The sequence below is a fragment of the Schistocerca americana genome, chromosome 3 (genome assembly GCF_021461395.2).
Source record: "Schistocerca americana isolate TAMUIC-IGC-003095 chromosome 3, iqSchAmer2.1, whole genome shotgun sequence".
Taxonomy (NCBI): Eukaryota; Metazoa; Arthropoda; class Insecta; order Orthoptera; family Acrididae; genus Schistocerca; species Schistocerca americana.
In genome coordinates, this window is record NC_060121.1 from 461,496,646 (window position 1) to 461,640,824 (window position 144,179).

The following is a 144,179-nucleotide window of genomic DNA, read 5'->3' on the forward strand; positions in this document are numbered from 1 at the left end:
TTCTCTGAATAGCCACACATAAATTCTAATCTGTGCTCTAATGACCAGTTGGGAGGAAAACAATGAGAGAATTGATGAAGCCACGCTTGTGGATGGATGTCGTTGCCGGAATTCTTAAATGTTTTGAATTTACGTGTAGTAATAAACAGCTTATAGTCAAAATCATCATGTCGGCGAGTCGCATATCGGTCATTGTTACTTCGTTTCGGCGGTGTACCTTGCCAATTTCTTTCATAATTTCGGAGGTACCCCGTGTTATTATTTTGTGGCTGTTCCGTATTTCTATATCCCTCTTCCCGTATTGGAGCGCGAGTGTCCTCTAAAATACGTAATTCTTGTACTACCTGTGTCAGCTGATCTTGTACTTCCCGGATTTCTCTTTGGTGTTGCGTATTAATTTGATTCTGATTTTGTTTGAATTTCCTGATTTGTTCGCACTGTTCTGTGTCATTAAAGACTACCGGTTTTGTGTCATTCAGATTATCATCTACCTTCGTAGATAAATTATTTAGCTGATCCGAAAGTTCAACTACTTTCTGTGATAATGAACTAATTTCCTCCATGTGTCTTTCTGAACCAATTTTCAGAGTATCTACTATGTCCTTTAAGTTTTCCTGAGTTTTTGCAAGTTGTATAACCGAATCGGTAGATGCAACTGAGTCAATTTTAGCTTGCAAGGTCTCATGATTTTCATGAACAATAGTTTGCAGTTCTTTTATGGTTGCTTCGTGATTCTGTAATGCATTTTCACGCCGCGAAAAAATAGGTTGAAAATGCTCACAAATTTGTGTTTTTACGTCATTACAGACTTTTTGACATTTCGATTCTATGTTATGTAACTCAGTAGTTAAATCTTCACGTGTTTGTTCAAGCGTGGTGTCTAAGTTCCGAAGATTTTGTTCCATTGTGTCTAACTTTTGAAGCTTTAACTGTGTTTGTCTCTGATTTTGTTCCAGTTGTTGCATTAATCGCAATAATAATGTATTAGTGTCTAGAATCTGTTTCTCTATGCTTTTTGGCAGTGCATTTTCACCGGCAACATTCACATTTTGACATGCAGAAAATGTGTCTTGACTCATTTGAGAAAACGGTGAGAACCCAAAACCTGAGTCTACAGTATTTGCAATATTGTGTTCTGTCATTCCCGACTCCTGAGGCGAGCTGTTGCCGACCGGTCGATCGATAATGCTTCCCTGTTCACTACCTGTTTCACTGTCTACGCCATTATTTGCCGCCTTCTCCATTTCCCTATGCACAGTTACCAAATTCCTACTTTGAATGTCTGTTTATTCATTACACAGTGGTGCTGGTAAGCTACGCTCGTCGTCACTATTATTTCTCAGTTTACTTTGGAGCCTAGTGTTACGTTTTTCACACACCATTATTATCACAATATTTCACACGATAACACACAAAAGCACAATTTGAAGAGCAAAAATAAGAAAACACATTAACATAGCACTGAAAATATCTAGTTAATTGCAAGCGCAGCTGCGAAAAACTCGGTGCAAATCTTCATGCATGCCACAACTGTTTTACTGTACAACAATGGAAGACTGCAACTACAAAGGAGATTCTCTCTACAATTACGCGCTTGCAATAAACAAAAGCTACACTAATTACACAAACTACAAGAAAAAATCAGAAGATTCCAGTGAGGTATCCTTGGCTAAGGGTCGACATATGAAACGTCCCCTTAGAAAAATTGTACAAGACTGTGTTTAAACTGACACACAATATTTTTAGCGCAACGCAATCTGATTTCCAAAAATCCCTACAAAAGAATGGCCCTGACTAACATTAACCTATACCTTTCATGAATCACTTACCTCACAAAAATTTCGTTACACGAACTACAGCAATACAGCGAGCACCACTACTGCCAGCTAAATGAAAGATTCAAACTACTGAAGGCACTAACTACTGATAGTCATAGTTAGCAAATGAAAGATTTTGATAGAGAACAAACAATGTATTTACCTTAATAGTGTTCAAAAGTCATAGTATATGTAGCAGTTCATGACATCCAGTCTTACAAATTTACTGTCTCTGTCCAGATCATCCGCTGTGAAAACTGCGCCATCTCACACCACACATCCACCACTGCTGGCGGCTCACCTCCAACTGCGCAACGCTACGCGCTGTTAACATCCAGCTGCCCAACACTACAATAGCGAACAACAATGCAAACCAGCCACAGACTGCACACAGCACAGCCAGTGATTTTCAGACAGAGCGCTACGTGGCGTTACCAATATAAAAACCTAAACAGCCGACTTACTGTGTGTTTGTGTGTGTGTGTGTGTGTGTGTGTGTGTGTGTGTGTGTGTGTGTGCGCGCGCGCACGCGTTGTTCTCATCTTTATATCATCACCATCGATGTGCAAGTGGCCGAATTGGCAGCAACTGGAAAAAAAGATTAAAATCTTCAGGAGCATAGTGCGCCGAAGGATTTTGGTACACTACTGGATGTGCAGCGACTGAGCTAACATGATGGAATAAATTTCGATAAAATAGTTTTGGAGACTGGTCTGCGTCATCTTAAATTACTAAAACAAATAAATTCCAACGTTTCGACCGACGTGCTGCGGTCCTCTTATGGCGGGTCAATTAAGAGCATCGCAGCTATTGGTCGAAGCGACGGTAGTTTAGCTGCTTTAATGGCTTCCAATGTGACGAGTTTATCCCAAAATTTATTTTATGCAAATGACACCGGCCGAGGAAGCCTCCGAACTTAGCCAAATGAGCTGAATGGGAGATTATCAAATCAGATTCGTCATTTCGCTGCCTCTATCGTGCTGTGACGTCTCTCAATGACGCCACAATTGCCCAATAGCAGGAGATAGCACCCTTATATCTACACTCCTGGAAATGGAAAAAAGAACACATTGACACCGGTGTGTCAGACCCACCATACTTGCTCCGGACACTGCGAGAGGGCTGTACAAGCAATGATCACACGCACGGCACAGCGGACACACCAGGAACCGCGGTGTTGGCCGTCGAATGGCGCTAGCTGCGCAGCATTTGTGCACCGCCGCCGTCAGTGTCAGCCAGTTTGCCGTGGCATACGGAGCTCCATCGCAGTCTTTAACACTGGTAGCATGCCGCGACAGCGTGGACGTGAACCGTATGTGCAGTTGACGGACTTTGAGCGAGGGCGTATAGTAAGCATGCGGGAGGCCGGGTGGACGTACCGCCGAATTGCTCAACACGTGGGGCGTGAGGTCTCAACAGTACATCGATGTTGTCGCCAGTGGTCGGCGGAAGGTGCACGTGCCCGTCGACCTGGGACCGGACCGCAGCGACGCACGGATGCACGCCAAGACCGTAGCATCCTAAGCAGTGCCGTAGGGGACCGCACCGCCACTTCCCAGCAAATTAGGGACACTGTTGCTCCTGGGGTATCGGCGAGGACCATTCGCAACCGTCTCCATGCAGCTGGGCTACGGTCCCGCACACCGTTAGGCCGTCTTCCGCTCACGCCCCAACATCGTGCAGCCCGCCCCCGGTGGTGTCGCGACAGGCGTGAATGGAGGGACGAATGGAGACGTGTCGTCTTCAGCGATGAGAGTCGCTTCTGCCTTGGTGCCAATGATGGTCGTATGCGTGTTTGTCGCCGTGCAGGTGAGCGCCACAATCAGGACTGCATACGACCGAGGCACACAGGGCCAACACCCGGCATCATGGTGTGGGGAGCGATCTCCTACACTGGCCGTACACCACTGGTGATCGTCGAGGGGACACTGAATAGTGCACGGTACATCCAAACCGTCATCGAACCCATCGTTCTACCATTCCTAGACCGGCAAGGGAACTTGCTGTTCCAACAGGCAATGCACGTCCGCATGTATCCCGTGCCACCCAACGTGCTCTAGAAGGTGTAAGTCAACTACCCTGGCCAGCAAGATCTCCGGATCTGTCCCCCATTGAGCATGTTTGGGACTGGATGAAGCGTCGTCTCACGCGGTCTGCACGTCCAGCACGAACGCTGGTCCAACTGAGGCGCCAGGTGGAAATGGCATGGCAAGCCGTTCCACAGGACTACATCCAGCATCTCTACGATCGTCTCCATGGGAGAATAGCAGCCTGCATTGCTGCGAAAGGTGGATATACACTGTACTAGTGCCGACATTGTGCATGATCTGTTGCCTGTGTCTATGTGCCTGTGGTTCTGTCAGTGTGATCATGTGATGTATCTGACCCCAGGAATGTGTCAATAAAGTTTCCCCTTCCTGGGACAATGAATTCACGGTGTTCTTATTTCAATTTCCAAGAGTGTATCTACAGGGGCAGGGGGATGAGTCTGCTTTCTAAAGTCGATAGCTGTAAAAAAAAAAAATAGAAGTTTTCAAGGTGTATTCGTTAGCGGGTCTCAGGCCATATCTTTTTTAACAGGAAACCGACACTCAATAGTCATTTCGAGAGCCTTTTCGTATGCCCAAGACAGACCAAGCTTTTGAGATGAACTATGAACTACGTCAGTTAATCAGTTATATACTTGAAAATACAGAACCCTGAAAGATAGTGAGATGGTAGGGTGCATGCACATGGGAACGTGCTGGTTTTTAACATTGACATGTAAGTTTATTAATAATAACAATGAGATCATTCCATTTCACTACAAGAGCCAGTTTACAATCGCCAAAGAATATGAGAGATTAATAGCCAGATACATGTTTAAAACAATTATGGCGATAAGACAAATAAATTTTTACCTTTATATGTCACGGAAGACATACAGATCAGTGGCAACTATTTCTCCTTTTAAAACGAATCTTTAAAAAGAACAACTCCTTAAGAACACGAATTATAAAACGCGCATGAATTGCCTTTACGTATACTGGGTGTCCCTTCTAAGCATCGTCAACCGCGCTTACTCTCGTGTTTCTTAAGCATCTGAAATTTGATTTTCTCATTGTGTAGTCCAACATATTTTGCTCATCGCCTGTTTCATGTGGCGTCCAGTGTGGACGGAAAGCGTTGGTTTGTTTTTCGTTAAGAACAAAACAATTTTTAAAGCCTATTCAACAGATGAGTCCCAAATTATGGATACGTAAAAACAGGGATACTAAAAGAAAGAAGAGTATTGCGGTAGCAGTCAGCGCAGGCCAAGGCTATGCTGTCTGAACCGTGAATTTACTTTCTAAACCTTTTCTTAAGAATTTAGAATTTGCTTTATTTACTAGCAATTCATCAAGAACATTAACACATTTAATCACACTATGTGAACGTGGAAGTTGCCAGTGGGTAACTAATGAAAACAAATTAAATTTCTTTCAACAAATGGAAATTTTATTCCTGAAAGTCGTTTTTTTAGAAACAGATTTAAAATTGTAATCAGAATGCACCCTATAAATATCAAGCTACAATTTATTCAGAGGCAGAAAGAACAAATTTTTGACTATATGAGCTTTCGGGCTGAGAACCTTGCCACTCGCTTTTCACACGGCCGTAGTCACGACCGCTCACAACAACCTCTGAAAGACTACACTAGTGCAAATCTGCAACACACCAGATTACTGTAAACTAAAAATTTTAACAACTCACACAAGCACATAAACTATGCACCCCATAGGAGGGATGGAAATTGTACAAAACACTAACATCAAAAGATTAACTTGCCACCGAAGGTGCAACTTGATTTAAAAAAAAAAGTCTTATGGTGAAAGGGTGGCAACTTTATATACTGAAATGGCCATTTAATGCCGGCTGGGGTGGCCGAGCGGTTTTAGGAACCACGTGACCGCTACGGTCGCAGGTTCCAATCCTGCCTCGGGTATGGGTGTGTGTGATGTCCTTAAGTTAGTTAGGTTTAAGTAGTTCTAACTTCTAGGGGGCTGATGACCTCAGAAGTTAAGTCCCATAGCGCTCAGAGCCATTTGAACCATTGACCATTTAAATAATAACCCATGAAATGCAGTCTTACATAAAATATACAAGGTTAGCCAAACATGCTCTATATTACACATATACCGCTTCTCAAGTTGATAGGCAAGATAAAAACAGATTTCAGGAATTCGGCCGTTACACTTCAAGCAATAAATTCGTTAACACCAATCCGACAAACATGACAGAGGCAGCTAATAACGTACAGCAGACCGACAGACAGACACTAACTGCCTAACAAATGCGGACGGGAGACAGAAGAGCAAGCTGGGGACGAGAGACTGACCAAGAAAACAAGTACAATTTAAGAAATAAATGAAACAATATATCACGAATTACTTAACTTCTAATAAACTGCGATGTCTGGCGAAGACCTGGCGCAGCACCCCGAAAACGCTCTCCCGAACCGTCCGCTGCCAGCCGCTTCAACGGACGCAGGAAGACGCACCGATCTCCCGTCTCACGGCGTCGCAGCTCGCACCGGCCAGACCGATGTCGTGGGTTGACTTCTGTTGCTCTCGTGTGGACCATGAAGACACTACCCCTCGCTATACGGCGCGGCCCACTGGACTGACGTGGCGACCTCACATGCGCCGACGCTCAAGACGGACAAGTCATCTTGTGTCCCGGTGCGCGACCGACCGACCGATTCAATGACCATTGCCTGAACAACTCGAGCAAACCAGCGGCCTAACACAGACTAGCACTCTGGACGACAGACAGACACGGACTGCCCCACACTGACTCGGCTGACCAACTGACCAGACTCGCCCAGTAGCGAGTTTTTTTTCTTTATTGTTATTTTCATACCTGCACAATCAGATAGGCTGTCAGCGGCATGCTATGCCGCTCTTCAGCCATACAGTTGACAACGACAGAACACAGAATGGAGATCCAGAATGAAAATAGTGATGGGCAAAAAATAATGGTCACAGAAATACAAAAAGCACAGAGCCGTTCACACTCGACGATAACGACACTGAAAACATGTTGACAAGGCGCACATAACACTGATGAATCCGACGGCACAAGTGAACGCATGAGCGTGACGGCGGACACTAAAAACACAAAACGACGGCACATACACGCGAAAACTGATGGCTATGATCTCGCGCGCGAAAGTCCACAGATCGTGTACGAGCCCGGGGACCTGCCAAGAGGGGAAGAAGGGGGAGTGGGGGGGGGAGACGGAGGTAAAAGGTGGAGGAAGGGCTGGAGGAGAAGCCCAGGGGAGAAGCGGGGAGAAAGGGTGGAGGGAGGGGGGGGAGGGAGGGGGACAGAAAGGAGGGAGGGTGCCCAAAGGAACAAACACAGGAAGGGGGAGGGAGGATCAAAGTTGGTAGGAGGGGTAGATGGACAGGAGGACATCATCAGGGAGGGGGAGCTGGCGGAAGCCACCTTGGGAGAGGGTAAGGAGGGTGGAGCGATGGAGACCGGGTGGGACGTGGAAATACAGGTGTGGCAGTGGGCGGGGGTGGGAGAGGATGGGTGAGACAAGCGGGTGAGGAGGATCGAGTTTACGGGAGGTGTACAGTATCCATATCCTTTCAAGGAAAAGGAGGAGGTGGGGGAATGGAATGAAGTCGTACAGGGTCCACGTGAGGGAGGTGACACGGATGCAATAGGTGAGGCGGAGAGCATGGCGTTCAAGGATCTGAAGGGATTTATAAGAGGTAGGGGGGGGGGGCGGAGATCCAGGCCAGATGGGCGTAACAAAGGATAGGGCGGATGAGGGATTCATAAGTGTGGAGTATGGTGGAGGGGTCCAGACCCTACTTACGGCCGGAAAGGAGCTTGAGGAGACAGAGTGGGGAGCGTGCCTTGGCTTGGATTGTCCGGAGTTGGGGAGTCCAGGAGAGGAAAGGTTGAGGGTGACGCCAAGGTACTTAACGGTGGGGATGAGGGCGATAGTACGGCCATAGACGTTTAGATAGAAATCGAGGAGGCGGAAGGAAGAGGTGGTTTTGCCTACAATGATTGCCTGGATTTTTGAGGGATTGACCTTGAGCAACCACTGGTTGCACCAAGCGGTGAACTGGTCAAGATGGAATTGGAGAAGGTGTGGGAGCGCTGCAGGGTGGGGGCAAGCGCGAGGGAGGTGGTGTCATCGGCAAACTGGAGAAGGTGGATGGGGGGTGACGGCGGCTGCATGTCCGCCGTATACAAAAGGTACAGAAGGGGGGAGAGGATGGAGCCTTGGGGCACACCGGCAGAGGGAAAAAAAGTGTAGGAATCCGTGTTATGGATCGTGACATAGGAAGGACGGTGGGAGAGAAAGGAGCCGATCAGACGGACATAGTTAATGGGAAGGGCGAAGGTTTGGAGCTTGAAGAGGAGACCGGAATGCCATACGTGGTCATAGGCACGTTCAAGGTCCAGCGAGAGGAAGATTGCGGAGCGACGGGAATTAAGCTGCTCGGAAAGGAGATGAGTGAGGTGAAGGAGAAGGTCATCGGAAGAGAAGGACGGCCGAAAGCCACACTGGGTAACGGGAAGGAGGTGGTGCTGGTGGAGATGCTGGTGGATGTGTCGGGTGAGGATGGATTCCAGGACCTTGCTGAAGACCGAGGTACGGCTGACGGGACGGTAGGAGGAGATGGCGGACGGCGGTTTACCACATTTAAGGAACATCAGGATACGAGAGGTTTTCCACAGGTCGGGGTAGTAGCCAGTTGACAGGACTACATTGTAGAGCCTGGCCGGGCTGGAGAGGAAAGAGACAGGAGCTTCACGAAGGTGGCGGTAGGTGTCACGATCGTGACCAGGTGTGGTGTAGCGTTTTGTGCGGTGTGTGGCAATGAGATCCTGTGTAGTGACCAGTAGCGAGCTCATAGCGCCCCTTAAATGCACGTGAACAGGCTACCTTTCCCCTTTCCCACCAGAGGGAGACACCAAAGCTGCGATTGCCACAGCGGCGCCACCGCCAGAAACGGAGGGCGACTGCTTCACACTACACGCTGCGGTGTGCTTTTCAAAACAGCAAATTTACCACAGCCTATTGTCGCTGATGGAGTACAGTTATTCATCATGTCTCACTGTATCTGCTATTACGTACCCAAAAAACGAGTGTCGCACTTACCAATCTGGAACCGCCCTATGGAATGGACACAGAAAATTCTGCTCTAAAAATAATTTTCTTTGTAACAGGAAACAAATCGACGCTTTTCAACGACACTGGGCGTCCTGTGATAGATGTAATGAGCGGTATTTGTTTGGGCGCTTTGCAAAATCTTAGTTGCAAATATCAGCCTAAGGCCATACAAAATGCGTCGGACACACTAACGAGAGACACACTGTATTCAACGACCTTCCATGTAATATTTGCGTGTAGAGCAAACAAAATACATAAAGACCATTATATCGAGACAACTTTAATCTGAATAATGTCTTTTAAAAGTGTCACAAGACTAATAATATATGCAATGTTCATTTTAAATGGTTCAAATGGCTCTGAGCACTATGGGACTTAACTGCTGTGGTCATCAGTCCCCTAGAACTTAGAACTACTTAAACCTAACTAACCTAAGGACGTCACACACATCCATGCCCGAGGCAGGATTCGAACCTGCGACCGTAGCGGTCACGCAGTTCCAGACTGTAGCGCCTAGAAACGCACGGCCACTCCGGCCGGCGTTCATTTTAAAAACAAGGAAGCATCTCCACATTTTTAGTCCTGCATGAAAACCTCTCAACTTGCAGTAAATACACTAAACTACACCGTTTTGATAACATACTACTTTATTCTAGGAAACAAATGCATACTGGACCAACGCCTCAGTCATGGCCGGGGAGTACAATTACATAGACTATATGTCTGTCTAATAACTTCACTCACAGTACGATAGGCAATAAATTATAGTACCATCCACACTGCTGTGTTTTCCCAGAGCAGTAACTAGAAAACTACATTAAAAAGCGTTTATCAATAATGGACATGACTGTTGGGCATTGTAAACTGGCAAAAACATCCCCCTCCGCCGGTACTTGTAGGCTGTTTATCCACTTCCAAATACACATCTATCCTTATTAGAATGTGACATGCGTAAATTGCACCGGCGCAGCGTCCTCTATAACAAGCAATAAGACAGCGAGTGAGAAGGCATGCAGTTGTCGTGTGTCACTCGCTGAGTGACTACGGCCGCATGTCCACGGCGCTTATTGGTCGCCCTTCCTGCACTGTCGTACACAGCTGACTGCCCGCTAGCGTTCAATTTTTCCTTGGATAAAAAGATTCTTTAGCCATGAAACAGTTTACAGCGGCACAGTCTGAACTCAAAAACCAGAGTCGTTGGAAAACGACTGCCACCTCCCTCCAACAGCCACCCTCTTCAGCAACTGACGCCTGCAGTGACAGGAAGGACACCTGGGAGCAAAGTTAAAACATTTTTCCAAAACTTAGGTACAGCAGAGCACGTTCTAGACGGAGTAGCGCTAACTGACTGATGACCTAAGATGTAAAGTCCCGTAGTGCTCAGAGCCATTAGACGCTAACTAAAGGAAGAAGAAGATGAGTAGCCGTGTAACTTACACCAGGTGACCCTCCTAAGAGACGTCATGTGCTGTTTCGGTAGGTATCTGCGATTTTGTTTTTGCAACGTGTAACTGGAGGGAGCCAAAACAAATATTGATTAACACGTCGTTCAGGTGACGCCAGCATCGATGGGAACTATCGGATTTTTTCCATTACAATCAAAATTCTCGAAGCGGAATTTTATATGCTCTTTCGATGGAGGGTTGCTAAATTATTCCTGAGCGATATTCGTTTCGTAGTTTCGTATCAGAGAACAAAACACGAGAAGCAGCCTGTACCGTAGCAGCGACTGAGCATCGGCTGCTACATGAAACTGGCAATCAGCGTGGGTCAAATGTTCAAAGTGTGTGAATTCCTAAGGGACCAAACTGCTGAGGTCATCGGTCCCTATACTTACACACTACTTAAACTAACTTCTGCTAAGAACAACACACACACTAATGCCCGAGGGAGGACTCTAACCTCCGGCGGGAGGAGCGTGGATAACTGCGGCACGGTAGTCGTTACTGCAGTACTTTATTTACCTTTTTTGAATGTTCGTATATACACGTGTCGAAAGAATGAATATCGCACTAGACTAATTTGGGATCGCTCTAACGAATGGGCATGTAAACTTCTTATTCGTAAATCATTTTATTTCTTATATAAGAACGTAGGATTCCGCGGCCGGTGTCATAGTCATTAAAATTGTTGTTGGTATTATGCCACGTCATTGCTAAAAACTCACAACAATAATAAATTAAAACCGACCTTTTGGCCGAATTGCAACGGCCTTACACAGGGCACGACTGGTTTTGCGTAAGGATGGGTGCTTCTATTTGTTGCAGACTATCGGAGATGGCAATGAGTTCCCCGCTCTCCCCTGTAGCTACGGACATCTTCATGGAAGTCTTTGAGCAAACGTCCCTAGCTTCTCCTCCGTTACGTCCCAGTTGTTGGCTACTATATGTGGACGACACATTCGTTATCTGTCCTCACGGTGAAGTGGAATTGGGAAACTTCCTCCAGCACTTAAATAGCCTGCATAAAAATATAAAGTTCGTACTTCAGACTGAAAACAATGGTACCTGGCTATTTCTGGATGTGGAAGTATAGAGAGCTGCCGAAGGTAAACTAGAAAACAAAGTGTACCGCAAACCAACGAACACTAATCGGTACCTGCACGTGGAGAGCCACCATCACCCAGCTCAAAAGTATTCTCTTCTGCATACGTATCTGCCCGAACCTACCGGATAAGCGATGTAAATAACATCAAAGAAGAATTAAAGGAGCTAGAACACACGTTTCGTGCCAACGGCTATGATGACAACATCATAAGAAAGGTAACTAAAACCAAAGGGAGCAGAGCACGAGAAGAAGGCAAAGAAGAGAATTTTCCACAGGTACACCTACCATAAGCAAAAGGCGTCAGTGAACGGCTAGGCAACGCCCTCCGCCGACGAGGTTCGATTTTTCGAAAATCGCAGGATCCACGAAATGATAGGTTCCACCAAGGATGTAGTCAACAATCTTAACAGTGCAGCTGTTTACGAACTACGGTGTGAGTGCGGAGCTGCCTACATAGGAGAAACAGGGAGACCTGTCAGCATACGAGTTGCAGAAAACGAACACTATGTACAACGACATAATAAATCGGCGACTGCGGAACACCACCGTGGCTGTGGACAACCTATCAGGTTCCAGGAAGCCCGAGTACTGGCGAAAGAATCTTGGATGCGAGAACACAAAATACGGGAGGCGATCGAAATTACTAAGCAACCTGAGAACATCAACAGAGAAGATCACCACAAACTCCCGGCGTCCTGGCTGCCGGCCATCCCAGTCCAACGGGCCGCGAGCGGTCGCGGGCAGAAGCTACACGGGACCCGGACGTATCTGCACAAACAGCTGTAGAGCAACTATCAGTCCACTTCCCCGCACACCAGGAGGAAAACTTGCCGCCCAGAAGCCGAACGCTGATTGGCGGAAAGCTACCAATCGCTGACGACATGGACATCAACGAATAACCTCTTTCCTTCCATCTTCCCTTACGTCATGACTAACAAGTCATATAAGAGGGCCAATTAAAAGTTTAACAACAGTGACGTCAGACATCGATAGTCTGTAATAAATAGAGGCACCTATCCCCATGCAAAACCAGTCGTGCCCTGAGGAAGGCTGTTTCAATTCGGCCGAAACGTCGGTTTTCGTTTATTATTGTTGTTAGTTTTAGCAATGACGCGGCATAATACCCAGAAGAATTTTAGTCACCATTCTGTTTCTTAACGGGAAACGAACTGGCGCTTTCCGTCGACGATGGCATTCACGGAAAGACGTCATGAGCAGTATTTGTTTTTGCTGCCTCTAGCTACATACTGCTAAAATGAAATTGCAAATATGCCCCAAAACACGAGAAAATACGCGCCTGACGATTCTCTGAAGTGACACTCTGAATATGGCAGATCGGCGCATATTTCAGATGCATGTGAACCAAAATATCACTTCCTGAGCATGGGGTCCCGGGTTCGATTCCCGGCAGGGTTAGGGATTTTCCCCTGCCTATAGATGATTGGGTGTTGTTGTCTTCATCATCGTCATTCATCCCCATTACGGACGGAGGAAGGCAATGGCAAACCACCTAGGACTTTGCCTGGTACAGCGATGCGGGTCTCCCGCATCGTTGCCCTACGCTCTATGAAGGAGTATGGGACTTCATCATCATCGTGGACCAAAATATGACGTTCACCCCAGGTGGAGGCGTCGCGGGCACCCTTGCGAACTAGCGCCAGTGTCGGAGTCGCGTGTCGCACGCATGCGCACAGGGATGCAGCCGTCCCGGGCAGCGGCAGCGCTTGGCGAGGGTCGGTGGAGCGGCGCGGCAGGGGCTAGGGCTGTGAAGGGAAGGGAAGGGAAGGGTGGAGGGTGGAGAGGGCGCCGTGGCAGCCCAGTGCGCCGCCAGCGCTCTTCCCCGCCGCACGGTCCGGGGCCGCAGCCACAGGTGGTGTGTGCCCAGCTGCCAGCTGCCTGTGGTGAGCGAGGCGATGACCGGCGTGACGTGAGAGCCAGCGGCCGCCACACCACGCTCCGACACCGGGCGCCCAGACTTACTGCGCCCTTGCCGGTAGCCAGCTCACCGCAGCTGCAACAGGTACTGCCGTCTCCCACAACTTATTCTTCTCCTCGAACCATCATATACAAACTTTTTCCAAAGTAATTCCATATGTGGTTACAAGTGCACATAGCTGTAATGGCAACGGCTATGTCTGGACTCTGCAGGCTTGCTAACGTTCAACTGTCGTAAACAAACGGGCCAGGGTTCTGATTTTAAGCAAATCTACCGCCACTCATTTAGGCAGGAACAGCCGTATGCACAAAATTAAATTAAACTCCAGGGAGATGGAGCAACACTGAGTGGTAAGTTATGAAGTCTGACGCATAATTCAAGGTGTTCCGATGCAAATAATTTCCCCGCCTCTATCTTTTCTTTGCGGTGTCTGTTTTGGAAATAGGAGTTCTACAGTTTCATTCAGTTTTTTTATATATACTTTTACATAATTTGTTTTGAACTATTTTTGGGGTCACAGTCTCATTTTCAGCTGCTCATTCTTGTACCCAGCCGCACTATAGCCCTGAAACCTGGCATCTGTGGTCACAGAATAGAAACGAAATACGAACAAATATAATACAAAACCATGATTTTCAGTTATGTTCCTCTTTCCAAAACCGATACCTTATGAGCAACGGACGCGCAAATTTAATTCTCCTACGTAAATAGTGAAGATCACGATCGGTGCCGTGTGTTTTGTTCATTTTCTTATACAAAAAGACACGGTTTTCTCCTTACTGTTTGTAAGATTTTTTTCCATTCAATACGTCTAATAGTTTCCAACTATTATCAGCGTTCTAGCGTTGAGACGAACAGTCTCATGTCCAAAGCGAGTTATCATGAAATACTGGAAACAATCTTTTTAGGTACAAGACACATAATCCGTATTTCCATGCACAGTAGCTGTTTTCGCAGTTGTGGTTTACATAATTGGGGCAACGTGCGAGCCACTGCAGACGGTTCTTTATGTCAAATCATTCTGACAGCAAGCCTCATTGTCCTCAGAATCCTTACCTGGTGGAGTGCGAACTCACCAGGTGTATCTTGCTTCGAGAATTAATTAGGCTGGAGTAACTACATATTTCTTTCTTCTTTTTCTCACGCTTGTTGCAAAGTACATGATGTGTGGAGAGGCAACATGTGGATTCATCTTCAGAGACGCTAAAAGAGATTAATTACTTTAACTTAAGTTTGTCTACAAGCAGACGTCCACTAGCAACACAGTGCGACAGAATAAAATGGAGGATTCTCATATATACGAGATAATATTTTTAACCTATACATGTCGTCGGTGTAGTGCGATGGCATATTCTACTTCCGACAGTTAATGTTACACATAATGTAATGTTGTCGTATTACATGACCTTATTTTAAAGAAAAATTTATTTATTTAATAACAGTTGACGTACTCTAAACAATGACCTTAGTTGAGCTACTTCTGTCGGTAATAGTAATGAATGAGAATATTGCATGTGTTATAATTGTGAACGAAGCTACTGTTAGGCATATTTATGCAAGTCTCTCCTCGAGAAACGTGTCTTTCTCGAAGATGTACCACTTGAAATATTGTGGATGTACTAATGCAGACTTCTACTAAGGGGGAGATACGTGACTGAAATTCACCTGCGCACCGTGTACACCCGCAGCAATTTCCTACATTTACGTAATACGTCGTGCAACACATAGGTGCAACTGGTACTTAGGAAACTATATTTTCAAATACAAGTTAAATATACTACTACAACTGATAAAAACTGCGGTCATTCGTGTGAGAATACTGCAGGAGACTTGAGTAAGCTTCTGTTTAGAAGCTGTAGCATAAAAATATTTTCTGTATCTATCACGCTGTGATATTACACGAGGGAACAAAATAAAGCGGCTTTTAAAATAAACGCGAATGCCATAGTGGACTGCTGAAGAGAACCTTGAATTTACATAGTAGCAGACTGAAATCGGCAAATGATACTTAAATGATTATACTGAAATAGTTACAAAAAATATAGTGGAAAATTATTGACGGTATTCTCTTGTGCCTTTCCTGGATTTAATTTAAGTAACTGGACCGAATTTTAAGTGTGTTACGACTTCCTTTCTACTGTTGCATTAATAAGTTTATCGATTACTGAAATTGTAAAATATACATATTACGCAGTCAAATGAAAACGAGATATATGGAAAAAAGTAATTTGTGTATCATTTCAAAAGTAATCACCGTAGTTGTTAGTAAATTCATCTCACTATGTGGCAAGACGATCAGTGGCTTCGTAAAGCAATGGTGGCGGCTGCCTACGGAACCATACTGTACCCAGGAGTGCACCTCTTTGTCTGAGCTAAATGTCATTCTTCAGAGCTCCAAAAATACGGAAATCGCACGGGGAGAGATCGGGACTGTATGGAGGATGCTGGTGCACTTCCTACTGCAGCTTCTGCGGCGTAGTCGAAGGAACTTTTGTAACATGTGCGTGGACATTTTTTATCCTGCAACAGAAAGATGTCGTCCATCAACATTCCAGGGCTTTGGATTTGATGGCACTCTTAAATTTTTGCAGGGTGTCCATGAACCACTGTCCCTTAATTTTGGAGCCTTGTCCCAGAAAGTCAGTGAACAGAGGGCCCATTCAGTCAAAGAAAAAAGTCATCTTGAGTTTTGCGTACTTGGCGTGACTATTGTTTCGGGCACTCTCAAAAATTTGGCTGCGAAGCCCATACACCCCGACCTCCCTACGTGTGATTTCCATATTTTAGGAATCCTGAAAAAGACGGTTGTGGCCACCGATCTGCATCGAACGAAGAGGTGCACACGTGAGTACAAATACGGTTCTGTAGGCAATCGGAAACATTTTTCCGTGGAAGCTTCGACCACTTTGTCTCTCAGTGGGATAAATGTATTAACAGCTATGGCGATTACTTTTGAAATAAGAAATAGTTTACTTTTTTCATCTTCTGATTGACTCCATTAACCACATAGGTTGACCACACACATTTTTCCCAAAACAGATCGTTTCAGTATGCAGACCGTGAATCATTCACGATTAGGAAAGCGCCCCAAAATATTATTTTATTCACTAATGTGCAAGGCCTTAGCAAAGTCATGGACGCAGCGTAACAGAATGCTATTTATCGTGACTCTTTTGATGAGTATACCTATGAATGGTGGGATCGTTATTTCTCAGTCTGCTACAATGTACTACAAAATTGCTCCTAAGTCGCATTCTACGATAACAGGATTCCTTGAGTCGAGTGCAAAAGATATTTTTCTGAGTTTCAAGTACTGAAGCTAAAACTTCTGCTTTATTTGGGAAAATGGAGAGACGCTTTCATTTTAACCAAATTTTTATCTATAATTCAGGAAGCACAATGGTGCTCTTGTTGTACGACTCTGTTGCCCAGTTCTTCTGTATGAATCAACCTTTACGTGATCCAAAAGGATGTAAAAAGCCTCTATTTCATACCATGCTACAGACAGCCATTGAATATTTTCGCGTAATGATGTGGTGAAATATGTATTTATTGAATTTCAAAATTTGCTTGCGTCAGAATTTCGGATCTTTCGGACCTCATTCCTAACAGTTCGTAGCTTTCGGTGGCGAAACAAAAAAAAAAACCAAAAAAAAAAAAGCAAATAGTGTCTATACACCTGTAGGTACAAACGTTCCCAGTGTATATTAATAACTTGCAAGAAAACGTCTGTGGTCCTCTGAGGGTTTCCGCAAACAAACATTTTTGTGCAGGAGTTATAAAATTAGTCGGAAATGCAGGAAGCCTTACAAAGAGGCATCTGCGAAAAAAAGCTTAATAATTATTAAATAATCGGTCTATGGTGACTGTCTTCAGTATCTGCGAACAATTTTTCAGTCGTAGTAACATTGTTTGTACTCAGGTCCCGAAAATGGTCATCATAGACCTGAAATCAATTATCTATTAGGAATTATTGTGGAATAAAAATATAAAACCCTTTCATAGTAACACTGAATATTTGCTGAGACTATCTCGTAACCCATGAAAGAAAATATGATAATTTAACCATGCCATCACACAATCGCTAGACTGCTTCTTCAAAGCTGTTCGTCAACATGGAACCCTAAGTAAGTTATTTCAGGTAAGGAGTAAATTCAAATATATTGTATGCGATCGTCTTACAAATTCTCAGCGGTCTAATTAGATGCGCTTCAAGATGGGAGCTACGCAAATAGACTTGGTTTGAGATAAAATTTACATATGCGCCATGTTCACAGCACAACACACCGTACGGAGGGTTGTCGATTAAAAATATAACTGCCGATAACGCGAACACCGCATTGAAAGGGTATTCTTCATTATCATGTTCAATTACATAATAATTTAAAAAGTTGTTGTCGGTCTCATACAGTGCCATACAGAACACTTCGAATCTAAAAAGTCTTGTGGGATGAAATCAGGATTACAGGGGAAGTGCTTCCGATACAGGGCAGGAGAAATTCCGTTCCGCAGTACAGGTCCACGTTTAGCTGCACTCTGCGCCTGTAATGGAGACAAACCGCGCAGCATGCCGTGCCGTTCGCACTAAATTAGACGTATGGGCTCTGGGCGACGGCAGCCGGCTGCTTCTCGTGGGGAGTGAACGACTCTCAAGGGAGGCCGAAGCCGAGCTGCGCCTTTCCTGCGCACAGACTATGGCCTGCATTAGGGCGCGCGCTTGCAAATCCTCCAGGAAAATATACGTGAAAGTGCAGCTGTAAAGCGGGCGAAAACCTAGGACCAGAATCAAATAGTGCTCAAAAGAAAAATGATATGGAACATTTTTCTCCAACTTCTCTATGTTTCAAAGCAGGTGAGAGCCTATGTGTAATCGTGAAAAGTTTCAAAAAGCTAAATTTTTTACAAAGAAATTAAATACAGACGTTACGCAGTTAAGCACAACATTGACAAATCCCTATGTTAAATACTGCTAAACGCTTAGAGCTGCTAGAAAAAAATGTAATTAAATACTATAAAACTAAGCATATACATTATTGGTATTATAAAATACTTGACACATAGGTACATTGGGATTCAGGTGCCCCTACCAACAGCTCTTATGCAGATTCTGTGGCTTCAAAAACCACACATGACGGTGTCACTTTCTCTCGAACTATTAACTCTACAGAAAAAAATAGGAGATTTTTGTTGGAAATTTCATGTAATTGAATTTTGTACTGGGAGACATTTTCGTTGGGGGCCCCGGTTTTAGTATTATTCAAGAAAAACGCGTTTCAAGGTGACGTCTGCAATTTTTCTTGAATAATGCTAAAACCAAGGCCTATAGCGATTACTCATCACGGTACAAAATTTGACTGCATTAAGATTCCTACAAAATGTTGTGTTAATTTTTTGTTATTGGAGTAATATTTTGCATTTAGTTAGCGAGGGAAACTGGATGTATGCGACAGGTATTTTAAAGCGTTGTGATTTGCGTAAAACTGATGATTAGGAGCATCTGAATCACCCAGTAGATACAACACCAGCCAACCAAGTGTCAAATAATTGTTGTACAACATTTTCAGTGTCATTTTCAGATGGGGCATGCAAAAGTGTGTAGTTACGTATGTAACCTGTATATTCCTCTCAAGATGAACCTGAAAAGATTAGAAAATTAGTTTTTGTAAATATAAAAGATCGTAAGCTGTGATGCCGTTATTGGTATTTACAAATTGCATAGAAATGTCTCCAGATGGAGTAAAAATACTTTACTGTTGCATCGGGAACCGAGAGAACGTTGCTTATTCGCCTCAATAAAATAATTTTTAACCTCGTTGCATGAGTTAGAAAATATGAATATCGCGTATCTGAACCTATTATTGGTTTAACGTCTGCCATGTCTGTGAATACTTTTAGCCGGGAGGTCGTTTAGTTAGAAACAGTTTTAATATGTGTAAGGCATAGTGCACTGGCTTTATAATAGTTATTTTTGGCAACTCTATCCAATCAGTCACTTTATTTCCTGCTGTCTTGTGAGTCGAACAAATACTTATCTACCGCGATCTATATTATCTTAATGTCAACGTTCATGCACTCTGGATCTCAACAAGATGTCTTGGTAACCACGTCTATCTTACAGGGTGTTTCAAAAATGACCGGTATATTTGAAACGGCAATAAAAACTAAACGAGCAGCGATAGAAATACTCCGTTTGTTACAATATGCTTGGGACAACAGTATATTTTCAGGCGGACAAACTTTCGAAATTACAGTAGTTACGATTTTCGACAACAGATGGCGCTGCAAGTGATGTGAAAGATATAGAAGACAACGCAGTCTGTGGGTGCGCCATTCTGTACGTCGTCGTTCTGCTGTAAGCGTGTGCTGTTCACAACGTGCAAGTGTGCTGCGGACAACATGGTTTATTCCTTAGAACAGAGGATTTTTCTGGTGTTGGAATTCTACCGCCTAGAACACAGTGTTGTTGCAACAAGACGAAGTTTTCAACGGAGGTTTAATGTAACCAAAGGACCGAAAAGCGATACAATAAAGGATCTGTTTGAAAAATTTCAACGGACTGGGAACGTAACGGATGAACGTGCTGGAAAGGTAGGGCGACCGCGTACGGCAACCACAGAGGGCAACGCGCAGCTAGTGCAGCAGGTGATCCAACAGCGGCCTCGGGTTTCCGTTCGCCGTGTTGCAGCTGCGGTCCAAATGACGCCAACGTCCACGTATCGTCTCATGCGCCAGAGTTTACATCTCTATCGATACAAAATTCAAAGGCGGCAACCCCTCAGCGCCGCTACCATTGCTGCACGAGAGACATTCGCTAACGATATACTGCACAGGATTGATGACGGCGATATGCATGTGGGCAGCATTTGGTTTACTGACGAAGCTTATTTTTACCTGGACGGCTTCGTCAATAAACAGAACTGGCGCATATGGGGAACCGAAAAGCCCCATCCTCAAAAAGTACTGGTCTGGGCTGCCATTTCTTCCAAAGGAATCATTGGCCCATTTTTCAGATCCGAAACGATTACTGCATCTCGCTATCTGGACATTCTTCGTGAATTTGTGGCGGTACAAACTGCCTTAGACGACACTGGAAACACCTCGTGGTTTATGCAAGATGATGCCCGGCCACATCGCACGGCCGACGTCTTTAATTTCGTGAATGAATATTTCGATGATCGTGTGATTGCTTTGGGCTATCCGAAACATACAGGAGGCGGCGTGGATTGGCCTCCCTATTCGCCAGACATGAACCCCTGTGACTTTTTTCTGTGGGGACACTTGAAAGACCAGATGTACCGCCAGAATCCAGAAACAATTGAACAGCTGAAGCAGTACATCTCATCTGCATGTGAAGCCATTCCGCCTGACACGTTGTCAAAGGTTTCGGGTAATTTCATTCAGAGACTACGCCATGTTATTGCTACGCGTGGTGGATATGTGGAAAATATCGTACTATAGAGTTTCCCAGACCGCAGCGCCATCTGTTGTTGACAATTGTAACTACTGTAATTTCGAAAGTTTGTCTGCCTGAAAATGTACTGTTGTCCCAAGCATATTGCAACAAACGGTGTATTTCTATCGCTGCTCGTTTAGTTTTTATTGCCGTTTCAAATATACCTGTCATTTTTGAAACACCCTGTAACAGCGTCATTCTTTCATTTGTTTACGTTGGCGTACATGTATTCTGCTACGTGATTTCAGATGCTGATCAGCAATTTCGCCGCTTGGTATAAAGTAATCACATTTTGGGTCACCTGTGGAAGGATGCAATTGTAATAGCTCATACCGCCGCCTGCAGTTCGAGAAGAAAGTTGCTGTAATTCCATACCTCCAAAACATTTTAATTATTGATTTCTGTGGGGAAATATGCCGACTGTGTAATGGTTGCTACCCTTTTGAGTCCTGACACGAGTCATCAACAAAGAACGAGAGCCTTATTCCAACAGTTAAGATTCGTGTCTTAACACATAATGTGTTAAACATAGCCGCAGTAATAATGCAGCGTCAGCTACCTAGGAAATTCTAAGTACGTTTAAATATCCGTAGTTTCAATTTCCAGTGGACTGTACAAAGACGGTCTGTTTGCCTATATTATGCCATTGCATTGAAATCTCATGTTCATGTAGTCCTAGTAACAACTAAATTGTAACTGAAATGCTGAAGGTTGAAAATCTCAAACCACCCACGATAGACTCACGTTCTATATAGATTCGGATGGTGTGTGATGTGCCGGGAGGGATTTTAAACGCCAACTTTATCGCACCATTGACTTACTACTACCGGTTACGACATATCAACTAACAACTACCGTTTAGTCTCTCTCCGAGTGGAACGCACATCTATCGCTGGCTGCAGGAAAGACCTAGAATGAGTAATGCACTTCCAATCGTATTCTACGTATAAAATACCAGCAATTCGCCAGTGTGACGATAGAAAAGCGTTTGAGCTACTGTTACACGTTTCTCTGTTCTGTCTCTGAATTATGTTCGTAATACGAAACTACATGGCCTAATTAATGGTTTTGAAAAATATATCAGTTAAAAAGTCACACTTGGCATCTTGACGAAGTTGTTGTTATATCAATATCTCCCTCAGGACATAAAATATTAAAATTTTTGCTGCCGGTTCTGCGTAAAAATCCTATTGTCATTTAAATATCAATGAATATGTGTCCTACTATCAGCATGGTACTTCGAATACACTTTCATCGTTTCTTAATACAGTCGCGAAGTGAACTTATAAATGTTATCTTGGTGAACTACTATTTCAGTAAGTTTATACCTGAATACAGAATAAAATGTTGCGGTATTATTTGTAACAGAGTTGATGTTAAATTATCACGAACTCTTTTGCGATGGATTTGTTCGGTACCATGGAGAGGTACCGTACACTGTACTTGCGCTATTTTTTAATTTAGCTAGTTGAATGAGAGCGGAAACCTTATTTAGCTCGATGTATGAAGTCTCTCACTGGTCCAATGGTCTCTGCAGCAAACCAGGAACATATGGTTGATAGAGCTATAGTTGCTTTTCACCAATGTTGAAACAACTGGCAGTAGATATATATTGTGCTACGTTCTAGTATGCCATCAGTTCCCGCCTTAATACTGTAGCAACAAGCGGTTAAGTGCAATGGGATTCGATGCAACCTCTCTTTGTGTGTTCAGTACGTTAGTTCAGAGTGATTAATCGTTAGTATCTTCCTCGTAATTCTTTTCCGTGGCTTTGCTTGTCTCGTTTTCATCCATTGTTACGTTTACTAGTCAGGCTCTTGTAGAAATAAGCTAATGCCGTTGAAAATATTGTTTTCGTCGTATTCAGTTTACTTTAGCTACGAAAAATTAGAACGACTCTTCGAGTTTGCTACTCCAAAGATGTTTTGTAGGTATTCCATTGCATACGACGTGTTATTACGGAATTTACTTATTATAGGCTTTGATTGTAGCTTCGTAAAGAAAATAAATAGATTAGAATGTATGTCACTGAATATTCCTCTCTTTGGATGAACTTGCTTCAGTCTTTGAAAATAATTCACAAGTTATGTCAATTTATATAAAATAAATCGTCCAGAGACGTTCATTAATATACCTACGACATCTCTTGTAATAACATTTTAAATTTTTCAACTTATTTTCAGTTATCGTACACAGTAAAAAAAAATCTTGTAGATCAACTTCGTTATATTCTGACCATTATTCACTTGCCAAATATAGAAAATGATTTCGGCCTTAGTCAATGTAATACTTCCAGTGACGTGAACAGCGGGGCAGGTATAATTTTACAGTTTTATGGACATAGACTAACTGATTTATAATATCACACACATTTGATCTGTTTAGGATCATTCAATTATTATTTTTCTTCAACAAAGTACAAGAACTAAATATAAACGACGTAGAAGCGGTCATAGACATCTTCTCGTGTGTGCTGGTCGTTGGCTTGTAGGTTCACCACGATCGTCCCTTATCAGCCCCGTCACGAATAAAGTGTGTGAGGCTGCTCTACTCTACTCTCGTTTGGTGACATGCAACAAAAACAATACACACTATTATGAAGTTCCATTTTCTACTCTGAATCACCTAATACACTCAAGGTACTCCTTAAAAATTACTGAATTTCACCGAAAGTCGCTCAGCTCCCTAGGAAAGTAGTCAAACCGAAACATTTAGCACATTGTAGGCGTTGGCGTAAGTGAGCCGCGAATATCACTGATGGGATAATTAAACGACTAACCCTATTGTCATATTTATGGTTACATATTTTGCAATCTGCCTCTACTTGCACTCTGCGATGCTACTTTTCTGAAACCTGGAGGTAATCTACTTCTTTTTCACGGTAAGAAATACTTGTAAAGCTGGAGCTATATAATTTAAACTCGATGGTTTTACAAAGGTAGCAACATCATAAAAGGCAATCGTTGACCTTAAGAAAATAGATTATGTAATCATCTACGGTAACTTACATTTTGAGGACTTAACAATCGTGTCCTCTTCATTGGTAATTCGTCACCATTAGCATTGCTGATAAAATATAATTTCAAAAACAGATACGTCAGGACGTAGATTGAAGGGAGGCAGATTAAAATTTATCACCTCGTCAACGACTAGTCATAACAGATGGAGCACGATGTCGAACAGCGGGAGGATAAGTAAGGAATCGGCTCTTTACTTTTCGAAGAAACCACCCCGGAATTTGTCTTTGCGTGCTAGGGACGCCACGACAATGGTAGTACGGGGATTTGAGCCGCCGTCAAGTGCCTGACCACTGCGCTACGTTCACACGTAAGAAAGTCATCTGTTTCCCTTATATTATCATGCTGCAATTAAAATCATTAATTGCAATTTATTATCGTGCATTATCTTCAAAGGTATCAGAATACCTATTACGGGACATTAATAATGGGTGTATCCAACTTTTTCTTTTATGGCGTCTACTGAGGACATTTAAATGAAGTGTCTAAATGTCTGTGAAGTAGTGGCAGCCCATTCTTCCTCAATATCCGAAACCAAAGATGGTAGTGATGTTGCACGATCGGGTCTGGAGTGAAGTCGACGTTGTAACTAATCGCAAAGAAGTTCCATTGCGTTCTGGTCGGGGTTCTGGGCAAGTCTGTACATTTCAGGAATGGGGCTGTCTGCGAACTCTTGCCTTACTGATTCTGCTTTAAGACAGGTTGAATAGTCACGCTAATGCAGTCATCTTCGAACTGTTATCCTTACGTGTGCAGTACACAATGCTTTAAAACGTGCTCATAGCCTTCTGCATTTAGAGTGTTCTTTAGCGCAATTGGGAGACCACACCATAATCGCGAAAATAGCCGCCATATAGTAACAGCACCATCACATCCTTACTTCACTGATGGCACTACCCGTTATGGCAGGTTCTCCAGGCACTCCCACCGAGCGAGGTGGCGCAGTGGTTAGCACAATGGACTCGCATTCGGAAGGACGACGGTTCAATCCCTCGTCCGGCCATCCTGATTTAGGTTTTCCGTGATTTCCCTATATCACTTCAGGCAAATGCCGGGATGGTTCCTTTGAAAGGGCACGGCCGATTTCCTTCCCCATCCTTCCCTAACCCGAGCTTGTGCTCCGTCTCTAATGACATCGTTGTCGATGGGACGTTAAACACTAATCTCCTCCTCCTCCAGGCACTCCCTGGATCCAAACTCTTCCATCAGATACAGTGAGATTCATTACTCCAAACCAAAGTCCAGTCCTAAACAGTTGCATAATGCTGGCTTCAGAAATGCGTGTCTTTCGAGTAGCTGCTCGATCATTGTACCACTTTTTTTAAATTCCTGTCATTGTGCTACTTTTTACAACAACCTTCTGCAATGCTTGACGGTCAGTGTGCTTCAGTACACGAGGTCTATTTGGTCTTGATTTAGCTGAGTGTGTTCCTTCGCTTTTCAACTTCACAATCACATGACTAATAGTCGACCTGGGCAACTTTAAAAAGTTTGACTTTTTCTGATGGAGTTGGTGCTCAGATGACATCCAGTCACTAGCCCTCGTTCGAAGACAATGAGCTCTCCTGATCAGCCATTCTACTGTTACTGCTCGTCTACCGACAAGAAGTTAATACGCCTCCCTCCTTTTATACTGATCTCCTGAGGTGCCTAGTGATCAATTTCCCATTACATATTGATGTCCGAGTACTTGTAATCACATACCTTACCTTTTCTATTGACATTTTAAATGTTGCTTAATAGACTTCTATCTGGAAATTTTTTCGTTTTTCTTGAAATGTCACAGTAACCAAGCTCTTTCTGATTTACAGCATTTTTTTTTACCTCACTGTGCAATAGTTTTGGGCTGTTCAATAGTTTTTAATTTCAACAATTAATTATTTCACTTAGTGCCTTCCACACATGCCATACATTTGAGAATACTATGATATTTAGTAACACAATGATTGAATCACATTTCCACTTACTTGTATTATGAAATGTATGTGAGTGCGAAAAAGCGTTTTGGAGTGTATTTATAAATCACACACGGAGACCACTCTTTACAATACCCTCTTATAAATCTGTAGGCAAAAAATGTTGCGTCGTAACGACACCAGGCGTACTTTCATACTCAAAGTAACTGACATAACCTTCCCCACCATCCTCCAACCCTGCCGTATTACAATGTCCATTGCAGGTTCAAGTATGATGAAGTAATATTATTTGGCTATGAATATACATAAGAGAAGTTTCACACAAAATTCATAGTCATAAAGAGACATTATTAATAACCTTCCTTGCCTTCTTGATTCATGCATTTCACATTTTCCATGGCTTATCTCGTGGATACATTAACCTATGAACTTGCGAAGTGAATCACTTAAATACGCCTATGTTACATAGACAAACGTATTCCAAAAATTTCATTTCTCTACATTATTTTTTGGTGTTGCGACTTTCTCTGTCAATATGTATACAGTGTGGTTATAATTAAATTTCCAGTTTCAAAATGCTGTAGAAGAAGAACCATTGCTCATAAAGAGGTCAAATTTGAATGGAATATTGTCCAACTAGGGGGAAGTGTTAAGGAATAAAAAAAAATTTCTCACTAGATGGCGATGTAAGCTTAAATTGGGTGGCCTAAAAATAGGGGTGTGACACTACGACGGCTATGGTGTGAGTTGCATTTCAAACCAATCACGGCGCCACTTTTTGCATTCGGCAGTTGTGGCACTGATGGTTACGTAAGCCCATCCACCATGGGGAGGTCGTGCCATATGAGAGAAACCGTGTTTTAACTACCCTGAGGCCAAAACTGTATAAAAGGCAATAATGAAATCGGTTCTGAACTGTCATGAGACAGATGCAAGACAAATTGAATTATTCCCCACCGTTTTCTACTATACGGTGAAGCTTTCCCGGGAGCACGTTCAGAATGTATTGCGCAATGCATGCCTTCAATGTAGCTACGTCCGTAATGGGAGTACCGAACACAGCATCTTTTATATAAGCCAATAGCCAGAAGTCACTTGGATTAAGATCGGGTGATCTTGATGATCTGTCTCAAGGGAAATGACGACTGATAATTCCAGCGGAACCTTTGATGAGCGAGCAAGTTTTCGGTATTGATATATCCTCGTAAATTGGCTATGTACGTCCACAAAATGTTCCATGGCCATTAATTGTCCACTTCCAGGAGAGGCAGAAATTTTAGAGAGAACGTTTGTCTTACTGCTAGGTCAGCATGAAGCAACTCCTGAACATGGGTAATTTTGTATAGATAGCAATGCAAGATGTTTGGTAGAATTTTATGCACCATTCTCAAAGGAGTGTCCAAAGTTCCGGCAATTCCCCATGTACTGCATGTTTCCACATCATCGCTCGACCCCTCGTGTAATGGCATGTCTACATCTTCTACTGAAGTCGGAGCAGTTGCTTTCCTCCCTCTTTCTTCACCACAGTGCACTTCAAAAGAACCCGTCTTATCGATTTTCGTAACCATTTTCTCCAGAACCTGTGTAAACATCGGACCAACGCCTCTTTTCATGCCCTTCACTGTCCGGAACTTCTGTAGACCTACTGATGCGCAGTCACCATTCATGTGAAAGAGCTTCACCTGCAGCGCTCAATCCTGTACTGAGACAGCCATTCCGAGCGTCTCAGATGTAAAACAGGGAACAACTGTGTACCCTGCATTCCTTTTTTTTGCATAGTCTGCCGTTTACAGTGCCATATAGTGGTAAGATTTTCGTTAAACGTTTCATTTCAACTTCTTCGATATCATTCCGTTCAAATTCGACGACATTCGGAGCAGTTGTTCGTTTTTCACAGCGTTTTGAAACTGGGGCTTTAATTATAATCACTCCATACATGAGTATATCTCGCGGAATTATAATGTAGACAGTGCAGAGGAATCTTTGGTTGAAATAATGTAAAGGGGATCCCGGACTTGATATCAGATGGCAGATAATTACTGGTGTATTTTTCACGCTCTAGAGAACTGTAGACGTGCGTCAGTATCCATATTCTTCTTTTTAATTCTGCAGTAACTACTTTAAAAAGTAATAAAGTACTTTAAAAAGTAGTAAAGTAGTACTATTTTAAGTAGTACTACTTAAAAAGTAGTTCCTGCAGAATTAAAAAGAAGAATGTAGTTAATGGATGTCCATCAATAGACGTGCTGTGGTGATATATACATCTAAATTCATATTTTACAACCCACTGTTCAGTGTTTGGCAAAGTGTGTTGTCCATATACCATGCATTAACTTTTCTTCCCGTTCTGTCTGCGAAAGGTGCACGCCAAAAGTTACTGCTTCAGTCCATCTGAGCCCTGTACAATTTCGTTTGTTCATATTGTACTGCAATACATTTCTAGGTTTCACAAATTATTTCGACGACTATTGGTCTACATTTGCAAGTATCTGCCAGTTTAGGTTTGTTTTAGCATTCCTTGGCGCTGTCCCGTGGGTCAAAGAGACCATTTCTGCTGTCAATCTGTGCACCCATTCAATATACCTTCTTATCCCCGTCTGGTATCGGTTCCAATGGTTGAGAAATGTTCAAGGATAATTCGTACACGAGTTTTTCACGTAATCTCCTTCGAATGACGCTGGATAAATCATATGCATTTTGAGTGGTTCTTGTCATTTAAATAAAGCTATAGTAGACCCAAAAATTGTATTGTATGCTATTCTCCTATGAAGTATTCAATGTGCCCTGGATTTTGGTTATGAGGTGCCGCCCATTAAAATTATGATCGTACGCGGGAAATAAAATTAAAATTCGTAGATAAAAAGGAACAATCTTGTTCATTAACGTTCAGAAAGAAGTGCTTGCGGTCAACGTACAGTGTTTGCATTTTCCCAGTATCCTGCCAAAGAGGCGAGGCCAAGCGCCTGCTTAACTACGGCTGATACAATGTGAGCTATTTCGGTATAAAATAATGAACAGTTAAGTGTTTCCATATGCTACGTCAGTGTCACACGATGTTCCAGTAAGTATTAGTCGATGTATGTTGCAGTTCTAAGCACTTTACTTGGGGGGAAGACCTCCACAGAAGGAGTGATTCACTTCCAGTAAATCATCTGCATTTTCAGTGGCTGTTGTCATTTAAATGAAACTAGTAGATCCAAAATTTGGATTGTATAATATCTTCCCCTCAAATATTCTGTGTGCCCGGGGTTTTGGTTACAAAATGCCCTCCATTAAAATTATGGGCGTATGCGAAAATTACCGTAAAATTAAAATAGATAGATCAAAACTAATACTATCATTGATGTACGTTCAGAAAAAGTGCCTGCTGTCAAAACGCTGCAGTGCAGTGCATTTACCGATTGACAATCAACTATTCCTGATAGAGTTTATTTGCGCAGAAAGCACTGTACACTCATCACTGTAATCGGCAAGTTACATCCAAATATTCAAACAGTTCGCAGTAGACTTCTGTGTGGCTACAAACGGTGTTTCTAATTATTGATTACATCACTGTTAGTGCACGTAATGCGATGACATGTTGCTTGATCTGTTGTTACTTATGAGCATTATTTTGTACTTTCTTCTTCGTTTAAATTCTTTCACAACTTGAAGTGCTAGCGTCGTTAAGTTACAAAAACTTCCCTGCGTATGTACTCGTTGTCAATTTTGAGAACGCTTTTACCGCTGATCATTCGAGGAATCTCTTCTTGTTTCTTTATACAGGGTGGTCCATTGATGGTTACCAGGCCAAATACCTCACAAAATAATCGTCAAACGAAAAAACTACAAGGAACGAAACTTGTCTAGCTTGAAGGGGGAACCAGATGGCGCTATGGTTGGCCGGCTATATGACACTGCCATAGGTCAAACGGATATCAACCGCGTTTCTTTAAATAGGAACGTCCATTTTATTACATATTCGTGTAGTAAGTAAAGAGATATGAATGTAATAGTTGGACCACTTTTTTCTCTTTGTGATAGATGACGCTGTAATAGTCACAAATGTATAAGTACGTGGTATCACGTAACATTCCGTCAGTGCGGACGGTATTTGCTTCGTGATACATAACCCGTATTAAAATGGACCGTTTACCAATTGCGGGAAATGTCGATATCGTGTTGATACATGGCGATTGTGATCAAAATGCCCAACGGGCATGTGCTGTGTGTGCTGCTCGGTATACTAGACGACATCATCCAAGTGTCTGGACCGTTCGCCGGATAGTTGCGTTATTTATGGAAACAGGAAGTGATGAGCCAAATGTGAAACGTCACCCACGACCTGCAACAAATGATGATGCCCAAGTAGGTGTTTTAGCTGCTGTCGCGGCTAATCTGCACATCAGTAGCAGACAAACTGCGCGAGAATCGGGAATCTCAAAAACGTCGGTGTTGAGAATGTTACATCAACATCTATTGCACCCGTACCATATTTCTAGGCACCAGGAATTGCATGGCGCCGACTTTGGACGTCGTGTACAGTTCTGCCACTGGGCAAAAGAGAAATTACCTGACGATGACAGACTTTTTGTACGCGTTCTATTTAGCGACGAAGCGTCATTCACCAACAGCGGTAAAGTAAACCGGCATAATACGCACTATTGAGCAACGGAAAATTCACGATGGCTGCCACAAGTGGAACATCAGCAACCTTGGCGGGTTAATGTATGGTGCGGCATTGTGGGAGGGACGATAATTGGCCCCCATTTTATCGATGGCAACCTAAATGGTGCAATGTATGCTGATTTCCTACGTAATGTTCTACCGATGTTACTACAAGATATTTCATTACATGACAGAATGGCGATGTACTTCCAACATGATGGACGTCCGGCACATAGCTCGCGTGCGGTTGAAGCGGTATTGAATAGCATATTTCATGACAAGTGGATTGGTCGTCGAAGCACCATACCATGGCCCGCACGTCACCGGCTCTGACGTCCACGGATTTCTTTCTATCAGGAAAGTTGAAGGATATTTGCTATCGTGATCCACCGACAACGCCTGAGAACATGCGTCAGGGCATTGTCAATGCATGTGCGAACATTACGGATGGCGAATTTCTCGCTGTTGAGAGGAATGCCTTTACAAGTATTACCAAATCCATTTAGGTCAACGGACATCATTTTGAGCATTTATTGCATTAATGTGGTATTTACAGGTAATCACACTGTAACAGCATGCGTTCTCAGAAATAATTTCACAAAGGTACATGTATCACACTGGAACAAACGAAATAAAATGTTCAAACGTACCTACTTTCTGTATTTTAATTTTAAAATCCTACCTGTTACCAACTGTTCGTCTAAAATTGTGATCCATCTATGAAAAAGCGAAAAAAATGGTCCAACTAAAACATTCATATTTCTTTACGTACTACATGAACATGTAGTAAGATAATGGGGTTACTATTTAAAAGAAAAACGCAGTTGATATCCGTTTGACCTATGACAGCGCCATCTTGCGGGCTAACCATAGCGCCATCTGGTTTCCCCCTTCAAGCTAGACAAGTTTCGATCTTTGTAGTTTTTTCGTTTGACGCTTATTTCGTGAGATATTTGGCCCAGTCACGATCAGTGGACCACCCTGTATAGTTATTTAGACTACGATCTCTTTCTGTAATGTTCTTTACTTTTATATGCCTTCTGTAGCTTCTTTTCTGTGTTTTGGGTAATGCAGCTTTTTGTTCGTTTTAGAGTTAGCCAGAAGTTATAGAATTATGTTACATCTATCTCTACTTTAACAGAAACAAGGAATTTAGTATTTTGTTTGATAGTATAGTTTATAAAGTTATTGTACAGTTGAAGAAATTAGCGGACACAGAAAATTTAAATAACTTAGTTTATTTGCTAAATGAAACACAAAGAAATATAGCGATCAATTGGGATGCTTGTGTCATCTGTTCGTCAATGAATCAAATACTGTACGAGTAAAAAACACAAGCCTGATCCGATCAGTCCGTCATATTCTCTCTCCTCACACGATCGTTCGCCTACCCCCTTCCCTCTCAGTGCCGCATGGTGCTTGTCGCACAATAAGCGTTACCTTTTGTCAGTGTCACATTCATCTCCGACAGTACCAACTTATAAATATTTGAATGCCATGTACTAAAACGAGGTTTCTATCTCTAATTGTAATTATTTTCCGTTATTGACCATTCTCTTCTATTGTGTCATTTTAAAGCTATAATTAACGTTTTGACCATAAGCCAATAAGCTCTCCACCCCACAAAACTTGGTGAGCAAAGATAAAATGAATGGTATGTACTCATCCGACGATTATTGATGTCTAAATATTTGGGCATATAATTATCGGTGATAAGAATTGACGAATATATGTATGCCACACAGTATTCGTGTGGTTTCCTCTTTTAAAGGAGTTTGTAGCCAAGGCCAAATTGAAAATATGAAAGTAATTTAAGTGTCTCCAACGTGTTCCATTTGGGTAGAGTAAAGATATCGATTAAAGGAAGATAATGTAGTGTCCCATTATGCTGTGAACACTAGATCGGACTCGATGTGGGTTTAGAAGTAGGAAATCAGTAGTGACCATTTCAAACGAATCATTACTCTACCTCCATTAAGCGAATTTCAGAAACTGTTTAAGCAATGAAACTGAATGACGAGACGTAGAGTTTACCCTACCGGCCCATCATACAGAATGTACTTTAGTGTGTTAACCACTGCGCCAACCTATTCGGTGTTTAGAAACCTGCACACCGTATCCCTCTGTTGCGAACTGCTAAAAAAATGCTTCTTCACTTCGTCGGTATTTCTGTATTTTCAAGAATATACTTTGACTTCGTAAATATTCCAAATTTAAGATGAAATGAGAAATCTTTCGATCAACTGAAAAGGTACTAATATACCTAGTTCTACATTTAGAGGGCAAATAAAAAACACCTCTAAAATCAGGTGATTGATGGCGTTTATATCAGTGCATACTTGTTTTTTGTTGTGTTGATAATCATCATAAGGTAAGTAAGATATGCCAGTTCCATCCGTCAGTTTTTGTTTATGTTGTTGTTGTGGTCTTCAGTCCAGAGACTGGTTTGATGCAGCTCTCCATGCTACTCTATCCTGTGCAAGCTTATTCATCTCCCAGTACCTACTGCAACCTACATCCTTCTGAATCTGCTTAGTGTATTCATCTTTTGGTCTCCCTCTACGATTTTTACCCTCCACGCTGCCCTCCAATACTAAATTGGTGATCGCTTGATGCCTCAGAACATGTCCTACCAACCGATCCCTTCTTCTGGTCAAGTTGTGCCACAAACTTCTCTTCTCCCCAATCCTATTCAATACTTCCTCATTAGTTATGTGATCTACCCATCTAATCTTCAGCATTCTTCTGTAGCACCACATTTCGAAAGCTTCTATTCTCTTCTTGTCCAAACTATTTATCGTCCATGTTTCACTTCCATACATGGCTACACTCCATACGAATACTTTCAGAAATGACTTCCTGACACTTAAATTAATACTGGATGTTAACAAATTTCTCTTCTTCAGAAACGCTTTCCTTGCCATTGCCAGCCTACATTTTATATCCTCTCTACTTCGACCATCATCAGTTATTTTGCTCCCCAAATAGCAAAACTCCTTTACTACTTTAAGTGCCTCATTTCCTAATCTAATTCCCTCAGCATCACCCGACTTAATTAGATTACACTCCATTATCCTTGTTTTGCTTTTGTTGATGTTCATCTTATATCCTCCTTTCAAGACACTGTCCATTCCATTCAACTGCTCTTCCAAGTCCTTTGCTGTCTCTGACAGAATTACAATGTCATCGGCGAACCTCAAAGTTTTTATTTCTTCTCCATGAATTTTAATACCTACTCCTAGTTTTTCTTTTGTTTCCTTTACTGCTTGCTCAATATACTGATTGAACAACATCGGGGAGAGGCTACAACCCTGTCTTACTCCCTTCCCAACCACTGCTTCCCTTTCATGTCCCTCGACTCTTATAACTGCCATCTGGTTTCTGTACAAATTGTAAATAGCCTTTCGCTCCCTGTATTTTACCCCTGCCACCTTTAGAATTTGAAAGAGAGTATTCCAGTCAACATTGTCAAAAGCTTTCTCTAAGTCTACAAATGCTAGAAACGTAGGTTTGCCTTTCCTTAATCTTTCTTCTAAGATAAGTCGTAAGGTCAGTATTGTTTCACGTGTTCCAGTGTTTCTACGGAATCCAAACTGATCTTCTCCGAGGTTGGCTTCTACTAGTTTTTCCATTCGTCTGTAAAGAATTCGTGTTAGTATTTTGCAGCTGTGACTTATTAAGCTGATAGTTCGGTAATTTTCACATCTGTCAACACCTGCTTTCTTTGGGATTGGAATTATTATATTCTTCTTGAAGTCTGAGGGTATTTCGCCTGTTTCATACATCTTGCTCACCAAATGGTAGAGTTTTGTCAGGACTGGCTCTCCCAAGGCCGTCAGTAGTTCCAATGGAATATTGTCTACTCCGGGGGCCTTGTTTCGACTCAGGTGTTTCAGTGCTCTGTCAAACTCTTCACGCAGTATCATATCTCCCATTTCATCTTCATCTACATCCTCTTCCATTTCCATAATATTGTCCTCATTTGTCATAAATTTTTGTTTATATAGATTTAAAATATTTGTATTTCACTATAATGGATTTATAAATATGTATCTATAACGTGTGCAATAAAACACCAACAGAAATTTGTTCACAGGTTTTTATAATGACTATGTTCCTTCAGTTTTAGCATGCGTTTCCACAATAAATGGCCTTCTGAGAAAATTTAGGTGTCGTAATTGGCTTTAAGATGATCCGTGTATGGGACTATCAAATCTATAACCACCCGTGTGACGATGGAGAACGTGCGAAATATGGTACCACAGGGAATTTGAAGCATTATAGCTGGCTAATGACTTCGAAGCTGAAGTGTTAATTATGAGAAAGGTTCGTGCGAGGTGCCAGAGGCTATAATTACAAACATCGAAATAAAATGTTCTAAACTGCGGAAGACATATGAGAATAGAATTTCTGGGAATGTAAGATTGAAGCGCTGCATTGAATTGCAATAAATCATGGACTACCGGAAAACGGAACGTAAGAGAATCGAATCATTTGACATGTATGCTATGGAAGAAAGTAGAGAGTTAGGTGGCCTGATAGGATAACAGAGGAAGTGCTCTGCACAGTGGTGAGGGGAGGAACACTGGGAAATCATTCACAAGAAGAAAGGACACGATGACAGGACGGATATTATGACATCAAGGAAAAGACTACCGTGGTACTAGAGGGAGCTGTAGACGGTACATACTATAGGAGAACGCACGGAACAGAATATATCAGACATACGATTAAGGACATGGGGTGCGAGTCTCACTCTAAGATGAAGAGATTGGCACAGGAGGTGAGTGCATCAGACCAGTCAAAAAACTGATGACAGTGTTGCCACCAGTTTGAATTTGATTCAGTGACCCTGGATGCCAAAATGTTGCTGTGATTGGCGTGTGTGCGAACCACTTCGAGCGAGGTACAAAGCAAAGTTCGCTGCTAATTGGTTTCAGCAAGTGCCCCTACAGCACCGATAAAAAACATATTCTATTTACGTGCTGCAAAGTATGGTGAGGCTTTTCTGCTATCAACAGGGATTTTTGGTATTGATTTAGTTATCTAAGAAGAGAGCTAGAGGTTATAAAATGCTGTATCTAGACTTACGGACTGCTAGTCTGTAATGTTTGCCAAGAAAAAAAAAAAGGTGTTTAATTTAGAAAATGACTGGTGCCTGGATAATCGGAAATATGACTGATTTGAGGCACAAATTATTGAGTAGGCTGCAATATACGCAATGATTGCGCTAATAAATATATAGGGCAAACTGGTAGGTCATTTCGAACAAGACTTCAGGAGCACATTAACTTAAATAACCCACGATATGCATTAACAGCGCACTTACGCAAATAGGGACAGAGCGTCATAAAAAAGATAAAAAGCCGTATTTTGAATATATTAGGGGAAGTAGAAATTTTTAGACGGAAAACGCAAGATTTACGTTGAGTAACCAGTTGGAATTAAAGCACCATAGCATTCTGGCTAATTTTGATTGTTTGGAAGATAAGATAAATTCCTCATTATTCTCGCTCGTAAATGTAGCAGTCGTAGTCATGATTATATGGATAGCGCCTGCCAGCTAGTCTCTCTTTGTCGTTCGTGTGGGCTGCTTTTATTTTTCCCTGAACCGAGCAGCTCTGCCATCAGATCGGTAATACACTGCCAATTGATATATTCCACATACTAATTTGTATAGTGCCGCGAGTAATCGTTTTAGAAGTGACCATTTTTATCGCCGATCCGCCCCCCCCCCCCCTTTTTAAAAGCTTTTAGCGTCCGCTAACTATAAAATATTTTTCTGTTTCGATGCAGGCAGATTTTTAATGAATGGAGCACTTCTTCACTACGTTTCGCTAGCGGTAGTATTGACGATATTCACAGAATACTAAATCTTGAATAAGAACGATTGCTATGCCTATGATCTTCTAACATCGTGGGTATATTTTAGACATTCCCTTATTAATTTTAATATCCACAATATAATTTTCTTTTTACCGTATTAAAGCTGACGATGCGGCTTTAGGTCGCGCAACCGGTTGCGTTTTAATAAACAACAATTTTACCAGCTGTTAGCGGAATTCTTCCTAACATCAAAACAGCAGTCCCTCACTCCCTGACCTAGGATTATTCACCTAGTCCTTATAGTACTTTTTCATACACCCCTTTTTCTTACCTGTGGAGATAATTTTTCTTTTGATTTCTCCCTATAATTTCACTCGCTTTTGGTAAGTGTGCTAATAATGCCTGCATTCGTCCATGATATGACATTCACATCACTTTAATCCAATGTCTGGATGCCCTTCCTTGGACACGAATATAAGCTCACTTAAGATCATGAAGTCGTCAGCACCGTTGGCTTGTAAGTTGCGTATTACCAGTGCCTGCTGAAAACTAGTAATAACAGCATCACCTACCTGTTTAGTTATCTGTGTAATGGTTTCCATCCTGCTTTGGTTAACACCTTTTCCAGACACCAATGTATTCCGTATGACTAAGGCACCTGCTGCCCAAACCATTCTTTTATTCTGTTCTACTTCATGTGTATGCCTTATAAATATCTTATTTGCTACATAGTTTTGCATCACTGGTCAGAAACAGGCTTACGCTAGACTGTGCCACTGTGTGTCATGTTCTGCTAGCCCCTAACACCTGCGGTGCGTGGAGCCGTTAATTGTTTAATGGTTTCCATGCGATCAGCTGCTGTGTTTAAATAACGGAAGCCACTTAGTCGGCGTTCGGTAATGGGTCTTATTTAACCTCATTACGCAGCTGGCGCTACAAAGGCTATCGCTACTGTTGCTCACGCTGCCGGCGGGTAATGAGAGTTAAACTGAATTACTGAGTTGTGTTGGAAAACTTGTTTAATAGATAATCCATCGATACAATTTACATAAAATTGCGGAAGTTTGACGAGCCATTGTCAAAAAGTAATATTTTGGGTAACATTTTCCTGTGAGGTACATTTATCTTTCCGTGTAATTGCCTCATGAGTAGATTTATGCTAGTTTTCAGTTGATTACATCTATAGTGGGAATAAAAGTAAATCATAAAACAGAATTTTTGTGATTAGAGTTTACCGCTATGACGATATATGATGGACTTTACAAGTGAGTCGTTGCTATGAATGCAAGTGTTGATACGTTAGGTATTCAGCCGATTTATTGCCATCCAGTCCTACAGTGCGTTTTCGGAAATTCCAGCTACAAACTTGTAGGACTTGTAGAGTGGAGTGCGCGAATAATATTTTGAATAGGAACCAATATCTGCAAACGGTGCATACTACAGCCGTTTGAAGACATATTTAGTAGATAGATATGCAGTTGCGTTGTCATGATAGGGGTGGTTACGTCGGATCGACTGATGTCATTTGACGTCTATCCGTCCTCTCTGACTTGATCTGAGCCTCATTCACGTATCTAAGAGGGTTAGAGCAACACTTTCGAGTACGCGTTTGTAGAATACACCGACATGATCCTTCTGAATGACAAGCTCACGGTAATGGAAGAGCTGCTCGTTGTTTGTATCAGGATCGTTCTTCACAACATCCAACCCCATCGCAAATCCTTTTCGCCACGATTACGCAAATGGCTTCGAGACAGGGGCACCTTCACCGTCAGCAGTCATGACTGTGCTGCTCCAGGGAGACTCCGCACACCCGAATTGGAAGGAGCCGTACAGCATCACGTAGAAGAGAACTCGTCAGCCAGTACTCGAGCAATTTCTTTGGCTATTAATGAGTGGAACTGCAAGACCAGTTATGTATTGCGTCACGACTAATCAAATATTTTTAAAAATGGTCACGTTACCAAAAAGTTTTCAAATGATCGTAGCACGGAAACGACAGGTTTCCCGCCATATATTCCGACTGAGAATATTATCTACTCACTTCTCTCTAGAAGTCGTAGAAGTTTCTAACGGGGATTTCCAAACAATCTGTATATTGTGTTACATATCTCCGCAATGACTACTTGCTACATGTTACGTCCTTGGTTGCCGCTTCATTTGTTTCAACATTTTCCTATTCTTACAATTTCGTTTCTCCACTGCTCTTTCCAGTGGACTCATTTTCTATAACAGGAATCAAGAAGTTACCGTTCGAAGGCCGTAGAGTCTATAATCGGTTGCCAGTCAGACAAGATCGCCATCAGCATTGAGGCCATCATCTCACCGATGCACCAAGTTAAATATACACTCTTGGTAAAAGGCCGTGTCCCGTTGCACGAAAAAGTCCGTAACTGCCCGCTGCACAGACTCGTCCGACAGGAATCGTCAACCTTTCAAGGCCTCTTTTAAGGGAGTCCAGGCGTGATAATCGCCTGGGGAGGAATCAGGAGTTCAGGAGGATTATAGGTAGTGTGCTCTGGCGTCTCCCTCTTCAGTCCACTTAATTAGACTTACGACATTTGTTATATGGGGATGCGCATAATCATGAACTTGGCACATGAGAGCATAACGGCGGTTTTCTACAGAAATACTACTCCATAAACGTTCCTCATTCTACGATGGATGTCTGTCATTGTTCATTCTTAAGCAGCCAAGTAAAGAACAACAGCACGTTGGTCTTATCCGGATGCATTTGATAATAAAATTTCTATAGTTCATGTTTCGCCAACGCCCTTGCAGCAGTGTTAACACCGGTTCCCGTCAGATCACCAAAGTAAGGGTTATCGGGCTGAGCTAGTATTTGGATGGGTGACCACTCGGTCTGCCGAGAACTGTTGCCAAGCGGGGTGCATTCAGCCCCTGTGAGGCAAGCTGAGGAGCTACCTGCCGCGCGGAGTGGCCGCGTGGTTTGAGGCGCCATGCCGCGGATTGCGCGGACCCTACCACCGGAGGTTCGAGTCCTCCCTCGGGGATGTGTGTGTGTGTGTGTGTGTTGTTCTTAGCGTAAGTTAGTTTACGTTAGTTTAAGTAGTGAAATGGAAATGAGCGTTTGGCGTCATTGGCTGGGAGGCCCCTTGCGGGGCAGGTCCGGTCGTCGTGATGCAGGTCTTATTACATATCACTCCTGCGCGCCGGATGGGAATGAAATGATGATGAAGACAACACAACACCCAGTCCCTGAGCGGAGAAAATCTCCGACCCAGCCAGGAATCGAACTCGGGCCCGTAGGACAGCAATCCGTCACACTGACCACTCAGCTATCGGGGCGGACAGTTTAAGTAGTGTGTAAGTCTAGGTGCCGATGACCTCAGTAGTTTGCTACCTTAGGAACTGATACGCATTTGAACATTTTAGGAGCTATTTGACTGAGAAGTAGCGGCTCCTGTTTCATAAACTGACATATGACCGGGAGAGCGATGTGCTGACCACATACCCTTCCATATGCGCATCCAGAGATTCTTGTGACCTGAGGATGATACGGCGGCCGGTCAGTACCGTTGGGCCTTAATGCCCTCTCCGGGCAGAGTTTAGTTTAGTTTTATAGTTCATGTTTCCGGATTTACCGCACACATGACTTAGTCAGGAATGCCAGACTAATCTCTTGCCTGCTTGTCGGTGCTTATAAACTTGAGTTGGAGTCTCTCTAAGCTCCACATCCGCTGCAGCAACATCTTGAAACTAAAATTTTTTGATTTCCCCTTATCTATTACTTGGCATTCTGTCCAAGTTTCTAGAAAGACGGTTCATGGCCAGCGTTATGAGTCCTATCATATTTTGTTGTCTAGCTATACTGACACATTTCTCCCATATGACATTTCAGTTTCACGCAGTTTTGAGTATACATTCCACATGGTCTTCATACAAAACTGCTTGATTTTGTAACGAAATAATAGGTACGGTTATTATCAAAACACCTATAATTCTGTTATTCCTTCATCGAAATTTTTGATCCGCAAATGTTTTTGAGATGATTGCGCAACGTGATTACGAGGCGCCACTGAGTTCCGTATGAATACTGTCCTATTTAATACTGCTGTATTTGAATCGTCAAACTTATCTAACATACATGTCACTCCCTGCCTACTTTAACGAGAAATACATTGCTATGATGGGCGGTCAAAAAGTATCGGTTTCACGTCGTTTCTCCTTTATATCTGCAACATAGCGCAACTTCTATGAGTGTATATACGCACCGACATGAGTCGAAACAGGACCAACGTTCTGTTGTTAATTCTTTCTTTTTTGGCTGGCGAAGGACAAACGTCGATAGACATCCATCTGAGAGTAAATAATGTGTATAGCGCAGCACGTCTATAGAAAACCACCGTTGTGGATTGGGGCGCCAAATTCCGTGCCGGTAGCGATTCGATACGAGGTGCCCAAATATCGCAGATGTCTTGAACGTAGAAGTTACGTCAAGTGGGGGACACACGAGCACCCACCCTGAACTCTCCCCATTGCGATTATCACGCCTTCGGTTCCTTGAAGAAATACCTTGAAGCGTTGACAATTGCTGTCGAAGGAGGATGTGCAGCAGGCAGTTGCGGACTTCTTCACGCCGCAGGATACAGTATTTTACAAAGAGAGTACCATCAAACTGGTTCGTTGGTGGTATTATTGCCTTAGTGCTTACGACAATTTTGTTTCATTGCCTTATCGAATCTGGACTGTACGGCCATGGAACAGAAACGTTTTGATAACCCATTATACCTCAGCAGTTTAAAAACTACAATTTTCTTAAACTTGTACCTGTTAAAGATGTGTGACATTTTTCTTCACGTAGTTTGACACAGTAATGTACTCATCAGTGAGCAACGAATTCCTTCAAAAACCACTGCTTCTTCTAGTAAAGTTTTATTGTAGTGTAAAGTACTGTGTTATAGTCGTCCAATCGTATCGACGCGACGGGTATGCTGCAAACTTAACTTTCGAGATTATTTCAGACTAAAAAATCCACGCAACTGAGGTCAGCTGGTCTTGTAGGCAATAGCACAGGATTTTCGAGACCTATTACTTCATAGTTTGTATCTTGTTGGTGCACCACATATGGTCTTACAACAGCATCAAAACCCTCGGATTCGCAATCGTGCACCCAGGACATTCCCCTAACATAGGCTACGAGAGAAATTTTGGCCCAAATAGATGGAGGAATGTGGGCATATCCTTGTACCTTGTGTTTACTAAGACAATACTGACGCTGAAGTCAGTGACGGCTCGTAATCTCACGTTTGCAGTTATCTCACAGAAGGGTCGATTGCGGACGAACATTTACTGCAGTTTTCTTATTTACATTATCGTGTATATTCATCTGTATCAGTTTTCAGTATCAAGATGCACCCGGATCATCATGGAATAAGAACATATAAAACAGACTGTAACTCTACAAACTGATCTGCAGTTACTAAAGAATAAATAACAGGTGCCTCATGGTTCTTCCTACGCTTTCAAGCCACATTTCTTAAAAAGTATATGAGTGTATGAGCACGTTGACGAACTGGTTCGCCATTTCACCATCAGCAGCACTCTTAATGGAAGATTCAAAAGAATCAGCACTTCATTCCATGCCTCTGCACCAGCTATGTTAACGAAAAGTTCATCGGGCTCCACGAAGAAGCGCGTATATAAGTTTCTAATGGCGCAGTAGAGAAGATACAGTTTAGGATAGAAATAGCAACCTAGGGCGTCAAATGTGTGTCACCACATGGTAGATTGGTGCGCTTCGATTTCTGGAAGTTTTACGACAGATTTCTATACTTTGTTTCCAGCCTCATTCACAACAGAATAATTCAAATTCGCATGAGCTAAGAGCACTCATTGAATCTGTGGTGCCGACAACATAATGATGGAACAGCGGAAGTTGCGCACCTCTTCCAGAATTAATGACTGCATCGAAGAAACCATTACCAAAAGCATGTCTGCGGAGACAGAGACAGAAACAGGCATAACGGTGGAAACGTCGCTCAATGCTGTTCTACCGTACGCTCAGGGAGCTACCTATTGTTTGCGGAAAATTATTCCTTGAATACGCCGCATCGGAAAAGAATGAAATAAATGCTGGAGCCGATAAAAGATGTAGTCGATCGGCTCACATGGAGGTATTTTGAGGTTGGTTTTCAGTGCAGATTAGTTTGCAATAGTTTATTACCAGCACACAAGTGAAGCAGTAGGATTATCACGAACAGCTTGGACAAAATAATAAATCTGTTCCGGCAGTACGTCAAACAAGATTCGGCCAACTCTGGAAGTGGGAGGAGGCTTGCTTACCAGATAGGTAGGGAAGTACCTTCAAAAAGAGGGGAGGCGATAGACAGTAAAGTGGCTGTCTACCGCGAACTGAAATGTCAGAACTTTTGTTCAGTATGTTCGAAATAATATGCGGATATATCAGTAACAGTATGGGCTTAACGTTGGTCTGGAGATGTCTTCAGTTTGCATTATGGTTATTGACTGGTCACGTGTAGCATTAGGTACAGGTGTTACAGTCTGGGTGATGTACTAATTTTCATTAGCCTTTACATATTCTGAGAAGAATATTGCGTAATCAGTTAAGAGTAAGAATGTTTCAGCTGTTGCCAAAAAGGTATTGATACTGAGATAATTATAAATAAAGTATCATTTCTGTTGCCATGGTCTGTTCACACCTTATACTTCTATTCCTTCCGTAATTTGACAGTCTTCGTCGTGGCACATGGCTCGTCAGGGTGCAAAGGACGTACGGAAAGGTATCTAACTGCGTTGTTGGAAACCTTCTTGCTCACAAAAAGTAGAATCCCAGTTGACCGATGTCAACTGTTAATCAGCTATCGACAGAACTAAGAAAAGAACCCAGATTGAGACAGTACCTGAAAATTCTAAGATTAAAATTTCATACTATTTAAATGAAACATACTTATTCAGCTTGTGACGGAGTATTGTGTCACAGTAACGGTGCAAAAAAAATTTTTTTTTTGGCGAGATAAGTTACATAGATACGTTTAGGATGAAGAAGCATGTTGGGCTTACATAAGTTAGGAGAAACACACACAAAAAATTATAGAATTCGCATACAATTCATAAACAGAAATCTAAAAATTTTTAAGTGAGTATTCTTATTGCAAGTAATAATCATGTTACGAGGAAAAAATCATAAATCATACTACTAGTAATGCAATTGAGAAATGTAATGGGTTATTTAAGGTACAAGCGTGAATGAATCCAAGTAAAAACAATCTGCAGAGAGTATAAAATACGCAAAAGAAGTCGTATAACGTAAAAAATAAAAGTTAAAGCTTGATAAGTTGGCCTGAACAAGTCGTCCGTCGCTTCCACTATACAACACCAATCAGACATGCAGAAAACACGTTAAACGTCTCTTCCGTTTCGCACAGACCGCTTACGTCCGCAGCACCACCGTCTTAAATCTTCGTCTCTCCAAAGATGGCGAAATAAAAAAAAATTTGCTACACTCACTTCTTTCGTTAATAATACGTTCTACGTGTTTCCTCTTGCTACTGTCTTCATTTCTTCTATCATGTTAAGCATATGCGGTGTACAAAAATTCAGTATTAAGTTGTATATCGGCGACTGCGTGTTTTTGTGCACCGATACGTTCACCAAAAGCTGTCCTATTCTGCGTATAAGTGTGCTCTTTATACCATCAAACGTTCATTTCTGAGGAAGAGGATGTGGAACAAAAATGGAAAAAATTCAGAAACATCGTCCAGTACGCCTTAGATAAGTTCGTACCGACTAAGGTCCAAAGCGAGGGGAAAGATCCACCGTGGTATAACAATCATGTACGAAAGGTACTACGGAAACAAAGAAAGCTTCATCATAGGTTTAAGAGTAGTCGAATCATAGCTGATAAGGAAAAGCTGAACGAAGCGAAAAAGAGCGTAAAGAGAGCAATGAGAGAAGCATCCAACGAATTCGAACATAAAACATTGGCAAACAATCTAAACAAGAACCCTAAAAAGTTTTGGTCATATGTAAAATCGGTAAGCGGATCTAAATCGCCTATTCAGTCACTCGTTGACCACGATGGCACCGAAACAGAGGACGACCGAAGAAAGGCAGAAATACTGAATTCAGTGTTCCGAAACTGTTACACTGCGGAAAATCGTAACACGGTCCCTGACTTCAGCCGTCGCACGGACGCCAAAATGGAAAATATTGAAATAAACGATATCGGAATTGAAAAACAACTGCTATCACTTAGTAGCGGAAAAGCATCCGGACCAGACGAGATACCCTTAAGATTCTACAGTGATTATGCTAAAGAACTTGCCCCCTTTCTATCAGCAATTTATCGTAGATCGCTGGAAGAACGTAAAGTACCTAGCGACTGGAAGAAAGCGCAGGTCGTTCCCATTTTCAAGAAGGGTCATAAATCAGATGCGAATAATTATAGGCCTATTTCGCTTACGTCAATCTGTTGTAGATTAATGGAACATGTTTTGTGTTCTCGTATTATGACGTTCTTAGATAATACAAATCTCCTTCATCATAACCAACATGGATTCCGCAAACAGAGATCATGTGAAACTCAGCTCGCCCTATTTGCCCAAGAAATTCACAGTGCCGTAGACACTGGCGAGCAGATTGATGCCGTATTCCTGGACTTCAGGAAGGCATTTGATACGGTTCCGCACTTACGTTTAGTGAAAAAAATACGAGCTTACGGAATATCGGACCAGGTTTGTGATTGGATTCAGGATTTCCTAGAAGAAAGAACACAACATGTCATTCTTAACGGTTCAAAATCTGCAAATGTAGAGGTAATTTCGGGAGTACCGCAGGGAAGCGTGATAGGACCTTTATTGTTTACAATATACATAAATGACTTAGTTGACAACATCGGTAGCTCCGTGAGGCTATTTGCAGATGACACGGTTGTCTACAAGAAAGTAGCAACATCAGAAGACTCGTACGTACTCCAGGAGGACCTACAGAGGATTAATGCATGGTGCGACAGCTGGCAGCTTTCCCTAAACGTAGATAAATGTAATATAATGCGCATACATAGGGGCAGAAATCCATTCCAGTACGATTATGCCATAGGTGGTAAATCATTGGAAGCGGTAACGACCGTAAAATACTTAGGAGTTACTATCCGGAGCGATCTGAAGTGGAATGATCACATAAAACAAATAGTGGGAAAAGCAGGCGCCAGGTTGAGATTCATAGGAAGAATTCTAAGAAAATGTGACTCATCGACGAAAGAAGTAGCTTACAAAACGCTTGTTCGTCCGATTCTTGAGTATTGCTCATCAGTATGGGACCCTTACCAGTTTGGATTAATAGAAGAGATAGACATGATCCAGCGAAAAGCAGCGCGATTCGTCATGGGGACATTTAGTCAGCGCGAGAGCGTTACGGAGATGCTGAACAAGCTCCAGTGGCGGACACTTCAAGAAAGGCGTTACGCAATACGGAGAGGTTTATTATCGAAATTACGAGAGAGCACATTCCGGGAAGAGATGGGCAACATATTACTACCGCCCACATATATCTCGCGTAATGATCACAACGAAAAGATCCGAGAAATTAGAGCAAATACGGAGACTTACAAGCAGTCGTTCTTCCCACGCACAATTCGTGAATGGAACAGGGAAGGGGGGATCAGATAGTGGTACAATAAGTACCCTCCGCCACACACCGTAAGGTGGCTCGCGGAGTATAGATGTAGATGTAGATGTAGAGCTTCAAAGGCATTCTGTACTTCCTGTAACTGTTTTCAGTGCTTGTGATGACTACTTAGGAACTGAAGCCGGAAGACCTTGTTTCTAATTTTTGCGATCAAAACAGTTTCAGGAAAAACAGTCGTAAATATTCCAAACCATGCTCCGTAACAACGTCTAGTTCCCCCTAATCGCGCAGTGTGCTGCAGCGGAAAGCTTGTAGTCCAGGTACTGGACTTGCTAACAGCTTGCTCGGGGCGTCCGGCTGGTGTAGAGATTCCCGTGGTTCTATTCAGCACAGAACCGGCCGACGAGTAGGCGCCGCGTTCTGCGAAACTCCAGCAGAAGTTGGACGCGGGCTCGAGCCCATCAAAAACTTCGGCCTGCGTTCCGAAGCAGCCGCATGCACTGTGTGTGCAACAAGGCAAGAAGCGCAGTTTGAGCTTTCGCCGCACCTGGCGTTGCCAAGCAAACTCATGATGCCGCAGCCGCCGCATTGACGGCTGACTTAAGAGTAGAGGGGAGGGGAGAGGAGAAGCATAACCATAACCGCTTCCTAGCGGCCACCGTGTGTGTTAAGTGTTTTTTAGACATAGAAGACGTCTAGGAGTTTCGAGGGCTTTAAAGTTGTCACTTATTTACCAATGTGTGAAGCGAACCAAGCTTTTCCATTCTTGTTATAACACGAGTTCCGGAATGAACAGTACGCGAGTAAACTTATAGAGGAGGACTAAACCTGTAAAACGGCATATTACAGAGCGTATCAGAGACAGTAGGGTAATACAGATAGAAAAATAAACATTAGGTAGTTAATTTGAAGGATTCATCCATCGAAATAATTTGGAACGACTCTACAAAATATGTGTTTATGATTAATGTTAACATTGTTGACCACATTTTTGCTTGTATCCATGCAACTATACGATGAAACAAATTGCTTTAATGAAGACCGCTAGAAAGTCTTTCCAATACTGATTACTTAAAGATTCAGGTCTATGAAATGAATACGACACTCCAGCAGATCGATTATACGTTCAGTTTGAATAACTGAGTACAATTTTATGGGTGATTATCTACAGTCTAATATCAATGTTGTTCAGAAGACGATATCTCTGAAAGATGGTAACGATATAATTTCTCCTTCTTTATTGCAATAAAATTTCTCATCAACACATCACCCAATGATTTACATTTATGTCTGTGCAGAGACATACAGTTTATCTCGGACATTATTCGAAGCCGGTTCATCAGAACGTTCTCTAATGTGGGTAGTAAAGTACAGACTACGTCAAAGTAGTCAAAAATCGTTACGTCTGTTTGCGCAGTTTATTTGCTAAATATTTCTGATTTAGGTACGTTTTTAATAAAATGCACATTGAACAATTAATTAATGCACAAAATAAACAGTTGATCTATTAACGTACTGTGCTGCTTTGGCTATTCAAGAGCTCTTCACCAGTATATCATAGTTAAGTCACTTGCTCGTTCATCTGGACCCCGTCTACTGACAGTAGAAAGCAGTCACCAAGAATTTTAGTAGTAGTAGTAGTTGTTGTTGTTGTTGTTGTGGTCTTCAGTCCAGAGACTGGTTTGATGCAGCTCTCCATACTACTCTATCCTGTGCAAGCTTCTTCATCTGCTAGTACCTACTGCATCCTACATCCTTCTGAATCTGCTTAGTGTATTCATCTCTTGATCTCCCTCTACGACTTTTACCCTCCACGCTGCCCTCAAATAGTAAATTGCTGATCCCTTGATGCCTCAGAACATGTGCTGCCAACCGATCCCTTCTTCTAGTCAAGTTGTGCCACGAACTCCTCTTCTCCCCAATTCTGTTGAATACTTCCTCATTAGTTATGTGATCTACCCATCTAATCTTCAGCATTCTTCTGTAGCACCACATTTCGAAAGCTTCTATTCTCTTCTTGTCCAAACTATTTATCGTCCATGTTTCACTTCCATACATGGCTACCCTCCATACAAATACTTTCAGAAACGATTTCCTGACACTTAAATCTATACTCGCTGTTAACAAATTTCTCTTGTTCAGAAACGCTTTCCTTGCCATTGCCAGTCTACATTTTATATCCTCTCTACCTCGAACATCAGTTATTTTTCTCCCCAAATAACAAAACTCCTTCACTACTTTAAGTGTCTCATTTCGTAATCTAATTCCCTCAGCATCACCCGACTTAGTTCGACTACATTCCATTATCCTCGTTTTGCTTTTGTTGATGTTCATCTTATATACTCCTTCCAAGACGCTGTCCATTCCGTTCAACTGCTCTTCCAAGTCCTTTCCTGCCTCTGATAGAACTACAATGTCATCGGTGTACCTCAAAGTTTTTATTTGTTCTCCATGGATTTTAATACCTACTTCGAATTTTTCTTTTGTTTCATTTACTGCTTGCTCAATATACAGATTGAATCACATCGGGTAGAGGCTACAACCATGTCTCACCCCCTTTAGAACCACTACTTCCCTTTCATGTCCCTCGACTCTTATAACTGCCATCTCATTTCTGTACAAATTGTAAATAGCCTTTCGCTCTCTGTATTTTACCCCTGCTACCTTCAGAATTTGAAAGAGAGTATTCCAGTCGACATTGTCGAAAGCTTTCTCTAAGTCTACAAATGCTAGAAACGTAGGTTTGCCTTTCCTTAATCTGTCTTTAAAAATAAGTCGTAAGGTCAGTATTGCATCACGTGTTCCAATGTTTCTACGGAATTTTGGTTGTATTTCACCGCAATGCGACGAACAAGGCGACGATCATCAACCTATGTGAGGACCTACCAGACAAAAGCACTTTCGAGAACATGCGGTCAGATTTTGAGTGGGGAATCCGGAACAGATTTTATAAATATTTTTTAAAGAAACTACATGCAAGAGTGAAAAGCAAATATCACCAAATTTGTCTATCGAAAATGCACGGACTTCGTGAATTGTAAATACGTGAATTCCTGTTGGCTTGCTCATACGTTTAGTGTCTAGGCCATTCACGTGTCCGACGAGACTCTGGAAGCAGGAGATGCAGAACCTACATCGTCAGATAGCCATTATTCCATTACGTTGCTGAGTAGCTCACACTCTCTAATAAATTTTAAAATATTCTCATCAAAAATATCTTTTCTACGTCGTATTTATTGTACTTTACACTGTCGCCGATATCCTGACCATATTTGCATGCCAGGAATTATAAGAAGGCACTGTGAGTGGCCTCATTTTCATGTAATGAATAGTTTACTTATTCGTCACGAGTTCACCCAGAATGAAAGGGCGAAATGAGAAGATATTCGGGATATGTGTAAAGCAATGTATCATAAATTAATCGCTGAGATTACACATAGGAGGAAAACTAGCAAGTAAATTTCCATCTCGTTTGGCCGGGTAGATTAGAGTTACACCAACCAAAGAGCCGTCAGAAATAAGAACGCTAAAACTATGCTAGCTCGCCTTGTCGGTATCAAAGTGCCGCAATATGAGCGTACGTGTGAGTTCGACTGAGACAGAACGTTCGCTCTCTGGGAAATGGTTTCATTACAGTTCTACGTCGCCGCATACCGGGCGTTCTGCTAAGGCAGCTACCAGTGCGTGAAACCACTGACGACACGGCACTGAGCAGGTCCGGTTTTAGTGGTGCAGTACCACTACCTCATCAGCTTGGCCGTTAACGGAACTACATAGATGATTAATGAACTCGGTAGCAATCAAGACTTGAGACACGCAGACTATAGCTTTGGCATTTATTGTTGTAGCAACAATGTTGTCCCTGTTTGGCGATATTTTCAGGCGTTTCGCCTATCAAACTTCCTTACAGCGAGAGTTACGGAAGTACTTGGTTCTGTGACTTCGCGACAATGATCATAACTGCGATAGTAACGTATTAGTCTGTCTTTATGAGCACAAGTATGGACATAAGCCATGTGTGTTGGCCTGTGTTGGTATTAGGATCAACGCGAGACCACTACGATTTGACTCCGATGTTCTCACAGGCCGGAAAAAAACCTGAGAAATTACTTGCAGTCCATTAGCGTCTTCACTGTTGTTCACCCGACTACGTACGTACTCGCCATTTGAAGTCTCGCAGTCAGACTGTATTGTCCTACCATCTAGTGACGATAGACAACGTAACCTCGGCCTCTTTATGCAGGGACGTTGAAGACTGACCATTATAATCTTTGACGCGAAGTGACAGATTCGGATCAAATCAAACCGCAACGTGTTCTCGTTGAAAGAAAAAAGAATGTGTAAAGCGGTACATGCAAATAATTTGAATACTAAAAATTTCTGTTCACAGTCCATTTACTTTTTTTTTCAAGCCATTGAAAAGTGAAAGTAACACGTGAATATGGATTTAAAGTTGTGTTCGTAACGGAGCTGCTGCAGACTCCCAGGAAGAGCCTGATTTCTACGAATTTGTATAGAAATTGATTCATGGTACATTTCACTGAAATCTTTGTAGGTTTTAAACGAATAAAGGCTGTTTTTAACAATCCCTGAAAATTCTGTTAATTTTCGGCAAATAGTTTCTGTACTATACCAGTTGAAATAAAACGCTACAACCCTTTACTAACTGGAAAGGGCGCGTAAGATACAGCCAGTGGTCTGGGCGCGACCAAGAAAACTATCGGCATGGACGGCTCAGAGCAATCAGTACAGCCTGAAAATCGGGGATGGTTTCGAACCGAATGTCGCGGACTTCCTATTGGCAACTACACATGCTATATATAAGATAATGTGCAGTCATATGTGGCGAGGAATATGGGACTCTTCTTCGAAGAATATTTTTTACGGGCAATTTCCAACAGAAGTAATGTATTTTTGACACTGCTTTATCAATAATTCATTTTTACTACTGTTTAGGGGATTGTACCATCATCGTCGCAGACTGACGGCAACATTGTTTCTATCTTCTTTCCTCCCCCCCCCCCCAATCTCTCGTTTTGCTCTCTCTCTCTCTCTCTCTCTCTCTCTCTCTCTCTGTCTCTCGCGGTTTTTTTTTTTTTTACATACGTTCAGTTTGTTTGTTTTTGTTTTTTACGTAATGAAAATGTCAGGAGTATACTTAGTTGTCACAGTTGATCCTTCGTGGTCTCATAAACAATACATATATTAAACCAACGGTAAAATGAAATCAGGAAACCTGCGTTGTACTACCCTACCGTGGCCATACAAACATTGAAAGACGACTGGATCCTGAGAATTTCTCAGAATCAACACAGGAATCGCAAAGTCAACCGATTGCAAATATTAGTGTCGTTTAATGAAATTTTACTTCCGAAAATAACACAGGGCGATTATGAAATATTGAAGCGATTTCAGAGATTTGCTGTAGCTGTACTACTTGCTTCGTACACACACAGAAGAACACGAAGTTTTTTGACGTATTACAAGAGACCGCTACTGGTTCTGCAGATATCAAATCGATAATCTAGTTCTTCCCACGTTAGGCGAAGCATGTCCGTAACAATCTGATCCAAAGCACTGTTGCTGCGAGCTCGCAATTAAGGTGGGTTTGTTGGTAGAGAAGGTGTAAACAATGAAGCTTTCACACAATCTCCCACAAGAAATGGATTGGGTTAGGCCGGGAGAATGGGTATGTTATGACTAAATGTCTATATAATAAGTACAGTTACAGTTACTGATCGTACATAGTACATTTTGCCTGAGGATTTAAGATTGTTGGGGACGATGCAACAGGGCCATGACATGAATCGCTTATTATCAACCCCACTACCAACGATCCACCGGTTTCTCAATTTCCTGCTCAAGAATTCACAAAAATCTTGATGGAAAGGGCGAGGAGGGAGATGGAGCATCATTCTATTGGTAAATGAAACCCTGTATGTCGGTCTCCAGTTGCGACATGAGGCAGTTTTCAACCAAGTTCAGATACATATGCCTTGTAACGGTCTCTTCGTAGAAAAAAATGCTACCGTAAACTGTGAGACGTAACAGAACACATTAACTTTGGCGAGTCTCGTTGGGATTCTATTTCTCCCAGATTTTCATATGTGCCTGTTCATTGGTCACTCAAAGAAATGTTGGTTCATCACTGTAGACAAGCAGCTGAGAAGACCCATCCTCTTCTACAAGTTCTTGCAACTGTGCTGAAAATTCAAAGCGTCTGACTTTGTCATCGGGACTCTGAGCTTGTAGCAACTGCAAGCGATAAGATTTCAGCTTCATCGTCTCCTTAAGATCTTCCACAAGGTCGGTTGCGGTATGTTCAGGTCTCTAGTTCCTCTGTTCGTCAGCTTCCGAGGGCTCAGAGCGAAACCCGCCCGCACGCTTTCTATCTTATGTTCATTCACTGCATGCCTATTTCCCCTTACAGAGGTTCCCTGAAGCTTAAGTGCGCATGCCAAAGCTGGAGGAGTTGGCAGATTGTGGATTGTTTTTGAACTTCGTTATGAAGTGTTGTTGCATTTTACAGCAGACTGACGCTTTCAAGCACAGCACACGCGTTCTCGGCGCCTGTAGCCAACTGCTCCGCTCTCGTGGCACAAAGCTGAACTGTATCTGCAACAATAAAAAAGGTTTTGAGTTTTTCTGTTTTGTGACTGTAAATCAATTAACGCAGCTACAGTGAATTTTTGAAATCACTCCAATCGTTTATAGCAGCCTTGTACAAAGCATGTTATTAATCAAATAGTACTCAGGTAGCGCGTAAAGTACGTCCTGCCGAGAAGTATTGGCAAGAGCGGCATCATATATTTTCCGAAGTTCTTAGCAGCAACAAGAAATTTGGAGGAGGCTTATGGAAAGGCATTGAGGCTTAGAGTGGGCGAAGTGACGGGCTCTGCAAAGTAGTCGGCCAAGAGCGCGCGCGTGGGTGGCAGGGACGCCCTAAACAGCCATCCCACCAACGAGTGACGTCATCCGGGATTTGTGCGGTTGCCACGGCGGGAGGGGAACCACTTTCCGCCACCTGAGCTGAGAGTACAAGTCTTTACAGGCAGCTGCTTACCCGTGAAACCGTTCACTTGACAGGCGGTTGCTTAGTCTCTTCCGTGATTTCATCCTTATCTCGGTTCCACTGAGCACCAATGAAGTATAACATTTAATAATAAATGGAAAGCACAGTGAAAATTCGATGAAGCTTTCGACAGATGGGCAGTCTCTCTAGTATGGCCGTCGATCGTGTCACGTGACTCTTTTCAGTTCTGGGCCCACAGTGAGCGCATAAAGATGCTCAGAAAATAGTGTCGTCTGCTAGTGTGAGCGCCTGCTGATAGGTTGCACATGCTTTCAGCCAGCCCCCATAACTGTTACGCATTTCCTTCTTCATTGCAGTTCTCTACTGTACTTTTCAGGGGCAATTAAGACGCTCCTGCAGGGTTTTCGATGGCAGATGTTTGCTCACCCACTGTATAACCCAGACTTAGCTCTCTATGAATTTCATCAAATGAACCACTAGTTTTCAAGGCAACAGTTTGGCGTAGTGAACGAGATGCAGATCAGCGTAGACAATTGGTGGGAAGTACACTTGTACTGACTTGACACAACGCTAGGAAAAGTGGCTGAGTCGGAGTGGCATCTATGTAGAGAAGTAGCTGGAAGATGTAGCTAACTGTGGCAAATAAAATATTTTTAATTTTCACGGCGTTTCCACTCCGCGACCGATGAGACCTTAATAAACGAACTTTTAACACAACGGGAGTCTTATTTAAGGCATACAAATAATTCTGGAAATCGCCTCTTGAAAATTTCAGATTTTGTTCGAGAGATACAGGGCATTTTCATATCACTTTTACTCAAACTATATCGCCGTCTACAAACAACTGCGATGTACTCCTTTGGTAAGGGCTGTACTAATCGAAACTTCTCATTGGTAAACATACTGATGAATTACTTGGGCTATCACGAATTACGAGGCAAATGACTGGCCTGTAGAAGGTATAGTGAGCTTTATGAATAGAGGCACGGATTCAGGGCATCGTTGCACCCTTTAACACTGGAAGGACTGGGGATTTATGGTCCACCCATAAATACTAGCTTGTGATTTTATCAGCTGCTGTTTTATTTGCATTTTTAATATAGTGAACATATTTTAATATTTTTATGTAGGACATTGATAGTAACCCCGTCATGCATTTTTCATTTCCCCTGATAGCATCTGACTTATATAGTTGTGCGCGAAGGTGCTACAGTAGATTTTGCTGATTCAGGGATTTCCCTTCTAGATTCCATCACTGTGTCCGTCCCGCATTGCTTATAATCCTCCGTTTCAAACTTACTGCAAGCCATTCGATTGTGAAAAATTGTCTCATATAACATTCCTCCCTGTATAAATGAAGAGCAGTACAAGACTCGTTGCAACATGCTCTGCAAGAGAAACACCTGTGACGTACTGCTCGTCTATCCCCACGTAAGTAAAGCAATGAAACTTCCTTTCTCATCGATATCATCAACAAAGCTATTGCCATAACGCAATGAGAAGGCAAAAAACATTAGCTGTGGACAGGTAGGGAAGCTATTGTTCAATTACCTATACCCGTGAAAATCACGGTGGTGGTTCTTCTAATAGGAGTTCATTGTGTCACTTTCAAGAAAGCTCGTCTTTGTAGGTGTGTGCGTCAGAAACATTTATCAAAAGTCAACGAAAATGCGAACTGTACAATAAAACATTAAAAGAAAAAAGTTTACTAATGCTAAACACCCTTCAGAATGACAGGGGCGGTTCTTCTTGTGTTAAGCTGTGAAAGTGGGTGTCAATTTAAATCCGGTAATCCTTAAAAACAGATGAGAACTTAACGAAAACAGCCATTTTCACAGTTTATGCAGATAGAAATTGGGCAACGACTGAAATATGGAGTCAGTATTGTTTCGCAGTTGGCAATAATATTCACGTGAAGTATATTTTCGGAATACCATGTATAGTTAAAATACCCTTTCATAATAAATTACGTTGTATACCCTGTCTGTTGCAAAACTATAGAGTAAAAGGATACTTGTGCTCACAGCCCAATAAGAAACGACGATTGTCAGAAGTGCGAAGCTGTTCAGTGCGGTTCATTTGTGACGCAACTGTGTAATGAATCACCCAAAAATAAACACAGGCTTGGAAGGATTAGCTCGTTGTGTTTTACCTTGGCTATCTGAATTAAGTGCAGAACCTTAAGAGCGGCGTGTTTTGGAATGACGAGAAAGCCGCGTTATTGGAGCTGAGTGCTGGAGGGCTCTCTCGCCGAGCATTATCAAAAAGACCGAACACGACCGAGTAATGGAATAGTCAACACGGGCCACAGAAATATCGCTTGCAATTTGGGACTCTGAAAAAGCAGTTGCAGCGGACTTGGAACGTGATCTGTGATTTTAAGCGATGAACGTTTGGCGCTTACCTCGCACAATTGATAATCTCGGTGGAAAGACAAGGAGGATATTAAAATTCATTTTCACGTAATTCTCATTCAAGATTGATTCTATTTGGCTTGAGAGATGTCTCGCCAGTGTATTTTATTTTATAGTAGCAAGACGACTTGGTGCTTTTCATTTATCTATCAGAGAACAGCAATAAAAAGTAACAGTGATGATGACGGCACTGAAGATGAGCGCGATTACGGATGTTAGGACTACAAGAGTATTCCTTGAAGATTGCGATGTAATTCAATTTCTGGGTCAACGTAACATATACTGTGTCAATACAAAAGTGTAACGTGATAAATAGCGCTTATGTTTTTGCAAGTTAGTGAGATGAAATTTGCGAAACAGTACTGAAAACTGATAACTGCTGATGAGCCCGTTAATAAATGACCATCAGTCCTTGGTTCGGATGAGACCATTAACGACCAGATGCGCAGTAGTCTGCTTCCATGGTTGACGCATATGGTTGTGGATAAATAAAATGTCTGTACGAGTCACAATATTTACTTTCTTCCCCGCCTCTTAAAAAGCATTTGCAACACTTGCGATACACAGCATAATTTGAACAGAACAGGTTCTGGACCAAGGAGGTTTAGTGGATTCCCCTCTTACTGCACGACATCGTATATTACTTCGACTGAGATCAGTTATATACTGTAATTAGCTTTCCTCAATGAAGTTCTCGAAATTAACATTTCCAAATGTTATCATCATTTGCTTGGTGAAGTGATTATTTGAACTTCATAACTCGTACCTATATATTTTTTTATATTCTCCTCTTAATTCCATCTATTTTTTTTTTTTCAGATCGTGACAGGAGCTAAGTGAGATAATGTAAAAGTAGGATTTCATTGATTATGATGCATATATAGAACCATCCCGTTGCCCTAGACCAGAGGCAGCAGAAATAATGTAACTCATCAGATGCGGTTAAGATGGAAACAAATAACGAAAATGAGGGCACAACGTCTCGTCGACGGTGATGTTATTAGACATTATCTCAATTGGGAGGAATTTGGAAAACGAAACTGAACGTTCCATATCGAGAGAGCGGTCCAGACGTTATTCACACGAATATGTGAGCTACGGAGAATATAAATGAGGATACTGGGATGGAGACAAGAGTTCTGGTCCTCCACATTTCGATGGACAGTATTCAGTAGAACATTCTATACGTTTCGTTTTCTGTCTTACTGACCACTTAAAAACCCCTGTACAGCAATCATAATCTTAATTCTTACACCAGTCTCCTTATCACGAATGATGTCGGTAGTTGTTATCCGCTGTCGCTTATCCTCTCCTGTGCAGCTTTCATTCGTCTGTGTAGATTTTCGCAAAACCGTCATCTTAGTGTTGTGCGATAGTAAGAACGCCACAATATGCATAATTTGCTATCAGAATGGTCCAGACGAGACAGATTTTTCACGGACGTGCCACAAATTAAGCTTGATGTAATCAGGGAAATAGAGTAAACTCTAGTACCACACGTTTTTTAAATTTTTTGCCATTGACTTTAATCTTTATCTCTGCATGAAGACCATATATCAGAAATAGAAAAGATAACAACCGCAGAATGTATAACGGAAAATATTTCTTCAATGCTATAACTCCGATCAGTACAGCAAGTTTTTAATGTATAAGACCTCAGCCCTACGTATGATAACAATACGCCAAGCACGAAAATGGAAATGAAAATCCTTTCAAGGGAGAACTTCACAAAACGTAAAAAAATGGGAATAACAATACCAAGATGCGAAAAATTTCTGAAAAGCAAACAATCTGCATTCACAGTAACGTTTCTCTTCAGTTGAGATTTTATTCTTAATATACCATGCGATCTACCTAAGTAAGCAAAATATGACATTGCATTTCTGAATTTCATTCTACCAATAACAACTGAAGAAAATAAAACTGACTGGTCCACAGACCAATTGGTACACTCCAGTATTTTATATACATCTACGTTAGTTTTCTAGCAAGTAATGAAATCCGAAGTTTATTTTGGTGGAACATTGCTGTCTGTAGGAAAATTGAGTGGACGGATATAACAACTCTCCATAATCAAATCTAAGTGTTTTAAATTTGAAACCACCAACATTTAGAAATCGTACATTGCAATGAAAGAGCAAAGAAGTGTCTTACATTGTCGACGTCGATGCCTAGATTAATTATCACTAACCTGGTATTCCGTACATTGTAAGAATCTGAAATAAATCTTTCAATATAAGAATAGACGTTCAGTATGTTAAAAATACAATAACGCTTGGAGAAAGTTACATGTACGTAGGAGATTTCTTTCAAATGTACCTGATGTGAAAATTTGTTTTCTGCAAGAAAAAATGACTATTGTTTCTGTTAAGAGCATTGATTTCAAGACGACACCGTATTCATTTGGAAGTACAGTAATCTTTCCCAATTCATTGGTGCTCAGAATGGATGCCAGCAGCAATCGTTAATAAAATTTATAATTTGGCCGTTATGTTCATCATTATATATCCCCAAAGAGGAACGCTTGCGATTGATAGATGTGGTAAATTATCATTACTGCTCTATTACTACTGCATTAAGAATGTATGTGTTAAGGGTCGTTTGGAATAGAAACTTCATAATTTCAAGTAAACTGGAATCGCAAAAAGAAACTGTAAGATGTAACAAATAAAATGCCTACTCTGCAAAAGCGTCGAAATGGCACCACTTCCTTGAAACAAGACAAATCTAACACTCATGTATTCTCTAGCCTTACCAGTGGATAAGTTTCCGCTGACGGGGTTAGCTGTAATATTGTCTTAGGAAATTAGCTGTCAAAAACGAAATCAAGTCCTCCGTACCACGCAAGAATCAGCGCAAGTACAAAATTTGAAGTTTCCCAAGTGGTAAGAATGTCGATGTAACATTTGCAATATTAACACGTGAAACTGAAATAGTGTCCCACATAAAAAACATGTACTTTCGCCACCCCAGCATCGGTCCAGAATTCGCACGCTCGGTAACTGACGTAGTTTCCTAAAAGGGTCTTAACACACCGTCATACCGGCAGCTCTTTGTTGAAAGATATAGAAACTGCCCTGTATTACTGCAACACTGCTCAGGAGCTGGACTTCTAAAAGGGACCGTACAGTGCCGTTAGACGACAAAGAAACAAAAAGAGGAATGAAAGGAAAAGCTAGGGCGGATAATGCGGGCTGTGTTGGGACTAATAGAGCCCCGTGTATGTAAGCGGACGGGACGCTGCCGGCGCACCGAGCCGCGCGGCGCCGCGTTTGTTTTGCCGGGGAGGCTGCATTATTCATGGCCCCCCTGCGTACGTTCTGACGCTGCGCCACTGGCAGGTAGGCTGCCTGGCGCAACACGTACCAGCTGCACTCGTCCCGGCTGCGTGGGCCCGCTGTTCGCCTCGGGGGTCATTGCGCTTAGACACCAGGACCAAGACCTGCTGGTCCATGGTGACCTACGGGAAGCGGTTTTCAAGTGAACGCCAGCATGACGATTTTTAAGAAATAAAACTTTTATTTATTCAAAATCCAAGCGGCAACCATTCTCTCTCATACTGTTTCAGCTGTCAGACACAAAGTCCTCATATCTCGGACCCTCAAGCATTAATCGATCAAACCTTCTGTTCTTTAATGGCAGCGTTCAAATCCATTAAAGCTAACAGTTTAATATAGACATATTATTTCAAACATGCCCAAAACAGGGTGGGTGAGACAGATAAGTCACTGGCGTGTTCAATTATTATTACCTCTTACCTGAAGTACCTAAATGTGCGTATATCTAAGTACTGTAGATGTATTTTCTCTACTGTATCAGTGCACTCAAATTAGGGGAACGGACAGTCAAAAGAAGGCGGGAAAGGCGAAAGAAACAGAGGAGTAGCGATAGATTTTCTTGACGTTGAATGTATTGAAAATGAAAAACGTCTCAAGAATTAGTGGTTAGCTGAAAGGTCCTATAAAGAGTATCGGACTGAAGTTGTTCATATCTTGTGAGTTATGTATCAGCTTAGAGGAACTGGTGTGAGAGCTATGAACGAAGGCAAGACGTGGCGTTTCGCTTAATTACAGAGAGGAATTATTAATTAATAAATAATACTTTTCGGAAGTCACACTACATCAGGTTGCTTTATGTGTATTTTCTGTTCAATAAAAGATGGCGCCGCTGTAGTTATACGAGGGTGAGTCAAATGAAAACCTTAAATATTTTGTTAAATATTATTTATTGTGCAAAAGTGGTACAAAGCTGTACCACTTTTCAACATAATCTCCCCCACGCTCAATGCAAATCCTCCAGCGCTTACAAAGTGCATAAATTGCTCTAGAAAAAAGTCTTTTGGTAGTCCTAGCCACCACTCATGCACCGCGTGGCGTACCTCTTCATCAGAACGGAACTTCTTTCCTCCCATTGCGTCTTTGAGTGGTCCAAAGATGTGGAAATCACTTGTGGGCAAAGTCTGGTGAGTATGGTGGATGAGGAAGACGCTCAAAATGCAAGTCTGTGATTGTTGCAGCTGTTGTACGGGCAGTGTGGGGCCTTGCAATGTCATGTTGCTTAAGGACACCTGCTGACAGCAATCCGCGTCACTTTGATTTGATTGCAGGTCGCAGAAGGTTTTTTAAGAGATCTGTGTGTGATGCACTGGTGACAGTGGTCCCTCTAGGCATGTAATGCTCCAAAATGACGGCTTTTTCGTCCCAAAAGAGAGTAAGCATAACCTTCCCTGCTGATGGTACTGTTCGAAACTCCTTTGGTTTTGGTGATAAGGAATGGCGCCAATCCTTGCTCGCTCTCTTCGTTTCCGATTGGTGGAAGTGAACCCAGGTTTAGACCTCAGTAACGATTTTTTCAAGGAAGCCATCAAGTTCTCGTTCAAAGCGCCGAAGATGTTCTTCACTAGCATCAACACGTCGTTCTCTCATTTCAGGAGTCAGCTGCCGTGGCACCCATCTTGCAGACACTTTGTGAAACTGCAGCACATCATGCACAATGTGGTGTGCTGACCCATGGAAATGAGCGTTTGGCGTCATTGGCCGGGAGGCCCCTTACGGGGCAGGTCCGGCCGCCTTGGTGCAGGTCTTATTACATTCGACGCCACATTGGGCGACCTGCGCGCCGGATGGACATGAAATGATGATGAAGACAACACAACACCCAGTCCCTGAGCAGGGAAAATCCCCGACCCAGCCGGGAATCGAACCCGGGCCCGTAGGACGGCAATCCGTCACGCTGACCATTCAGCTATCGGGGCGGACTGCTGACCCATGACTAATCTGTAAACGTGCTGCAATGTCATTCAGTGTCACTCGGCGGTTTTCCTTCACTATGGCTTCAACTGCTGCAATGTTCTGTGGAGTCACAACTCGTTGTGCCTGACCTGGACGAGGAACATCTTCCACTGAAGTCACACCATTTGCGAACTTCCTACTCCATTCGTAGACTTGCTGCTGTGACAAACATGCATCACAGTACTGAACCTTCATTTGTCGACGAATTTCAATAGGTTTCACACCTTCACTAAGCAAAAACCGAATAACAGAACGCTGTTCATCCTTGGTGCAAGTCGCAAGCGAGGCGGCCATCTTTATACTGATACTGCGACGGTATCTGTGCATCTGCACTATGCAGCAACCTACAGGCAATTCTGCACGCTATTTGTAGCACGCTTACCAAATTACAGGATAAAGGCGCAAAATTTCGATTTCTTATTACAAATTTAAGGTTTTCATTTGACTTACCCTCGTATATGGAGCTTTGCTCTCAAATACGAATGAAACTTAGCGAATGCCAATAAATCGGAAAAATTAGTTCATCCTGGATAATCCTTCATACAGTGTACGTAGTTCGTTTGCATTTTTCAGAAAATGTTTCTGGTTCAAGTCAGTTTCTCGCCAAGCAGCATCTCTAGCCATTTTTGCGTGTATTAGCGTAAAATCAAGAATCCGGTTACACTATCTTGCCCAAATCAATGAAGGTATGGAAGATGGGCCACCCTAAAACTTCACGAGGGTAGGATAGAAATAGTTTACATATATGTTCAGGCATAAAGAAGTACTGAGTGCGAAATTTAAAAAAATAGGCAGACACTTTGTAACGTCCCCTTTGAACAATTATACAAGACTGTGCTTAAACTGACACACAATATTTTGTTAGCGCAACGCAATCTGACTTTCAAAATTCCCTACAAAAGAATGGCCCTGACTAACATTAAACTATACCTTTCACAAATCACTTACCTCACAATAATCTTCGCTGCTCAAGCTACTGCAATACAGCGAGCGCCACTACTGCCAGCTAAATAAAAGATTCAAACTATGGAAGGCACTAACTACTGATAGGGATAGTTAGCAAATGAAAGATATTAATAGAGAACAAACAATGTATTTACCTTGATATCATCATATATAAATATAGCGGTTCATGACAAATTTCAAAACTCCGCCATCTCTCTCCCCACATCCACCACTGCTGGCGGCTCACCTCCAACTGCCCAACGCTACGCGCTGTTCACAGCCAGCTGCCTAACACTACAATGGCGAGTATTACAACAATGCAAAGCAGCCACAGACTGCACACAGCACAGCCAGTGATTTTCATATTGAGCGCTACGTAACGTTGCCAATAAGAAAACATAAACAGTCTACTTACATAGAGAAAACATAAACAGCCTACTTACATAGCCCCCATGCTTCCCACAAAAAATTTTACAAATTGGATTGGGCAGTGGCCAATACAGATTTGAAAAAAAATTTTCGTACTTACAATAACAAAGAAATCAAATGCACACACTTATTGATACAATGTTGGTCAAAAGCTAAAAATTTCTCACAGTCCATAAAGACAGTCCACATTGTTCGTCACAGTAAAAATGCAGAGTTTTTCTCAAAGTCTGAGCAGTAAAAGAAAATGCACATAGAAGTAGTGGATTTCCATGCAGTCTTGAAGAAGCAGTGTTGTCCTTCCAACGGAAAGACAGTGCTGACTCTTGACATGCAGACAGGTAATGGGCCACAACAGAGCAAACCCACAGCAGAGTCATTCGACGTTTTGAAGAGTATTGGTAGGTCATCACAGAGCAGACCCACTGTAGTCCTGGTAGAGATTACGGTATTGGTGGGCCACCAGAGGTGCAGACCCACTGCAGGCCTTGTAGAAATAATGGTACTGGTGAGTCAGCAAAGGTGTAGACCCACTGTAGTCCTTGTAGAAATGGCCAGCAGCCATCTGCTGCGACTGTGCAGGTGCACAATCACCATCGAAGAGTCTTGCAGAGAATATAGCAAGTCCATAAACCACCACTTGTGCACTCACAAAGTTTTTGGAATTGTCCTTAGAACCAGCAATGCTGTTATCCAGTCCCTTGCAGAATTGTTAACACACGTGCAAACACTAACAGTCCCTACTTCTCACATATTGTCCACATACTATGACCAACAGAAACGTGTGCAGTGAAATGTAACTAACAAGTTACTTAGTTTGATAAACTGGTGTCAATTACAATTTTATAACATGAGAATACAATAACAAAGGTACAGAATACATCATTAGAAACATAACAATACAAATAACATTTGTAGTACAGGCTTTACAAAAGAATCGAACTAACATATACATCAGTGGAATTATGACATGAGTACATACATAAAAGATCAGAGTAACTTTCGAAACATCAACTTCACACATGAGCATTAAGCAGAACAGAATTAATAATATCTAACATCTTTACAAAGTAAATAACATATTATTAAAGCCAATTCCTCATCATAGTGAATGTAGCTTAATATTAAAAGAAAAAAATTCTATGAAATTACACAGAGACAGGAAGAAAACAAATACACAAGGGTACACAAACACATAGTGGGATAACACAAAAAGAAAGGACAGGGTTTGTTGTACTGCAGTATTTTGCATTATTTCTCGGAGATCTCCCTTCATTCGTCATTGTTCCCAAAAAGTCCTATCTATACCTGCTTTCTGTATTCTATTCATATTTCTTTCAAAATAAATATGGCTCATTTTACAATACTCATTTAGGCCCAAACCGTTTTCATGTAACTTTCAAAGCATTCTTCCCCTATTCTCCATAGTTCGTTTCTTATATAGTCTACCCCCTCTTAAGCTAACTTAAATCTACTGAGTTCAGATATTAAACTAAGGGACGAGGCAATGCAGCAGCACAAAACAATTAATACAAACAGCAATGATAAAAAATACAAAAGGCAAAGCAAGCAGCATAAATTACAACTAATATAAGGCAATGAGCAGCAAACAAAACAAAAGAAATAAATCTGGCTTAGCAGAGTAACACAAATTAAAGTTCAGTAGCACTATGCCTGGCAAACAGCAGCTTATATCTAAACATGACATAGCTCAAGCAGAAAAAATAGTACACTAAAGATAACAATGCAGATAAGGGAAATGTATAATCACATCTTAATGTCTAAGTAATTAAAGTGGTGCACCACAAGAAGTTATTCTACCAAAAAGTTACCAATTACTTGAAAAGAAAATTATGAATGCAGTTCCTGTGAAGGTAAATGTCATTTTGTGCTCCCTCATTTTTTTTAAAAAAATTATTATTTACTCGATCTGTAGACAGAAAATATTTATATTAGTACATCTATAAAATTTTATTTTAACCAATGCTGCAGTGCAGCTAGAAACTAGATATCAAATGAAATAAGCAACTATGTACAAAGCAAAGCGTAAGAACATCGTTCAATAGTCATGTGGCATTTCATAAGTAGAAAAAAAATCTCTCATCTAGAAAGACAGTAGTCATAGTCAGGTGTGTAGACAAACTATTTCTTGTGATTTCATTAGGCATTTCAGTAAATATCAGAAAGTACGATATGTTTCCAAGTAATTAGCGTGTCGGATTTGCGATGCTTTCTCTAAAGGAATGACAATGGCCAGGATAATGGCCTCCCTTTTTTTTTCCTTCCTGTGCTCTGAAACGCACGCGCCAATGGCCCTCTCTCCAGGCGTCCGACACAGCTGGGTGCCCATGACGCATTACGTGCAGGTGGTCACTTAACTTTCTTACGGAAATATTTACGACAGCAGTTTCCGCTACAGTGACAGTCTCACATAAAAATATTTCACAGGTCAAGAATTAGCGTTGCAAATGTGTGGGAACAAAATGCTGTTGATATAACAGTGTCCAAAAAATTTTCGCCAGCATTGTGATACATTCACACATATACACAGATTTCATAACTCTTAAAGTACGATTCTTGGTTTCCAACAACCTTTTCCACAAATCAGAGTCCCTAACCACTACTCATTATTCCTTACCTTATGACACATATGCATATTCGTATTTATCAACACATAATAACTACATAGCATAATCAGATTCCTCATATAACATCAGCTTATTGACCATAAACATACCTCAACAGCTTAATGCACATCATCATCGTAAAAATAACATCATTACACCTCAGTGAAATCTCAAAAACGTCGTACCTTTCTGCAATAATTTCAAAACCTAAAATAAATTCTCTGCTCATTTCAATAGTGTCATCTACCTCAAACGTACTTTAAAATCATGCTCCCTTACCAAATATATCATTCAAAGCTCTCATAGTATCACAATGGTTCCGAAAAAATATGAGCATTTCACAAAGTACAGAGTAAATACAATTTCATAAGTGTGAAGTTATCCAACTGTGTATTGCGTAAACATGTGTCACTGATGTAGTAAAAAATGTTTATCTCTCAGTTAAATGATCAGATAGCTGTGTAATATGTGTGTTAGAGAAATATGGTACCGATGTGTAAAGTTGTATAAGCAAATACCATATTAGCTAGGGTTCCTTGTGGTTGCCACACACATGGTACACAAAGTAAGCGTGTACCCCCCTGAGGATTAATGTAATTATACCCTCAGGTGTTACAGATTACAGCAATGGAATGAAATGTATCACGGAAAACATTCTTTGTAATTCAAAAATCTTTAAAAATAAATGTTTTAAGTAAAACATTAATCACTGAAATGCGTGTCCTGCAGCGCTAAATGTGCATCTTGTTGTAAGATAATCTCTGTGGAAGTGTCGTAGTTATCGTCCTCCAAAAGCTAAGTTCTGCAGAAGCCAATGTACTTACCTCATGATAAACAAAAGTGAAATGCTTTGCGTATAGATATCTTAGTTATTACGCTTATTGCCGTGATGAGGAAAGTACTGTACAGTAACGTATTGTTATGCCACGAAAAAGGCTGTCTCATTGTTGCTGTACCACAAAAGTTACTACTAAAACATGTTTTTCTTCCTAGAAGAATTCAGAAAACTGTGCAGATATAAAACAGATACACTGAAAAAGCAACATTGTAAATTGTCACTCATTAGTAGCGTCGTGATAACATCGTGTAGCTGTCACATAAACTAACCACTGTGTCCTCTGGTATCTCACAGAAAGTACTTTAAACCCAGAATGTATTTTCAAGTAAACCAAAATGTTGCATTAAAATCTCATTAGCAGTACCAGTATGTGTCCTAAGTATGTAAGCCTGATAGTCGTTACGTAATCGTGCAACTAACAACGAAGAATGTACAAATACAACACTGTGTCGTCTGTTCACTATCACAATCCATTCGTAATTTCTGTTTAAAAATGTTCCCTAGGTTCTAGACTGGATATTTAACTTCAAACATTGTTGTATGTTAACAGATTCTAAGTCTGACGAAGCATACTAGTAATGTAAAGTGAAAAGTTTTATGGCAATGACAAAGTTAAAAAGCAGATTATCTTTCAATAAATGGTTTTACATGTGAAACGTGGTGCAAACCTTTACTCTTCCTAGTGCACAGAGTTTCAACTTCAAAGCAATTATCATGTTGTATACATCGGTAAAGAATGCTAAAATTTTTCTCAAGGCTAGCGTCTTATGTTATTTTTCTTGGAGCCAGCGGGCGCACGCGGCTGCCTGCTGTGCGAGTCATTGTCTGTCTCTTTGTTGGCGCGCGTCGTTATTGGGATTAGGAGACCTAACTTCTACAAATTCACGTTGTCGAAAGTGCCCTGCTCTGTTTGAATCCCGCCAGTTCTGATGCAATTCAGGTCTGTCGTTACGATCACATCGTCTGTCGTCATGTCGGTAGTTCCTGTAGTTTCTTTCTTGTCGGTTAAGTGGTGGAGAATTTCTCCCTGAATCGTAACTGTGCGCTGGACCGTTGCGTCTAAAGTTATTCTGTCTCCCTTGATAATAATTATTTTGGTTCCCAAATTGTCTGTTTCTCTGATTGTCTCTGTGATAGTCACTACCGCGGAGAGGTGATCTTTCCCTGTAATTATTACTACTCTGCCAACGGTTGTAATACGAGTGGTGCCTGTTTCGGTCACGATTTGTGTTGTGAGAATAGCCTTGTCGCGTCCAGTTATCGTTTCTGTCGTCACGGAATTGTGACAGATGTGACCTGTAATTGTTGTGTTCCTGTTTTCGCGTTCCGCGATTGTCGGTGTCAATTTCCAGTTCTTGTAACAGTCCCTGAAAGGCTTCAATGTCGTCTTTGCAACGTCCTGCTAAAATAATATGCCGTAAATGTTCAGGCAATTTGATTAAGCAAATGCGGATGAGTTCTGAGGGGCTGTATGGGTTTGAAAGATACTGATTCTTATGCAACATGTCTTCAAAATATTTCACAAGACTGGAGAATTCAGATTGTTCGAAATGTTTCATCATTATGATGCCATGTTTTACTCGGTCTTGTGTAGTTTGAGACCAATATGCAGAGAGGAAGGCATGGTCAAATTCTCCTTCACTGTGACAATCGTGAATGACCGATCGCATTCTTACAGCTGGTTCGTTCTCTAAATATCCACACATAAATTCTAACCTGTGCTCCAATGACCAGTTGGGAGGAAAACAATGAGAGAATTGATGGAGCCATGCTTGTGGATGAATGTCGTTGCCAGAATTCTTAAATGTTTTGAATTTACGTGTAGTAATGAACAGCTTATAGTCAAAATCATCATGTCGGCGAGTCGCATGTCGGTCATTGTTACGTCGTGTCAGCTGTTCAGTCTCAAAATTCGGTGCACATTGCCAATTTCTTTCATAATTTCCGAAATGCGCTGTGTTATTATTTTGTGGCTGTCCCGTATTTCTATGTCCCTCTTCCCGTATTGGGGCGCGAGTGTCCTCTGAAACACGTAATTCTTGTACTACTTGTGCCAACTGATCTTGCACTTCCCGGATTTCTCTTTTGTGCTGTGTATTGATTTGATTTTGATTCTGTTTGAATTTTCTAATTTGTTCATACTCTTCTGTGTCAGTGAAGGCTACAGGTCTTGTGTCATTCAGATCATCATTCACCTTTGTAGATAAGTTAGTGACCTGATCCGAAAGTTCGGCTACTTTCTCCGACAGTGAACACATTTCCTCAATGTGTTTTTCTGAACCAAGTTTCAGAGTGTCCATTTGTGTTGAGATCGAATCTACTGTGTCCTTTAAGTTTTCCTGAGTTATTGCAAGTTGCGTAACCGAATCGGTAGATGCAACTGAGTCAATTTTAGCCCACAAGGTCTCATGATTTTCATGAACAATGGCTTGCAGTTCTTTTATGGCTGCTTCGTGATTCTGTAATGCATTTTCATGCCGCGAAAAAATAGGTTGGAAATGCTCACAAATTTGTGTGTTTACGTCATTACAGACTTTTTGACATTTCGATTCAATGTGATGTAACTCAGTAGTTAAATCCTCACGTGTTTGTTCAAGAGTTTGCTCCAATGAGTCTAACTTTTGAAGATTCTGTTCCATTGCGTCTAACTTTTTAAGATTTTGTTCCATTGAGTCTAACTTTTGAAGCTTTTGCTGTGTTTGTCTCTGCTTTTGTTCCATTGTGTCTAACTTTTGAAGCTTTTGCTGTGTTTGTCCCATTTGTCGTATTAATTGTAATAACAATGCATTGGTGTCTGAAACATGTTCCTCAGTGCTTTTCGGCAGTGAATTTGCACCGGAAACATTCACATTTTGACAAGCAGAAAATGTGTCTTGACTTATTTGAGAAAACGGTGAGGATCCAAAACCTGAATCTACAGTATTTGCGAGATCGTGTCGTGTCATTTCGGCTTCCTGAGGCGAGCTATTGCCGACCGATCGATCGGTAATGCTTCCCTGTTCTCTAATTGTTTCACTGTCTACACCATTGTTTGCCGTCCGCTCCATTTCCCTATGCACAATTACCAAATTACTACTTTGAACATCAGTTAATTCATTACTCGGTGGCGCTAACACACTGCTAACATTTTAACTGTCATTTCTTAGTTTACTTTGGAGCCTAGTATTACGTTTTTCACACGCCATTATTGTCAAAATATTTCACACAACAACACAGAAAAGCACAATTTGAAGAGCAAAAATAAGAGAACACATTAACATAACACTGAAAATAATACCTAGTTAATTGCAGCTGCGAAATACTTGGTACAAATCTACATGCATGTCACAACTGTTTTACTGTACAACAATGAAAGACTGCAACTACAAAGGAGATTTTCTCTACAATTACGAGCTAGCAATAAACAAAATCTACACTAATTACACAAACTACAACAAAAATCAGAAGATTCCAGTGAGGTATCCTAGGCTAAGGGTCGACATATGTAACGTCCCCTTTGAACAATTATACAAGACTGTGCTTAAACTGACACACAATATTTTGTTAGCGCAACGCAATCTGACTTTCAAAATTCCCTACAAAAGAATGGCCCTGACTAACATTAAACTATACCTTTCACAAATCACTTACCTCACAATAATCTTCGCTGCTCAAGCTACTGCAATACAGCGAGCGCCACTACTGCCAGCTAAATAAAAGATTCAAACTATGGAAGGCACTAACTACTGATAGGGATAGTTAGCAAATGAAAGATATTAATAGAGAACAAACAATGTATTTACCTTGATATCATCATATATAAATATAGCGGTTCATGACAAATTTCAAAACTCCGCCATCTCTCTCCCCACATCCACCACTGCTGGCGGCTCACCTCCAACTGCCCAACGCTACGCGCTGTTCACAGCCAGCTGCCTAACACTACAATGGCGAGTATTACAACAATGCAAAGCAGCCACAGACTGCACACAGCACAGCCAATGATTTTCATATTGAGCGCTACGTAACGTTGCCAATAAGAAAACATAAACAGCCTACTTATATAGTGAAAACATAAACAGCCTACTTACAACTTCTACATAACAAGAACATACAACTTATATAAATTTCTCTCTCTTTTTAAACTGTTGGATACCCAACAGACAATACATATATAGAAAGAGAATAGTGTTACCTTACGTTATGATAGGTCTGACAGTACGCCAGCAGTTAAAATACCAAGTGTATTTTTTCCATAATGGATGCAGTTGTACTACGTGAGTGTTTATCTATAGGGTGTAAAATAATAATCGTCGGCAGACACAGTAGTCGATTTTATTTAATGCATGAGCAGTTTCACGACTGGGCCGATTTTCAAGTGGTTTATGTTCATTTACATGTATCGGAACTTAGTTTTCGTGATCACTGTTTCAATAAGAAACATGTAATGTAGTGATGACTAAATAGACACAACTGAAGTGCAGCCTGTAAAGTAACTGTCACGGAGTTCGGCTGCATCTATTATGCACAAAATAACTTAATGTTGCGTGACCAGGCATCACAAACTCTCCGTGCATTCAGAACATTTAAAATCAACATGATGAAGACCATTCAAGCAACCAAATTTAACGAAAACTGCCTTTTGTCTAAAGAAATACCGGATTATATTAAAATTCACGTATGAAACCACACTCAGCCAGACAAAACTGCAAAGTCAAAGTATGAGATTATCTTGTCAAAATCTGAAATCAAACCATTATAGAAACACGAAGTCACCCTTAATATGTAAATACTAAAAAAAATATACATAAATAAAATTAGTGATTGGTGAGCAGAGAGCATCTACTTGTGTCAACTAGACATAATCGAAATTACTTCCTTTCGATTCTAAAAAAGATATAAAACTATTACAATGTTCTTCCACCCCGATGTATTATGACAGGGTGTTAAACGCCGCCACTGTCACAGTTAAGAATGTAGAAACTGAATTGCTTGGGAAAGGTCTCAAACATAATATTCCAACATTACTCATTACAAACAGTATCAAGGATTTAATTGCCTACTCTAAAATGGAATGCGACTCAGCTAAAATGAACGGTAGTAAACACATTAATATTGGGCTCAAAGTTATAAATATCATACACAAAAACCTACAAAATAAGAGAACAAACTTGTATGAAAACTGCCTCAAAACTGTTCATGAATATTAATAGAAAATTATCTTAAAAGAAAGCTTTGGTATTGAAAACAGACAAAGGGATCTCAGACGTTGTTATGTATCAATCTGTATACAACAAAACTTCAAATTTCTTCCAGTTGTTTCACTTGCGTCTAATTAGTAATCTTCACATTTGTATTTAAACACGGATCTCCATTATCGAGTGTGGATACAAACCCAAAAATGTTCGTATGTTAAATAAAATCACCTACTATTGTGACTGGTAGCAATTGTTATTCTCCACCTCCACCCAAAAATATTTTATATCTGAATCTGATTATTTTGCAGGAATAAATCTGTTAATGAGTTTTATGATACAAGCGAGAGCAGATGTATGGTTGTACACGTGTCGTGCACAGTGCAATTCACGATGTTTTGCGCATCTAATATACAGCGAAAAGTATATTTCAGTTCTTATTTAATGAATGGAAATATAGATTACAAGGCTGAAGATCGCAGTTGCTGTTTCGCTAGACCATGGCTGGCAAAGAAATCCGAACCAAAGCAATTATCATAAAAACAATTCAGTAGAAATTAATTTAACAATTCAATGAAAATTATTATTACCCTTAACGGAACCAAGGCGATTATATTCATCGCAATGTTGTTACAGGAAAATCAAGCGGAAACTAATTGCGCCAAGTGGTTGGGAAAATCGATCCAATAGTTATCGGCCTAATCTCAAGTATAGCTCGTAAACTAATCCTAGAATATCTTTTCTACCTATGTCCGACGTTGAGCAACAGTTGAACTGAGCAGCGCCACAGATAACAATAAGGTGAATGTGTTCTTTGCTTATCCCGTGAGCTAATATGTACTGTGGCCCACATAAATCGTGCAGTTACACAAAGATATACTGCATTATTCAACGTAAACAAAACTATTTGGAAGGTAACTCGCATGTAAAATTAGCTTGGAACAGATATATTTATGGCTGTCGTGGGGTGCAGTGTTTTAAAATTAGGTAACAACCTGAGTTAATAGTTGGTGCGACAAATTTTAAATAGCGATGCATAAACATATAATATATTTTGGAAGCAGTAATCTATTAAAGTCATGCAGCATTACAACTTTATTTAGAAGAAGCCACCATATTTTGTAAAATTTCACAAGTTTTAATGTTTCAGTGTTTATATATTGGTTGCGAATGCATTTTTCCACTGAAGTAAACACAAACAGCTGGAAAACATTAGTACAGAAACAAAACGAAGTAAAAGTACCAGTAGAATTGTTGGCCATGTCTCCTCGTAACTAGCATTGATTCATTTGCAGTGTCTGATGTTGCACCATCTTGTTGAAAATACACTCTTAGTGTTTATTCGTCGTTTTCGCAATTCTGGCGGAAAGATTGTGTTCAGCATGCGTACTTAGCGTTCTGGCACTCTTATGCTATCGTAATTAAAAAAGTAAAGCTCGATTACAACAACAGCACCTACGACACGTGGGGACTGAAGGAGACGTTCAATAAATATGCGTGCTGTTAGGGACCCAAACTGTTAATAGACCCATTTAAGTGAAAAGTGCATTTCATCGCAAATAAACTACTGCATTTAGGTCTTCTTCAAAAGTCATTTGCATACACAAAGGAACAAGTGGTCTGTATTCCATGTTACAGTGTAGAAAACCTTTCCCCGAAACGACCAATAACGTGGCTTAAGAAAACGCAAGTCGCCAAAGTGGGATCCGACTGGGAGACGTATTCCAAGCTGTTAAATCACTGATTATCATAACTATTATTCTTATTATTATTATTACTATTGATACTAAGTAGCAAATTCCTACCTTCGAGCCGATGAACCGCTGGCATTTTATGGGGATGGTATTCCAAATCCAAACAATTTTTCTCTCATTGACTCCTTGCTCATCCGTATAGAATATGCATACTGACATGCGGATCGCCTAGGATTCCTGGCGTTTGCCTCTCACAGTGACGACGTTGTCAGGTGTTCCTGCTTTTTTATCTGGACCTAGTGCGCTCTTCTTAAGAATTTTTTGTTGTTCTAAAAAGTGTAACCCATGGTAGGATCGTGTAACGACTTGGATCCGCACGATGAAAATGGGGTGAGATATCGGCTGTCCTGGAACAACACACTAAGCAGTTTGGAATAGAATACCATACGCAAATGAATGCTCTCTCGTTCACTATCCCACTGCTTGGCAAAGAGTCCCTCCCTCTCACCACCAGTTGTGGTATAATAGACATTACATTAGGGTGACCAATTTTATATCTGGTGAGTTTATTTTGTTTCAATTAGCTGCAGCTCATTTTCTATTGCCATATGACAAACCAATAAATAAATGATACTGTCAACAACAGTCACCTTACATCCCTCTACATCTCTCTGACGTATCATGTCCTTTTTATAAAAAATTAAGTTTAGATGAGTTCTACAGTGTTGTCACTTCCTTGTAGTTTTTGATATAGGTTTTAAAAGTCTGTATTTCTCTCCTTCGGCAGATTGCGTGAATCTCGGTACTCACATAGAAAGCGGGAAGTATAGTGTCCTTGAGACACAGGTCTACCACATGGCACGACTCAGGATTTTACTGATTTCAACGCCAAAAAGCCTCCTCCAAAGTTCAGCCACGTATAGCCATAGATCGCCGCCGGCACCCTTGTGATTTATTCCGACTTCAATCTTATCGTAAATCAAGTGGAGGGGAGGTGCAGAACCAATATCTGCGCTCCAGCGACGCTTCCCACATCAGCACCTAAGGACGATGCTGTTTCCCCGTCGTCAAGAAGTGAGGAAGACTTTATTTACCGGGTCGGACAGTGTCGCCTCTCGCGAAATTGCACTGGCGGAAAGCGCCATTCAAGCTAAGAGGCTCTTAATTGGAAGTTAAGATTAGCCACGTCAGGAAAGAAGATCCCACGAACGACGTCATGAAAGTTTTTAAATTGCTGAACTTCGTAATTGTTTTTAAAAATCTACCGAGTTGTCGAGAGAGAAAGAAATTCAGAACATAAGCTTAGAGAAAACGTAGAAATGACGAGGAAAAGAGCTAATAAAAATCGATACTGTATTTCGTTCATGAGTTCCAGAACTAACATACAAGTTGGTCTATGTCAAATTTCTTAGTTCATGCCGTAATAATGTTGGCATTAGTTAATTTCTATGAAGATAGTTGCTCCAAAGTAACGGAAGTCGATTATCAACTTGCTCGACGTGCAGGTTCACCTGACCTCTATTTTAATGTAGCGTAGATTCGAAGGTGACGAAAAGCAACCGCCAAAAAGAATCATTCATTAATAGTAGTTCCATTGGAAAATAATAAAAAATGACAGTTTCTTATTATAATAACTTCACGATTTACAACTTTTATATCTGTCTGAAAACTCTTTTACCACAATAGCTATGCGTCACTTCATTCAATCCGCCGCTTTCCGAAAAACAAAACTTTCCTCAGGTGTCTGAGTGCAGCAAAGAAAGACTATCAATAGGCACAGGTTAAAATGTGATCTTAGTGACTAATCTGACCTTCTTAACTGCATACATATATCCTCTTCTTCGACCTAAACGCAAGATTTGTGGTAATTAAAATCATACCTTAGCAGGCATGAAAAATACTTTTAACAGTGCTTCGTGAATCTGTTATTATGGAATGACTACGTTCACTGCAAAGGCGTTGGAAAATATGCTTTGTATCTTCTTGCCTTAATTCTATTTAAAAACATTGAAAACTGGTTCAGTGTACTTTTCACCCTTCGTATTGTTATGCGTCTCTACCTGACTTGTTGAAAGGTACGTGTGGAAGGAATAAATCTTCCGAATATTTATCACATATGCATTTTTGGGAGAAGAAGTGGAAGAAAGGGTTACGGGAGAATATGGCCTTGGTACTAGGAGTGAGAGCGGAGAAATACTGAGTTTTGCAATAAATTTCAGCTAGTAATAGAGCATACTCTCTTCGACAAGAATCACAGGTGGAGGAGGTATACTTTGAATAGGCCAGGAGATACCCAAATATTTCGGATATGTTGCATCAAGCTCAGACAGAGATTCCAGATTGATTGTAAGGCATAACCAGGAACAGATATAACGCAAATCGCAATTTAGTTGTGATGAAGACCAAGACCAAGCTAGACTGTAAGTGAGTTGTCTGGAGGGATCAGTTCGCAAAGAAATGGGATACGGAAGTACTAACTGATGAAAAGATACGCTTGAAGTTCTCTGATACTATAAATACTGCGATAAGAAACAGATAAGTAGTCAGTTCAGTGCAAGTGGATGTGACATATCTAAAAAGGGCAATCACAGAACTAGCGGAGAAAAACATATGTTCAAGAAACGTAAATGCTTGAAATTCAGGAATACAGAAGTAAAATCGCTGCATGAAAAATGTGAAGCAATCACAGAAAGAAATGATAATCCCAAAGATTGACTCAGCATATAAAATTATCAAAACAACGTTCAGTTAAATTAAAAGCAAGAATGGTAATATTAAGAGTGCAAAGAGAATTCTAGTGTAAAATACATAAGATAGAGCGGATATGTCGAATGGATACACTCAAGGCCCCTACGAGGGGGAAGACTTGTCTGATGGCGTGGTAGAAGAGGAAACAGGAGTCGATGTAGAAGTGATGGGGTATCCAGTATTAGAATCAGGATTTAAAAGAACTTTGGAAGACTTAAGATCGAATAAGATACAAGTTAATGACACCACTCCGTTAGTATTTCTAAAATCACTGGGGGGATGTGGCAAAAAAGCGACTATTTTCGTTGATGCACGGAATGTACGATCTGGCGATATACCATCCGCCTTTCGAAAAACCATCATCCACACAATTCAAAAGACTGCAAGAGCCAAGAACTGTGAGAATTGTCGCATAATCAGCATAACTGCTCATACATCCAAGGTTCTGACAAGAATAATATACAGAAGAAAGGAAAAGAAATTTGAGGATGTGTAACATGACGATCAGTTTTGCTTTAGGAAAGGTAAAGGCACTAGAGAGGAAGTTCTGACGTTGCCATTAATAAGGGAAGTAAGACTAAAGAAAAATCAAGATGCATTCATATAATCTGTCGAGCTAGAGAATGCGTTCAACAATATGGAATGGTGCTAGATGTTCGAAATTCTGAGAAAAATGTGGGTAAGGTGTAGGGGTGACGGATAATGAACGCTATGGACATGAAGATGGAACTAGTTCCCAGAATTATAGCTGCCTGTGATGTGATTAGAAACACACCAGGGATATTTGTCAGGGTGTGTCAAAATCTTCATGCTTGCACTGAGGCTGATGGCCGTCAGTTCCAGCACATTCTGTAAGATGCAGTACAAATGGTAGATTCATTGTGTCAATGATGGTATTTCTAGTTAACTACTGTAAATAAAAAAGTACACAGTAATTTTTATATTCTTATTGTCTCTTTATGTTGGCTTCTCCAACCCCAGGTTCCCTACCTCAAATTGTTCAGTTGAGCATCCTCTATCCTCTCAAATTTTTGCTCGCTCTTATGGAAACACACTGTGTATTGTATACTATCAGTCTTCCCTTATATCTGACCTCTATTTTTCTCAGAATTTCGAACATCTTGCCCCATTTCACATTGTCGAATACTTTTTCCAGGTAGACAAATAACATGAACTTGTCTTGAATTTTCTTTAGTCTTGCTTTTATTAACAACAGACATGTCAAAACAGCTTCTCTGGTGCCTTTACCTTTCCTAAACAAAACTGACAGTCATCTAACACATCCTCAACGTTCTTTGCCATTCTTCTGTACGTTATCTTCATAACTGTGTGGGTGATATTTCTCCTAAACTCAGATGGTATATCTCCAGAATCATAAATTCTACACACCAACTAGAATAATCGTGTTGTTGCCACTTCTTCCATTGATTCTAGAAATTCTGATGGAATGTAATCCATCCCTTCTGCTTTATTTCATTTTGACTCTTCCAGAGCTCTTTCAAGTTCTTATTCTGGATCCCCTATTCCTTATCGTTTCCTGTTTCTTCTTCTGTCAGGTTATCAGACAAGTCCTCCTCCTGATAGAGGCCTTTAGTTTATTCTTCTCTGCATTTAACATTGGTATTCCCTGCCCACTCTTAATGTTACCACCCTTGCTTTTAGTTCAGTGAAAGTTGTTTTGACTTCCTTATATGCTGAGTCCATCCTTCCAATAATCATACATACATACATTATTACTTGTTCCATAGATCATGAATGCGACATTTCGTAATGATGTGTAATGTGTCATTTCAACATAAGTTTTGTTTACACTTTTTTACGGTTACTACATCACATCTAAAAATTCATCTATTGAGTAGAAGGGGCTATTATTCAGAAATTTTTTTGTTTTTCAATGTTGGTTGGCTATCCGTCAGACTTTTCATGTTATTTGGCAAATGACAAAAGATTTTTGTGGCACATACTTTACCCCTTTCTGTGCCCAAGTCAAATTTAACCCAGAATACTAAAGCTCATTCTTTCTTCTAGTGTTGTAGCTATGCAACTGTCTGTTATTTTTTCAGTTTAGATAGGTTATTGTTAACCAGTTTCGTAAGTGTATGTGTGTATTTCGAAGGTACTGTGGAGATCCCGAATTCCTTAAATAAATATCTGGAAGGTGATCTTCGTTGTGCTCCAGTTATTACTTTATTTTGTGCAATTAATACTTTTCTCTTAACAATGAATTACCCCAAAATACGATGCCATATGAAAGCATGAATGAAAATAGGTATCATAGGCTAATTACTGATATGCTTATCACCAAAGTTTGCAATAACGCTAACGGTATAAGTAGCTGAACATGACCATTTCAGCAGATAGTCAATGTGTTTCTTCCAATTCAATTTCTCGTCAGTGCAAAAGCCCTGTAATCTTGAATATTCTGCTTCAACACAGGCTTGTGCTCGTAGTCTATATTTATCAATGGTGTTATGCCATTTACTGTACAGAATTGTGTACACTGTGTGTTCTCAAAATTTAGTGAGAGTATGTTTGCAGAGAACAACTTAATAATTATCTGAAAGACATTATTTACAATTTCCTCAGCTGAGTCTTGTCTGTTGGGGTGTGGTTACTAGTATCATCAGTAAAAAGTAGTTTTGCATCTTTATGAATACAGGGTGGCAAGTCATTAATATACAGTTGACAAACCAGAAAACTCTTAAAATAAGCTTCACACGAAAAAATGTGTAGACTCCAAAGTTGGATATTTTCGAGGGGGACATCTGCTGATGCTAAAGCTAGCCGGCCACCCCAGCCCGCTAGGAGTGGGATGGGAAGCAACTTTAAAATATCAATTGGGAACCACCATTTTTTATTGCAGAATCAGATACTACATAAAAAAACTAAGTACATTTTGTCTTAAACAGTTGTTTTGATTCTTGGTAGTTGGCCCTTAATTCAAGAAAATCCATGTTCTCATTTTTCGTGGAAAATGGTTATGGATAAATGAAAATATATTTATTTACTTTGTAAATTTTGATTCGCTAAAACTAAAACTCTCCCTCTCTCCCCATAGTGTGGTGTTTGAGAGAGAGGAATTAGAGTTTTACAAATATTGACCCAAATATTATTTTTTTCCGCAGATTTGGATGAGTTTTGTATGTTTAGTGGTCATGAGGCTACACAACTTTTAATTATCAAACAAATCATCTGACTAGCTAACTAACCAACCAAACATCCTACTTACTATTGCGTGAATATATTAGCTAAAAAACTAACCGACTCACGCACCTGCTTTTTATTAGATTCGGAGTAATTACTCTTGATTGTCGAGAAGTCTCAAACCTGGGGTCCTTGCTTAATTTGAGTCTTTTAGTTTCTGTTGGAAAAGCGTAGAAAACGAGATTCATAAATTTATTGACTTAGCTCACATTGTTCACACCTTTATTTTATTTCGGTATATTGTGTCATTTACATTTTCAGAATTATGTACGATAATCGATATCTCACTCAGTCCTGATCGATAATCGATGCCCTTATCCAGCCCTTGCTGATGAGCAGCGTAATGTTTCGGAGTGCTGCCCATAGGTATCGCAGGGACGAGAAACCTGCACTATCTTGTAGTAAGACTGGGCTTTATAAATTGTAAGTATTAATGTGATAACGCACAATATCTTTTACCCGTCTGAGCATTCAGACAGCAATACATCGTTTATAACGACTGTCTTTTGGGCTACTTATATTTGATTACCTTGTGTTACTGCTCATAGATATTTTAAATTTGCCCTTCTGCACGAGCCTTATCTTTCTTCTCTTGAGATTAATAGAAGGTGTACGTTATTATGAATAATCTTTCTGTGGAGGAAGAAATTGAGATGGTGTACATTTATGTAGAAAGTGGGAGAAATTTTGACGATGCAGTCGCGCTTTATGCGCATTGTGTTCCTGGCCAAGTAAGATCACGGTCCTCTTTTGTTCGAGTTATTAAACAATTTACTGCGAAAGGTAGTGTGAACCAGAAAAAAAGAACCCGTCCAGCTACTGTTTGTGGAGAAAAAAATCACGTCGCAGTACTAGCTGGTGTGGCTCATAATCCACATGCGAGCACAAGAGAAATATCAAGACAATCAGGAATTTCACACATGAGTGTTTGGAAAATCCTGAAGCTCCACAAATTTCATTCATACCTTGTATTCATGCATCAAGAACTACATGGCGATGACTTCCAAAACCGTCTAACGTTTTGTCACTGGGCAGTTCAGCGTATGCAAACAAACAAAAACTTTTTTGCCACAGTACTCTTCTCAGATGAGGCAACATTCACAAACTACGGCAAAGTTAATCGCCATAACATGCATTATGAACAGAACCCGCACTGGATTTGAGAAGTCAACCATCAGCGACCTTGATCAGTTACCGTTTGGTGTGGTATAGTTCGCGATAAACTGATCGGTCAATATTTTATCGACGGAAGTTTGAATGGCAACAAATATCGAAACCTACTTGAAAATGAACTGCCAGATCTACTTGAAGATCTGAGCATCGAACTTCGACAAAACATGTGGTTTCAATATGATGGTTGTCCAGCGCATTGTTCATTAGTAGCTCGCGATGTACTAGATAGACTTTACCATGGTCGCTGAATCGGCAGGGCACATCCTGTGAATTGGCCAGCCAGGTCGCCTGTCCGTACCTCGCTGATTTTTTCTGATGAGGTTATCTAAAAGATACCGTTTATCAGGAAACGCCTATCACTTGCGAAAACGTGATGCAAAGAATAAGAGATGCTTGCGCTGCAATTACACCAGACATGTTATCAAGATGTGTGCAGGGATTTACAGCATGAGTCAATCAATGCATCGCAGTTGGAGGTCATCACCTTGAACATTTGATTTCATAAAACGGTGAGATGCAAGAGATTCACGGATAACAAGCAAGCCTAAGGTGAGAGACGAGGGCACTCACTGGAAACAAGCACCCCGAAATTAATTTACTTCCCAGTATTTGCAAAACATCAACAATAAAACGAAACCAATCGTTCCTTTACAGGACCTCCAAATCGTAGAGGGAATACGTTCATCTTTAGTTAGCGAGTTTATTAGTTTTTTCCTCAGTTAGTCTTTTACTTTGTTTACTCCGTGAGTTAATGAGTTCACTCGTTGGAAAGTAGGATATTTCACTGGTTAATTAGCTAGTCAAATGATTTGTTTAGTAATTAAAAGTTGTGTGGCCTCGTGACTACGAAACATACAAAACGTATTCGGATCTGCGGAAAAAATTAATATTGGGGTCAACATTTGCAAAACTCTAATTCCTCTCTCTCAAGCCCCACACTATGGAGAGAAAGAGAGAGGTTAAGTCTTAGCGAATCATAATTTACGAAGCAAAGGAATATTTTTTATTTATCGGTAACGATTTTTCACGCAAATATGAGAATATGGATTTTCTTGAATTACAGCGCCAAATATTAAGAGTTATAATAAATGTTAAAGACAAAATGTACATAGTTTTTATGTAGAATGTGATTCTGCAATAAAAAATGGGGGTCCCCAATTGAATTTTTAACGTTATCTCCTGCCCCATCCCAAGGGGCTGGGGTGGCGGGATAATTTTGCACCAGCAATGTCGCTTCGAAAATAATCAACTTTGGATTCTACACGTTTTGTCGTGTGAAGCTTAGTTTTCGAGTTATTCTGGTTTGTCAACTTAAAATTTACACCCTGTATATGAAGAACAATAAGGGACCCAAGATGAACCATGTGGGACATCATTCATGATACCTCCCCATTTAGTGGAGTCTGCTGACTTCTGCAGACCTTCTGCAGTGATAATTTAAACCTTGTACATTCTTCCAGTTAAATATGAATTAAAACATTTGTGCACTATCCCACTCATAACACAATACTTAAGCTTATCTACAAGAATTTCATGATGCATGTAATCAAGAACCTTAGCGAGATCACAAAATATTCCAGTGGGAGACGTTCGGTAAGTCAGTGCATTTAATATTGGATTAGGGACAGCATATACAGAGGGTTCCAAAAAATGTATCCACTGTTTAAAAGTTCATAACTTGCAAACTAATCGACGGAGTTGTCTCATTTTTGGTGAAATTGTAATTTGAAGTCCATCTTGAAGATATCACTGTAGGTGTTCGAAATGGTCACCATTAACATCCACACACAAACGATGCCGCCGAACGGCAGCTCGAATTACTGACTGCAACGTGTTCAGCTGATACTTGCACATGAATGTACGATGGATTCTCGAAGTTGATCCAGTGTGGGTGGCTTTTGTCGATAAACGACATCCTTTAGTGTTTTTAAGACAGCAAAGTGGAAGTGGTACGTCCCACGATTGCTACACGCAATGAACGAGCACGATCCAGATCGTAGAACGGAGTACTGCGAGTGGTTTACTAACATGGTGCGCAAAGATGAAGAGTTTGCAGAGATGATTGTGTCGTCTGATGAGACACAGTTCAAACTCCATCGTACAGTAAATCACCACAATTGCATCTATTGGGCCGCCGAAAATCCGAACGTCCATGTAGACAAAGCCGTGGATTTGCCAGGAGTAAATGTGTGGTCAGGGTTGTCTTACCGGGGCTTGACTGGGCTATTCTTCTTTGAAGGCACTGTTACCTGTGAGGTATACCTTCAGAAACTTCAGACATCCATTTTACCAGCCATCCGAGACTTGTATGGAGACAGAAGAGTTTACTTTCAACAAGATGGTGCCCCAGCGCACTACCAAAATCGTGTTAGGGCGTATCTCGACGAAAATCTACCAGGAAGATGGATATGCCGTAGAGGTGCAGTGGAGTATCCACCATTTACCCCATACCTAACTCCTCTCGAATTTTACCTGTGGGGAACACTAAATGACGTTTATCGGCAAAAGCCACCCACACTGGATGAACTTCGAGAATCCATCGTACATTCATGTGCAAACATACAACTGAGCACGTTGCAGTCAGTAGTTCGTGCTGCGGTTCGGCGGCATAGTTTGTGTGTGGATGTTAATGGTGACAATTTCGAACACCTACAGTGATATCTTTAAGTTGGACTTTAAGCTACACTTTCACCAAAAATGAGAACTCCGTCAATTAGTCTGAAAGTTATGGGCTTTTAAACAGTGAATACATTTTTTTGGACCCCTCTGTATATTATTTTCTATTGAAGAGCCTTTCTGAAAATCAAATTGACATTTTGTTAGTACTACATTTTTACAAATATGTGATACTACTCTTGAATACATTACATTTTCAAGAATTTTGACTAAAGCTGTCAGAAGCGAGATTGGGTGGTAGCTGTTAGCATCAGACCTATCGCCTTTTTCATATGATGGTTTAAAAATGGCGTTTTTCAGTCTATCTGGAAAAATGCCCTGCTTCATTGAGCTATTACATGTGTGGTTCAGATTGCTACTTATCTGTTGGGAATAAGCTTTTAGTATTTTGTTGGAAATGCCATCAATTCCATGTGAGCTTTCAGCTTTGAGTGAATTTATCATTTTCCTAATTTCAGCAGGAAAGGTGAGTTGAATTTCAGTTTTATCAAATAGCATTTGTATTGCCTCTTCCATATACTGCCTTGCATTTTCTAATGAATAGTTTGATCCTATTTCCTCTACAACAGTTAAAAAATATTATTAAACACGTTTTCTGCTTCTGACTTCTTGTTTACAAACTTTTCATTGAGTTTGATAGAAATACAGTTTCCCTGTGCTCGTGGTTGCCTTGTTTTCTTTTTTAACAATATTCCAAATTGTTCTAGTTTTATTATTAGATGTGATAATATCAGACATAATGCACATACATCTGAAATTTGTAATAACTTTTCTTAACACATTGCAGTAGTTTTCATAATGTATCACTGTTTCTTGATCATTACTTCCCCTAGCTATAATATTCATTTCCCTTTTCTGTTTACAAGATATTTTTATCACTCTAGCAAGCCATGGCTTTTTAGATGCTTTCCTACAAATATATTTCACTGCTTTCTTAGGAAAACTGTTTTCAGACTTACTCATAGAGGTATCATGAAATAGGTTAAACTTTAAATTAGCATCAGATTCCCTGTACATCTCGTCCAAGTCTAACCATTGCAAGATTTCCCTAAGAGTTTCAATTGTTAAATCGTTAATTGAATGCATTAATTTGGAAGACTATTTTTCATTTCTGTATGGAGGTGTGACACATACTAGAACAAGCTTTGCATCATGATGAGCCAGACCATTCATAACAGGAAAGGTTTTTATTTGATTAAATTTATCTTGGTCAACAGAAACTTTATTTATCAGTGTGCTGCTTTTCTGTACCACCCAAGTAGGAAAATCAATAACTGACATTATATTGAAAGAACCAACTAATATTGCAAGGTCAAGATATCTATTAGACTCTTTCAGAAAATCTACATTGAAATCCATACAAACAATACTTTGCTTTCACCCATCTGACAGATAGCACAGCAAAGAAGCTGAAAATTTCCCAATGGGGACCTATAGATGGTTACAATTATAAAAGTACCATTAATTAGTTTAAGTCCATACGTATATGTTTTGTATGTTGCTGTACACAACATTTTTCAGTTTCCAAATTTTCACACTATGACAGATTATAACTTAAGTGGCTCTACTTACATGTGCTGAAAGCTTACACCCACCTCAATTTACAATTTTCATACCTGCGACTATAATGTTCAGACAAGCACAGTACAGTACATATATTCCACCCTCAGTTTCTAAATCCTCTATACAAGCAAGAAGCTCATCTCCTTTGTTTCTTAATCCGCTGATGTTCTGATGCAATATGCTAACATTACTTCTCACTGTACTTTTGTGAGAATTGTGTGACGTACTAACATTTTTTCGTTTTCGATTTCTTCACATTTCTCATGCAGCAATATCATGCCCTGCACTTCCTATTTATTTAATTCCTAAGTGACATTTATTTATGTGTTCCTAAATTTTCTTGAAAATATTTTTATTTCTTTCTTTTATCGATCAGCTGAAGTATTTCTTCGTTACTTAAGGTCTGCTCACACTTGCTTTTTTTTGTACTGACGTTTTGTTGTCTACTTATTGAACACAAGAGAATCGTGTAACATGGCAGAAAGATTTGTGCCCTCTCAGGCAGAATTTTGAATGATGTAGATTCAACAGGGAAAGAGATAGTGGGAGGTGGGAAAATGTGAGAAATAGTGACCAAAAAGAGAAAAGCTTTTGAAATCACATTTCAAATTCCGCTTAGGAATCAGTTTTACTTGTTACTTGAAATAGGAGAAAGCCATCAACCAGTTTTTGAGCAAGACAGAGTGCAGCAGTATCAAAGGAACAGCTGTAATGCTATGTCAATAGAAAATTTATTTGGTATAAAAAGAGTCCTGCTGGTAAGCAGCAAACGCAGGAGGGCTGTGGGACAGACGATGTAAAAAAAATAGGTGTAAAATACAGGTCATAAGCTTCATGGAGCGCATTATGTTTCTTCAGTTTACAGAACAGTGTGCCCTTCTGCAGACATTTTGCTGAAGACTAACAGATACTTAAAATAAGATGAGCAAGAAACAGCCTGGTCAGCAGTTTCAAGTATAGTGTTAAAGGTAACCAGGAGGAAATAGGAGCAACAATAGCACACACTAGTGTGGGGTCTCTGGATGTTTTAAAGCGCCTTTAACAGCACTGATTTAACATTATCAAGTAAACAAAGTGCTGAGTGGATTGCTTTTGACTGAAACAATCAGTATCTGTCCAGTACCTAGATGGGGATGAACAGACCATGGCCTGTACCTGAATAGGAGGGGAAGACTGAGTTGCTGAGCATCTAGCAGGAACTATAATTACTAGGGGCGCAAACAGACAAGACAAAAGCCCTGTGATACCTGGAGTCAAGGTGGTACGTTGTTTAGGTTAGATTCAGGCTATAGAAAGAACTTTAGGGTTTGAAAAACAAGATAGATGAGTTTATTGTATGTCTAGATAATGTGGAAAATTCTAAACTGATAAATGTTATGTGCCTTTCAGAATACTATGTATCCACATGGATGGAGAGGTTAGATATGAAGGTTAATAATGCAATCACTATTTTAATGTAGAGTTAATGTGAAAATAGGAGTAACAGCATATCGAAAAGATGGACACAGAGTCAATAGTAGACATAGTTTTTGTGTGGATCCAAAACTAAAATTGTGTACTTGTAGTTATTACTGAAGAAGACTTCTTTAGTGACTCTAACAAACTACAGATCCCTTCTGGGAAACTTTCATCTGTTTATGAATATTATAGAAGAAATATTGAGCTACCTCTCAGATATGAAGAAACAGCTAGTAGTTTGTGGAGATCTCGATGTAGATCTATTGAATGATATGCTCTGAAAAAATGAACTAGAATTTTTTTTTGCCTATTTAAATCTAATTTCAGTGTTCAGTTTTCCAACTTTTATGCAACAGGAAAATAGACAGTGGTCAGGCTGAAACAATTAATGTGTACCCAGTTGTTAATGGGTTATCATATCATTGTGCACAATCAATGGAAAGAACAATGTAACATCTTATAGCTCTGAGGCAGACTCATAAACTGAGACTTAATAATGAGAACCGAATAGATTGTTTTAAGAGATCAAAGAGGTGCTATGGAATGAGGTATACACAGAAAGAATAGATCTCTTTCAATATTTGAAAGTAGCTTTTCTACAAATTAACCAGAAAATCCATTAAAAAAGCAAGCCATCTGTGAATAACTAAAGGAATTAAAATCTCATGTAAGAGAAAGAGGAAACTTTGTATAAAGGCTGGAATAAACGGTAATCTGTCGTTACTAAAAATAACTACTTTAATGCTTTAGGGAAAGACATTAAAATGTCCAGAAATATATATATATATATATATATATATATATATATATATATATATGTATATATATCCTGATAAAAATTAATACTGTGGATAGTTAGATTAAAATCATATGGGATATTGTCAGGCACCTGGAAGTAACACCTACATCCTTCACTGAGATTAAAAGACTTATAAATAGTTTAAAAGAGAGACAGTAATGTTGCACTGATACAATTCCTAATAGAATTATGAAAAGCAGTTGTAGCTCTATAGGTAATGGCCTAACGCCTTAGTGATACGTATAGTTCATCAATGGGACGTGAATTTTTTCCAGACTGATTAAAATATTCAGTTGTTTGAACACTTTATAAGAAAATGGCAAGAAAGACTTTGTAACTGTCAGTCTTTCTTACAGCCAACCTTATCCAAAATATTCGAAAATACTCATGAGTAGTCTCACATTTAAGTAAAAACAACTTACTTAGCATATCATAGCCCGGATTCCAGAAAGGTTGCATGATTGAAAATGCTGTTTATACGTTTACTCAACAAATAGTACAAGCCTTAAACGATTACGTGTCGCGATTGGGTATTTTTTGTTATCTTTCCAAGGCATCTGATTGTGTAGTTTGCATTACAGTATTAAAAACTGGAAGTTTCATGAAATCATTGTCTTTACACACAAATTGTTTGAATCATGCTTAATAAATAGAATGTAAATAATTGCACTGAATAATTCAAACAATATTGGAAGGGTATAAAAGTTTAGTGATGGGGGAGAAATCACGATGAAATTCCCACAGATTCAATTTTGGGTCTACTCCTATTTCTTGTGTGTCAATGATCTTCAGTTAAAATTCAACAACGAGAATAGGTACCTTTTAAAGCTGTACTACAGTTATGAATTCTCTTAGAGAAAAAGCAACCAAAGAGACTGTTTCTCATTTTTTTCAAATCAGTATTAAGTGATTCTCTGAATATGGATTCTCTCTAAATTCTGAGAAAAAAATGGTTCAAATGGCTCTGAGCACTTTGGGACTTAACATCTGTGGTCATCAGTCCCCTAGAACTTAGAAGTACTTAAACCTAACTAACCTAAGGACATCACACACATCCATGCCTGAGGCAGGATTCGAACCTGCGACTGTAGCAGTCTAAATTCTGAGAAAATACAGTACATTCAATTCTGTATAACCACTATTTACATCATCGATTGATGTAGCACATAAGCAGGAATTAGTAAATAGGGTAGAATACACAAAATTTGTTAGATGTACATACTGATGAGAACTTGAACTCGAAGAAATTTATTAATGTCCTTCTCAAACAATTCTGTTTAGCTACTTTTGCTCTTCCTATAATTGCTAGTCTTGGAAACAAACGCATCTGCCCCTGACATATTTTGTATATTTCCACTCACTAATTGAAACGCCCTGCTAAACCCGCAGGACAGGACAGGTAGTTGGAACTGTGGAATGGGTACAAAATGAGAGGCTGTCAGTTACATTCGAACACATATAACCTTATTTATTTGACCAAACATTACAGTACAAGTTCCTGAACTTAGTTATCGGCTGAATACGCCACACTATCTTATGCCTTGAGGGCATAACTTCTTTAATTTAAAAGACAGCTAAAAGCCATTAACTCAAAATTCACACGCCAAAAGGAATATTTAGAAGACAGAAGGCCTCACTTTAAGTAAGATCTATAATTTGGCTGAAGGCTCAAATATCTAACACTTGAAAAGCAACAGTCGTAATTTAAAGACGGCTGAAGGTCGATGATTTAAGACTCATGGTAAAATTAAAGAAAAAAAAACACAAAGCAGAAGGCCTTGTCTTCAATTAGGCTGAAGAGCACAAAAAGTCTGATGCTCGAAAGACAAAGATCCTTAATTTATAAACGGCTGAAGGCACCATGACTTCAAACTCAAGGTAAAATAAATTTAAACAACACGGCCTTATCTTAAATTACGTTGAAGGCCCCAAACAATCTAACACTCGACAAGCAACAAATTTTAATTTTCAAGCTGCTGAAGGCCCATGACTTAAAACACCCTTAAAAACAATCCAAATTTAATTCGAAACCGTCGGCTATGAACTACACAAATGCACACAACTGAAAATAAGAAAAGGCAGTGCAGTTAACGGGGCTCAGAAGTTTCAGGGGTCGGCCAGCACTTGAAATACTAACGATCACTCAGGTGAGACAGACAGTCGGCCTAACCCTTCTCGTTCCGACGACAACCCAACCAACAGACAGTCAACGGACAAGGTAACTTGCGCTCCACTCGATCAGCATACAATCGGTAGTTCAATGCAAAACGTAAAAAGGCATGGACGCCCACAACCAAGCATACATTAAAGTGTCAAACTACACACTGTGCTGGACAGCAACAACACGGTGAGAAAACCGGAACGTTAACGGCCACAAGGCAGAAAATTCCGCTGGTACACTTCAATTCCAAATAACGAAATACAGCTAGACTCCACTGGACCACAGCTAAACCTTCGCCAACTAGATCACACACATTGTTACTCGCGGGAATGTCCCAACAGCCAACAACGAGAACCAAACGGCACAACGTGAACAGTTTTGACTTGCTGGTAAATTAAATCCAAACTCAACTTTCGTGTCCAGGATTGGTGAGCCACACACCTCGTAGCAATGATAACAGCCCCACACAATCCGACACTGCGCAGAGATTGCCAGTGCGCCCGGCCAAACTACGCCCCACGGAGATTACCTCGCTGTTCCACGCAAACCGACTGACTCCTCGCACACAGCACGTTGACAGCAGTAAAATAACTGAGCAGTCGAGATCACAAGCTACAAACAATTTAAAAAACACTAGGACGAAGAACGCAACCAATGCTAAACCAGTGACCGAGCACCGACACAGCTGAACCACGAGTTGGAACACGCACCGCCAACCCATAAGCGACCGGCGAGCAAATACACGTTGTCCAGTAAGACGACCAACCGACGATCAACCAAGACCGTCCCCAGTTCAAGACATGGGTGCTGGCGACGGTCAGGCGAGTCATGGCTATCCAATCCTCACTACTGCTCCAACCTCACCATTTCCGCCGCGTCCCAACTCTACGACAGCCAGGTCCGAACTGTACTGAAGGCGCTTTCCAACTCGCTGCACAACAGGCGTCAACCTGGAAGTAATAGCAGTCGGCAAAGTTAATACGGCAGGGCTACATCGATAAGCACTGCTGCTGCCGCTCACGGGTAGCCAAAGCAGAAACCCAGTGACAACAGAAATTGAAACTAACATAACGAGGTGGCAGCATGGAGAAAAAAAGAACAGGATGTAAAATGAGAGATGGTGCGAACACGAGCCAAGCACGGCTCACTGATGTCATAGGTAAGAATGTTCTGTGATAACACTTCACTCAGAAAGTGTTGATTAGGCAAAAGCAAATAGTAAGAATATCGTGTGATGTCCACCAACAGTCGATACGTATGTCTGCCTTCAAGGAGTTAGGAATTTTCACTTGCACAGTCACAGTACATATATTCGCTACTCAAATTCGTCATAAATAATCCATTATAATTTGAGAAGAACGATGTTGACCATACCTACATCACTTTATTGTCCATTATTAATGCTCACAGTTGCTCAGAAAGAAGTCTAATATGATGCAACAAAGATTTTTGATCATGTGTTGTATAACATACAGTGTCTAAAGGTAACAAAGCAAGTTTTAAATCAGATGTAAAATCTTATCTCCTGGAAAAGTCCATCTATTCCATGAACGAATTACCGTTTAAAACTGGTATCCTGTAAAAACAGATTACTGTTAACGCTAAACATGCATACGGATTCTGTAAACTGACTCCACATCGCTTGCCCCATAATTTCGATAAAGGAATCACTCAGATAATCCATGGAACATGTAACTAACTTACTACAACCGTTGAAAGGCATGAATCAGTACTAATTGAGAAGACTGAGACAGGGTTCTGAGCTCTTCCCCGATGTTATTGAGACGGTACAGTGAGCAAGATGCGAAGAAAACAAAGAACTAATTAGGAAAGGGAAGGTGGGAGAAGTAGTAAAAAACATTCCGGTTTGTCAATGATGAGATGATTTTGTCAGAAACGGCTAAGTGCTTGGAAGTACAATTACGCGGAATAGAATGTGCCTTGAAAAAGATGAACATGAACAAAAGGAAAACAATTTTACGGGATGTAGTCTAATTAAATCAGACGATACTGAGGGATGGATAGGGAATGCAGCACTAGAAGTAGTGGATGGGTTTTGCTATTTAGGAAGCAAAATAACTGATGAGGGAATAAGCAGGAAGGACAAACATACAGACTAGCTCTAGAAATAAAATCATCTCTGAAAGAGAAGAACTCGATAACATGTAATACAAATTTGATGGGTAGTGTTTTCTTTAATTATTTGTCCGGAGCGGAGCGTAGCGTTATGCGTAAGTGAAATGTGGGTTATTAATAGTTAACGCAAGAAGAGAAAGCAAGATTTTGAAATGTGCTACTAAGGAAGACTACTGAAAAAATGATGGCTAAAACGAAGAAGTGAAGAGTAGGTACTGAATCGGACTGAAGAAAAAAGAAATTTCTGACACAAGTCGACTATAACAGGGGATCGGTTGATGAGATACGTCCTGACGAAACAGAGAACCATCATTCTGACGATGGAGGGAAGTGGAGGTAGAGGTTGGAGTCAGAAAGGTAGATGGAGACCAAGGATGTATGTTGCAGTAGCTATGCAGGAACGAAGAGTCTTGCACACGATCCACTAGACTAGACAGCTGCAACATATTAGTCTTCAGTCCGAAAGCCATAACAACAACACCTTATTAACGACACTTTGGTGTGTGATGTTGCTGTGGGAGGATACACGGGTATGAATATGAGATAAAGTGAGCATATTTTCGTTTTTACTCATCGGAGCTGTGCGTTAATTGTGTTTGCCCTCATCAGTAACTATCTATAATTGTCTGTGTTAGCCTGTAATGAATATTCCTATCCTTCTCTCATTTATTTTAAAATCTAATTTTATCTCTAATGACAACGTTATTTACACTCGTAATGACGAGGTTTTAATTACGCTGAAATGTGTACTTAATTGCATTTGGCCTATAAATAAATGTAATGGACATAGAATGCCAGTATTTTGTTAACAGTGATTATTTTTATTCAGCTTTGTTTATTGCGTCGTTAACATAACCACACGGGAACCACATTAAAAACAACAAACTATTAAATTCGTGGTTGAGGCTCTATGACAGGAGAAAAGAGGATTAGTGTAATCTTTGTACCCGTAATAACGATACCACTAGAAACATTATCACCTGCCATATCAAGGCGTGTGATTCGTTTTGTAACATCTTTTAAATTAAGTGAAGTACTTATATTAGCATCGTAGTATGAATTACACTGGAAAAAATCCTTTTTGACTGTACATGAAATGGTAGCTGTAACTAGACATAAACATCGATTGTGCGGAATTTTACTGTTGGGCATCTACGACCTTTGTCGTGTAATGGTTTAAATAGTATAAAATAACAGATTTTGAAATAACATCTTAGCTAATAGCGATATGTAATGTTCTAGACGCACTTGTTTTAAATTACGCCATTTTATATTACCGTAATATACCTCCTTCATAGCACAATTAAACATTGAAATTTACGAGACGGGTAAGTACGAATAATAGGAGTTACGGAGGCAACAAAATGATGTAAAGTTTATAAAAACACATTTCCATATATTAGATACAGAAATTTGATTGTATGTATATTGGAAATGTTTTACGTCTTTTAAATAGAAAATTGGTAACGGAAATGCAGAGTGTTCATAAATATCCGTTATCAATTTCTAGGACACGTAGAGAGGATATGTACATAATATTTTGAATAGCAGCACAAGTCTGGAAACGCCATCAGACGATCCTACAGAGCTTGAAAGTTATGGGATCCGTTGGCTATAAGTTAATGTCGCGAATATGTTACAAGCTTTCTAGAGCGATGGAGAAGCATAAATGTATAAATTTGAGGTAAGTGTCCCTGTACCACAAACGAACAAGTCGAAAGCTGTTAGCGGAAATCGTCGTGATGCCACTGATAGTGGAATATAAGTAATAGCACTGTTGTTGTTAGGATTATATGATAGGTCACTTTTGGAGATGGCAGTACGGACCAAAACAATCAAACAATGTCCATTAAACATAGGCTCTAAAATGCATACCTTAAGAGTTATGAGCACTTTATCATAGCCCCTCAGTGAGATATGTTAAGGCTGCTGTTGCCAAATATGCCGAGCGTTCGTTCTTTTACAAGGTTTTGAACACCTTTATGCACTAGCAGCAGCGCACCACAACCCACGGATAAGCACTCGGCAACTACAGCGCGATTCCGATTTGTCCGCAGGGGATATTGCCGCAATACTGCACCGTCATAAGTATAATCCATACGTTGTTCCACTGCATCAAGAACTTCATGGCACCGATTTCCATAACCGGGTAGTGTTTTGTGAATCGGCACGTCAATAAATGCTAACGACCCCTACGTACTGTACCGAGCTACTATTTTCCGATGAGTCAATGTTCACAAACCATGTTAGCGTTAGTCGGCATAATAGGCATTACTGGCGTGTAGACAATTCCCATAGGTTACGGCAAGTCGGTTGACGTATGGTGAGGCATCGTGGCGGACAAACGCATTGGTCGATATTTTATCAATGGCACTGTGAATGGACGCAAATATCGAAAGATTATTATCAGGAACTACCGGTACTACTACAGAATATTGCTCTGGGCGTTCGACAGCGTAAGTGGTTTCAGCATGACGCTTGCCCAGCACATTACGCAACTGAAGCACGGAAGGTATTAGAAGGTGTTTACACTAGTCGATGGATCGGCAGAGGTTGCATTATTATTAAGCTCGGTGGTCGCCAGATTTGACGTAGCCAAATTTCTTCCTGTGGGGCTATTTAAAAGATAAAGTGTACCAGCAAAGGCCAACAATCCCTGAAGACATGACAGGACGCATCAGAAACGCCTTTGCTGACATTCCCGCATAAATGCCTCTGTGCTGTGTACGGTCATTTGAAAAGCGCATTACTAAGTGTATTGATGTTGGCGGTACTACGTTTGAACACTTACTCTAATTAGAAAAGTATAATAGCGATCGCCTCAAGTCGCGGCCACAGTGGAGCGTCGAGTAGTACCCTGCTCGATATACCGTAGGAACACAACATTGAGAAATGGGGTTTCCAATTACAAATTACGAAATACTGACTTGTCCTACCATCGCAGCATGGAGGCAGAGTCCCAAGTGTCACTGGATATTCAAGGGCCATTGAGAAGCATGTCGTAAATTACGGTTGTGTATCCATTTCTTTCACTCGGATTACAGCGCCATATGTGGCTAAACAAAGGAAATGCTTTAGACGAAAGGTATGAAGATTCTGCCCTAGAATCGTAATGTGCAATAATAAACGGGGGCTCCCACTGTAGATATCAAAGTTGCCCTCTACCACCCACGTAATGGGGGAATGTAGTCTAATGAGGAAAAGGGGGATTCACGACTCGAGACAAACAAATTGGATTTACAACTTATTTTTATCCGATGTGTAATTTTCGAGATACTTAAATGACTTCAGTTACCATGAACACCTTATATAGTGCATGCAACTACAACCTTTTGGCAATTTTTATAATTATGTTTGGCACAAAAGTTTTTATTTACGTTTCATTAATTTTCAAAGTGGTCTCCACAAGACGCACAACAGCCAAAGTCCTCCATACCTTCACAAGTCTGTATAGAGGTACTGTTCTCACGGCTGTTGCTGTGAGTCTTAGCATGCACATGATGAGATCTGTACGTTTTCCCTTCCATGAACGGTCATTATTTCGAAGTTCCTGGTGCCGTAGTGGAACGTTTGAACTGTAGCAGGTATACTACCTTTCTTTAGGCGAAAATCATGTCCATTGCATCTGTTGATAAGGATTAACGCCTCATGTTTCTGTGATGCCGCCATCAGGAGTTGAAGCACATTGGATACTGAACGAGAGAGCGAGAGTGCGAGAGGTCTAGCTACACCACAAAGATCCCCGACGGTAGCTACCATCAGTTTAAGAACCCACGGTTGGAAAATACTGAACGAATTACTTACAGAACGGTGGAAAACTGGTAGAAGCCGACCACGGGGAAATTCAGTTTGGGATCCGGACAAATGTACGGTCATGCACGGATACACTAAGTGCTCAAAGTATCTGGACACCCACACAAACATACGTTTTTTATTTTATGTGCACTGTGCTGCAACCAACTGCTAGCTGCCCCATATCACGAACGTGGTCAGGTGATTGGGTGTCACTTGTTTCATACGTCTGTGAACGAGATTTCCATACTTCCAAACATCCCTAGGTCCACTGTTTCCGATGCGATAGTGAAGTGGAAACGTGAAGGGACACGTACAGCGCAAAAGAGTACAGGCCGACCTTGTCTGTTGACTGACAGAGACCGCCGCCAGTTGAAGAGGGTCGTAATGTGTTATAGACTGACACACAGGGATTCAAAACTGCATCAGTAACAACTGATATTACTGTGACAGCTAGGCTGGAGGTGGGAAAAGTTGGATTTCATGCTCACAAGCCACACATCACGCCGGTAAATATCAAACGACGCCTCGCTTGGTGTAAGGAGCGTAAACATTAGACCATTGAACAGTAGAAAACGTTATGTGGAGTGACGGATCACGATACAAAATGTAGGGATCCGATGGCAGGTTGTGGATATGGCAAATATTCGGTGAACGTCATCTGAAAATTGTGTAGAGCCAACAGTAAAATTCGGATGTGGTGGTGTTATGGTGTGGTCGTGTCCTTCATGGAGGTGGCTTTCACCTCTTGTTTTGTGTAGCACCATCAGAGCACAGGCATAAATTGGTGTTTTAAGCACCTTCTTGCTTACCACTGTTGAAGAGCAGTTCGGGGATGGCGATTGTATCTTTCAATACGATCGAGCACCTGTTCATAATGCACGGCCCGTGGCGGAGTGGTTACACGACAATAACATCCCTGTAATGGACTGGCGTGCATAGAGTCCTGGCCTGAATCCTATAGAACCCCTCTGGGATGTTTTGGAACGCCGGCTTGGTGGCAGGTCTCACCGACAGACATCGATACCTCTCCTCAGTGCAGCACTCCGTGAAGAATGGGCTGCCATTCCCCAAGATACATTGCAGCACCTGATTGAAAGTATGCCTGCGAACGTATGCCTGCGAACGTGTGCCTGCGAGAGTGGAAGCTGTCATCAAGGCTATGGGTAGGCCAACACCGTATTGGATTCCAGAATTACCGATGGAGGGCGCCACGAACTTGCAAGTCATTTTCAGCCAGAAGTCCGGATACTTTTCATCATGTAGTGTATAATGGTCACGCACGGATTTAATGACACTACTGGTTAGAAGATAAACCAAAGAGAGGCAAACCTATCCATTAAAGCATTTCTAGACTTAGAGGAAGCTTGTGACATCGTTTACTGTGTTACACTTTGACATTCAAGAGGTAGTAAGGGTGAAATACAGGGTGCAATAAAATTATCTATATCTCGTACGGAAACTGTCGTTACATGAGTCAAAAGACTTGAAACAAAAGCAGAAGTTGAGAAGAATGGGAAGGAGGCAGGGTTGTAAACTTTTATCGAAGTTCATCATGTGTACATTGAGCTGTCCAAAAGAAAACAACGGAAAATTTATAAAGGGAGTTAATGTTCACGAATAAGGAATAAAAAACTTTACTGTTTCATAATAACGGCAAGAAATGGTTAGTGCCCTGAAAGGAAGTTATAAGATTAATATTTACATTAGTAAACCTATTGTAATTGAATGTAGCCGAATTGAATCAAGTGTCGCAGAGGAAATTAGATTAGAAAATGAGACACTAAAAGAGGGAGACCAATTTTACTAGTAGGGCAGAAAAGATTTTGTCGGTTGTCCAGATGAAGGAGCTGTAGCTATGAAAGCCTTTCTAACAGAGAGAAAACTTCAGATCGCAAAGAGAAATTTGTTCTACAATATAAATTTAAACGTTATTAAAAATTTTCTTAAGGAGCTGTTGTGGGGGCTTAGCCTTGTACGGCACTGATAAGTGGGCAACAAAAGTTTCAGGCAAGAAGAGAAGCTTTGGAAAGTTGAACTACAGAAGAATGTTGATAATTAGATTGGTAGATCGAGGAGGTAATGTGGAGCTACTGAACTGAACTGGAGATGATCCAAGCATGCTATTCTTTGTCACTGCGTCCATTGATTTTTAAGGCCATACATGTTCCTAGATGTGTAGATGGAGCGAACCTTTTTCCTGTGTACCTATTTCTCCAACTACATGCGTAATCCTCAACTCATCTTAGGGTAAGTGGTGAAGAGTACCGCCAATCCAACTGTAATTTTCATACTTGTATTTCATTGGGGAATGTTGTGTGATAGGCACCGACGGTATACGTCTGTATGAACTCTTGTTTTTGATTTTTTTTCTTCGTGGCCGCCTCACGAGACATATGTTGAAGGAAATGACACGTAGCCCACTTTGACTTTGAATGTACGATCTCAGATTTTTAACAATAGCCTTCTACGTGATACGTAACGACTCTGTTGCAGTGAATGCCATTGGAATTGAGCAGCAGCGTAACGCTCTCACGCTAACTGAACTCCAACAGTTTATGAGGAAACACGCAGTGCTGGGTGTCCCGTTGAAACTAAAATCCATATTGAAACGAGTGGCAGAAGCAACCAGTGCATAGTTTACTCCCGGTCGGCGAATCGACGGGGAACTGGAAGGAGTCCAGGTAGGTGCATCTTTCACACTTTCAGTGCCTCATAAGGAAAGGCCCAGGAGATCTTGGAACGCCAGTTTAGACAAATTTAACAAGCAAGCCTTTCGCCGCCTGGTTAATACCTTTTAGATTAAAGAATTGAAAGAAGACCCACATCAACACTAGGTCACTGAAACCTCGTAAATTTTACGGTTCCAACAGAGTATAAAACCGGACATTTCGTAGTTAATTTGGTATGTAACATACCAATGGAGATTCTGACAATTTTACAAATGCATAGCCTATACGTCATGACTTCCTCTGAATAAAATTCGCGATTCTAGCAGCAATATAACATTATTTCACGTTTAGTATTCTAGGGTTAGAGGAAATTCATAGAAATTTACAGAGTAGAACAGTTGGTGAAAGTTGAATAAACATACTTCGTAAAATTCTTCGGACTCTAGGATTGAGATGGAAAAGTTTGGCGGATAACCGAAAAGTTCTCCAGGGTCAAAGTGATATCGCGGCAAAACGAATTGCTTACTTAAAAAGTATCGGAGAGTACAGACGTGGCTGTCGTCCATTTGTGAGCATGAACGAAACATATGTTCACACTTGTCACACAGCATCGTTCAGATGGTGTGGCAATTCACTACACAGTCTGCTGAAACCTGTTTCGAAAGGAAGTAGTATTACTATCATCTATGCTGGCGCGGACGATGGATTTTACCGAATTTTGAAGTAAGGTTTAAATCTGGCCAGATTATCACAACGACATGGACTTCCCACATCATGAAAAGTCGCTGCCGGCCGCGGTGGCCTTGCGGTTCTAGGCGCTCAGTCCGGAACCGCGTGACTGCTACGGTCGCAGGTTCGAATTCTGCCTCGGGCATGGATGTGTGTGATGTCCTTCGGTTAGTTAGGTTTAAGTAGTTCTAAGTTCTAGGGGACTGATGACCACAGATGTTAAGTCCCATAGTGCTCAGAGCCATTTGAAACATTTGAAAAGTCGCTCAGCGAGACAATAATACCAAATCCATTACTTCATACTGTACTCGTTATAGACTACACCCCCAATCCACAATAAACCACTGACTCATGTTCCAACATCAAACTCCACGAAGAGAGAAATGAAGTCCCTGTTAACTTAAAAGGGAACTGTTGTTCACAAGGACATTCTGAGACCCTTGTTACATTCATTAATCAAAATGAACAAATCAGGCCAAATCTTATAAAATGGAAGGAATTTTAACCGAACATGATAATTTTTTACTACCACCGTATCACCCAGAACTGAATTCTGTAGTGATAATGTGGGAAAAGAATCAAAGAAGGTATTTCTGAATGTAATGTTACCTTCAGAACGGGCTTTTATTAACGCATGTAGGTGAACAAATTCCATCCATGGCAAAAGACTATGAGAAACACAGTTTGCAATAAATAAAGTTAAAGACCACTATATCGGAAGTGAAGGTTTACTGGACCAAGAGTTGATCTTAATTGTGAGAAGTGGTACAAACTGATGGAAGCAATACTGATTCCGTAAGTGAAGATGAAAGTGGATCAACTGACTATGGCTAGTGAAAGTGAAATAGTTACTGAAAAAGAAGAAACGTAACGTGGAGCGTTTTCTAAATGTATTTTGTATATGGAAACAGTAACAGTGAGAGAACCATAGTACTATGTCAAACTATGAACTGTATTGTTTGTTATGTGTAATTTTGTCTGCAATTACGCTAAAGATCTGTGAAAATCTTCTTAACAGTAAAGCGACTGTTTACGATCAGTTGTATGTGTCACATGGCTATGCTTGCAAAATATACCCTCTCACATTTACTGATGTATACTCGTCCTGCCTCTAACCCATTTGCTCTTTCGCTACGCTGCAGTAACTTTTCCAACCTCTTGCATTTCCCATCCTGTACAGACGAATGTCCTCTACTATGTGTTATCCACTATTTGTGCAAAAAGTACCATGATGTCTGAGGCATTACCGACTATCTTCAGGAACCACTGTTTTGGCTGCCCTTAACAATCCCATAGGGAGAGACCCTCTGGCACGAGTGTAGCAAACTATCACTCTGAACAGTGGAGTGGTTCCAAGGCGTCTTTCCAGAGCTTTTCTGCTAACGATATTACGATGAGCGTATTGAAGAGAAGAACCTTTCTGGATGGCACAACATTATGCGCGAAGGTATTAAATACAACTGGGTACATTACACATTCATCTCTGATTCACATAGCCGTTAATTTGGACAGCAGGTTTTAAATTTCTGACACGTTAAGGCCGGCGGCTTGGCCCTGTCTTCTAGGATATCGGTGACGATATCTTTCAACAAGATAACGTAAGACCAGATGTTGACCATGCTGAGCTCTCTCGATACAGATCGGTGGTTTCTGGCATATTTAAACAGCGCAGAATGACACCCTCAGTGTGCATGCTTATTTCAATTGGAGGCCTAGCTGTGTTACAACTGTTATTGCTGAAAGAAATGACAGCTGCCCCGTACTAAATTTCACGACCCGTATGCCACAAATTACACACAAAAATGGTCATGAATTCTTTTTCCTGCACTGTATACCTACAAGAAGTAAAATTTCATTTGGGCATTAAAAAATGAACCTATTCTGCTCCTCTCTGTTCACTCATATTTGATAAATAATTCCACTGTACACGAGTTGAACTGAACAGGGTCTGATAACATAAACTTTTATTAATACCATTAGAAAGGTTCTATATCCCTATTTAATTTCCTCTTTTTAACATTTCTTAATTGAATCTAGTGCTGAATATTTAAATTGCTTTTCTACTTGACCTTTAACACAGGTGCGTCGGGGATATGGGACACGAGAACTGCAAGAGGCGCACAGTGAAACCAGCCCCCTTACGGTGGAGGAGCGCGTTCTCCACAGAAGTGCCAGTGCGTGGGGGGAGGGGAGGAGGTGGACAGGTAGAAGGTACCTTCGCCTTGTCCTGGGGAGAGTCATCACAGCTAGCGTCATACTGGCATCCTGCTTATTACGCAGTTAGTTTGCAGGTAGCCACTTTGGACAGCCGGGCCAAAAGCATTTATTCCGGACGACAGAACCTTGTCTAGCAAGGAGTGGAAATACGGGACGTGGTAAGAAAGGTACTTTCAGATGATAAACGGCTTGTAACAAAGCAAATGCAGATAAAATACCTTCAGCGCCATCCAAAGTTTTTCACTGTTTAATATCTGGTGATAAATTGTCATATACTGCTAATTCCGAATTTAATACTTTATGGATGGAATAGGCTACGTATTTGTGAATATATGTGATTTTAATTGTATTGTAAACGCTTGGAAATGCCGAGTAATATCCAAGTATTTAAATGTAGCGATAGGAACGACGAAATGACACTAGCTGTACCGTTGTTTATCTTTGCGTATGGAGAGTCTCTGTCGCGCTGCGAGGAGAGGACAAAGCAGCTGAGTCGAGAAAGAGTGCTAAAGTGGTCGTTATGCGGTCACACAGACGCGGTGTGTAGCTATTATCGCGCCAGTGTAGACGCAACAACTTTGGAAACCCCCGAGTTCCGAGATCACGGGTGGAGTGGACAGACGGAGGAAGCTGCGGTTGTCACTATTGCCTGTCCCATAATTATCTATGGCTCTGGAGACGACTCGTGGTTCGCAACAACATCAGCAGCTCAGCGTTGTCGTCGGATGCATTCTTCGTAGTCTGCACAGCTAGAACATCGTAACACTATTAGCTGAAAAAGTACAACTATAATAGTACAGATATTACCCAGTGGCATTTCTTTAACAAAATTTAATAACTAAATTTCTTGAATAATAACCTGCAATAGTAAAATGTTGTAGAGCACATGCGTTGTCGTTGCTGTCAGATTTCATTACCAAGTATGCTCAATTTTCCTTTTCATGCAATCGCCGAGTGTCGTGAAAATATGAAAAATGATTAACTGTTTACTGCCAATTTTGTTTGTTTGCTAATGACCAGTCTAACTTTTGCTTCCTCAGCAACTGTTCATTCTTGTATTATATAAAAGAGGCTTAACTAATCTGCAATTTTGAGTATTAACGTCACTCACTTAGAATAACGTAAAATTTCACTGGAAAAACTGATAACTAACGACACAGCACACATTAAGTGTGCGCAGTCTCATTTATTTTGTATTTAGCTTAGCGAGTGACTTATGCTGGTTCGGTATGTATCTCATTGTTCTTATGTTAAAAGCAAACCAGTTACTCAATCGCTTAAAGTAAATTCATTTCCATCTTTCAATAATTAAAAGTAAATTGCTTGCCTTTTCTGCATTACGTTACGCTATGGTTACTGAAAGTCATTCCTTTACGTAACGAAGATTCAGATACAGTCAGTCATTTATTTAACCAGCAACTTCATTTAACTTTGCTTTCAAAATTTAGTATTTCAGAGTAAATAACTGAAAACTCACTGCTCTCTGATTCATTTATTTTCTCGTGGACTGTAGGGTTGTGGAAAAGCGTGACAACCTTCTGTTGCCACGCCAGTGATTATTTGCTTAATTTTCTTTGCCATTATCTTTCTAAAGGCTACGTATATTCATTGTCCTAGTGGGTTGGTGAGCGTTTAATTATCACTTTTTTGTTGCCAATATTTTTGTTGTATTAAAAATATTAAGTGGTACCCTTTTCTCCATGTATGGATCGTGAGCGACTGCAATATTTTCTACCCCCTTCAAAATTATTATCAGTATTTAGATTAGGTTTAGAATAGATTCTTTCTTCAGAAGTATCTGTTGTACACCTCCCTTCTACTAATGTGTGTTATTTTCCTTTGGTAACGATAGCCTTATTCATCGTAAAATTTCATTAGTCATACGAGAGCAAGGTCATTTATACACTGTGATCAAAAGTATCCGGACATATGGCTGAAAATGACTTCCAAGTTCGTAGCGCCCTCCATCAGTAATTCTACGACTCAATTTGGTGTAGGCCCACCCTTAGCCTTGATGACAGCTTCCACTCTCGCAGGCATACGTAAATGTAGCTGCTGGAAAGTTCCTTGGGGAATGGCAGCCCATTCTTCACGGAGTGCTTCACTGAGGTGAGGTATCGATGACAGTCGGTGAGGCCTGACACCAAAACGGCGTTCCGAAACATCGCAAAGGTGTTCTATAGGGTTCAGATCAGGACCGTGTGCAGGCCAATCCATTACAGATATGTTATTGTCGTGTAACCCCTCCGGCACATGCCTTGCATTAGGAACAGGTTCTCGATCGTGTTGAAAGATGCAATCGCCATCCCAGAGTTGCTCTTGAACAGTGGGAAGCAAGAAGGTGCTTCAGACATTAGTGTAGTCCTGTGCTGTGATAGTGCTACGCAAAACAACAAGGGGTGCAAGCTCCGTCCAAGAAAAATACGAGCACATCATAACACCACTGCCTCCGAACTTTACTATTGGCACTACATACACTGGCAGATGATGTTCACCGGGCATTCGCCAGACCCACAGCCTGCCATCAGATCGCCACATTGTGTACCGTGATTCGTCATTCCACACAACGTTTATCCACTGTTCAATCGTCCAATGTTAGCGCTCCTTACAACAAGCGAGGCATCTTCTGTCATTTATCGGCGTAATGTGTTGCTCGTGAGCAACCGCTCGACTATGAAATCCATGTTTTATCACATCCCGCCTAATTGTCATAGTACTTGCAGTGGATCCTGATGCAGTTTGGAGTTCCTGTATGATGCTCTGGATAGATGTCTGCATATTACAAATTTCGACCCTCTTCAATTGTCTGAGGGGAAATTTTGTTACAAGGTAACAATTACACCATTGGCAGACCGGTATACCTTCGAGGCTTGGTTTCTGAGATTCCTGGCGAAAATAAGTGAACATTCAGTGCTTTGCTGAATAGAAACTAATGGCTTCGTCTCTCTGTTGAGCGCTGAACGTATCGGTACTCGGCAGGCTTTTCTATCATCTGGAACACAGGACTCCGTTAGCAGAATGTGGTCCAGTATTTGAATCCTTGGTGGAACGGTTCTTGGAGCCATACACTGTGTTACTGATCAGCTAGTATCGCAATGCTAGGCATAACTGTAGTTTCGACATGATAGACCATCACAAGCTAAAAACACAAAATCGTGTTCGGATTCACTCTCCCATGTTCGTTAGCTGCAAGTGCGTCTCACTTTTTCCGGTCAGACAAATAATCACTCTGTTGAATGTGTAGGCAGGTCGAGACAAATTTCGCAGAGTCAGGTACATTATCACCAGCTAATTCTGACGCCCATGAAGCAACTTTGCCAACGATAAATCACTTGTCCACTTGTCATAGTTAATAATCTATGTCTGTAATTTTCATGGTTTTATGACTTAATGAGATGCATGTTCATCGTCATGCCATTTTTGTAGTAAATTAAAGAGCTCGTATAACGCATGTCTTTGATTCAAGTAGATAGTCTCTCCATGGTCATTTTTAGTATTTTCAGTCATAAAATCGTCCCCTTAAGATTCAATACCAGGGCCACGCTGTTTCACAGCGTTAATAATTCCATTGCGTACATTCATTCGAGGATAGTCTTAAGCCTTTCACTGCTGTGGACACGTGTGCACGTGCACACATCCTGCTACGCTGTACCCCAGGTGCTGTGGACTTGTATACAAGGGCCGCTTGGGTTTTCCTACAGCGCCTTCGACGTCTGTATGCTCCCTGAGCCTCCGAGCTCTCACTGCTGCGGGCGAGTTACTTCCATATCTCGGTGAATAAAAACGTTTCGAGTACATATGTGCCTCTTTGCGTACTATCATTTGCAGACAATTTCGTTTCGATGACTTGAATCTTTCATGAGATGTGACGACTGTTATGACCACTCGGCTAGCGCTACGCAAGGAAGGTAACGGACGTGCCACGCGCTACCGGCTATCGGATGTGAAATTCAATAACGCGAGAAAAAATTAGATATGGTTTTGCTCTCAATTTCAAATGAATTTTGATGTGTTACCTATACTTCATTCACTGCATTATCCACTGAAGGTCCAAAGAAACTGGTATAGGCATGAATATTCAAGTACGGAGATATGTAAACAGTCAGAATACGGCACTGTTGTCAGCAACGCCTATATAGAGCCCATCCGGCTAGTCGCGCTATCTAACGCGCTGCTTCCCGAGCGGGAAGGCGGTGCTGGTCCCTAACACAAATCCGCACAATGAATTCGTGTCGAGGTCCAGAGTGCCGGCCAGCCTGTGGATGGTTTTTAAGGTGGTTTCCCATCTACCTCGGCGAATGCGGCCTGGTACCCATTATTCCGCCTCAGTTACTGTTTCGGCGATTGAGGCACAGACACCGTTTCCACGTATGCATGCACCATAATTATTCTACCATACAAAGATTTGGGGCTACACTCGTCTGGTATGAGACCTTCCTGGAGGGGGGGGCGGGGGGGGGGGGGGAGCAATGGGGGCCGAACCGCACAACAACCTGGGGTTCGGTGTGGGGCGGCGGTGGGGTGGGTGGGCTGCTGTGGCCTGTTGTCGGGTTGTGAACCACTGAGGGCTACGCCGGGACGAAGATTCTCCGTCCTTTCTAAGTCCGCGGTTTAATACATACATACATACGTACATACATACATACATACGTAAATACAACGCCCATATATGACAAAAGTCTGGCGCAGTTGTTAGATCGGTTATGCTGATTGGATGGCAGATTAACAAGATTTAAGTGAATTTTAGCGTTGTGTTATCGGCGTCGCAAGATCGATAGGAGAGAGCATTTCCTAGGTACTGATGAAGTGGGGATTTTCCCGAAAGATCATTTCACTAGTGTACCTGAATATCAGCAATCCAGCAAATCATCAAATCTCTGACATCGCTGCGGCCGAAAAAAAATCCTACAACAACGGGACCAACGACGACTGAAGAGAATCATTCAACGTGTTGGAAGTGCAGCTCTTCCGCAAATTGCTCCACATTTCAATGCTGGGGCATCAACACGCGTCAGAATGAGAACCATTCAACAAAACAATATAGATATGGGCTTTCAGACCCGAAGGCCCACTGACCACCACACGACACCTATGTTAGACTGTTGGCGACTGGAAATATGTTGCCTGGTCGGACAAGTCTCGTTTCAAATTGTAGTGAGTGGATGGACGTGTATGGGTATGGAGTAAACCTCATGAATCCATGGGCTCTGCATGTCAGCAGGAGACTATTCAAGCTGGTAGAGGTTCTGTCACGGTGTGGGACGCGTGCAGTTGCAGTGCTATTGGACCCCTGGTACGTCTAGATACGACTCTGGCAGGTGACACGTACGTAAGTTTCCTGTCTGACCACCTGCGTCCACTCATGTTTACTGTGCATTCCAATTGACATGGAGGCAATTTCAGGAGGACAATGTGACACCCCACAATTCCATAATTGCTACGAAGTGGTTTCAGGAACACTCTTCTGAGTTTAAATACTTCAGTTGGCCACCAAACTCTCAGACTAGAACATTATTGAGCACATCTGGAATGCCCTGCAGCGTGCTGTTCAAAAGAGATCTTCAGCACCTCATACTCGTACGGATTTATGGACACCGCTCCAGGATTTATGGAGTCTGTTCTCTCCAGCACTACGTCAGACATTACTCAAGTTCATGACCCGTCGTGTTTCGATACATCTCCGTGCTAACGCGGGCCCTACACGAAATTAGGTAGGCGTACCAGTTTCTTTGGCTCTTCAGTGCGTGAGTTAAAGTCAACTACAAACGAAGTTTACCCAGTGCCTTTTTATCTGTGCAAAATCTTTAAAATTTCGCACAGTTTTTAACTTAATTTGGTGCATTAGAGTAACAATGGGATATAACGAAAAAAATTCCGCCTTTTAGCGAGCGAAGATATCAGCACAGGCATCCGCATTTGGCGAGCAATAGAGCAATAACAGCAGCCGCCCCTACCGGGGAATGCGGAGAGCACGTCTGCAGCAGCGGAAAGGTTAAGGTTGTGTCCGCATCGCGATTAGTTTTGTTACAGTAACTTTACTGCGACACATATGGGTTTCAACACACTAATCTCCCTCTGTGTTGCTACTTTAATAGTGTGCAGCGGGTGTGGCACTATGGAAACCGGTGGTAACAACTGCTGAGAGGATGGGTAGCGGGCTGAACGCAGAGCACTCAGGAACACAGCGGGCTGCCACGCTCTGTATGGTGGTGGACGGTCAGGACGGGCGTTGTTGGCCGGGCGGCGGGCGCCGCCCCGCGGTACTGCGGCGCTTTCCTAATAATCGCCACTAATTAGGCGCGCTGCGGTCGGGAAACAAATGGCGGCTGATTGCTGCGTTACGGCCGAGTGCGGCGGCGCGCCGTGCCGGGCCTCGTTACGTCGGTTGTTGTTTGGCCGCCCGTTGTGTCCGCCACGGGCGACGTGAGCCACCAGAATTACTCGCTGCAGCCTCCTTTGCAAACTAAACCACCTTCTAGCCACAATGCTCTCGGTGTAACCCATGTACTTAGTTTACCCAATAATCTACATCTACATCTACATGATTACGCTGCAATTCACATTTAAGTGCTTGGCAGAGGGTTCATCGAACCACAATCATACTATCTCTCTTCCATTCCACTCCCGAACAGCGCGCGGGAAAAACGAACACCTAAACCTTTCTGTTCGAGCTCTGATTTCTCTTATTTTATTTTGATGATCATTCCTACCTACGTAGGTTGGGCTAAAAAAATTTTTTGGCATTCGGAAGAGAAAGTTGGTGACTGAAATTTCGTAAATAGATCTCGCCGCGTCGACAAACGTCTTTGCCTTAATGACTTCCATCCCAACTCGCCTATCATATCTGCCACACTCTCTCCCCTATTACGTGATAGCCCGCATCTCGTGGTCGTGCGGTAGCGTTCTCGCTTCCGACGCCCGGGTTCCCGGGTTCGATTCCCGGCGGGGTCAGGGATTTTCTCTGCCTCGTGATGGCTGGGTGTTGTGTGATGTCCTTAGGTTAGTTAGGTTTAAGTAGTTCTAAGTTCTAGGGGACTGATGACCATAGATGTTAAGTCGCATAGTGCTCAGAGCCATTTATTACGTGATAATACAAAACGAGCTGCCCCTTTTTGAACCCTTTCGATGTCCTCCGTCAATCCCACCTGGTGAGGATCCCACACCGCGTAGCAGTATTCTAACAGAGGACGAACGAGTGTAGTGTAAGCTGTCTCTTTAGTGAACTTGTTGCGTCTTCTAAGTGTCCTGCCAATGAAATGCAACCTTTGGCTCGCCTTCCCCACAATATTATCTATGTGGTCTTTCCAACTGAAGTCGTTCGTAATTTTAACCCTCAAGTACTTAGTTGAATTGACAGCCTTGAGAATTGTACTATTTATCGAGTAGTCGAATTCCAGCGGATTTCTTTTGGAGCTCATGTGGATCACCTCACACTTTTCGTTATTTAGCGTCAATTTCCACCTGCCACACCATACAGCAATCTTTTCTAAATCGCTTTGCAACTGATACTGGTCTTCGGATAACCTTACTAGACGGTAAATCACAGCATTATCTGCGAACAACCTAAGAGAACTGCTCAGATTGGCACCCAGGTCATTTATATACACTCCTGGAAATTGAAATAAGAACACCGTGAATTCATTGTCCCAGGAAGGGGAAACTTCATTGACACATTCCTGGGGTCAGATACATCACATGATCACACTGACAGAACCACAGGCACATAGACACAGGCAACAGAGCATGCACAATGTCGGCACTAGTACAGTGTATATCCACCTTTCGCAGCAATGCAGGCTGCTATTCTCCCATGGAGACGATCGTAGAGATACTGGATGTAGTCCTGTGGAACGGCTTGCCATGCCATTTCCACCTGGCGCCTCAGTTGGACCAGCGTTCGTGCTGGACGTGCAGACCGCGTGAGACGACGCTTCATCCAGTCCCAAACATGCTCAATGGGGGACAGATCCGGAGATCTTGCTGGCCAGGGTAGTTGACTTACACCTTCTAGAGCACGTTGGGTGGCACGGGATACATGCGGACGTGCATTGTCCTGTTGGAACAGCAAGTTCCCTTGCCGGTCTAGGAATGGTAGAACGATGGGTTCGATGACGGTTTGGGTGTACCGTGCACTATTCAGTGTCCCCTCGACGATCACCAGTGGTGAACAGCCAGTGTAGGAGATCGCTCCCCACACCATGATGCCGGGTGTTGGCCCCGTATGCCTCGGTCGTATGCAGTCCTGGTTGTGGCGCTCACCTGCACGGCGCCAAACACGCATACGACCATCATTGGCACCAAGGCAGAAGCGACTCTCATCGCTGAAGACGACACGTCTCCATTCGTCCCTCCATTCACGCCTGTCGCGACACCACTGGAGGCGGGCTGCACGATGTTGGGGCGTGAGCGGAAGACGGCCTAACGGTGTGCGGGACCGTAGCCCAGCTTCATGGAGACGGTTGCGAATGGTCCTCGCCGATACCCCAGGAGCAACAGTGTCCCTAATTTGCTGGGAGTGGCGGTGCGGTCCCCTACGGCACTGCGTAGGATCCTACGGTCTTGGCGTGCATCCGTGCGTCGCTGCGGTCCGGTCCCAGGTCGACGGGCACGTGCACCTTCCGTTGACCACTGGCGACAACATCGATGTACTGTGGAGACCTCACGCCCCACGTGTTGAGCAATTCGGCGGTACGTCCACCCGGCCTCCCGCATGCCCACTATACGCCCTCGCTCAAAGTCCGTCAACTGCACATACGGTTCACGTCCACGCTGTCGCGGCATGCTACCAGTGTTGAAGACTGCAATGGAGCTCCGTATGCCACGGCAAACTGGCTGACACTGACGGCGGCGGTGCACAAATGCTGCGCAGCTAGCGCCATTCGACGGCCAACACCGCGGTTCCTGGTGTGTCCGCTGTGCCGTGCGTGTGATCATTGCTTGTACAGCCCTCTCGCAGTGTCCGGAGCAAGTATGGTGGGTCTGACACACCGGTGTCAATGTGTTCTTTTTTCCATTTCCAGGAGGGTAGATCAGGAACAGCAGAGGTCCCAGGACGCTTCCCTGGGGAACACCTGATATCACTTCAGTTTTACTCGATGATTTGCCGTCTATTACTACGAACGGCGACCTTCCTGACAGGAATGTTCAGTACTAGAAAAAGTTTAGTCACAACACCATTTGTCCATGTAAAATGACTATCTTTCAATGTATACAATAAAGGAACGAAGTTTATTCGAGAGGCGATTGATAAGTAATGCAACACATTTTTTTCGGACAATTTCGGTTGAAAAAATGCGGAATTTAGTATGAGATACCGTAGAAAATTCCAGCTTCAGCTTCCATAGTTTGGTGAAATTCCGATAGGTGGCGGTGCTATACGTAGCCTTCAAAAGGGCGTCTATAACGTAGATGCGTTACAATCGGTTATCATTGTGCTGGTTTTGGCGGAAAACCATAGCATCGGAGATATTCATAAGCGCTCGCAGAATGTCTACGGACAACAGGCAGTGAGCAAAAGCGCGGTAAGTCGTTTGGTGAGGGACCTTCCACCCTCGCAATAAGTTCGCCCAAACCTGTTCGATTTCTCACGTGCCGACCAGCCGCACACGGCTACGAAGTCCTGGAACGTACAGGCACTCTCTTCTGAGGTGTACCGCAGATGTATGCGAAATGGTCCCTCTTCATTACAACACAACGCCGCACACAAGTCCGGACACCCGAGAGGAGCTGAAAAAATAAGCTCATCTTTCTGATCCACCGCACAGCTCGGATCTCGCACCTTCCGACCTTCATCAATATGGCCTAACAACGGATACACTCCACTGGTAGCAGTACTTGGGTGATGAGGTCAAGTATGCAGCAAGACATTGGCTTCGACGTCGACCAGTAGCATGGTACGATAGAGGTGGCGTAATCCAGTTGCAATGAACGGAGATTATGTTGAAAAATATCGTTTTGCAGCCAACTGAGTGGGGAATTATATGGTGTACTAGAATCCTGAATAAACCAAACTGATTTCAGAATATAATGTATGTTGCATAACTTACTGTAGCCCATAATCATTCTGTGCTTGACGGAAACTGTTCGACTCGTGAGTTTACAACATGAAGCCAGTTTATTTGATTTCATTTAAATAATAGTAGCTGTTTCATAAGAAATAGTCCTCAGTATAAAAAATAAATACGTTATCCAACTTTTCACAAAAACAATATACAGGATGTTCCTGGCATAGGTATAGATGTTTTGACCATTAGTACCTTAACATGTACTCCACATCTAACACTGATCCCGAAAACACATCCCATAAATTACTATGTCATGTTTTGTGAATGGCCGTAACACCACTGGAAAGTGGACTATGCCTGTCAGTATAGACTAACCGCTCCGTATCGATACGTTTACACTTCAGTAGCTGTCCTGCTTCCCAGGTGAAATTAAAAGCTTGCTTGTGCCAAATGCCCTTCGAGGTACTGGAAAATCTAAGAACATGCTACTCGTAATAGCTATAAATTTCAGTCTAAAATTAAATAAATAGTGATGTCATGTTGTTCAGTACACTGTCCTCGGTCATAAAGAGATATATGTACACTTATATCTTTAATTACCTATATTTATCTACTAATAATTAAGTATCGGTTGGATTGTATGGACAATGTGACCAGTCAGTCGCTTTGTAACATTTTCATCTAATTATTGGTTCATTATTGTTTAATTGTTGCTGTTAGTCTTCATACCACAGACAGATCACCCTCAACTAGCTTTTCGTCCCTTATACAAGATGTAAATAGTCACTGGAATCGTGGCGACGTTACATAACTTCGAGCGTTGTAATCCTGCCAGTTTGAGACGAACCGCTACAAACTATTGCAGAAGACGCACACCTACTTTTACTTCGTATCACAATTCGACCCAAGCGCTAAGGATGACTAGTTATCAGATATGTCGGCTGCAACGAATTCTTTTGCATCTGCTTTGAAACATTAATTGCACGTAAATAGGTTCCGTTTGAAACAGAGCCTGATGAGGTTCGACAGCTAATTGAAGTTTTCATCAATGCTTTATACGATTTCTTGTCTGCAATATCAATACAAAGCTGCAATGTTTTAACCACAGCAGCAGGTTCAACATCCTTAATTCATAACATAAATTTATGTTGTAAATATTATGAAGTATTTATTAAAAATATTTCTCTGTAGTGTAGATAAATGAACAGTACAGATAACAAAAGAATAGCTTTTGAAATGTGGTGCTGTAAAAGAGTGGTGAACACTAAATCCGTGTCAGGACAAATCAGTGTCATACCATATCCTCTAAGGCCATGCATTGCTGTATTCAAACTAATCTTCCTATAGAGAATAATTTTACTTCCATCTCCAAAAACCAGTTTTGGCTTTATCTTCTAATTCCACCAGATCCAGATGAGGAAAACATATATGTTCTATCTTCCTATTCTTTCGATTTCGAATGTAAGAATAATGTCTCCTGAAATTACACCATATGATACAATCAGAAAGTATATTGTACTCCAAATGTCTTACATCCCAGAATATTTCCATCGGGAAATTTCTGAAGTCCGGCATCTCCTCTCTGTCAGCTACCGTTTGGACTGAAAGTCAAGTGATATCTTTAAATTCTTACTTCACAACCACAGAAATATCAAAGCGGGCCCTTCAAAACACAAAAATATTCGATGGCCTGTTTATGAACCGCCCTCTGTAGGTAAATTATATGCCTTCAAACATCAGTAAGTAGCAAACTAAGTCTTAACTAATCATTGCACACTGGTCTTTCTTGCGCTTGATACAAAAACACTAATCATCTAGAAATGGTGCTCCGATTGAAATATTCCGTCTGCAAATGACTTGGCAGAGTCAGTCTGTTGAATCATTAACAAGTGCTGAAGTTTAAACACAGAAGATAACAGGGATTCAAAATCAAACAGATGAACTAGAGAACGAATAACACATGATTGCACTGTTACAATTTTTCCTCAGGTTATTGAATTCATACCCCGGGTGGTGCCCTTCTGTAATGTGGAGCGTTAAATATTCAATAGTGTGAGTTGGTGTATAGCTCAAGACTTAGGTGTCGTTCGTGTAACATAAACTAGTGCGGGTTGCCTGAGACAATTATGGGACTAGAGACCACACTATCCTTCTTTTGTTTGTTTGTTTGTTCACTATAATAGGTCACTTTCCTTTTAATGTTTGTTTACCCGTTTCAGTCATCGCCCACCATTGGAACGTCACATAAAAGAACTTAATGCAAGGCAGTAAGTGATGTCGATACACACTTAATAGTTGAGCACTGAAATCACAGTGGTATTCAAGTCACACAATACTGTGTCAGATCCTTTTACACGACGTTCTGATGCAGGAATATACCTGAAACCAATAAACAGAAAAGCACTTTGAATGAGTGAACTGTTATTACCGATCAAATAACACGGTGAAGAAATGTATGCTCATTACGCTTTTATATTTACCTCCAGCACACTCCCGTGCATGGGGTGTGGTTTGATTTCCGGTACTGCTAGAGATTTTTCTATGGTAGGAGGACTGGGCAGAGTACAATCAGCCAGTTGAGGAGCTACTTGAAGGACTAGTTGCAGGACCAGGTCTTCTAGCCCGACAACAGCTGTAAACGGTGTGCTGACTCCCTCTTCTTACAGCATCTCGACTTCATTAGCTGAGGATGACATAGAGGGGGGGGGGGCGGTCGGTCCGGGTTATAAATATGCATATCATACCATTTTTATATTCTTGCGCACAGTCAATGAACTCTAACGGTTACCAGTCAACCCTCACATAAGTTTTGTTTGTTGGTTATATTGATTTCGACTATAGTCACTTTTATTAGCCCATAATATTTCTTAGCAGGGGACTGCATCAGAGCGTAGTTGGAGTAAGCAAGTCCTCAAGGCACTTACTAGAGAGCGCTCTACTTACGCTACATTCACTTCCAGAAACGACTAGCCAGTATTTCTGGGGTAAAATCATGAAATAAGGTCAAGATTTTACATCATGTCAATAAAGATGTCATTATAAAATCAGCACATCCTTCAGTCGGACTGCTACGTAGAAGTAACTCTTCCAGAATTTGCCGTAAGCAAATTAGGGAATGTTTGGCAGCCTGACTCTGACGGTCATTATAACCATATTCGTCGAGAATGAAAGCCTTGACCACAACACCATTCAATTCTGGACTGGGGGTGGCCCCTTTGACTAATAACTAAAACCTCCTCGGTCCCAAGATTGTCCCCAACGACTGCTTTAAATTTAGAACAAAAATAATCAGCCTTGTCGGCCAAAGACTACCTGCACAACAAGTAATCCTAGTTTTGCTACAGGCCTTGTAAAAGAGGACATAGGTTAAGAGGTTAGGCCAGGAGTCCATTACACGCAGGAGGTGGCTACACGAGTAACGGGGATTGGGTGGCTTGGACTGGGTGTTTTTTTAGAGGGTCTCGGGGAAAAACAATAAGGACTTTAATCTCAAATGGTGCATGTTCAACACAGGAAGAACATATATCTAGAAACTATTTGTATAATAGTCTTAGATGTGTTCGAAAACTACCAGAGCTCCAAGCAATAATAGAAATCACTGATTCTCAATCGTTATAGACACTGAAAGCTGGCTAAAGCTGGAGATAAGTTCAGCTAAAATTTTTGCCATGGATCTAACGGTGTTCAGAGAGGAGAGGGTAAATACCGTTGGCGGTAGAGCGTTTGTTGCTGTAAGAAGTAGTTTATCATTCAGCGAAATTGACGTAGAGCCGGCCGGGATGGCCGAGCGGTTCTATGCGCTGGAACCGCGCGACCGCTACGGTCACAGGTTCGAATCCTGCCTCGGGCATGGGTGTGTGTGATCTCGTTAGGTTAGTTAGGTTTACGTAGTTCTAAATTCTACGGGACTGATGACTTCAGAAGTTAAGTCCCATAGTGCTCAAAGCCATTTGAACCATTTTGACGTAGATAGTTCCTGTAAAGTATTATCGGTGCAGGTCTTTCTTGACAACCGGAATAAAATAATAATTGGATCCTTTTACCGACGTCCCACCTCAGATGATGCAATTTCTGAAAGGTTAAAAGAAAACTAATTTCAGACACGCACCCGACTCAAACAATTATAGTTGGTTGTGACTTCAATTTACCCTAGGTATGTTGGCGAAAATACATTTTTCAATTCGGAGGTACGCATTAAAAATCTTCAAAGTTATGCTAAACGTACTCTCTGTAAATTATTTCTAGCAACTATTTCGTGATCCCACTCGAATTGTAAAGGGTTGTGAAAACACACTTGACCTCTCAGCATCACATAATCCTGAGCTACAACGAGCATCAAAACGAATACAAGGATTGGGGAACAAACCGTTATCGTAGTGCGACTGAATACCTTAACTCCTAAATCGCCTAAAAATAAACGAAAAATACATCTATTCATAAAAACACATAAAACGTCGTTTGATGCCTTCCTTAGAGATAATCTCAACTCATTCCAAATTAGCAATGTAAGTGTGGACCAGATGTGGCTTTAATTCAAAGTAGTAATATCGACAGCAACTGAGGCATTAATACCAAATAAATTTATAAACGACGGAGGTGATCCATAATGGTGTAAAAACAGGTCGGAACACTGATCCAGAAACAACAAAAACAGCATGCCAAATTTAAATGAGCGCTAAATCCTCAAGACCGGCAATCGTTTATTCGAAATTTAGCGCTGACTTCAATGCGAGACGCTTATAACAGTTTCCACAACGAAGCCATGTCTCGGAAGCTGGCAGAAAATCCAAAGAGATTCCGGTCGTGTGTAAAGTATGCTAGCAGCAAGACACAGTCAATGCCTTTTTTGCGTTATAGCAATTGAAATACTGTCGATGATAGTGCTGTAAAAAGAGAGCTACTAAACACAACCTTCCGAAATTCCTTCAGCAAAAAAGATGAAGTAATTATTCCAGAATTCGAATCAAGAACAGCTGCCAACATGAGTAACTTAGGAATGGATATCCTCGGAGTGGTGAAGCAACGTAAAACGCTCGATAAAAAAGCAAGTCCTCCGGTCCAGCCTGTGCACCAGGTAGATCCTTTTCAGAGTATACTGATGCAGTAGCTCCATACTTCACAATCGTGCAAAACCGCTCACTCGACGACTGCTTTCCAAGAAAGGCAGTATGAATAATCCACTAAATTACAGGCCCATATCGTTAACGACGATATGAAGCAGGATTTTGAAACATACATTGTGTTCGAACATCATGAATTACCTCGAATAGAACGGTCTCTTGGAACAAAATCAACACTTATATTGAAAACGTCGTCCTTGTGAAACACAACTATCTCTTTAATCACACGGAGTGTTGAGTGCTGTCGACAAGGGATTTAAAATAGAATCCGTATTTCTACATTTCCAGAAAGCTTTTGACACCGTACCTTACAATAGGCTTCAGATCAATTAGCGTTCTTTTGGCAAATCGTCTCAGTTATACGACAGGATTCGTGATTTTCTGTCAGAGAAGTCACAGTTCTTAGTAATTGAGGGAAAGTCATCGAGTAAAACAAAAGTGATTTGTGGCGTTCCCTAAGGTAGTGTTATAGGCCTTCTGCTGTTTCTTATATATAAACGATTTAGGAGACAATCTGAACAGCCGTCTTAGATTGTTTGCAGATGATGTTGTCGTTTTTCGTCTAATAATGTCATCAAAACAAACTGCAAATCAATTTAGAAGTGATATCTGTACGGTGCGAAAGTTGGTAATTGTCCGTAAATAATAAAAAGTTTGACGTCATCCACATGAGTGCTAAAAGGGATCCGTTAAGCTTCGGTTACACGATAAATCAATCAAATCTGATGGCCGTAAATTCAACTAAATACCTAGGAATTACTATTAGAACAACTTAAATTCGAAAGAACGCATAGAAAATGTTGTGAGGGAAGGCGAAACAAAGACTGCGTTTTATTGGCAGAACATTTATGGTACAAGATGCAACAGATCTACTAAAGAGACTACCTACACAGCGCTTGTTCGTCCCCTGAGCGCTTTGGGATTCTTACCAGATAGGATTAAGGGACTACATCGAGGAATCTCAAAAAGGGCAGCACGTTTTGTATTATCCAGAAATAGTTGAGAGAAGTTCATGGACATGATAGAGGATTTGGGTTGGACATCATTAAAACAAAAGCGTTTCTCCTGGCGGCGAGATCTTTTGAGGAAATTTCAATCATCAAGTTTCTCTTCCGAATGAGAAAATATTTTGTTGACGCCTGCCTACATAGGATGAAATTATCACCATAAAAAATAAAGGAAATCAGAACTTTTTCTTCCGGCGTGCTGTGCGAGAGTGGAATAATAGAGAATTATTGTGAAGGTGTTCCGATAAAACCTCTGCCAAACATTTAAATGTGATTTGCAGAGTATCCATGTAGATGTAGATGTAGATGAAGGGTACTCTGTTGCCCTTCGGGCGGGAAACTGTCTCTAACATGCGAAGGAATCAGCAAAGATCAACGCATGGGAATCTAGACGGCTGTGTAAACCACTCCATTATCGCATTACCAAGGGGGTGGGGGGGGGGGGGGAATGGTTGCTTCTAAGGTGTTGTATGTAGGATTAACGATCTGACGATCTGAACATACCTTTTAGCACACATTTAGCGATATCAATGCATTTTCAGTAACATGTACTATCGACTTCATGACCACCACAACAAAATAAAAAACGCAAATTTCGTTCATTGTTGTTGAATTTTATTCTCAACATATCCTTCAAAGAAATACTGATGGGAAACAAGGTCCTGGAACTGGAAATGCTTATGGTACATCGTAGATGAATTCCTTAGAACAATAAACATCTTTTTCCTAAAAAATTTAAAATACACTGAGTAGATTACAATATTTTCAAAAGGTAGGCACAAATTTCTCCAGCCCCCCCCCCTCCCGTCCCACCATCCACCCCTTAGTATTGCGATGGTTGAAGACACGCAACGTCTATCGAAAAGACATGTGGGCTTAACTAAGAAAGTGGGGAGGGAACATGAGTTTCTGGTCAGATGAATGTAGGGTAATAACAGCAGCAGACATCGTATAACGGAAGTATGATCCGTTATGAATTGAAGTGTTGCACAGAGTGTGCTACTCAAAAATGTTCAGTGGTTGTTCTCAGATTCGACAACAAATCAAGACCGATGTAAATAGTTCAGGCATGTATGCCGACATCGCAAGAAGAGGAGGAAGAGATGGGATAGGTATGTTGGGATACTGACGGCTAATTCAGTGCGTAAAGAGAATTGAAATCTAACAATTACTGGGGACTGGAATGCGGTTGTAGAAAAAGAGATGGAAGCAAGGGTTACGGGAGAATGTCAGTTTGGCAGAATGAGGAAGAAAGGAGGGAGAGTAATTGAGTTCTGCAATCAATTCCAGTTACTAATAGCGAATACTCTGTCAAGGTTCACAAGAGGATAAGATACACTTGGAAAAGACCGGGGGACAAGAGAATATTATTCAGGCTTGATTTCATTAAGGTCAGACAGAGATTTTGATATCAGATATTGGGTTGTAAGGCTTATCCAGGTGCAAACAGGCTCTCAGGTCACAAACTGATAATGATAAAAATATTGAAGTTAAGGGAATCGTCTGGAAGAATTAGTGCGGAAGGGTGTGGGATACTCAAGTACTTAGGAATGAAGAGAGGCGTTTGTAGATCCATTGGGGTGTGGGTACTGCGATAAGGAATATCTGAGTAGGCAGTTCGGTTCGAAGGAGTAAATGTTTCGGGAATCACAGATGTCGGTGAACCAAAAATAAGTACAAAGAAGTAAACTTCGATGGAACCATGGGTAACGGAAGAAATACTGCAATTGCTCGAGCAAGGGAAAAGTAGAACAATACTCAGGGAAACAGCAACATAACTCCCTTAGGAATGAAACACACAGGAAGTGGAGGTAGCCAAGACAAAAGGGCTGCAGGAAAGATGTGAAGATATCGTAAGGTAAATGTTTGTGGGAAGGACCGACTGAACACACAGAAAAGTCAAAAGAAATTTTGGAGAAATGAAGGGTGGTAACATTAGAAATGTAACTAGAATTTCACTGTTAAACGCAGAGGAGAGTGAATAGACGCGAACACTCTACGTCTCAATGAGAGAGAAGACTTGTCTTATGACGCGGTAGAAGAAGACGTTAGAGTTGGTATGGAAGACACAGGTGATCCAGTATTGGAGTCAGAGTCTAAAAGAGATATGGAAGAGTCCAGGTCAAATAAAGCAGAAGAGGTAGATAACATTTCATGAGAACTTGTAAAATCATTGGGGGAAGCGGGACCTAAACGATTATTCAAAGAACTGCGTAGAATCTGAGCTCTCCGACGTATCGGACTTTTAGAAAAATATAATCCGCACAATTTCGAAGGCAGCAAGAGCACATAAGTTGGACAGCTATGGCATTATCAGCCTTACAGTTCATGCATCCACACTGATGTCGATAAAAATATAGAGAATGATAAGGAAAAAAAAATTGACGACTTGTTACAAGACAATAAGTTGGCCTTAGGAAACTCAAAGGCAACAGTGGGGCAGTTCTGAGACTGCGCTTGATAATGGAAGCAAGACTAAAGAAAAATGAAGATACGTTCATAGGTTTTATCGACTTAGAATAAACTTTCAACAAAGTAAAATTATGAAAGATGTTAGAGATTCTCAGAAAAATAGGAATAAGGAATCGGGAATTACGAGTAATATGCAATTTGTAAAAGTACTAAGAAGGAACAATAAGACTGGCCCAAAAACAAAGTGCTCGGATTAGAAAGGGTGTAAGGCAGCGATGTAGTTTTCCGGCCCTTCTGATCAATCTATAGATCGAAGAACCAATGACGGAAAAAAGGAGGTTTCAAGAGTGAAACTAAAATTTGAGGTGAAACATTGTCAGCGATAAGATTGGCCAGTGACATCACCATAGGGAAAGTAAGTAACAATTACGAGATCTGTTCAGTTGAATGATCAGTCAAATGAGTATATGATATGGGTTGAGAGTAAACCGAAAAAAAGACAAAACTAATGAGAAGGAGCAGAAATGAAAAGAACGAAAAGCTTTACATCAAAATTGATGACAACGGAGTAGATAAAGTTAAGGAATTTCACAACCCTCTAAATAAATACCCATGACGGAGGAAGCAAGGAGATCATAAAAAGCAGAATTTCACAGGCAAATACCGTATCCCTGGTCAGAAGAAGCTTATGGGATCCAAATGCAGAACTCAATCTGAAGAAGAAGTTCCTGAGAACGTGCGTTTGGAGCGCAGCATTATATAGCAGTGAATCATGGACAGTTGGAAATCCCAAGAAGAAACGAAGCGTTTAAGATGTTGTGCTACAGAAGACTGATGGAAGTCAAGTGAACTGGTAAGGCAAAGAATGAGGTGGTACTCCACAGAATCGGCGAAGAGAAGAACGTACGAGAAAGATGGACAAGGATAAGGGACAGGATAATACGATTGTGAGACATCAGGGAACAATCTCTATGCTAGCTGTAGAGGATAAAAACAATAGGGGAAGACAGAGATTTGAATGTTGTTGTTGTTCTGGTCTTCAGTCCCGAGACTGGTTTGATGCAGCTCTCCATGCTACTCTATCCTGTGCAAGCTTCTTCATCTCCCAGTACCTACTGCAACCTACATCCTTCTGAATCTGCTTAGTGTATTCATCTCTTGGTCTCCCTCTACGATTTTTACCCTCCACGCTGCCCTCCAATAGTAAATTGATGAACCCTTGATGCCTGAGAACATGCCCTACCAACCGATCCCTTCTTCTAGTCAAGTTGTGCGACAAACTCCTCTTCTCCCCAATCCTATTCAATACCTCCTCATTAGTTATGTGATCTACCCATCTAATCTTCAGCATTCTTCTGTAGCATCACATTTCGAAAGCTTCTATTCTCTTCTTGTCCAAACTATTTATCGTCCATGTTTCACTTCCATACATGGCTACACTCCATACAAATATTTTCAGAAAAGACTTCCTGAGACTTAAATTTGAATTCGTGCACGAAAATAACTGCGGTCGTAGGGTGCAAGTGCTACTCCCAAATTAAGAGGTTTTCGCAGGAGAGTAAGTCGTCACGGACCGGTATTGGTATCTCAAAAAATAATCAAATAGAGAAATAAACGTACATCACCAACGTCTCCTTCATAGATAGAAACGCATACTATACGCAGTAGATATGACATCACTATCTGCAAGACGCATCAGGTGCACTGGTGTTTTTGATATCTACGAGGAGTGGCAGGCAATTTCCCCGAATTTTCGTCAATTCCGTTGCAGATAAGCGAAATAATGTTTCATGTACCTCGGTGTCTCAGTGGTGGGGTGCCCGAGTACTGATTCACAGGTATCAACATTTTAACCTCTTGCAGTGTTGTTTAAAGTAAAAAATTGCGAGTTACATCGTGGTTCGGAGTCGACTTTAAATCCATATATAAGTGGCTGGCTAATCGCACCAAGGCAATGGAAAGCCTATCAGAGCACTGTGATATTAATTCCAACCTTCCGGTTCAAGACTGCTTTACCGTTTTTTTATTTTATTTATGTGTTTCAAATGAAGTTAAGAACATGTCAGAGAAAGGGAACTATAATAGCGACTCGCCTATGCTTGTGAGATGCTATCAAGTTTTGTGGGAAAAAGTGTGTCCCATCATTCTGTTGACACTCTTCTGAATAACCACCGCGAAAACTACACGACGTGTCATGCCGCTGAAATGTGAATTTCTGTCGCAGGATGTGATGTCCGCATGATTAAAAAAAAAAAAAAAAAAGGTATCTGTGTTGCTCTGGGGTGTGCAGCCGGGTGCAGTCGCTTATGTGACGTTTATTTCAAAGCTTGCCTTGACTTCAGGTGATATCCCTAGAATGAGTGTTTACTTAGTGAGTCATATATATTCTTATTGCTCCCGACTCCTCCCCACTACTTGGCCCCGGCTCGCATGTTGTGGAATGGTGGTGGGACGCGATCGCCGAATGATGCGTAGGAACTCCGGTTCCTTAGTGCTTCTGCAGCCCACTTAGGGCACGGAAGTTGCTCTCGGTCCACATTGTGACTTGAGTTGGCGGAGCGTGGTGTCCCACGCTTACTGCGAGTGCAGCCACTGTCTCTATTGACCAGCGCGACGAAGGAACTTATGGAAGCCCACAGCCGAAGTTATCAACGGATCAGCAAAATGACATCTACCTCAATACTTGCATTTCATCATTTTTCATTGAGCCTCCTGAAGCAATGTAATGTTCTGCTACCGCAGGTTTTGCTGGCTCCCATTTTTCGACTGTCCGAATAGTCCGCCGGATGTCTGCCTTATCGCATTTGAATGGCATTCAGTAAACACCCGGTTCACAGCCCGCCACGTCGTCTTTCACAGCATGTAACGGTCACGCGTTTTCGCAGCTGACGGAGAACGCGTTTAATGTTATGTTGAGACAGGGTCCTGCTGATTTTCTTCGATACTTTGCCTGTGTACGATAGAAATGTCGCAGACTGTTTGCACCTATACCTCCTACGTGAATGCATTTCGGAATTCTCCTGCGACGTATTAGTTACTGTCGAATACGTAAAGTAGGTGGCGCCTTCTTGATAGACTTTCTTCGATTGGTACTAACGGGTCCTGTGGACCAACGCACGTAGCACACACATTTGCTGTGAAACATGATGACAGTTTGAAAATGGCTCTCACCACTATGGGACTTAACATCTGATGTCATCAGTCCCCTAGACTTAAACTACTTAAACCCAGCTAACCTAAGGACATCACACACATCCATGCCCGAGGCAGGATTCGAACCTGCTACCGTAGCAGCAGCGCGGTTTCGGACTGAAGCGCCTAGAACCACTTTTCCATAGCGGCCGGCGATGACAGTTTGAAGTGGTGAAGGTACAGTGTCGGTTTTTTACTGTACACGCTGTATCCCCTAGTGTCGTCCGCACTGCGCCTAACTAAGACACAAAAAAAATGAGACTTCCCCATTCTCATTCAGCTTCACGGTGTATTGAATACAGAATTCCAGAGAGTTCAGATGTTGGGGAAACTCCTCCAGTTCTTGATTTCCATGTGGCTACACCACATATGTCGTTAAAATATCTGAAAACGCGTGTGGACGTCAATGCAGCTGTTTCCACAGCTTTCTACTCAAAATCCTCCATGAATAAGTGACACACATCGGGTGACGAAGGACACACAATGGCGACGCCATTGCTTTGTTCATAATCGGCGCCAATAAAGAGAAGTAATGTTGTTATGTGAGGGCAAATTAATGAAGATTAGACTTCGTTGGGGTGAATTTCTCCATGATCAGATTGAGGGAATCAGCAAGCTGCACTCCGGTGAAGAGGGAAACCGCATCAAATCTCACTATAAAGTTCTGGTCAGAGAGGTGTAGTTCTTGCAGCCTCTGAATAAAAGATACAGAGTTACAGGTGCGGTGCTCATCGCAGGACGACTAACTTAAGTTTCATCTAAAAGAGATATTCGTCCTTTTTCTATACAAATGTTTGTTTTTAAACTAAACACTCTTCAATACTGCCTAGATAACAATTTATTTTGAAATATAAGCACCTATATAAAGTAACTACGTAGCCAAATAGTTCACAAACTTGATTACACAGGATAGCAAAATTATTTTATACAGTGTTATATGTTATGAGTTTAGTAGCTGCATCAACCTATCACGAAGTCGGAGGGAACAAGAAAAGCGCTTTACTTACATAGTAATATTGCTAGAGCGTCTTAAAAGCTGAACATTTGACGTTGTTATAACCTGAGCCAGGAGCAAGGATCATCACTAATTTTTTTTCTTAAAGTTCGATGCAGTAATCACTTCCTTCATGTGGAGTATTATGGTGTATATTGTTTGAAGGACATTGCAATAGTTCCACCTCCGATCTTAGTAACACGTATTTACTTCATATCATTTTACTCAATTGGAGAATTTCTGCCTTACAGGATAATGACATGTAAATACAATCTGATCAACTAAAGTTCCATCATCTAGAATGTAGTAAGATGAACGGACTGGTTAACGCATTTCAACGCCAGTGTGAGGTTATATTTACTTATTGCTACTTGACTTGCACTAAATACTGAGAAATAAGTATTGTGTAAGCTGTAACTCGCTTCGGATATATGTTTCGCTACATTCTACGACTGGTCTTTCGTGATGCAGTTCTGGTTATGTTATGAGGAATATTCAGCAGTTAAAGGCAGAGACGGCCCAGGAGCATGAGAAAATAGGGGCTCGGTGTCGGTGGTGTTCCAAGAATCGGTTGCTCGGCAGGAATAAGGAGGAAAGGAAGTTCGTTAATTTTGAGATCTCAGGAAACCGTAATGACAGAAAGGCATGCCACCAGCCGAACTGTGAATCAATCTGGGCTTTACTATAAACGCATTTTTGAGTGGACTCACGGTGAGGAAACTGTTCTGAGTAGCTGAGTCGACTGCTCTCTCATGAGATGCATCATTAGTGAATACTTTCCGTCCCCTACCATCTCTACCTATATGACGACGTGGTTTTCAGTTAGTCTAACACGATGATTTCCAAAGTGATAACATTATTTCATCGATCGCAGTCAGAAGATCACTAGGACAGAAAAAAAATTCTTTCTGTTGTCTTTGTCGTAGTACTGCTCCCAGGTCCTCTACATCTACACACGAACGCCACACATCTGTATCACATTTTCATATGTCTCAGCCTTTCTATATCTAAATCAATAAACATATTCTTTCCGCGAATGTTAAGTGCAGGGCAGAGGTTACTTATCATGGTACCACATGTAAGCTTTCACACCGTTCCACTCATGTACGGACTGTGGGAAGAATGATCGCTTAAATGGTTTTGTGCGTGTTCTCAAGTTTAGATTTGAATGCCTAAGCTACCAATGTTTCATAGAAAAATCGTCGCAGTTGAAAATTCACTGCACCACCTAACTTATCCACTGGTGACGCACTTGCCTCTGTGCCCACGTAGTTGGATTTCGATGCAGTACGACGCACAACGGTGGCGAGGATTTCTGGAGCTCAGGTGTGCTGTTGCTAACTCTGTTTCCGTACACCCGCAGCCCTGCTGGATGTTCTGCCAAACTCTGGCCTGTGTGGAAATAAACCAGAGGGCAGCAGCTGCACCGCAACTTCACGCTAGTGTATTCTGACACTTGCTTCACCCTAGCGCGTCCACAACTCAGCTGCCTCACCGCCATACAGGAGTTTGGCTACGGTTTTCACGTCACTAAAGCAGCTGTCAGGTTCACGTTTCAGAGCGAAATGGGTTACCGCCAACATACGTAGTAAACACACACAATCATAATTAACAGCGGATACATTTTGCGCTTTTCATTTAAGAGTGGCATTTTCAACTTACGTTCTAAATTATTTGCTGGATGTATTCCCGTCTCTGTCTTCCTCTACAGTTTTTGCCCTCTACAGCTTTCTCTAGTACCAAGGAAGTCATTCCCTGATGTCTTAACACATGTTCTGTCATCCTGTCCCCTCTCCTTGTCAGTGTTTCCCACGTATTCCTTTCTTCTACGATTCTGCGCAGGTCCTCCTCATTCTTTACCTCATCGTTCCACCTAATTTTCAACACTCGTCCGTAGCACCACATCCCAAATGCTTAGATTTTCTTCTGTTCTGTTTTCCCCATAGTCCATGTTTGTTTTCCCATAGTCCATGTTTCACTAGCATACAATGCTGTGCTCCAAACACTCCAAACGTACATTCTCAGCAATTTCTTCCTCAAATTAAGGCCTATATTTGATACTTCTCATAGCCAGGAATGCCCTTTTTGTCAGTGCTAGTCTGCTTTTGATGTCCGTCCGTCGTTACTTATTTTCCTGCCTAGGTAGTAAAATTCCTTTACTTCATCTACTTCGTGACCATCAATCCTGACGTTAAGGTTCTCGCTGTTCTCGTTTCTGCTACGTCTAATTACTTTCGTCTTTCTTCGATTTACTCTCTGTCCACGTTCTGTATTCATTACACTGTTCATTCCATTCAGCAGATGCTGTAATTTTCCTTCACTTTCACTCAGGATAGGAATGTATCACTGATAACCTTGAATTTTAGTTCCACTCCTGAACCTTTCTTTAATGTCCATCACTGCTTCTTCGAGGTACTGATTGAACAGTAGTTTCGAAAGACTACGTTCCTATCTTACACCCTTTCTAATCCGAGCACTTCGTTCTTGGTCTCCCACTCCTATTATTCCCTCTTAGCTCTTGTACATATTGTATATAATACGTCTCACCCTATAGGTTACCCCTACTTTTCTCAATATTTCGATAATCTTGCACCACTTTGCATTGTCGAACGCATTTTCGAGGTCGGCAAATCCTGTGAACGTGTCTTCATTTTTCTTTCGTCTTGTTCAAGTAAACTACATGTCACATGTAATGTAATTACTTTTTCACTATTGCTTAGTATCACGTAATTACAGTTTCATAGAACTATTACCAGAAACCAAACTGTAAACATTATAAGCAATTTTTTTTTCTTTTCAGATATCTTTCTTCATTTTCTAGTTACTGAGTGGTATGGGTAGTTAAACTTGGTCCCCCAGTAATAATCCGCCGCCACGGGCGACTAATAAAGCGTACAGTACTCCGACATAAATTTAAGAATAAACCTCTCTCTCAAATTCACGTAACGGTCACTAATAAACAACACGCTCCACTCAATTCAAAATAAATACAATAGAGTCACATATATCCTCTTAATTCGTCAACAGAAGAAACAGTGAGCGACATGACAAATACATTCTGCATGTGTTCTGCAAACACAAAAAAAAAATTCATTGAGCTTAGTAATACTTTATTACTAAATGGCTTTTAAATAAAATCACACAATACGAATGAGAATATTTCTGGTCCGGCGGAAATATAAGCAATACTTCAATTACGAATGAATACACGACGAAGAGTGTCAGTAATCAGACTTTTTTTCCTAGTTTAGGGCACCGCAACAGCGAGGTGTTAACTTCACGCTATTCGGTTGTTGGTCAGCAGCTCCTCCGCTTTCGGATCCTTCAGCCAACTACTTCTTGCCTCGAGCTCGTAACTGAGTGGCAGCTTGTAAATTCTTTGCATTTAGCAGATTTTTCCAAATTGGTTTTTATTAAAAAGATTTTCTCCTTGCCACCCTTCTCGCATTACTCAGCTAACGTTTTAATACATTAATCTAGTTTCACTTTTTGAAACAATACTTTGCCGGCGCGAGAGGGAGGGGGAGGCATAAGGAGGTCAGTGTAACAGGACGTTACAGTCTACATAAATACTTCATTTGTCAGCATCTGGACATGATTTGGTATAAATGCGTTAGCAACAGACTTGCCATCAAATGTATACAAAAGCAAATAAAGTCGTATACCTTTAAGATGATGAGCAGGTCACCACACACTGTAATGTACTGACAGTCATATGTATCATCCAGAAAATCATCATTTAAAAAATGGAGCCAACACGCATAGTGCTTGTGTCAATTGTAAGTCAGAACATTAGAGGAAATATGTAAAACGACTTCTTCACAAGGTAGCAAGTATATACGTGCTCATTATTGTTGAATATATACAAAATATAAAGTGTCACAAGAAACAAGGATAAAAAAGCTTTTGTTTACCAATTTTTAAAATAATGGTACGTTAGCAAAAGCATTGAATGAAGTATTTCTGTGTTAAATGTCACACATACTGACAGAATGTGCGAACAGGAACAACTGCTTGGGTGTAAATGTTTTATTGTAGGATGACATTACTATCGTCAACCGACATTCAAAAACGGCTCTTTCTTTGTCTTGACCTTCTCAGTCAAAAAACACAAAATCCGATTTTACAAATGTATAAAATGTATTTCATCAACAGGTTTTCATTCATCTAATACATTACATTCAACCTATAACAAAAGTCATCGTAGAGTAGATAAACTCTGTTGTAATATCATCCACTACGCCATGAACCGTCATATCAGTTATCATAGATAGTTAATGTCCTTCTTATTTAGAGACCCACAGATCAATAGCTCTTAAATAATTTTAGAAAATCATCATTGTGCTGTATAAGCTTTGTGTCGCTGCTTTATTGAAACATCGCCACTGTTGTTCAAACGAAGGACCATCGTCAGGTATTATGGGCGACATTAATTACAGGTCATGTATCCAAGCAAGGTCATTTGTAGATAAATCACCCGATATCCATGTTGTGCTTGAAAATTGTAAAATGTGTGAAGGCAAGCGAGTTACACAATGTGTTGACAGGGTGAAACACAAGGCCACACATTCATGTCAGAAACGAGTAATATGAATTGATGTGTTCCACCTATTCCTTTCCATTTTTGTGTAAATGATGATGCTTCCGACCAGATTACTACTTTTCTGATTACATGACTTATTGCTTGGCGCTGAATGCTCCTAGGGAGGTTAGCAAGACAATCACAAACTGAAAACTGAATTGAAGGGCTTCGTATTTACACCCAGTCGGTATGCGTGTTTTGGAGGCCGAGCGCAGGCGCCTTTACCTTGTCACGATGATGTTGTTGAAATTGTAGAGCGTCTTCCGCCACTAATAAAACATGATTAACAAATTAATATTTATTCATTCAGATTTACAGTTCTGTGTCCTCTCGTCAGCCTTGGCTGCCACCTCGTGCCCGTGACAAGCAGGAATTATGCTGACTCCTGTTGTCAGCTCGGCTTCCAAGGCTGATATTCCAGCAACGCGGCGGTATCTTGCGGGCTGCCGTCTGGCAGGCGAAGCCCTACCGTGAGATTATGCACCCCGCAATACGTTAGAGCGACCTCGATCCCGCTCCAGAACATGAACCGCGGTGACCCGTCAGGATGTGCCGCGCAGTCGGAAGGCTGATCCTGGCCCCACCGGACAGGTAGGCCCTTGGCACCCAGGAATGGCTGCAGCTATGATCAGAGGCACGGATAGCCGTCTCACCCAGCGCTGGCAACGATGTTAGAGCGATCAGCACCGCGAGATTTGTTGGGAGACCCTCAGTCTACCGTCAGCGATGTGGTAGGCGTCGAATGAGGAGTCGCACAAGTGTCAGGACGCGGTTACTTGGATCCGATCATCTCGGTCACCGCAAGCACGGTATTCGTGAGAAGTGCTTAAACATCTACGAGGCCTGTTCAGAAAGTAAGCTCCGATTGATTGCCAAATTGAAACCACAGTGAACATCAGAAATGTTTTACTTGTAACAATTAGCTACACCTTTCAGCTACTTCTCTACGTAGTCGCCGTTCTGACTTAGACTTTTGTCATAGCGTTGTACCAACTTTTCAATAGCCTCATCATAGAAGGCAGCCGCCAGTGCTTTCCGCCAATTCTCCACGCTGGCCTACACCTCGTTGTCTGTGTCAAAATATTTTCAAAGACAGCGGTTCATGTGACCAGAGATGAAACTCAGGGGGAGGCAATTGCGGACTGTATTGTGGGTAATCTAACATTTCCATTTGAAAACGATGCAGGAGCATCTTAATTGCCCCTGCAGAATGCGGCTGAGAATTGTCGTGAAGACGAAACAGCACGACAGTTATGTAATGTTAGCTGCATAGCTTCAGGCGAAATTTCTCACCAGGCCCTCGTACTTGGCGGCAGAGACTATTTGCTAGACATCTTTACGCACTCACTGCGAGCTCAGAAATGTGAAGAGCGACGTGATGCTAACTGGGGTTATACTAGAGACACTACCCAACACATCTGTGCAAAGCTTTATCGGATTTTCATAGTCGTTTCCATTTCGCGAGCGATCGGAGCTTACTTTCTGAACGCCCCTCGTAATATATGGATGTTATTACACACTAATAATTAGTGGCCGGCCGGTGTGGCCGTGTGGTTCTAAGCACTTCAGTCAGGAACCGCGTGACCGCTACGGTCGCTGGTTCGAATCCTGCCTCGGGCATGGATGTGTGTGATGTCCTTAGGTTAGTTAGGTTTAGGTAGTTCTAAGTTCTAGGGGACTGATGACCTCAAATGTTAAGTCCCACAGTGCTCAGAGCCATTTGAGCCAATAATCAGTGAATGGAGAGCTGTACGAATGTCATCGACGCTAAAGACCAACTGAATTCAGAGCTAGAGATCTGCGTATTTATCGAGACAGGCAGCAATCAATGACGCAAGGCCCTATTCATTGTGACTGGTGGTTGGTGGTCCTCATTCTGCTTTGTTTGTTTGACGATTTACTATAGGCTTTTAATTGCTTTCTCCAAAATGTATTATTGAATCTGAGGTTTTCCTTGTTGCTCCGCGTAGTAAGCGGTAGTGAATATACCTGTATCCCTCTCTCAGCAGACGTTTTGCTGAATGTGTAACTTGTGCCTGGCGATTGGTGACGACGTAACAACGTGTGGTGATGTCCGCGACCGACTTACAGTGTTGATTGATCCTTTCAGCTTTATTTCTTCCCCTTTTCTGCTCTGTAGCGCAACAACGTCTGTAGTCATAATGGAGAACTACAAAACCAATATAAGCCAGACACGAAATATTACAGTCATCCGCCATTCGTAAAAATTGTAGCTTCCATTAGAGGAGAGGGAAGTAAACTCATTGGGTAACGAAATAAAAGAAGTGAAACAATTTTTTTCATTCTAGTTAATTTTGTTGCATATTTAGACACCTATAGCCTAGTATTTTAAAAATAGGTAATACGTTTTATATTTTCATACAGTACACTGTTCAATATTGCATGTAGTTATTGTTTTCAGCGGTAAAGAATTGACGCGGTGAGCTCAAAAACATATTCAGAGGAAACGCAGAGCATTAAGTGAGAATTTCTGAATTGCTGAAACTGAAGGGAAGGCTATTTTCCAACAAAAATCGTACTACATAGTATCAGCTAGGATGTTTGCGGTTTGCAGCTGAGTACAAGCTGTAATTGTGAGCTGAAAACTTGCGCAGTAGACGCTGAACAAAATATTGCCTTAATCAGCGTTGAATTGAGTACTGGTGACGCCACACCCAATGCAACAGACATACAGATTGTAAACGATAACTGGTTTCAACGTACTACAGTGGTGTACCTGAAATGGAGACAAATAAATTTATATGTGACAACTGTAGTCTATGAAGCAAAGAAACACCATCACACTGACCCACAAAAGAATAAGGAAAGAAAAGAAAAATAAACTTATTCTTGTACTTACAAAATTTAAAATTGCTGTCAGTTACATAGAGTTTGTTTGTCTGGCCTTCTCATTTCGAAACTATTGTGCTTCTCAGGATTATATTTAGATCGAATTGTGAAGGTTGAATTAATAATGTTAACGAATTAACCGTCTAAGCGGGTGACGTAGGAGCAAGAGGTTATTAAAAATTTCGCGCAGCTTAGGTGCTTTTGTAGGACGCTTTCAGGATGTTTCTCGGTTTGATAGACGACTAGTGTCCTGTATCAACTTGTTCGTCTCGACTTCACCTACACCACAGCGGCACGTTGTATACTGTTGTCGTTGACGCTCTTTATGGGGCGAAATTTATACAGGAAACTCAAGAATGTTACTGGTTCATATCGTTGCAGGAGCATGTGTGAAAAGACAGTGATGTGTAAAAACAGTACGTAATTGTTTGAAACATGTACCTCGGATTACGATTTTTTAATTGACTTTCCTTAAACTCGTCTCATGGTAAATAGTTATTGCCTCTTATATCTCGCTGGCATGTAGAAACGTTAGTACTAGGTAGGCACTCGAACGTGAGCCAAGCTCTTTTCCCGTAGATTACTTTCCAACCCAGAGCTCTAGGAGGTCCGGAAAGTAAGCAGAATAACCTCAGTAAAATTCGAAAAGCAGGAGAGATGTATTATTAAAAGTGGGGCTGTGCGAGTGGGTCATGACCTGTCCTCATATAGCTCAGTAGGTGAGGTAACAGCTTACGAAAGGCACAGGTCACATTTCAGAATAAGAACAGTCCTGAATGCAAAGTTATTTAATATCAAGGACACGTTCCACCGTTTTAGGGCATCATCAAATTATCTATAAAGATAAGAAATCAATCAGTTTGGATCAAGTAGAAGAAGGGATATGATCCTATCTTATACAACCACGCAGGTAAAATGAATTAAAAGCAGTAGAAACTTACTGGATATGTAATCCATCCGTCGTAAAGCCATAGAAAATGAACGTAACAGTAACTGGATATGTAATCATATAAACATACAAAACTCACAATGGATCTAGTTAAATAAAAGAAACGTGACAGTATGTTATCAGAAGGGTACAAGAAGGTGTCGTCTGTAAACTTGATCACACCAGCTGATTCCGTCTATTACCTTGAGGACACCAGCTGATACCACAGTACAAAATAGGGACGCGCTTACAAAATACACGCGTATGAGCTGCACACAGCACAATGTCCGTTTGGCTTACACACACAAATATTCCTGTGACAGATAAAGATGTCAACACCGTGTATATGGTGGTAAGAGGTAACCAGGTGGCACGCATGACTGGCGTAAAGAACATTATAAAAATGCGAAAATTACGTATAAATAATGAGTGGAAGTGTATATCTGCAGGTTATAGAAATCATATGAAACCAAAAGTGCATTAAGGTACCACAATGAACAGAAGAAAAAAATAGGTAATATAATGACATGATAAACAGCGAGTAAAGCTGTCATACGGAGTAGAACCGCAAAATTTTACAGTGCATGCACATCGCGTGCATACAATAACAACCCACACATCAAGGCATCAGGATCAGGGGCAGTTGTAAGAGTTGCAAACTAAAGACAAAGTCATAAAAAAAGAGTTATAAGTTTCAGAATATAAAACGGTAGTCACCGATACAATAAGGTCGTTAATAAGCAGCCGCTTGAAATATAGCTGCCATAACTTCACTCACACCAAAACAAAGAAGTTAAAAATAATGCTGTCGACATAAAATAAAATGTATCATTTTAGAAAAAATCCGGACACAGGTACGATTGTGTCATAATAGCTATACTTGATTTCTGGTAGTCAGTTGATCGTTCAGCAACTTTCCATTGTCAACATAGAGTTGTTCAATAATTTCCAGCTCCTCGATTAGATTCAGCTCTTTCCCCTTCTCAGCAACGTGTAGTATTCTCAAGTATTCGCGTGTGAGAGGCTGATGCCCGCTCAACAAATGCGGTATTCTGCTTAACCCCGTCTTGCTCAGCAGGTGCTCATTGAACCTGGTTTTAAGGATTCTGCCATTTTGACTCTTACACTGATTAGCCAGAACATTATAGCCATCTAACCAGTAGCCACAATGTCCACCTTTGGCACGGATAACAGCGGCAACGCGTCATGACACGGAAGCACTGAGTCCCTGGTAGGTCGCTGGAGGGAGATTGCACCACATCTGCACTCACAAGTCAGTTAATTCCCATAAATTCCGGTTAGGGGGGCGATGAGCTCCGACGCCAAGTTCAGTCACAACCCAAGTGTTTTCGATCGGGTTCAGATCTGGCTAGTACATCAATTGGAACTACCTACGGTGCTCCTCGATCCACTTTTGGCCTTGTAACATGGCACATTACCTTGTTGAAAAATGCTCTTACAATCAGCGTACGTACTACTTGGCCATCATGGTGCCTTCCACGACCTCGAGTGGATCCACGGATGCCCACATGAATGTTAGCCAGACCATAATTGAGCCGCCTCTATCCTGTCTCCGGCCCGCCGTACATGTGACTTGGGGATGTTCACTCGGTAGAGGACGAATTTGCGCCCTCCCATCGGTATAATGAAGAAGGCATTACGATTCCTCATACAATGTAACGCTCTGCCACTGCTACAACGTTTAGAGCCGATCGTCACTTAACCATTTCAGTCGTAGGTGCCGATGTTATTGTGTTAACATTGGCACATGCATGGCTGTGGAGGCCCGTTGTTAGGAGTCTTTTGTGCACTGTGTATTCAGACACACTTGTACTGTGCCCAGAATTAAAGTCTGATGTTAGTTCCGCCACAGGTCGCCGCCTGTCCTGTTTTCACCAGTGTGTCCAGCCAACGATGTCTGAAGTCTGTAATGAGGGATGGCTGCCCAACACCACGACGTCTGGACGTGGTTTCACCTTGGTTTCACCACGTTTTGAAGATACCACAGGACTCCTCGAACAACCTAAAAGTCGCGCCGTTTTCGAAATGCTCGTGCGGAGCCTCGTAGCTGCCAAAATCTGACATCGGTCAGACTTAGATATATTGCGCGCCTTTCCTATTTTACACACGCCAGCACGCTCACTGATACTACATACACCGTGCACCATGCACCGTGATCCATAAGAAGTCATTTGTCGCCAGGTGACGCTGCTATTCCCTGTACCAGTTTATATCGATAGTAGGTCTGTGATGTTCTGGCTGATCAGTGTATTTATTGCAATCCATTAAATTTCCGACCCTACATACGAGGGTTATTCCAAAAGTAAGGTCCGATCGGTCGCGAAATGGAAACGACTATGAAAATCCGATAAAGCTTTGCACAGATGTGTTGGGTAGTGTCTCTAGTATAACCCCAGTTAGCATCACGTCGCACTTCTCATTTCTGAGCTCGCAGTGAGTCCGTAAAGATGTCTAGAAAATAGTGTCTGCCGCCAAGTACGAGGGCCTGGTGAGAAATTTCGCCTGAAGCTATGCAGCCAACATTACATAACTGTCGTGCTGTTTCGTCTTCACGACAATTCTCAGCCGCATTCTGCAGGGGCAATGAAGATGCTCCTGCATCGTTTTCAAATGGAAATGTTAGATTACCCACAATACAGTCCGCAATTGTCTCCCCCTGAGTTTCATCTCTGGTCACATGAACCGCTGTCTTTGAAGACAACATTTTGACACAGACAACGAGGTGTAGGCCAGCGTGGAGAATTGGCGGAAAGCACTGGCGGCTGCCTTCTATGATGAGGCTATTGAAAAGTTGGTACAACGCTATGACAAAAGTCTAAGTCAGAACGGCGACTACGTAGAGAAGTAGCTGAAAGGTGTAGCTAATTGTTACAAGTAAAACATTTCTGATGTTCACTGTGGTTTCAATTTGGCAATCAATCGGACCTTACTTTTGGAATAACCCTCGTACTTACACGAGGGTTGTTTGGAAAGTAAGGAACTATCGGTCGCGAAATGGAAACCACAGTGAAAATCGAAACTGTTTTCTTTGCACATTTAGCTACACCTTCCAGGTACTTCTCTACATAGTCGCGCTCCGACTTACAGACATTTGTCGGAGCGTTATACCAAATTTCCAACACCATCGTCATAGAAGGCAGCTGCCTGTGGTTTCCGATAATTCTCTACGCTGATCTAGAGCGCGTAGCCTGCGCCCACGTGTTGTCTTAGTATCCAGCCTTTCATGTGAACACAGATGATACTCAGGACGAGCCAATTAGGGCTGTGTTGTGGGTGATCGAACACTTCCCATCGAAAAGGCTGCAGGAGCATCTTCAGTGCCCCTGCAGAGTGCGGCTGAGAATTGCCTTGAAGAAAGAACTGCGTAGCAGTTATGTTAGGTGGGCTGCATTCTTTAAGGCGAATCCTCTCAGCGGGCCCTCCTACTTGGTGGGAGGCATTGTTGTTCTAGGCACTTTTACTCACTCACAGTGCGCTCGCAACTGAAAAGAGAGTCTTGATGCGATGGACGGGCATACTAGAGACACCGCCCAAAACGTCTGTGAAAAGTGTCGTCGGATTTTCACAGTGGTTTCCATTTCACGGACGTTCGTTCCTCACTTTACAAGTAGCCCTCAAATTTATGGGGATGCTAATTGTGAATGCAATTATACTGAAGCTTATCACCAGAAACGAAGTAGTAAGGGTCACAGGTTCGTGTCGGTTCAACACGAGGTTTTAATGTGCAACGTGATTTCGACAATAATCTTAATTAAAAACTTATATTACTAAAAGTGGTCCTGTAAATTTTGTGTAGAGATGGGGTAGTGAATTTCTGTATTTTTGGAACGTACCTGGGTCGTATATCTCCCGGACACAGCACAGCACCGGAGAGCTCCCGAGTTGCGGCAGGCGTTTTAGGGTAGGAGTGGCGCCCACTTGGCGCCGCCCTCAGTTGGGGGTGCGGCGCTCAACTTTATTATTCAGGAGGTGGCGCCGGCGCCCGTTCCTCTTTTTTCCGGCAGACCGCGGCCCGGCGCTCGCGCCACCTGCTCTGCGCAGCTGCGGCACCCGGGGCTCCTGCTGACTCTTAATACGCCGGGTCCAGGCAGCAGCCAGCTGGCAGGCGGCCCATATTTCTCTGCCTCATTCACCGCCGAAAAGCTCCCGCGTCCCCTGGGATATCAGTTTGGCCGCCACTCAGTGGTGCCGCTTCGCCCTACTTGGTATCCTGAAGGTAATGGAAAATGTGGGAAATCAATGAATACAACTGGAATGCTTAAACGTGCACTCTTTTCACAAAAAGTGAATAATGACTTCATAACACGAAAGCCTGATGCAACTGTTGCAGATGATACCAAAAATTCATTAATAGTAAATGATGCATTTAAAATTTTAATTCCGTCTCTTCACGTGTACTGTACCTAAAAATGTGGGTTGATATTCGTTTGCTTTTAAGGCCAATGCAGGAATTCCATTATCTCACATGAAACTTATTGTTGATTGTTTACAAAACCTATTGGAATCAGTACATAAATCTTTTGTAGCAGAGTTGAGGTCTTTGTACGATGGGGTTCAATAAGGAAGGCCATCCTTATCCTTTCCTTTTCTCGGCCATGTTCGGTTGAAAAAAGGCCGAATACGTTGTGGAGCATCGTAGAATCAACCTGCTTCAGCCCCTTTAGTTACATGAAATTCTGAAAGTTACGGCGCTATAGTAAGCATTCAAAATAGTGTCTGCAGTGGGGATTCGTTCAAAGCAGAGCTTTGCCGGAAAACTACTGCATCGCAGATATTCAAAGGTGCTTGCAGAATGTCTACAGAGATCTAGCATTGAACAAAAGAACGTCGAGTCGCTGGATGAGGCGTTTGCCATCATCGCAACAAGGTAGTGCAGACATATACTATCTTCCATGTGCCCGCTGCCCCCCCCCCCCCCGCCCCCCAGTGCCTCTACAGCTGTGATTCATGCAATATTGGAACGTGTGGACACTCTAATTCTCATTCAGTAGCTTCGTCGTCACAAAAATACAAACTAACTTTTTCGTTTATTTATAGACACAATCACATGATTATGACACAGTCGTAACCGGTTTCGGCCATACAGTGACCATCTTCAGATGCTAAACCAAAAAAAAGTGTGTGAAATCTTATGGGACTTTACTGCTAAAGACATCAATCGCTAAGCTTACACACTACTTAACCTAAATTATCCTAAGGACAAACACACACACCCATGCCCGAGGGAGGACTCGAACCTCCGCCGGGACCAGCCGCACAGTCCATGATTGCAGCGCCTTAGACCGGTCAGCTAATCCCGCGTGGCTAAAACAATACAAAAGAAATTTTATATTAAAACCTAAAAGTAAGTGCAATATTTAACCTCTCTTATTAGTGATCTAACTGCATTTATGCGAAATACATATAGTTCATACCTAAAGGCGACACACACTGAACACAGGTTCATGCGTTGTCAAACTAGCTATAAAATGTAAAACACCGATCTTATAAAAATTTTTTGGATTTTGTTCACCCTCTTTGCTTTAGATGCACGCGTCCTCTATAAGATAGTATGAGTTTTTCAAAAGCCTAAAATATACAAACTTACTATTGATATTTAGGTCAAATGTACATAAAATTTAAGATTACAGAACAGATCGTTAAATCAGTAAAATAACATTTCCGAAGAAGGAGAAAACATTTCTATAGATGAAAATTGCAGTAGCACTTGTAGAGTGTATTTCTGACGCCCGATGGCGCGTATTTCCGGCTATTGCCTATTATGCCGTTGTCCATTAGTACGACAGGGACGACACGGGCAGGACGACTAATGTAGTGCTGTGCTGCAGGTGGATGGCACACGCCTCCGCCTTAGAGGTTGCTGACGTCTGCTGCTGCCCGCACTAGACAGTGCAATACTCGATCGCCAGAAGTCTCCATCCTCAGCGAAGCACGAATGTAGTAAAAACGATTCGCTCAGATGAACAGATCGTCGTAAATGTTGAAGTATACGTCTGTAGTAAATTCATTCTGTTCATTGAGGAGTTTGTCAGGTTCTCTGCGTCTCGTAACATAAATCTCCAGTTGGTCTAAAATGTCTAATCGTTTACATTTTGTAACTTCATGCAGAATTTGAAGCACTTCGACGATGTTATCAATATTATGACCCTCCTCTTGCTTATGTAAGCCTAGCGCTTCCTTATTACTGGGATACGTGTGTTCTTTAAACCTTATATCAAAGGACCTGCCTGTCTGTCGGATATAGCTTTTATCGCGTTCACGACATGGTATTTTGTAGACCCCCGATTTACTATATTTATTACTTTTCCGTAGAAAGTTATGACGCACTAGTCTTTTTAAATTATCGGAAGTCCTAAATGCAATTTTAACCCCGTTTCTTCGGAATATATGTTCGACTTTATCTGATGTTTTGCCTATATATTTCATAGTGGCTTACTTATCCTTTTCGGATGTCGGTTGTACCTGCCGTTTCTTGTTCCTTTTTATCTTCTTTTTAATTTTGCTATGTATGGAGTTAACTATATCGGGGTCATAATAATTTGAATATTTTAGGCTTTTGAAAAATTAAGACTATCTCATAGAGGACGCGCCCATCTAGCGCAAAGAGGGTGAACAAAATCTAAAAGAAAAATTATATCTATAAAAGACAGGTGTTCTACATTTTATAGCTAGTTTGACAACGCATGAACATGTGCTCAGTATATGCCGCCTTTAGGTATGAACTATATGTATTTCGCATAATTCAATTAGATTACTAATAAGAGTGGTTAAATATTGCACTGATTTTTAGGTTTTAATATAAATTTTCTTTTGTATTGTTTTAGCATCTGACTGTGTCATAAACATGTGATTGTGACTATAAATAAACAAAAAAATTTTACAAAAGAATCAGTCACGCACTCCATACACAGAAGTCGTTTTTTCCAAAATTGGAACGAACATTTCATTCCACATGACAGACCTCACAAAAGTCTGCGCACCCGAGAGGAGCTCAGAAACCTTCATTAGAATGTTCTTCCTCATCCACCCTACAACCCAGAATCGCACCTTCCAACTTTCATCTGCTTGGGCCAATGAAGAATATGCTCCCCAGGAAACAATACGTGTATTATGGTGAGGTTGCTGACGCAGAAAGACGGCTCCGACGACAACCAGTAGATTGGTAACCATACGAGCATACAGGTCTTCACATGTAAGGCGGCGTAAGTCCATCACATTGAACAGTTATACTGAAAAATAGGGTTTTGTAGCCAAAAGGATGGTGTTGGGAGGGGGAGGGAGGAGGTAATATGTTGTATTCGAATACTGAATAAAATCAACCTACTTTAAGAGAAAAGACGTGTTCCTTTACTTACTGAACATCCCTCGTGGGACTTGGTGTGTAGAATTGCTGATTCACATCCGTATTTTGAAATAAACTTGTCGAGCTATTTACATATTAATATACGCTGTCTGGAGTGTACTGCTGAAGAAATCTTCCCGGTCTTCCATCCCTGTGGCTGCATCATATTTTGGTGAAAACGATGAAAGCGACACTCATCGAAATGTCACGGAATTTCAACGAAGATGCTCGGATGAAAGCGCAAAATATTTGATGAGAAAAATGACTCGTTCCACACCTTAACGATTAATCTGATAGAAAAATATGTGAATGTCGTGTGACTAGGGCCTCCCGTCGGGTAGACCGTTCGACAGGTGCAAGTCTTCCGATTTGACGCCACTTCGGCGACTTGCGGGTCGAAGGGGATGAAATAATGATGATTAGGACAACACAACACCCGGTCCCTGAGCGGAGGAAATTTCCGACCCAGCCGGGAATCGAACCCGGCCCTTGGAACTGACATTCTGTGTTTTTTTATAAATTCATTTTGTTCGATATTGTTCACTGCGTTTGGTCTGGGCGGACGTCACAAGACATCCGTTCAAGTTCATCGTTGATTGTTAGACTCAGTTTTTTTATTACAGACAGCACGCAGCCCTCTGACCGAACACGCTGAGCTACCGTGCCGGCTCCACTCAGCTACCGGGGGCCGACAGTCTGGTATATGATCGGCGGAGAATAAAATTATGTAACAGATTAACATCCTCGGAGACGTCCACGGTCGCACTCAGGTGAACGAACATTCAACGACACAGTGCTACCACTTGAACTGTTGACTGCAACATCATCAAAAGCGTCGCTCTTTTGGGAACCACTGAACTATAGGCAGGTCTAATGTACACGAAATTTGATATTTCTACTGTGATAGTATCAGGTCACCGCGGGAAATGGCAGAGAACGGTCCTATGATTGAAGAAAGACATATGTCATGTCCTTGTACAAGATATCCAGCACATATTAGGCCTATAAATATGGTATTATATACCTCACCTTTACTTATAACAGAATTCTAGAATATATTAGAGTTCAAACAAGTCAACCTATCTGTATCGAAACGAACTTCTCCAATGAAATCAGCATTGATTCCAACAACACTGACCATTCGGAAAGGATGTCTTATTTTTCACGCAAGAGAGGTGCCGCTGCATAGCCGCTTAGTGGATGTTCCTAGACTTCATGAGGAAAATTCATTATCACAAAGCCTCCTTCTCAAGAGAATATTCATTTCCATTAGCTAACAGGTGACTGCACTAAGAATTTTTTAAGGGATGTAACATGATTCAACTTAAAAATTGCCTTTGTTATTCATGTATCACAATAAGAGAATTTTCAGCAGAAACTTGAAGTCATGCTGAAACGTAGGTTTCTGTCAACACTCTTAGTCTAACGCTAATATCTGTAATATCCACTTGGGTATTAATCAGTATTCCTTCCACTCCGATTCCTTAAACTCTCATGTTTAGACGTCTAATTACTTTAGGAACCAATTAACGTATATATGTAATGAGCACCACTGTAAGAAAAGTTTTCACGTATCTCAGTGTTTCTGAGGTTCGCGTGTCATAGAGTGATAGACTTTCCAAGTACTTTTGTAATAGTTATGGATTATTTCTGCAAAAAGAATAGAGTTAGTAATAAGGAAATAAATAATAAAACATCATGCTTGATGTCTGAAGTTGGCTGTTTTGAGCAGCGAAAATGTAGTAAGCGGTACGCCTTTTCGTTTCGTTATTTTGTGGAGGGTGTCAGCCAGAAAATGTATCGGAAATATTTGAGATCGTGTAAGGTTTATTAAAATTCGCTAAGTGTTTCCATTCGTTTCGCCTAGTGGGCTCCTTGATAATCGAGTGATCGTAAGAGAATGAAACCTAGTGGGGACTTTTGTATGAACTCGTGGAAGAGAGATAACGAATAAACCATCGAAAGAAACACGTTTTAATTGATAGATGAGAGGATGACATTTGTTAAGTGCGTACCATGTTTGTGTTCCAGGCTACAAAAGTAGCTTAGTGTGACGGCCATCTGCATCACGCCAGTCTGGATCCTCACTAGAGATTATTCTACTGCTGCCAGCAACATGTAAGGTGGGATGTTGGCTACATCCACGTCTATGGTCATGTTCAACCTCCAACGAGTGTTAGTGTTCTGTTGACAAACCCTTCTATGACAGTTTTTTTTTTTTTGAGAAATTGTTCTTCAATGTATGGTTGTTTTACCTTACTTTTACTTAGAAGCGTGCGTTAACAATATCAGTCAACTTGTATTCAACTCGTATGACAATTTCTAAGTGATGTAAGCTAGTGCTAACGAAACGGCAGAAAGCGTGGGAATAGTGGAGTGCAAGGTGCGGTGATCGTTCTGGACAAATTTTACCTAATTTATTAGTAGAAACCAAAACTGTGAACGTTACGCATCATAGTAAAGTTATTATCCCCGGCTAGTCACAGATTTTATCACTAAATATTTTTGATCATATTTGGCTAAATGCAGCAATCGTTAATGCCCTATGTGGTTTAAAAACGCACCGCTGTAATATCCTAGGCATATTATATTCAAAATAAGGCAGGCACACACATGTTATCAAAGCACCATTACACAGGACAGGACGTAAACTGAGTGCTAATGACTAATATTAAAACTCAAAATATTTTAATAAATATTTCAGCGAATGAATTTTTAAGATGGAAGTGTGTACATACTCTGAGAGCACAGTATGTAATCATTAAGACTCTTTATCATTTATAAACAACATGGTAGGTGTGTGCTGTGGCACCTGTGAGGAAAGCAATTTTGTCGCAATAAAGGGTTTGCTCACATTTTACCCCAAAATCTTCTTTCCTGAAGTGACACTCTGGTGATTCTAAATCTGCCCCCTTATCCCATACACATGTCAAGTGCAGGATAGTTAATCTCGTTCCTACAATAGGCGCAATTTGAAGTGATCATGAGTACCATCAACAAATATATTCAAGGAGTATTCCCGATCAGACTAAACTCTCACAGTTCAGTCAATAATTTCTCCAGTTAACGTAAAAAATAAGCAATATTGAGCGTAAAATCAGCTAGTAGATTGACCAGCTATAATACGTCAAATCTGTTCCTTGTCATGCAGCGATAAGCGCGGTACATCTGTTATAACTACTGTTCGAATACGTCATGATGAGAACATTTTAATTGGAAGTTTTTACATCAAAAGATCCACGTTATGCAAAAAGTTTGTCTTTAGTAATATGATCTCCTCCTGATAAGAAGAAAGAACGAAAGAAGAAAAATGATGCAGTTGCATGTGCACACAAAACATGCAAGAAGTTTATATAATTTCAATTGAGACACATCGAAATGCCTGTATACCTTGTCACAACTGGCGCATTAAACCATAGACATTCGTAAGAAATTCTACCGAAGTAGACACGTGGCATGTACACCTTATACTTAAGACACCTGGAAATATTTATGTCTCGGTAAAGCATAACAGTCCTCTGCAGCACTTAAACACATGATTACAGACGTAAGTAAACAAGCCATATATACCGAGAGCGAAAATTGACATGGCATAACAACTCTCTCCACGTATACGAGAGACCAACGAGTTGACACACTATTTTAACAAGACACTAATTCATCTGCGGTAGCGAACGACGCTTATAACTAACAGAACAACATAGTTCACACACGTGATGGAACTGTAGCAGCCCCACTCCCCAGCAGCATGCTAATTTCCCTCGTGCCCCGTTCTCCACACACAGTGGATGGTAACCTGACAGCTTACACTCATATCTGTGGAATCCACAGCACCCATCTGGCCACCGAGGTAATGACAGACTGACAGCCTGTTACCATAGCTTGTTACTCCACACCATCCTTGTAGCCCCTTTCCTCCGTGTATGGCACCGAGAAGTGGCGCGCACAACTCAGGAGTGTCATCCACGCTCAGTAGCCGCGGCCATAACTTAATACACGGGTAGGTTGCTGCCCAAGGCTCTGCAGCGGACCATACAGTGTGTTGGCAGACTCGTGACTGAGGGCGTGTGTCCGCCAACGTTGCTTGCCTTCCGCTTCGACCGCAGATTACCAGCACCACAGCATACTCACGGCAAACTTCTCCGATATCTATTTCCAGGAAAGTGCCGACACGGCACAGTTAACAAGGCTGGCTGAGATAACACATTACTGATATTTCAAAGGAGCAGTTATCTAAATTTGCTTGTACACAAGACGAACACTTAGTCACACTACCTTGATAATAACGTGGATCGAACAGATTCGTTAAAATACTGGAATTGTGCGTCGCTTGAATAACTTTCGACAAAAGATGCTAGTTTCCTGATCTGCTTTCCTGTCAGATTATCTTTCATGCAATTGGTACCATAGTTTCAATATCTACATTTGGTAATCTATCATTAACGACAAATACAATAAAATTAATAAATTTATTTGCTTTTAAACAAGTTACTTTACTTGTAACTTCGTTGGATGTAAAATGCGACAATTTATGTGGGTGAAGATCCATCTGGTTATTACATGTCTTGATTTCTTCATTCGATCTGTACTGTTTCAATACATTTGCGCTGGAAGCCCGTACATTCCACAAAATCTTACGATAAAATCGCCTATCGCACTGTTAACAAGACTGACAATTCCTTAATTTCATATATTCACCATTATATCTAGTATAATTAGATGTAAGAGAGGACCTCAAGCCCGAAAATTTCCAGATGGAAGGACTGCCTAAATAAATAAATAGACAACAAACAGTACTCACGATACAAACTAATTCTGTGGAGCACTTCATTCTCTGTAGATGATAAGTTTGGCTAAGAGGCGGGCTGCTAGATTAGTTACCGGTAGATTTGAATAGCACATACGTGTTGCTGAGATGCTTTGAGAACTCAATGGGAATTCTTGGAGGGAAGCCGACATTCTTTGCGAGAAACTCTATTAAAAAAAATATAGAGAACTGGCATTTGAAGCTGACTGCCGATCGATTCTACTGCCGCCAACATATATTGGGCGTAGGGACCATGAAGATACGAGATATTAGGGCTCATACGGAGGCATGCAGACAGTCGCTTTTCCCTCGCTCTATTGGTGAGTGGAACAGGAAACGAAATGACAAGTAGTGTTACAGGGTACCCTACCCCACGCACTGTACGATGGCTTGTGGATTATCTATGTAGATGTAGATGCAAACGTAAGTGAAAGGGTCACGCTTGCAAAGATGGAGACGTTTGTCACATCACGATCACTTTCCGTGCCTAGATCGCTACTGTAGCTGGGTGCAAGACATCAGGCGAGGGCTGCTATCGCGGCCGCAGTCCCTACCGTCCCAGTAGGGGAAAAGGTTCAAGGGATCGGCTCCTTATCTCGAAAGCACTCGCTCGCCAACAAAGGCTGTCGGCGCTGGAATAAAGAGGATTCGCGGGACTCAGAGATGAATGGCGACTACGGATTTGTGGGGGAGGTGCGGGGTGGTGCGATGGAGCATTACGAGTGGCTCTGGTCCTCTGCCAGATGCTTCGCTATTCCCAGGGAGAACGGAACCGTTCAGCTTCCTGTGGCAGTGATTGATGGTGGATAGAACACCGAAGCGATTGAATTCCAGTGGTTTTCCATTTTTCGGTTCTCACCACTTGCCACTACGGTAACGTAATGCCGGAATACCAGGAGTCCAGCAACGAAGGTGTAGCTCTTACCGATGTGACACCTGTGCTTTTAGCCATCTCTGCCGATAGTTTCCGTGCTCAGGCTTAGTCTTCAGACAGTAGCTCAGAAATCCAGCTATTAGAGAACCGTTATGAGTCCTTTAAATTGCTCTGTCGAAAGAATTAGTGGTCCTAAATTAATGTCATTTTCAGAAATTGTCAACATTAGATCTTTATTGTGTGTAAGACATATATGGTCACTTGAAGTGAACCTTAAGTAAGAAAGGTATTGAAGTAATCTTACAGGCAGTTTTACTTCCTAGTATAGGCGTCCATACAAATTTAT